The 144,179-nt window shown below is 39.2% G+C and overlaps 2 pseudogenes; both read right to left on the bottom strand.

The window, feature by feature from the left end:
• Positions 1-4,218, bottom strand: part of LOC144252732 (protein lin-7 homolog C-like) — a 7,072-nt pseudogene extending 2,854 nt beyond the window's left edge.
• A 47,248-nt stretch (positions 4,219-51,466) lies between these two features.
• On the bottom strand, positions 51,467-95,205 carry LOC144252687 (leucine-rich repeat-containing G-protein coupled receptor 4-like; annotated as a pseudogene).
• Between the last annotated feature and the right edge of the window lie 48,974 nt (positions 95,206-144,179).

The following is a 144,179-nucleotide window of genomic DNA, read 5'->3' as shown; positions in this document are numbered from 1 at the left end:
ATTCATCCTCAATTATAAAATTGATGCTATTTTACATGTAAATATGTTGTATATAACACAATTATGTATTTCATATGTATATAATTAATGTATGTGAGAGCATTTTCAATGCCTTATCTAAACTACATACAGTAATAAAAATGTTCTACTTCTTAGAACTTGGGAAGCTTGGTATAATTTGAAAGATATTATGTTAGCTTACAAAATAAGCTTACTATAAATCTAATAATTGTACATTTTCAACCTCTAATTTATGAAGAATTCTCACTTTTGGCAAATAAACAAATTTACCTTTGCAGTTGCATTAGCTCTCACTTCAGGACTGCTACTGATATCTACAGTTTCATAGACATGTTCATATACCTGCAAAACATAAAAGTTGTTATATTTTAAATCTTGGAATATATCATGTTTGATTTCTCTGTGAAGTTAAATGTATTAACTTTTAATCATATTTACTCACCTCTCTTACAGCATTGCAGAACTCACTTTGAAGGACTCTTTGTAAATCCTGAAGTTTCTGTGGTGGTACCTGTCCACTCCTTTGTAGTTTTTCCAACATTTCAATTGCTCTACAAATATCTAGAGTTAAACAAACACATAGATAAATTTCTCTAAGGATTCTTGAAATACCTATGTAACACTGTAAGAATTAGGATTAATTCCCCAAAGGACTAACAGTATGCTGAAAATAGAGGGGGTAAAACAAAGCATCTGTGTTTTTGTATGAGAAAGAGGAGATCATTCATGTACACATTGAGAACAGGAATGTAAAATCTGAGCACATTAAATTTTACAGATTTTAAAATTTCACATGTTACAGAAGCATAGTTTAAAAAATAATTGAGAGACAGACAAACTGAATATAAACTACTAAATGTCACAGGAAAGGACAGGGGCTCAGATGTGACAGATATGTTAACTGCACTGCTTCAAAAAAAGCCAGTAGTAATATTGGGAAGTATGTAAGCAATAAAAATGTACTTAATTATCATATTAGTAACCAAAGCACTGAATAGCAGACCACGTGCTAGTGAAATCACTGGTCATTTCCTAAAGATAAACATGATATATGCATAGATATGAACTATTTAATAACAGATCCAGTTAGTGGCTAGGACACATTTAAATTAAAAATAAACTGAATAAAATTAACTGATTTGTTTTCAAGTTAGGATTGTTAACACAATGTTTTAATTCAGACAATTTCAATCAAATACGTAGTTTTAAAAATAAAACATAAAAACCAGCTATGTAATTCTGTTCTTCATACTAGTTGTGAGACCTTGAACAAATTACTTAAACTCCTTGTTTCTCAGTGCCTTTCACTGTAAAATGCAAATAATATACCTGCTTCATAAAAGGCATTTGATGACCAAACCAAATAATATTTTTAAAGAGGCTTAGCAAACATAATGTTACACTGGCATCAGTCTTAAAAAATATTAAGGGGTTGCATACATGTATACAAATACATTAAGCATGTTAGTCAATTGTCATTGAGAAGTGTGGGGATGTGTTTTATTAAGAAACTCTACAAGATTCAAAGTCATGTTCAACAATTAATGACAATATCAGTTTGATTTTTTCTTACCTGTTTTTGTACCTTTGTGAATCAAGTTTTGATGATTTAGAAGGCACTATCTCCCCCGCCCCCCGCCTCCCACTGCTATTACCAGGGATTGAACACATAGCCTTAAACATTTGAGGCAAGCACTCCACCAATAAACTACATCCCCAACCCTTTTTGTTGTATTTTGAGAAAGGGTCTCACTAAGTTTCCAAAGCCGGCTTTGGACTTAGGATCCTCTGTTGAGAGCCACAGCCAAAGGGGCCCCAGAAAACTTCCAGCTGCCAGCAAACTCCCGGCTGCCGGCTGATGATTGGCTCACAGTGGCCCCAGCAACATCTAGCTGATTGGCTCCTCTGCAGTCATGTTCATTGGGCTGTTTCCCTGCCCTTCAGACTGCCAGCTGATGATTGGCTCACAGCGGCCCCAGCAACATCTAGCTGATTGGCTCCTCTGCGGTCATGTTCATTGGGCTGTTTCCCTGCCCTTCAGACTACGGAACTGCTCATTGGGGGACTTCTTTGGCTCCGCCCACGCGACCTAGCCAATCGGCCTCAAGAGCAGGAGGATTGTGGGAGGTGGTGGTTGGTGTGTGGGGGGAGGCTTGTGGAAGCCAGTGGTGGCAGTTGGGCTCTGAGGGTTTTTCCTGAGGAGCTGTTTTGTTTGGCGTTTGTAGTTTTAAAAATAAAGTTTGTTTCTTTTGACAAGTGGCTCCTGAATTGTGCCCAGTCAGACTGCGGCAATCCTCCTGCCTCAGTCTCTGCAGTAGCTGAGATTACAGACATACACTACCGTGCCCAACTGGCACTCAGGATCTTGATTACATGCACTGATATTGTACTATAGGATTACTGGGAGTTATTTGTTAACAGAGTTCTGAGATAATTTAACTTTCCTATGCTGCTGAATAGAACCACTTATAATTCATCCCTACCAAGGTGCTGAAGAGTCTACTGAAGAACTTAAAAAAAAAATTCAACAACAAAAAGCAAAAACAACTACCAAAACTAAATGCTAGGGGATGAAGTTCCACATTTTGTACTGCATTTAAAAATACAAGACTGCCACATGTTAGAATTCTACAACTAACTACCTTTAAAAGAAAAACACCTACTTCTGTTAGCACCAACAGATCTGTTCCTTTCTGCAAAGCACATTGCCATTGTGCTCAGGAGGAAGATGTCACCTTTGTCTTAAGCCTATCTTAGAAAGTCTACTTAGAGAAGCTACTCTTCTGTTATAAAATTATGCTTCAATAAATGGACTGGTGGGCTGTAGAGAAACAATCTTATTTATAAAAAAAGACTTCCAAACGAGGAACACCATAACTAACAATCATATGTGCACATTTGTTTGTGGGAAGGGATAAGGAAAGAGGCTTTTCTAAATACAATTCTAAAAATGTATCTTCTTCTTAAAGAAGAATATTGAGACTGTAATTTCAAATGATAATATGTGCAAAATAACTTTAATCTACATTTTATGCTGTTTACCAACAGTGCTAAATTTTTGTGGTACTTCTTGAATGATAATTTTTAAGTCAGGCAAGTTATACACACCTGTAGTCCTGACTACTTGGGAGGCTGAGGCAGGAGGATCTCAACGTTAAGGTCAGCCTGAGCTGAGACCTTATCTCAATAAAAAAATAAGGAGGGCTGGGTATATAGCTCAGTGGTAAAGTATCTCTGGGTTCAATCCCCAGAATGGTAACAAAACAGAACAAAAGAAAAAAAAAAAAAGAAAGGAAAAAGAAAACTTTTAAATGCTTGTGTGTCAAAAGCGTGTTTGAATTGTCTGAAATAAAGGATTTGGGGAAGACAATGGAGCGTTCAAAATCTTAATATCTGTATTTTGACTCTCTGGTCTGTAACTACACAGCAAACTAGGTTTTATCTTTGTTAACAGCTTCCTTCAAGAAGCAATCAACTAATCACAGTTTGCAATTGTAGGGTGTGTAAAAATCATATATATATGATCGCAACTGCCAAGTGTTTTACAATCTACCACTACTTCACATAAGTTACATAACAAGCTTTCCAAGATCAAATCAGTAGGATTGTTTTGAAAATCATCCTTGTGCCTGAGAGGGGTACCAATGCTTGGAAATACCAAATTACGAATGCAAGGGAGGCTGTGGTAAAAGTAACCAAGAAGGGAGGGCGAGTTCTTGTGGAAAAGTGCCGTGTGTCCGGATATTGTGCGATATGTGGGTGAAGGCAAGACCTCTAGGTTTGTGCAAGTGTATGTACAACAGTGTAAAGGATCTGAACAGGGCGTGTGACATGTGTTGTTCTGGTTTACAGATCTCTAAACGCCGCATCTGCTGTGCCCACCCAGAGGGTGCGTGTGGGGCGTATGTCGGCAAACATGAGCAGATTGTAATTAACTGTGCTACGCCCCAGGACAGTGCGTGTGAACACACAGGGGTCTAGCGAAGAGTCAAAAAATCGTAAGCGCCTTCCACCGTGTGAATGACAGCGACGCAAGCGGCCGCCACGCAAGGAGCAGGCAGGTTCGGAGTCTGAGCCTGGGCAACCGCTCCTTCTCTCCAGTGACACCGCACTTCCTCATCCCTTCCACCCACCTCGGTCGGGACATCGGCCGCACTCACCTCTCTCCAGGCGTACAGGTTCTCCCAGCGCCGCCATCTTCTTCCTTAGCAATATAGAACGACAGGAAATGACGAAAGAGAAGCTGCGGTAGGCGGAGCCTAGCGAGAGCCAGAAGGGCGAGGGTCGACCGGTATCGCGAGATCAGGAAGGACAAATGCTCACTCCGCAAAGTACTTTACGGGGTACCGTTTGGTACTGTGGGTTGAGACTGTCGTTCTTGCGGTCGCCAGAATCTCGGATTCCCAGGCCTCCCAGATTGAAAAGAACTTTTCCCCTGCCTCCTGCTCCCTGCCCTGGCTTCGCGCCTTTCCCACCGCTTGGAGCCGTTTGTAGATGAGTCACATTCCCTGGATTCTACTTCCAGGATTGAGGACTGCTCACTTACCCTCTTTGGGCCTCAGTTTCTCCATCTGTGAGACAAGAGTTCCTATCTCAAAGGTTTTTAATATTCCTGAATGCTAAGATTAGGTGACAGTTAAGTGTGTACATGACATTATGAATTCTTGTTTCTGGCAGCCTTACTTTAATTTTAAAAAGCCAAAGCTTGAGTTTTACTCATATCTGCAAGTACAAAGAAAATGGGCCATAACTGGGTAAGGGAGGAAGAAAGGCTTTACTGTACTGTACAGTAATAGTCTTAAGAAACTGATTCAGAATCTTATGTAAATATAAAAGAAATATCATATAATAATACTATTTAGGGCAACTTTTGAAATTTTCATGAGCCAAGAAAAATTGCTTTTTTAACCCATATTTGGATTCTACTGACCTATCCAAACCCTTAGTTTGTGTTGATGTTGTTAGATTCTTTCACATTTAAGTTTTAAAAACTTCATAACCATGTCGTTTTAATAATCTGGTTGCTTCTGGCCTGCTCTTGCCATTCAACTTCAACACTTTGTTCTAATCCATTTAATGTCACCACCAGAAACTTTGGTTTCTCTATTCCCTATTTCTCAAGTCTTATGTACTCTGACCCTAACTCATACAGCTACCCTCATTTCTAATTATCCCTAGGGCTAACCATGACTCCAGTCAAGCTGGTATATTCAAAACCATGTTTATCCTAGTTTCCATATCTTTCTCTGTGTTCTTGTAGGGATTGCCCATTTTTATCTCCTACTCTCCAAACATCATACACATTCAACTGAACTCATTTTCCAGGTTCCTGCTCAAGATGTGTCACTTCTGCTAAGTCTTCTCTTTTTCTTTATTGTTTCAACACCTTAGTACTCTGAGGATTCCAACATCTAACACCCTACAATAACACCCATATATTTATTTCTTATTCATTTTATCATTTTTTTCAGCCACAAATGTGTTCAAGAAGTATTTATTAAATGCCCAATGCCCACCAGGTGCTTTGTTAGAAATACTGTGTGGAACAAGAAATATGCAAACATTACCTTTATTTCTTCAAGTATTTTTCCTTCCTAGTCTTTCTGCACTCCTTTGGTGGAGTTAGGTACATGAATATTCAGCCATGTGACATTGCCTCAAAAGTTAATTTTCACTGTTAATTTTGTTTTTTTTTTCAAGTTTTCCCTGTTTCCTTGTCGTTAATTCCCATGTCTTCGTGTTCACTAATTTGCTTTTTCAATATCATACATTCCTTTAATCCCTCGTGTTTCACTTTTCATCTCAGACATTGTTGTTTTCCCTCTAGTCATTTGAGGTGTATGTGTATGTGTCTTCCATGTCTTTATTTAACATGCCAAATCTTTCCTATAGCTTCTTCTATAAAATTATAATGATAACCTTGGTGTCTTTTTCTACTAATTCTATCATCTATGCTGTTTCTGACATTGTCTTATGTTAATTGAGTTTTCTATGTATTATGGCTTACAATTTTTTGCTTATTTGAAAATAGTTTTCTCCTTTTGACACTTAATTTTAATCTTTGCTAGGTGGAACAAATTTGGCCTTTAGTGGAGGGCTAATTGAACCTCACTACTAAGGCAATAACCTTCTAAGTTTTTACCCCATGATCCATGTAAATTATGTGGATTTTCTATTCTGTCAGGAACGAGATCTCTTTTCATGAATTGGGATTATGGATTGTTTACTTTGCACTTTTTGTGTAGTCTTTTCCATGTCTCTTGTAATTAACACATAATCATCATTACATTTCATAATACCAGGGATAAGTAGAAATAATAAAAAGTCACATTTTAAAGATTGGGAACCCAAATAGCATGTATTTCTCATTAACCGCACTGGAAGCTAGGACACAGCTATTACATTTTTAGGAAAAATAATTCCCAACCTTTAATTCTATATTCAACTGTATTAGCTTTTCTAGGACAGCCATAATAAAGTATGACAAAATTGTTTGGCTTAAAACAAGAGCTATTTATTGTCTCAAATTTCTGGTAGCAAGAAGTCAGAAATCAAGGCAGTATACTCTAAAGCTGTAAAAGAATCCTTTTTTTGTCTTTTCCTAACTTTCTAGTAAATTCCTGGCAATCTTTGATGATTCCTGACTTGAAGCTACATTATTCCAATATTTGCTTTAACTGTCCCTTGACATTCCCTTGGACATATTTTAAGGATATGACCTACTCCAGTATGACTTAATCTTAATTAATTACATCATTAGTCACATCAATGGCCCCATTTCCAGATATGTTCACCCTCTGAGGTACAGGGATTGATTTCAATGTATCTTTTTTTAGGGGGAGAGACACAAATAAACCCATAAAACCAAATTGTACATGAAAAGTGAAGGTATAATAAAAATGTTTTAGGGCTGTAGGTATAGCATAGTGGTAAAGCACTTGTCTAGTATACACAATGACCTGGGTTTGATCCCCAGCACCACCAAATTTATCCATCCATCATCTATCTATCTAATCTATCTACATATATATCTGTTACATAAGTTCTAAAGAAAATTGTGCTTTCCATATATATATATATATATATATATATATATATATATATATATATACTTTCTCAAGAGCTACTAGAAAATGTGTTCCATCAAAATTAGGAAGTTAGCTGAGAAAGAGGTTCTATCAAGGAAACAGAATCCAGCACAGACAAGATTAATATAATTTCACAGTTATTGGTTTATTAGAGCTGTACAGAGAAACAGAGTCATTAGCATGTACAGCCACACACACAGGGATTTATTATGAGGGATTGGTTTAGGTGACTATGGAGGCTGAGAATTCTCACGATCTGCTGTTTGCCAGCTGTAAATGCAGGAAAGATGGTAGTATATTTCCAATTCAAACCCAAAGACCTTGAGACCCAGAGAAGCCAATTGTCTGTCATAGTCCAAGTAAGAACCTGGAGCATCAAAGTCCAAGGCATAAGATAGATATACTAGTTTAAGCAGATAGAACAAATTTCCACTTTTTCTTCCATTCAGGCTCTTCATGGATTTGATGAGCCTACTCACATTAAGGAAGTTGATCTTTACTCAGTTTACCAATTCAAATGCTAAACTAGAAGCCAGCACACAGAGAAATATTGTTTTACCAGCTCTCTGAGCATCCCTTAGCCCAGCCACATTAGATTAATCCTCATAATCATGAAGGAAAGCCCAACATAACAGCCATGCAGCTTGCCTGCAGAGCAACTCATCCACACTAGAGCAGGGAAGAGGATTAGTGGAGCTATCATCAAGGAAAAAAAAAAATTTGTCATTCTAATGGAATGACAATAAAACAAACTATTTTTGTACCATGGATTGAACCCAGGGACACTTAACAACTGAGCCATATCCCCAGCATTTTTAATTCTATTTTTTGAGACAGTGTCTCCCTGAGTTGTTCAAGAACTCACTAAGTTGCTGAGGTCAGCTTTGAACTTGCAATCCTCCTGCCTCAGCCTCCTGAGCTGCTAGGATTATAGGAGTGTGCTACGACGCTGGGCATTAAAATAAACCTTTATGTGGAGAATTTGAGGATGAATTGGTGACAGGCACATATAAAATGAAGCAAACATGGGTAGGGGAGTGAAATAATTACAAAATCAAAAAAATGGAAATATAATGGTAGGATACAAGATGGATCAGCTGCATATAACATATCTATAGCAAGTAAAGAATGTGCTCAAAAATGGGACTCTTGTGATCCAGAAGTGACTGAATCACAGGGCTGTGACTTCATCAATGAATTGATTCATTCATGCTTTCCTAGCTGTGGTCATTATTGGAGGTGATAGAAACTAGAAGGTGAAACCTTGTTGAAAGGAAAGGGTCCTCAGGGGCATGCCCTTGAGGACTATATCTTTCCCTGGCTCCAACCTCTTTCTCTTCCTATGCTACTGCTGCCATAACTTGAGCAGCTTTTTACTGCCATGCCCTTCCATCATAATGTCCTGCCTTACTTCAGGCCCAAAGCACAGAATAAAGTGCTTTAGAAATTGCTTTGGAGGGGGATAAATAATTTTCAAATTAACTAACAACCCATTTGTCCTCAACAAGAATGAACAATTGTGTAAGGAAAGGGTTTCAAAATGCTCCTGTATAATCAATCAATCCTATTAGGAAGAGAACTAGAGAGTCCAGCTCCTTCACTTTACAGAAGAGAAGATAGATCAGAGTCCTGTATCTCAAAGGAGGATATTCTGAGCATGAATAAGGGAGAGTCACATTTACTTTTCTACCTCTGCCAGGTTATTAACGCACCTGGCTTCCTATTCTAGCATTGTCCTTTCTGTGTAAAAACCCCTTTCCTCTATTGCTGTGCCCTGTTACTTCCTACCTCAGAAATGAAAAGAACCTTTAAAATCAGAAAAGGAAGTTTGAGTCTAGACAAAACCCAGGGAAAGCTAAATTATGCAAATTTAGGGTTTTTTTTTATAACAAATGAGAGTCACAAGTAGGTTGCCAACATACTGAAAGCTTAACCTAAGACACTGCAAATACAGTATACTAGGATAGTATTAATAAAGAGAAAAAGGGAGTGGGTGTGGCCTGTTCAGGGAAGGAGGCTGTTTCTCAGGAATTAGGCAAATGGAAACCAAGATGAGGTGCTATAAATGGAATGTTTCAGTGTTTTTCTTGCTTGTTGATCATACACAAATAGGCACTGCTAGATGAAATAGGTATTTACAACAGTAGAAAGCTGCTTTTAAGAAAAGGTATATATTCAGGCTTTTGACAGTAAGATCTTTTGTGTTTTTGCAGAGTTTCTATAATATATACTCAGAAAAGTTAAATTTTAGATAAATGGCTTTCTTTATTTGATGTGAATGATACCTTCAAATGGTAAAATAGCCTGCATTTTAAGCAAATTAAACATTATGTAAAAGTACTTGGTCTAATCAATTAAACATAGCAGTATGAGGAAATCTCTTCATGAACATCCTTTGAAGGGAAATTTTATAATAGAGCTCAATTCAGATCATAAAGCCCTGTGTTAGAATTTCAAAGATTTAAAGTAAATCCTAATTCCTGTTAGGATGAGTTTCAGATTATATTAAAGTGTAAGAGTAGACTTTTTTAATGTCAATTGTTTCATCATCACTCCATAGTACATGGAAAGGCACAGATTGATGTATTTTTCTGGCATCTTCCTGACACACCCTTGCGCTAAATAAATCTGTTTGCCAGGATCTTGTCGCTTAAATTAGCCATCTCAAAATCTTGGTCCTGCCAACACAGGCAGTCGTGCCAATGTTCTCAGCATCTACTGGCACATGAGCTATTGCCTTTTTCTTTGGCTTTCTACAAGTACCTGGGGCCATCATACTTCCTTCACAATACAGCAGTCTGGCCTAGGTGTCCCTGAGAAAGACTTCAGGATTGGTTAGACTCACTCTGGTTATCTCCAGGGTGTGCATCCTTCACAATATATTTTCAGCCACACAATATATTGTTCAAAATTTGTCGTGCACATACTTGCCGATTGGCAGAGCCACCTGCCACAGATGAGAACCTTTTAAGTTGTTGTCAAATGTCATAAAATATGTTCCATGATTAATTTTGTGGGCACAGATTGGTTTTTGCATACAGTCCAAACTTTGGGATATGTCACAGTGACTAAATGGCACCGGCATGCTGAATGAATTTGGTATTTGTTTTGTCAAGTGTGGGAGCAGGCACGCAGATGGGCTTTGATCCAGTGATGCTGCTTGGAATTCTCATTATAGCAATGGTGTCACTTGTCATGTGGAGTTGGTGATAATGCTGCCAAGTTATGGGAAAAGTACCACAAATAGGAAAGTACAAACGCCAAGTAAAAGGGCTTAGATAGCACAGAAAGCTTTCACTATTAGCTGACTTTTGTTTAAAGGACATAAACATTATTTCAGACCTGTCAAAACAGGCATAGTAGATAGATATACAGGCAGAAAAGAAAACTTCCAATTGACAGGGCCCTTTAAGAATGGTTCTTGTTAACCTAGGCTGAGAATATGAAGTAAAACAAATATATCCTTGATTTTTCTATTAGGTGATGAAAGAAACCTTTGAGCTGCAAAAAGAATCTTTCTGCAATATGTAGCAATACCCAAGGTATTTTACTTTATAAGAAAAGCTTTGTCTATTCAAAAGGTCAGCAACCATTGGGAAGTAGACACACACACACACACACACACACACACACACAATGGCAAAGAAGTACGGCATAATTTTCACCAAATCTGCACATCAGAATTCTCCACAGGACTTTGCGAATGTATTTATGAGGCAGCTAAAGCAGTGCTTGGAGGGAAATTTATAGCTATATATGCCTATATTTAAAAAGAAACAAGATCTCTAACCTCCAAAGAGGAAAAGACTAAACACAAAACTAAATAGAAGGAAGGAAACACAAAGGCTACAGCAGAAATAAAATATAAGTAATATAGAATAGAAAAAAGTAAAATAATTGAGGGAATCGGTGAAACCAAAATTTGGTTTCTTGGAAAAGGACAACAATTTAGCTAGACTGAGAAAGGAAAAAAAAAAAAGATATTACTAACATCAGGAAGGTAATACCAAACTTAAGGGAATTAAAAGAAGTATAGTGAATAGTATGAAACCCTCCCCCACATGCGTGCACACATATACACATTAATATGTGCAAACTATATATATATATATATATATATATATATATATATATATATATATATAAACACACACACGTATATGCCATTTAAGTTATCTAGTTTGCTGACACACGTAATGGTGTGTATGTATGTGTATATATATGTATTTGTACATGTATTTATGTACATATGTGTATATACATACACACATATTCATTATGTAAATTGTGATTCTGAAACTCTCCATGGGTATAAACCTTTGTATTTCTAAAAATTTCAAAAATGTTTTTGTGTGTGACATGCATTCTTTGTTGAGAACTACTGGCCTAGCACATAGTAAGCATTAAAAAAATGTTGACTAACAAATACTTATGTATCATTCAGGATCAGGTAAAGTTGCATATAAACACAAAAGTCCAAAATAATAGTGTAGTTTGTGTAGGAAAAGGAAATCCAGAGATAAGTAATTTGGAACAAGTATGATAGCTCCACAGTGACATCAGAGATCCTGGTTTTTGTTATTTTGTACCATTATTCCAGGACATGGCTTCCATAGTCAAATTTACTAATGAGCTGGGAAGTTTTCACGAGTTGCAGTCATTACATGTAAATTTTACATGAGAAAAAAAGAATAAGGATTTGCAGAAGGGTAAAAATTGCCCTTCCCAGTTGAGTCAACCTTTATGAAGCTCTTTTCCAGAGGTTCCATGTAATATTTTTACCTTTATATCAATAGCCAGAACTTAGTTACATGACTCCATCTGCTGCAAAATAACCAGAAAATAAAGTCTTTATTTTTGTCTTACCTTATTTTATTTTTGGTTCTGGGGATAGAATTCAGGGCTTGCATGCATAATAAGCTATACTCTACCACTTCCAGCCCTGAAGTCATTTGTTTATTTGATTTTGGGCACTAAGGATTAAACCCAGGGCCTCACACATGCAAGGAAACCACTCTGCCACAGTGTTATACCTCAGGTCCCTGGAAGTCTTTTGTTTCAAATGATAATAGATGCAGCTATGAAATCTCAACTCTGTCCCTAAGGAACAAGGTGGAAATGGACACTAGGATAAGTTCTTCCCAGCTTTGCCATATCATATCCCAACTTCTACAACTCACCTATAAACTTAGTTTCTAGAGCAATCTAAGTCGATGGATTGATTTTCCCTCACTGGAGTTTTTCAAAAAATCATCTCAAGAGTACTTACTAAGTAGGTGCTGTTTGAGAGAGGAGAAATAGCATGTTCCTGCCCCAGGGAACTTTTAAACAGTTTGGGCAAAAGAAACCCATATAAAAGGAACAATCCAGAATGCTATGTACCAGTATGTTCTGGAGAACTGTTTTGTGGTTTGAACCACTACCTTAAGCTTAAAAACTTATTTGATCTAAAAACGATCTCAAACTAACTTTAAATAAACCACATTACTATGTTGACCTATACTGAGGAGGAAACTTAATATTTGTCAACAATAAAGCATTTCAAAGTGTGAAGGTTAAAACAAACCAATAAAAAATGCTCTTCATTTCTCTGACTGCTAGCGATGGTGAGCATTTTTTCATGTACTTATTGATTGATTGTATGTCCTCTTCTGAGAAGTGTCTGTTCAGGTCCTTTGCCCATTTATTGATTGGGTTACTTGTTGTCTTATTGTCTAATTTTTTGAGTTCTTTATATATTCTGGTTATTAGGGCTCTATCTGAAGTGTGTGGAGTAAAGATTTGTTCCCAGGATGTAGGCTCCCTGTTTATCTCTCTTATTGTTTCTTTTGCTGAGAAAAAACTTTTTAGTTTGAGTAAGTCCCATTTGTTGATTCTAGTTGTTAACTCTTGCGCTATGGGTGTCCTATTGAGGAATTTGGAGCCTGCTCCCACAGTATGTAGATCATAACCAACTTTTTCTTCTATCAGATGCCGTGTCTCTGATTTAATATCAAGCTCCTTGATCCATTTTGAGTTAACTTTTGTGCAAGGCGAGAGATAGGGATTCAGATTCATTTTGATGCAAATGGATTTCCAGTTTTCCCAGCACCATTTGTTGAAGATGCTATCCTTCCTCCATTGCATGCTTTTAGCCCCTTTATCAAATATAAGATAGTTGTAGTTTTGTGGATTGGTTACTGTGTCCTCTATTCTGTACCATTGGTCCACCCGCCTGTTTTGGTACCAGTACCATGCTGTTTTCGTTACTATTGCTCTGTAGTATAGTTTGAAGTCTGGTATCGCTATACCGCCTGATTCACACTTCCTGCTTAGTATTGTTTTTGCTATTCTGGGTCTTTTATTATTCCATATGAATTTCATGATTCTTTTATCTATTTCTACAAGAAATGCAGCTGGGATTTTGATTGGCATTGCATTGAACTTATAGAGAACTTTTGGTAATATCGCCATTTTGATGATGTTGGATCTGCCTATCTATGAGCAGGGTAGAAATGCAAATCAAAACTACCCTAAGATACCATCTCACTCCAGTAAGATTGGCAGCCATTAGGAAGTCAAACAACAATAAGTGCTGGAGAGGATGTGGGGAAAAGGGCACTCTTGTTCATAGCTGGTGGGACTGCAAATTGGTGCAGCCAATTTGGAAAGCAGTATGGAGATTTCTTGGAAAGCTGGGAATGGAACCACCATTTGACCCAGCTATTCCCCTTCTCGGTCTATTCCCTAAAGACCTAATAAGAGCATGCTACAGGGACACTGCTACATTGATGTTCATAGCAGCACAATTCACGATAGCAAGATTGTGGAATCAGCCTAGATGCCCTTCAATAGATGAATGGATTAAAAAAATGTGGCATTTATACACAATGGAGTATTACTCTGCATTTAAAAATGACAAAATCATAGAATTTGGAGGGAAATGGATGGCATTAGAGCAGATTATGCTAAGTGAAGCTAGTCAATCTTTAAAAAACAAATACCAAATGACTCCTATGATATAAGGGGAGGAAACAAGGACAGGGTAGGGACGAAGAGCTTGAGACGAAGATTTTCATTAACAGGGTTGAGAGGTGGGAGGGAAAGGAAGCGAGAAGGGGAATCGCATGGAAATGGAAGGCGATCCTCAGGGTTATACAAAATGACATATAAGAGGAAAGGAGGGGTAAGACAAGATAATTCAAATGGAAGAAATGATTTACAGTAGAAGGGGTAGAGAGAGAAAAGGGGAGGGGAGGGGAGGGGAGGGGGGATAGTAGAGAATAATACAGACAGCAGAATACATCAGACACTAGAAAGGCAATATGTCAATCAAGGGAAGGGTAACTGATGTGATACAGCAATCTGTATACGGGATAAAATTGGGAGTTCATAACTCATTTGAATCAAACTGTGAAATATGATGTATGAGGAACTATGTAATGTTTTGAACGACCAACAATAAAAAAAATATAAAAAAAATGCTCTTCAGATCTGTTGTTCTTAATGCTTCTTGTAACTTTTCAGGTATAGATGAAACCTTGCAAAATGATATTAGAATACTTTTTAGCTTCTTAATCTTTCCACTGATGTAATCATCAAATGACTGGTTGGAGGAAAAACAGACCTAGACTATAACCTTATCAAATCAATTTAGCAAATATGTTCTTAATACCCACTAGAGCAAGGCACTATACTTGGCCCTAGAGACACCAAAAGACACTTCTGTCAAGCAGCTCACAAACCAGGGGAGGAGTCGGGTATACAAGGAGAGATGGTGCTAAAGGTTTTTCAAATTATTGCTGTTCATCTTGTTGCTTTAGTCATAGGGATTTTAAGAGAGGTGTAATGTGTGGTAAAATAAAGTGTGGGAAGAAATGATTCCTCACTGGAAGCAACCAGAAAACACCACAGAGCAGTGGTTCCCAACCAGAGGCAATTATGGAGCCCAGAGCACATCTGGCAATATTTGGACATATTTTTAATTGTCAGGACTGTGGACAGTGGGCAGGGGTGAGGATTGCTATGAGCTCTAGGGAGCAGAGGCCAGGGATGTTGTTAAACATTTTACAATGCACAAGACAACTACTCACAACAAAGAAAATACAAGATGCTTGTAGTAGCAAGGTCGAGAAATCCACTTTAGTAAGAAAAAAAAAAAACACTGTACAGGGATGATCAGAATTTTCTCAAGCAGAGAACAGGAATTCTAGAAAGAAGGCTGTGCACGCAAAGCCATGTGGGAAAAAGGAAAAAAATCATGTACTGTTTGGGAATTGCTGAAGGGTTCCATGGAGGTGTAGGGTACCAACTGGTGTACGGTAGGGAGAAAGAACGGTCACCTTTGAGATTGAGGCAGATTGTGAGCCTCCTGCGTTCTTGGGTTTCATTTTCTGGACTGGAGTAAGCCACTAAGGGTTAAAAAATTTGAAGCAATTAAATTAAAACTGTGTTTTAGAGATATAATCATAGGGAGAAGAAGCTTTGCTTCTTAGCATATAGTAAGAAAATTATTCTTGAGGAAGACAATCACCTTCATTTAGGAGTTGTCTGTTGTTAAGCACTGGTTGTTGCAAAGTCCCAAGGAGAAGGAAGGAGGGATTCTGTGTCATTGGACTGGGATGAGATGGGAAGTGAGGAGATAAGAAAGGACAGTGGGTAAAAGAGGTACAACCCTGGTATTTGCACCACCACCTTCAGATCTTCAGTAAAGTTTACAAAAATCACATGTTCACTGTTTGGAATTCTTTTTTAAATTTTTTTAGAGAATTTTAATATATGTCTTTTTTTAGTTTTCAGCAGACACAACATCTTTGTTTGTATGTGGTGCTGAGGATTGAACCCTGGCCTCATTCATGGCAGGTGAGCATGCTACCACTTGAGCCACATCCCCAGCCCTGTTTGGAATTCTTTTGGGAAATGATTGCATTTGGCTTGACTAAGGATTGGCAGGGAGGGTAGTGATAATTGGGCAATGGCATTTGGAGATAGGACACTGAATTGGGAGGTTTCTGTAATGGGCAGTTTCACCTCCCTCTACTTCCATCTATATGTTGTTGTCCTGCTCCAGAAAGCTGCTGATGCTCTTCTGATATGCTGTGCTTATGCACACCTTCTGCCTTCTCTCGTGCCTTTCTCTCAGTTTGGTATTCTTTTCTCCTCTTTCCTGCAAACTTGTATTCACCCTTCAAGGCCCACTTCAAATGTTCCATTCTCTATGATATATTTTATGTCAATTCTCAGTATTCTATTGTGTTTACTAGTGTTTATTTTCCTTAACCAGAGAATAAAGCCCTCAGGGGTAAGAATGCATTTTATGGGTTGGGGATGTAGCTCAGTGGTAGAGTGCTTGCCTTGCACGTGTGAGGCCCTGGGTTTGATACTTGGCATTACATAAAAATAAATAAATAAACAAAAATAAAGATATTCTGTTCATCTACAACTAAAATAATGCATTTTACTCATTCCTGACTCCCCAGAATAGTGTCTAGCATAATACCCCTGCTCAGTGATCACTGAGCAAAGCATGGGCAATATCAGCAAGTGGCAGAAAGAGCAGCTCCAGGACTATTGTCTGACTATTAAAACTGCATTTTCCTCCTTATTAATTTCATGTTTTAAATTTCATCCCCTTGTTTAAATATTTCCTTCCGATAGATGATATGCTATCAGGAAGGGAAAAACCAGAATATGGCTTTAAGCTCTGAATGAATGGGCCAAAATCATATTTTAATATGCTTTTTAGAGTACTTCTATGTTATTAAATTAACATTGACCATCTTATTAAGATTCCATTATTAAGGAAACAATTATAAAAATCATTGAGAACATTTTTATAGATCTTAGCCTCTGACTCATCTTGCTAGTTTTTCAATTAACTTGACCTAAACTTTCCTCACTTGGAGTATCAGGTAAAATTGTATTTTCCTAATCATTAGTAAGCACTTATCTTTGGGCTGATGTTTGTGTTTTTACTGTTGTTGTTAATGTGAGTTCTATACAGGAACAGGTGCACATGTGGGATGATGTGCAGGTCTGATTTAAAATCACCTTTCCAAAACCTATTCCCCATGTTATGCACTGTCTTTGTCTAGCACTTCCAAAGTATTTCCTTTAAGTTAACCCAGAATGCATATATCAATTTTAGCTTCTCTTAAGCTAGGGAAAAACTCTTATGGCTTCAGACACCTGTATTTGGAATGTGGATCATTTGTCCTATTCATCATTTTTTTTTGTGGTGCTAAGTATTGAACCCAGGTCCTTACTCATGTGAGGCAAGCACTCTACCAACTGAGCTATATCCCAGCCCTCTGTCATTTCATCTTACTTCAGAATTTAGTCAACCCCTTTTATGAAAGTATATGATGGCTCAGGTTGGGGGGGTTCAAATATTTTAGGCTAAGATTTAATGGAGGAGTCACTCACCTGTGTCTGGGGAAGTAGTAGAGGTAATACCACAGTTTCAAGAGCTCCCAGAGCCCTGGCAAATTTCTCATATGACTCTCATTTTTCTTCTTTCCTCAACACTCTCACAGCCTCCCCATCACAATGTGCATAAGAGATGATTAAGAATAATCTCATTACTTCCCTTATCCTTTGTCCCATGCTACCAGGCCATTCTTAATAACCTGCCCTATATTCCTTTGTTTATTCCCTTTTCTTACTCCATTCCTGTTTGTCACTTCTATTCCTGTTTTGTGCTCTGTAATCCATCACCAGCAAAAACCTCTTCTCTGCATGTCCCCTACATGTTATTGTTCTGACTGAAACTTGGACCTCACAGAATCTTGCTTTCTTGCACCCTGGTCAAGTGGTGCTTGTTTAAAAGTCCACTCTCCTTTGATTGAAAGTGAGAAAATTGTAACCATTTCAGCCTTTTGGGGGATATAGTATGATTCTTGTGGGATCAGCACCATATGGACATATATGGAATATGAACTTGGAATAGAATTATGGATTTAGAGGGAAAGAAGATGTCTCTCTGGTTTTCATTACTCCTGCTAGACGAGTTCTCATCTCCCTTGAAGAGTGTCAGTGTGAAACTGATGACATCCTTACCAGTTACCCTTCATTGTTAAAGTCACCTGCTAAGGTTGGGTCACTCCTTCATGTTCTTTGAACACTTAAGCTACCAACTGCCCTCATTCCTATATGACCGCCACTATCCATAGTGATTTCAATGTACATGTGGATGATCATTTTAATATTCTGACCTCTGACTCCCTTGATATCTTTTCTAATGATCTCATTCTCTCCCAGCCTCAACCATACATTCTCATGGAATGGTCCACTTATACTCTACTTTCAACCTTGTCTTTATCAAGGAGAAGCTTACCCTTCCATAATCCCAATCATCAGCATTCCTCTCTAGGACCATCACCTCATATCTTTCCAGCTTACTGTACCTAGGACCCTAACTTAAAAATTATATGACTTTTGGGCTCAAGTGGTAGCGTGCTCGCCTGGCATGCATGCGCCCCAGTTCAATCCTCAGCACTACATACAAACAAAGATGTGTCTGCCAAAAACTAAAAAAAATAAATATTAAAATTCTCTCTCTTCTCTCTCTCTCTCTCTCTCTCTCTCTCTCTCTCTCTCTCTCTCAAAAAAGAATTATATGACTCCATAATGCATTTGTCTCACCATCTTTTCACTGTCTTTCATACCCCACATGTTCTCATTACTTCCTTATCCATCCTAGGTCTTGTAGTCTCTCATATGAGGGACTACATACCTTAACTCTTCTCTCACACATTTTTCCTTTGTCAAAACTCTAATCCCATTTATTTTGTACCTGTTTTCTGATTGTTGAACTTGCTAGGGGAAAATACCCAGTATTACTGCATGGATCCACTTTAGACTCATGACCCATGAACTCAAATGGTCCTGACAATTCTAACTCATTTCCCTACCCAATTTATTCTTACCTCACAAAAATAATTTCAAACATTCTCCACAAACTTTCAGCACTTTCTCCTTCATTTTTAAATGATGGCCTTGATTCCTTTTTAATGGAGAAAATCAAAACAATCAGAAGGGACCTTCCACAAGGCAGCTTCCATGGCTTCTACCACCAGGCTTGTACCTGTGACAGTGTTTCATCTTCTGTTCTGTAGTGAGGGATTGTCTGTGTTTCTTTCTAAGGCACACTCCTTTTGGACTTCACCTCTACTCAAAGACCAGAAATTTTATCAATTTTGAAGAGGCATTTTCTTCTTCCTTATCAATTTATTTTCATCAGCCCACATAAGCTATACTCCTCATGTTAAAATGCTCTCCCCTGATCCCATGCTTTCCTCCAGCTACCTTCCTATTTTTTTCTATCCCCCTTGTAACAAAACCCCTTCAAAGTGCTGTTCACCTTCAGTATCTGTTTCTGCTTCCAATGCTCTCTTTTGAATCACTTTAATTAAAACTTTCCAAACCTTCCCACCAAAACAGCCAGTGACTTCCATCTATCAATGCTATTATTGGTTCTCAGTCCCCATCTCACTTTAGTAATTGATTACTCCTCCTTGGAACTTTTTCTTCATTTGGCTTCCTGGGATATCATCTGCTTGAATCTTTTCTAACCTCACTGCACACTTTTCCAATTTTTTCTAATGGTTCTGTTTTATCTTCCTGGACTCTTAATTTTTCAGACACCCCAGGATTCTATCAGACTTCTTCTGTGTTCTGTCTATACAATCTCACTAGATGATGTCATTCGGTCTCATAACTACAAGCTGTCTATATCAGCGCTGTCCAGTAGCGATATAATGAAAGACAAATGTGAGTCAGAGACATAATTTTGAGTGTTCTAATAGCCTTATTTAAAAAGTGAAAAGGAACAGTTTAAACTAATTTTAATAATATATTTTACTTAACCCAATACAATGAAAGTTTTAACATTTCAACATGTAATCATCATAAAATGATTAATAAGATATTTTTTTCCATAGTAAGTTTTTGATATCTATTGTTTTACACATAGAGCATATCTCAATTAGAACTAGCCACACTAAGTGCTTGGTAGCTGCATGCTACTACAGCATAGGACAGCACAGATCTGTAACTTGGTCGTTGGCTTTTTCTGAGTGACATGGAAGCCCATGGTAAGTTTTGAGGAAGATAATGGCATGAATAAATTTACTTTTAAAATGTTACTTTGGCTGTGCTGTTAAACATAGGCTACAAGAGAGCAAGGAAGATTCATTTAGGAGGCTGATGCAGGTAATAGATGAAGGAGGTACTGAGGAAGGCAGGGAAAAATGATTATATTTTGAAGGTATAATGAATAGAATTTCCAGATGAATGTATAGAAAGAAAGGAGTTCAAGATGACTGCTTTTCTTTAAATCTGAGCCATGGAAGAATGGGGTTGCCTTTAAGACAGATAGGGAAGACAAAAGATGGAGCAGCTTTGTAGAAGGTAGAAGGCAGATCAAGTTTGGATGTTAAGTTTGAATTTTCTATGAAACAAACAAGCAAGCAAGCAACAAACAAACCAACATTAACAACAAATGAAGTTCATTTCATACAGTGAAATGTGTCTCAAAAATATCTATTGTAATACACTGTGAAGGTGTTCTATTTTTTCTCCCTATTTTTTCAATTTTTTATTGTTGCATTATAGTTGTGCTATATATTCATACGTGCATACAATATAACAGTATAATTTGGATAATATCACTCCCCAGCACTTCCCTCCCCTTCCCATCTCTGAACAACCCCTGGTCCATTTCCTTTACTGATTTCCCTTTTATTTTCATGGTATCTACCCCTACTTTTCATTTCATTTTTCCTATCTTCCACATATGAGAGAAAACACAATCCTTGACCTTTGACTTTGGCTTATTTCACTTAACCTAAGGGTCTCTGTTTCCATCCATTTTCCTGCAAATGACATAATTTCATTTTTCTTTATGGATGAATAAAACTCCATTGTGTGAGTGTATGTGTAATGTGATGTGTATAGCACAATATCACATTTTCTTTATTCATACTTCTGTTGACAGACACCTAGACAGGTACCATATTTTGGCTATTGTGAATTGTGCTACTATCAACATGGGTATGCGTGTATCGCTGTAGTATGATGACTTTAATTCTTTAGTATAAATATTTAGGAGTGTTATAACTAGGTCTCATGGTGGTTCTATGACTAGTTTTTCAAGGAACAGATGAGGTACTCTTTTATAGGCTTGTCAGTGAAAATGTCTCTAAAGGAGCATTAGAACCAGGTCCTGAATGAAGAAACAAGGCAAAAATCTGGAAAAAAATTAGAGAGTACATGAAAGATAAAAACCTTGAGTTGAGGCAGGTATGTTCAAGGAACAGAAAAGGGGTAGGATGGGAAGGCAGGCAGGGCAAGTCATACATTGCCTCATCAGCTGTGGTGAAGAAATTTGGATTTTATCTTATGCACAAAGGGGAGCCTTTGGCAGATAGCAAGCTAGTATATATATATATATATATATATATATATATATATATATATATATATATAGTAGATGGACACAATATATTTATTTATTTTTACGTGATGCTTAGAATCAAACCCAGTGCCTCACATGTGCAAGATGGGTGCTCTAACACTGAGCTATAGCCCCAGCCCTCATTATTATTTTTATCATCACAGCAGAGGACAAAAGTCAAAGCAGGGGAGGTGGTTAGAATCTTTTATAGTAACTGGGAAAGATGCTAGAATTCTTTACATTATGAAGCTCTCCCTCTCTTGGATCTAAGTCTTTTGATTTCAAGGTGTTTTGGGAGATATAAAATGTGTATTCCCAATCCCTCCATCCATCATGCTCTGCATTTTCCTACCTCTCATGGTAGGAAAATCAGTTCATGTTTTTGAATGAACTATAAGACACTTCTCTTCAAGAAGTCTCTGTGTGTGTGTGTGTGTGTATTTTTCTTATACACAGCATATTGTCTGTCCCATAATTAAGTCTCAAAGTGGGGCAAGGCCCTGCTTCAAATAACCGGTTTACTGAAAGGCAGCCAGAGGCAGCAAGGAGGATTTTCAGCCTTGCTGGGGTGGGGAACAGGTAGAAGGCAGGGAAGGTGGAGCATGTTGAAAGAAGGGAGGCGGTTAGAGACACCAGCTTTGAGCAAGTCAAGGACAGGTTTGGCCTACTTTTTATTTTGGCCTCAGGCTGGCCTGGTTATATTGATGGTGATGTGATACCTATGTATGGGAATAGCTGAAATGGTTTGATCATCAAGGGACCATAATCCATCATCCAAAGCCTTCATTAAGGAGATATTTCTGCTCAGCCTTGTACAAAGCCATGCCTTCAGGAATTTGCTATCCAGCATCACAGTTCTCTCTGGCGATACTGATGCTGCAAGTCCAAGCCCACCCAGGATGGCAGATTGAAGTCAAGCTTTCTGGCACTCCTTCTCTTCTGGCTAGGACAGATGTCTTCAGGCATTATCTCAGACTGGCAGAAAATTAAGTCCTGGGCTTTGTGTCTGCTTTCTGCATACACTGGACTTGAGTTTGATTCTGTCCAAAAGAAGTCTGTGGAGTAGAGGGTTGACATTTGGCACCAAGAAAACAACCCGGGTGTCTGGCGGGTTTTCAGTCCCCAAAGTCTTGTTCTTTTCCTTAAAGTTTCTGCAGCCATTTGAAATCTATCACCCAGCACCTGCAGTTTCAGTACCTTTATATTAGGGATCTAAACCTGTAACTGATGATCCATTAGACTGTCACACTTGGCATCCAAACAGAGCTGACAGGTCTGGTTACAAATTTGTCATTAATTACTGTGTGTAATCACATTAACCCAAGGTTGGCGACACTTTGCTGTTTTGACGTTTTATATTTGTATTATATGTATTCTTTAAAAAGAGCATGCTATTTTTGGTTTTGAATTAGGATATGGGGTTCGGGGTGGTATCTATTATGTTTTTTAATTGTGCTTTTTTTCTGGGAGGGGAGAAAAGGAAAAGACTTTCCTTTTTCTATCAACAATTGCTCTCATTTATACAAAGGAGGGTGGAAACCTGGTTCCTCCCTCAACCCCTCTAGGCAATAAGTCCATGGCTCATATTCATAAAGGTTATTGATTTTGACTTTGGGTTGCCCTACTCTGTTTTTCCCCTCCTTTCATGTTCCTAGCACAATCCATAAGTCCTCCTAGCCAACACTCCCTAAGGGTGGGGTAAGAGAGACAGCCCATTTAAGTTGTCTTATTCTATGCTTTGGATAATCTGCTTTTATATTCACCAAAAGATGCCAAGTCGGTGGAATATTCTCCTTTGTTCTTATATCTGACATGAACTTGAAGTTTAAATGGTGCCAGAATGAATCACATTGCTTGAATTCTTGTAACTAACTGCAAAAAATTCCAGATTTGGGCCCAAGAATCCAAGGAAGATGTCATGTTTCCATATATTATCTGATCCCTGTTCTGATAATTTTTTTGTTTATTACATACTGCCTCATCCCCCATGGAAGTCTATTGTCATTCTAATATTCTTGCTCATCATCTCTCTGCCTTTGAAAGGAAGTCGACATTTCCTCTTTCCCATCTTACCTCCATTCTCTAGCTCTGCTCCTTGTTATATCACCTTCCTGAGCCTGGGTTGTGTTGACTCATGGGTAAATGGAGATAATAAGGAACACCTGCCTTTCCAATGCCACAGAGTTACTGAGGATCAAGTGAGACAATGGACATGAAAGTACTCTAATTCTGCTAATGTAGGCAATTGTTATTATCATTATCTTAGTGCTCTTCCCTAGCTATCTACATGGTGTACTCTGCCTTGCTGTGTTTCAAATGTGGACACTTTGCTGCTCCTGTTAGTGAAGAACCATTCAAAACCCAAAGAAAATTATAAGAAATAAATCAATATAAGAATCCTTTCTCGAAGTATAGTTCATTTCATTATTATGTATGTCATTTATATACTTTTCCATTTTTATATAGGTTGAATTCAGCTGCCAGATGAATATAAAAACTGTAAGTCCTATGGTGACCAAGCACTTCCATCTAAATGGCTACCAGTCAAAATTCCTCTAGATTATCAATAAAAGGAGAACAACTGCATGTTATCCATTTAACTAGCAACAGGAATTCCAAGCATTGCCTTACATATGGATGTTTTTGTGTCAGAATGAATTTTGTGGTGAAGTGCTCTGAGCTTTTTAGTATATTTGTTTCCACTCATTTATTCCTGTGAAGAAGATGGATAAACCAAGGTACAAAGGGGTGCATAATTCTCTAAAGCCACAGAATTGGTGTCAGACTTATGAGAGCTCATTGCCTCCTTCTTTTCCATTTATACATTCAAAATATTTTAATAGATAACTTAGTAAGTTTATGTTTATGGTTTTTGCAATGGCTTTTAATTTATTTTAATTTCACCCTAGGTTTCTGAGAGTTTTAAGCTGCATGCTTAATGTTTCTTTCTCAGAATTTGTAAGATGAGGCCTATCTATACACAGGAAGAGCAAAAGTAATTAATATGCACTGAATTTTTACTCCATGATGATCTCATGCTAAGGCTCTTCTCACACATCATTTTATTTAATTCTTGGAGCAATGACTCAAATTACATAATTTTGTTGAACATTAAACTGAGGTTAATAAGTTGCATTAATATGGGATTTAACTATACCTGTGCTGTATCTCTATGAAACATCGAATTCACTATAAGTTTAGTATTTCCATTTTTGAAGAATTTAATCTTTCCAAAATTATAGTTATTTATCCTCACTTTTACAGATTCCACTGTAGTATTTAATTTAAAAAAGAAAATATAGCTGGGAATGGTGGTGCATGCTTGTAATCCTATTGACTTAGGAGGCTGAGACAGGTGGATCACAAGTTCAAGGCCAGCCTTAGGAACATAGCAAGGCCCTAAGCAACTTGGTGAGACCCTATCTCAAAATAACAAATAAAGAGGACTGGGGATGTACCTCAGTGATTATGTGCCCTGGGTTCAATTCTAGGCACATAAACAAACAAACAAATAAATAAATAACAAATATAAAAGGAAATATACTTTCAATCTGGAAAGTGATAAAGATACAGATAAATAGAGAGTCCCTGACTTATGATAGTTCCACTTCTGATGTTACTACTTACAATAGTATGAAAGTGAAATACATTTCACTGAAACCATACTTTGAATTTTGATCTTTCCCAGGGCTCATGATATTTAGTATGACACTCCCAATGCTTGCTAAATGGCAGCAGGTCACAGCTCCTAGTCATTCCTAGGATCTTGAGCATAGGCAACCAGTACTCTACAATGGTTTGTGTTGCTAGGCTTTGGTGTTCATCAGATTAGGTGAATTGATTAGTTTGATTTGTTGTGTTTTTCAAGTTATAGTAGGTTTATTAGGATGCACTCCCATCATAAGTTGAAAAGTTCCTATATTTGAAAGGTTAAATATAAACTAGTTAAAATACTAAGAATACAATTTATTAGTACTTTTTATTCAAATGTAAAGTAATATAACATATAAGTGCTACTGTGCACATAGTGTAGGCAGATTTAACAACTTTCTTAATTACGACTTTCCTTAACTACCTCAAATTGTATTATGTAGTTTTAATAGAGAGAAAATATAAATGGTACCTCCATTTTTCCTTTATATTAAAGAATTTTCTGGATACAAAGATGTCTTGGTGACTGGAGAACTACCAGAATGCATTGAGGAAAGTGCCAATTTCTTCAATGAAATCCATCCATGCCCATAAATGCCTCTTTGCTCATGGGAAATTGAATCCCCTTTCCCCAACATAATCCCCAAGAAGACTGCTTATATTTAGTGTTAGCAAATTCTGAGCCACTTAAAAGCAAAACACTACTAGTGTAATCACCCCCTAGTGGAAACTTGCAAATATTGGTGCCAATAAGCTAAAGGTAGTCAAGCAAATGAATGTTTTAGTCATTTTTTTTTTCTCGAGAGAGGGAATAGAAAGAAACTCTCACTCATTGAACAAATTATCTGAAATGATATTTTCTGATTTATATCTTGGACAAAATCTACAAGGTATAACTATGTCCTATTTAAAAATGAGATGTGACTATCTAGTTCAGATTCGAAACTATGTTGGTCTGACTTTTTCCACTATGTTGATAATTCCTCTTTGAGGGAATGATTTCTGGGATTGTCTTCAATAATGAGTTAATAAATATACTATACAAATACCCTTTTAAAATATGAAAACAAAGACATTTATAATCAACTTGACTTTTTGAAGTTCTGGGTTAATGGAAGGCAGACCTTGGACTTTTGCATTTTATTTTCTTCTGTCTGTCACAAGATGGAGCTACTGTATAAAAGCCAGTCCCATTGAAATGAAGCTGGACAGCCTTAATTTCCAAAGAGCTTAAGAGTAACTTTCAGAGAATTACAGATGGAAAAATGCAGTGTCATAGAGAACTAAGTAATTTCACTTGACTACTTATTCATTACATGATTCTGGATAATTCTTTGTCCTTGACTCCCAGTTTAGTTAGCTGTAAAATGGATATAACAAAACCAATTTTGTGGGGATCACCATTAAATTGTGATAATTAAATATTAAAAGCTTATACAGATGCATGTTATGTACTCCATACATGATGACTAATGCCATCCATGGTTGTCTTTATTTACCTTATCATCATTACAACAGTCCAAGGGATGCTCAGTTTTCATGCTATTACCCATCATCTTGTATCTAACATATGAAAAGTGCTCCTTAACCTTCCATTATTGGTGTTTGCTTCTTGGGTGAATTTTTGGATGGTGTTTGCTAAGAGACTATTATATTATCATAATGTTGAACATCAAAATGACAAGAACATTAACTGTCTTATGGATTAGAATCAAACCTTAACAGCAAGCTCATTTATTATGTCAGTAACACAAGCTTTCTTTGTGGTAAGAGCTGTGTTTCCCAGCATGTGTTCTGCAGAATTTATGTAACATCTGTATCAAGTTTCATAGTCAAATAAGAATGGGAAACCCACCTTGTCTCATCCCTTTCCTATTTTAAGGAATCATAATGCATTTGAGAATTTTTAAGACTCTGAATATGTTATAAGAATAACCATTCTCCTATTTATGCCCAGTTTTGTAAGTGACTTTTCCATTTTCACCATGAAAACAATTAAAAAAAATATTTGGAAAGCACATATAAAGTTTGCAAATGCATGAATGGCCAAATGTGTACTTATAATATTTAATATATAAATTCAGATAAAGATGGCTATTCATAATTACATTTTAAAGAACATAATACTTAGAAATAATAGCTTTTGAAAACTCAAATTTCATATGTCTTTTTCCAACTCACATTCTATGAGAAAGACTTCAGTGTTTTTTTTTCTCATTATTGGGATCACTTTTTGAGTCATTTACAATTTTCTGGAATGCTTCTTTGCTCGTTTGTTGGAGATAGCACTTTTTGGACATGTCTGCATTATTACAGGAAATCTTATCTTCAGTTTCAGGTACCCATTTGTATAACACCAGAATTTTTAAAAAACTTATCTATTCATGATTATTATATCAAATGATCTTCAAATGCGTTTTTAAAATGATTAAAATTCTGAGACCACAATCCCAGAAATAATTAGTATTTTTTGTTAAACTCACTTGCTGTCTATTTAATGTTTTTTGTCAAGTACCTTGTCATTTAAAATAAAGCAGCTACTAGAGGGCATAGACATGGAAGGCTGTTAGAAATGCCACATATGACAGCACATTCTTTTTTTTTCTTAAGGAATTATTTCGGGGAAAATGTTGTACCATACATGTATTTGTATAAAACAGTGTTGTGTGTGTATGTGCTGAAATAACTATTTCTATGCTAGAAACAGTCTCTTGGCCAGCATCACAGAAAGTAGCTGCTGCCATCAGGTTTTTGATAGGAATAGGGTATTAGCAAGTGTTAAAGGTAAAAAGACTACATTCAAAAATCTGTATTTATGGGTTGGGATTGTGGCTCAGCAGTAGAGCGCTCACCTAGCACGGGCAGGACCCAGGTTCCATCCTCAGAACCACATAGAAATAAAGGCATTGTGTTGTGTCCATCTACACCTAAGAAAATAAATGTTTTTTTTTTAAATCTGTATTTATAACCTTATTCATTTCTCATATTTCCCGGGTCACTTTTCTTTGATTTTTTTCCCCCTCAGAATCTAGTCAAGTGTTTTTAAAAATCATGGCTGAATTCTGGGACCCTGGGATGCAGGATGGATAAAGTATCCACCTGAGCTTTATAGGGTGGATACTCTATTGAGATTAGAATGGTAGTGAGTTAGTAGTTAGTCCAAGAAGGATTCCAAAAGAAGGTAAAGGCCAGGGGTAAGGCATGGCCCCCTAGACTCTGTTACCTGTATCTCCTTGAAATCTCAAGACTTACTATCCATTAAAATATCCACAGAAAGTTTAAAAACTAGATGATGCCACCTGAGAATATGGAAGTCAGAATCACTGGGGGTGAACCCCAGGCATCATTTTTTGGCAAAGTCTTTTCCAGGGTTGAAAGGGCCAAAACCTTCTAGAAGGCCTTTAGTTTCTTTTGTATCATCCTCCTAAAAATTTGAACAGAAGCAACTTATTCAAAGCCAAGAGTTGGATCTTTTAGGAAAAAGCATTTATGTAATGTACTCATTTTTCTTTATGTCTCTTCTCTCCACTTCCAAGTCACTCCTAATATTCCCATTATGGCGTTAGAAATAGAAAACCCAGATGGAGAAGCTGCATGCTCCCAATGGGATGGGAGGTTATTGGTAATGAGCAGTCTCATTGCTGAATTGAATTTGAGTGCCGGGAAAGCTTCTTGGCTAATGTTTCAGTCCTTTGGTTGAATTCATCTTTGACAACAAATGCCTGTGGTTGAAGTTACACCATTCTCATCCTTTTCCATTTCCCTTCACTGGGGCAATCTTCCTCTGCGTATTCTCTCCTTTGATGGGAAAAACTCTACAGCTATTCTCTTCTCAGCCAATAGTCTGCCTCCTTGTAAATTGTTAGAAGCTAAAAGAGGGAGTTACTAGCGAAGAGTTGGGAAACAAGGATCCTTATCCTGTGGACATGCCTCTTTGCGCATTTTAGAGAGAGAGAAAAAAAAAAAACGGAATACCAGTGCAAAGTAATGATAATATCTTACATGTGTTTGATGCCTTACAACTTTTAAAACACTTTCAAATTCATCACTTTTCCTTGGATTATTCCAGAAATTGATGCAACAAATCCTGTGAATATTCCAGAAATGGATGCAACAAATACTCACAGGCTCATTTTAGGATAAAAAAAAAACACATATGTTGAGAAAATAAATTATTTTCCCACAAGAGCCTGGGCAAGGACAGAAGTGGGTCCAAGACCTGATCTTTAGTAATTACCTACAGCAGTTCCCTATCTGGCTACTTCCTAGAGTGGCCTGGGAAGATTGTAAAATAACACAATTACTACAAATGTGGGACTCTAATTCAATCAGCCTGGGTTAGAGCTCAGGGAATCTGTAATTTAATACAATTTTCTCATAGATTTCAATTCCAATTAAAACTCTGAATCACCCAGGAAGTGTTAAAAAAGTCCATTGCTCAGGTTTTACTCCAACATCTCTAGTGTGGAGTTTCAGGGGCCAGTTGTTTGTGAGATTTCATCTTGGCACTAAAGCTCTGAAACAGTGCTCTAGATTATAGCTTTACAAAGTCCCTTTTACAGAGTTTCAGCACAGCAAGTAGGTAAAGAAAAGTGTACAGTTGAAATTGAGGAGACCAGGATTCAAATCCTGGCTCTGGTTCTTTGGAAGAACAGAAGAAGAAGAGAGGGGAAAAGGAGGTTTGAAAAATTGGAAGCCTCTTTCTGATGTTGCTATTGGCATATTCAGCCTTCTGAACCCTGGAGTTATGGATCTGCCAGTTTGCTAAATGTTTACTCAAAAGGGCCATTTATTTTCAGAAGAACACTTTAGCTATTACTATTCACCTTCCCCATTCCTCCTTCTAGCTCTTTGAGTTCCCCTGAATGTGTCCCCAAGCACCTTTTGTTTAGTCCCATTCAGCAAATTAAGGAAAGTTCTAGTATGTGTTTTTTACTCAGTAAATGCTTAGTTCACTGTAACCCAGGCCCACTGGAGAACAAAGAAACCCATACTATAAACACCCACTCCCTTGCCTCACAATTTGTACTGGTTAGAATGAAATCTTCTAATATTAGGAATGGTAGCATGAGGATCATTTTATAACCACAAACACAGCAAAAGCAATCATGAAATTATGGATGACTTGTTGTCAAAGGAACACTTGAATCATCTTGATCAACCCCCTATGTTGATCAAATGGGGAAACTTCTGCACCAAACTCACACTGTGCCATTAGTCTGCTGTCTAATTGATTGTTATTGCTGGATTTCTCTTGACCACATCAGTTCTATTTTTAAACTTCTCATAATTCCCTGCTCCTCCACTGTTTTTATGCCCCTACACCATTTGTTTTTGCATTGCTGGGAATCAAACTCAGGACTCTGCACATGCTAGGTTAGTAGATCTACAACCAAGTAACATCCATAGACTCTATTCCATTTTTCAATTAAAACTCCCGATATTTAGAGAATTTAAATAACTGGCTTAAGTCATGTAGCTAATAAGCAAGAGAGCAAAGAGTGAAACTTGATTTTAATCCAAAACCCATATTCTTTCTGTGAAACTCTCTTTACTATTATTTATACCATGCAAGATGGTGGTAAAGATTAAATGTATGCAATGTACCTAGCACATACAATATCTGCTACATAGTACGTTAAAATAAATGATAGTTACTACTGGTATAGAATCAATTGGGTGTATTGTGTTTCTCCTAAGGGAACTATAAATTTCTTAAACAATGAAACTCAAATTATTTGGTAGCTTCAAGCAATCAGAACTATGCTAATATTTATTAAGCCAGTCACATTGGATGCAGTTAAGTAGATTGTAAACAATATACCATGGACACTCCTATAATGCATATCAATTTCCTAGTAAAAGAGATACACATGTAGGAGCAGGCATGACAAGCAATAGTATATGTAGGGCCACCAGATCCCTTTTAGTAAACTACAAAAATGTACACAAGATGTAACAGATAGTTCAAATAATTGTGTCTCTATTAAAAAATTGAATTTGCAGTTAAGTTTCCAAACAGCAGTCTGTTTCCAGGCACAGATTGCTGCACTGAAAACTTCTTACCAAATACTTTAAGAAAAATTAACACAGTTTCCATATAATCTTTTCCAGTAATTAGAAGATGAGAACAATCTCAACTTAAATTATGATGCCAGCATTACTCACATGCTAAAGACAGCATAAGAAAAACTCAATAACACATTAGACCAAATATGCTTCATGAACCTAAGTGCAACAAGCTTGAATAAATATAACACAAGTTAAATTCTTCAATGTATAAAACAATAATACACTATGACCAAGTGGAGTTTAGAGTGGCCATATAAAACTACTTCAATGTTGGGAAGTTAATCAATGTAATCCATAATGTTAATAGTATAAACAAGACTTGATTGATTTTACCAAATGGTGCAGAAAAAATATATGACAAAATTCAACATCCACTATGATAAAGATGTTCTGTGAACTTGGAATAGAAAGGAAACATTCTCAACCTGGTATCTACAAAACAGATAAGCTAAAATAATTTTTAATTGTGAAAGACTGCTTTCCCCAAAAATTTAGAAATAAGGGGAAAATATCCATTGTTACCACTCAGTGTCATACTGGATGACCTATCTAATTTTAATAAGGTAAGAAAAAAAAGGAGAAACAAAGATATTCAGATTCTCAAATGACATATGATTACCTATGCAGAATATCACAAGAAATCCAGAAAAGAACTCCACTAATAAGTAAGTTTAATGACATTTTACACTACAAGGCCAACATATACGAATCTAATGAATTTCCTTATGCCAACATTGAAGAATAGGAAACTAAATGTGTGTGCAGATGTGTGTGCTGGAGATTAAACACTGGGGATTAGACTCAGGGCCTTGAACATGCTAAACACATGCTCTATCACTCAGCTTTCCTCTAGCCCCTGGAAACTAAGAAATATTTTTAAAATGCACATTAACTCCACAAAATAACATATTTATGGATTAAACATAACAAAACATTAACAGGTTTTGTATGCTGAAAACTTCAAAATCCCTATGAAGCAAATCAAACAAAATCTAAACAATGGAGAGAGATACTGTTTTATGGGTTGAGATATTCGACATTGCAAAGATGTACTTCTCCCTGAATTGACTGATAGATTTAGTGTATTTGTAATAAAATCTCACCAGTATTTTTGTAGATATAGATAAGTTGATCCTAAAATTTATATGGAAAGTCAGTGGAACTATAATAACCAGGACAATTTTTGAAAAATCGTAAAAAAGTTGGAGAAATCACATTATCCAATTTTTAAGATTTACAATAAAGTTGTGGCAATAAATTCAGTATATATATATATATATATATATATATATATATATATATATATATCACATGGATCAATAGTCCAAAATAGGAAAAAAAAAACAGAAATAGACCCACACAAATACTTCCCAATAATTTTTTACAAAGTTATAAAAACTATCCAAAGGAGAAGAAACAGCCGTTCAAAAAATGGTGTTGGAATAACTGGACAATCATGCAAAAAAGAGGTTTGGTCTTAAGTTCAAACCTTGTGCAGGTTGACTTATACTGGTGTTAAATACTGATAAGCCATCAAAAGTTGAAAACAGGGACAGGGGCTGGGGCTCAGTGGTAGAGCATTTGCCTTGCTTGTGTGAGGCACTGGGTTTGATCTTCAGCACCACATAAAAATAAATAAATAAAAATATTGTGTTCATTTACAACTAAAAAAGACATTTAAAAAATGTTGAAAATATTCTAAGTCAAAAATGTATTTCATATACCTAATTTCCCTAACATCATATCTTGGCATGATGTTTTAAAGTTTACCTACTTAAAGATGCTCAGATCACCTACATTAGCCTACAGTTGGGCAAAACCCTCTGACCCAAAACTTATTTTGTAACAAAGTGTTGAATATCTCACATAATTTATTTAACACTGTACTGAAGGTCAAAGGCAGAATAGTTATATGGTTATACTTTTGCACTATTATAAAGTTAAAAAATCATAAGTTGATCCTTCATAATTCAGAAAGTTAACTAAACATGGCTCATAAATCTATCTTAAAACCATTAAACTATATATAGAAAACTTTTTTTTGATTCTGGGAATTGAACCAGAGGTGCTTTGCCACTGAGATACATCTCCAAGTTCCTTTTTTTTTTTGTTTTTGTTTTTATTTTGAGACAATGTCTCTGTAAGTTGCTGGGCTGGTCTAAAACTAGTAATTTTCCTGTTTCAGCCTCATGAGTCCCTGGGACTATATTACCAACATGCCTGGCAAAATTGCAAATTTTTAAGGAAAATAAAACCTAGGAGAAAAACCTTGTGGATTGTAATATGAAAAAAAAAATAGATGTGACACTAAGAGCACAATTCAGAAAAGAAAAGATTATGAATTGGATTTCTGCAAAATCAAAAACTTTTGCTCTATCAAAGACTGTGTAAGAATGAAAAGTCATTCTACAGACTGAAAGAATATAAATCACACATCAAAGGACTTTTATCTAGACTCTAAATCATAATTATAAGAAAAGAAACTATTCAAATTTTTAAAATACTGTATTCATGAGTTAGAAAACTCAATATAATAAAAAGCCTCTTCACAAATTTATCTATACATTTAACTAAGTTCAACTCAAAATGTAAACAGGATTTTGTTGGTGTACTAAAGTTTATTTTGAAATTTATATAAGATGATATAAGCATGAGGATGATTGTTAAAACACTGTGTTGTACACTGGAAACTTGCTGAAGTTCATAGATCTTTAATCTTCTCAGCACACAAACACGAATGGTACCTTTGTAGGGGTGGTATATTAAATAGGTAGAATGTGGTGATTATTTCACAACACATATGTGTATTAAAACATCAACTGTACCCCTAAAATATACAATTTTATGTCAATGATATTTCAGTAAAAATGTTAAAAATTTTAAAAATAAAAACAAATTATTTGGAAAGACAAGGAACTAAAATATCTCTAACACTCAGAGCAAATGGAGGCAAATAAGCATTTAAAAAATGTTTATTAGCCAATCAGAAAAGGCAAATGAAAACCAAAATGAGGTAACACTGAATATCTATTTGAATGACTGAAATAAAAAACATTGAGGAGTACAGATAAAGATGCAGAGAAATGGACTTCATACACATGTCTAGTAGAAAATGAAAAGGCAACTCTACATAACACTAGGGCAGTTTCTTAAAAAGTTAAACATATACTTATCATATGGCTCAGAAATCTCATTCCGAGGTACTTGACCTAGAAAAATGAAAACTTATGCAAAAACATTTATGGCAATTTTATTCAGAATTACCAAAACATTGGAAACACCTAAATGTCTTTTAATGAGTGAACATATAAACTGTGTTACATTTGCAAAAAGGAATACTACTCAGCAAAAAAGGAACAAACTATTTGTAAAAAAAAAAAAAAATGAATGAATCTGAAATTCATTATGAAATGCAATTGAAAGGAGCCTATTTCAAGAGATTGCACACTGTGTCAATCCAATCATATGTCATCCTCTAAAAATGGTAGTGCCAGGGAGATGATCAGCCATTTCCAGGGGTTGGGGCAGGGAGAGGCTGTGACCATACAGACCAAGACAAGACAATTGGAGGCAGTAGTATGGAACTATTTTGTGTATTTATTTGGGAGGTAGTTACCTGACTCTATACATGTGTTACTGCATTCTATGTGAAAAATTCAACTAATTGCAAAGTATTTAATAACAAATTAATTACTTGAAGAATGATTGGTACTAAAGGTATTGAATTGGATGTTAAAATAAGGCTTTCCAAAACTTCATTGCATTTATTCCCTAGATTGTCTGTGTTCAATTGTCACTTGATCACTGGAGCGGGGGTAATTATATATTTATATACATTAACAAACTTTGAGTCACTTTTGGGTAAAATATAATCCTTAGAGTAAGTCACAGTTTCCTTCAGAGTTTTAGCAGAGAATTCTAGAAGAACACTTTCCAGATAGAGGGAGAATCAACTATATGTTATATGTACTAACCCCAATATTTTCCTGCCAGAGGTGTTATTTGTCTTCAAAAGTCAGCTTGTCTCCTTCTATCCCTTCATTCTATTTATACTAAGTCTTACAGGGTCATTTGTATACTTACATATATTAAGGAAATTTGAGTAGCTTTTGAGTAAAATATATGTATGTGGAATATTTATGGTGAAGATATTTGTCATTTACATATCTGGAACTCAGGAGAGAGGAGAGGTGGGTAATTCCATTTGTAAATTATAGGTATAGATAAGCTCATCCAGGAATAATGTGTATTATTGTGAATAATGAGTGAGACAAGGACTGAAGAATGTAATTCAGGGTTATCAATGTTTGAGAAAAAAATTGAGGAGGAACTCATAAAGGAGATTAAAATGGGAGTAGGAAGTATAACACTTTTTGAAAGCCAAGAAAGCTTAGTAAGAATAGTTAACTATCTCCAACTCAATGGAGAAGTCAACAAAGATGATGTTTGAAACATTGTCATTGTGTTGCACAAACACAAGGTCATCGGCATTGCAAAAACATTTTTAGAGTTGATGTGGGAGAAAATGCAGAGGGGATATAGCTTTAGAAATAAATGAGAGGCAAGGAAATTCTTTTATGAAGCTCTGGCTTCTTTATATTTGAATTCTTGAATAAGGTTTTGATGTTATGATTACTCTTACTTCAAGCCATTGAGCGAAGTTAAATTAAAAATCTCAATAAATTTTTTATTTATGGCAAAACTTGAAGCTAAGTAATAGTTACATATGATTAACATTTAGATAAAATCCTCTTTTGGTAAGACTCAAAATTGTTAAATTTTTCAACACTGCTTGAAATCTACAGTATTACAATGAAAGAGATGAAAACATATATTAAAAATAAATGTACTTTTTCTTTAAAAACTGGAACAAGACAGAGATGCCCTCTTTCATCTCTTCTATTCAATATAATCCTTGAAATTTTAGCCAGAGCAATTAGATGAAAGACATTAAAGGAATACACATAGGAAAAAAACTCAAAGTATCCCTATTTGCCAATAACATGATCTATATTTAGAAGATCCAAAAAATTCCACTAGAAAACTTCAAGAACAAATGAACTCATCAAAGTAGTAAGATATAAAATTAACACTCATAAATCAAGTGCATTTCTATATGTAACTGCTGAATCCACTGAAACAGAAAGTAGAAAAACTACCCCATTCAAAATAGCCTCAAAAAAAGATAAAATACTTGGGACTCAATCTAACAAAAGAGGTGAAAGACCTCTACAATGAAAACTACAGAACACTAAAGTAAGAAATTGAAGAAGACCTTAGAAGATGAAAATATCTCCCATGCTCTTGGATAGGCAGAATTAACATTGTCAAAATGGCCATATTCCCAAATCTTCATCATATTGGATTAGGCCCTGACTTCCTTAATAAGACTCCTATAGTGCAAGAATAAAAATCAAGAATCAATAAATGGGATGAATTTAAACTAAAAAGCTTCTTCTCAGTAAAAGAAACAATCCAATGAAGTGAATAGAGAGCTCACACAATGGGAGCAAATTTTTACCATACACACATCAGATAGAGCACTAATCTCTAGGATATATAAGGAACTCAAATATCTTAACACTAAAAAAACAAATAACCCAATCAATAAGTGGACTAGGGAACTGAACAGACACTTCTCAGACTAGGTTATGCAATCAATCCACAAATATATAAAAAATGTTCAATATATGTAGCAATTAAAGAAATGCAAATCAAAACCATTCTAAGATTTAATCTCACTCAGTCAGAATGACAGCTATTAAGAATATATGCAAAAATAAGTGTTGGCAAGGATATGGGGAAAAAGGCACACTCATACATTTCTGGTGGGACTGCAAATTGGTGCAGCCAGTATGGAAAGTAGCATGGAGATTCCTTAGAAAACTAGCAATGGAAACACAATTTGACCCAGCTACCCACTGCTCAGTTTATACCCAAAGGACTTAAAAACAGCATACTACAGGGACACATCCACATCAATATTTATAGCATCACAATTCACAATAGCTAAATTGTTGAACCAACCTAGATGCCCTTCAGTAGATGAATGGATAAAGAAAATGTGGTCTATATATACACAATGGAATATTACTCAACATTAAAAGAGAATAAAATTATGGCATTTACAGGTAAATAGATGGAGTTAGAGAAGATAATGCTAAGTAAAGATAGCCAATCCCCCCCAAAAAAAAACACAAATGCTGAATGTTTTCTCTGATGTAAGGATGCTGATTCATAATGGGGATGAGGGGGCAACATGGAAGGGATAGACAAACTTTACATAGGCAAAGGGAAGGGAGGGGAATGGAGGGGGAATGGGAATAGGAAAGATGGTGGAATGAGACAGACATCATTAACCTCAGTACATGTATGAAAACATGAATGGTGTGATTCTACTTTGTGTACAACCAGGGACACGAAAAATTGTGCTTTATTTGTGTAATATAAATTGAATTGCATTCTGCTGTCATATATAACAAATTAGAATACATAAAATTTAAAATAATCTCCTCTGTCAAAAAAATGGCCATACTACCCAAATGGCCATATAGATTTAATCCAATTCCTATTAAAACACCAATTAAATTCTTCATAGAACTAGAAAAAGCAATCATTAAATTCATTTGGAAAATTAAGAGACCAAGAATAGCCAAAGTAATCCTTAGTATGAAAAGTAAAGCAGGAGGCATCATAATACCAGACCTTAAACTATACTACAGAGCAATAGTAACAAAAATGCCATGGTATTGGCACCAAAATAGACATGTGGGTCACTGGTACAAACTAGAAGATACAGACAAACCCACATAAATACAGTTATCTTATACTAGACAAAGGTGGTGAAAACATACATTGGAGAAAATATAGTCTCTTCAACAAATGGTACTAGGAAAACTGAAAATTCATATGAAGCAAAATGAAATTAAACCATGCACAAAACTCAACTTGAAGTGGATCAAGGACCTAGGAATTAGGCTAGAGATCCTGCGCCTAATAGAAGAAAAATAGGTCCAAATATTCCTTATGCTGGATTAGGCCCTGACTTCCTTAACAAGACTTCTAAAGCACAAGAATTAAAATCAAGAATCAATAAATGTTATGGACTCAAACTAAAGAGCTTCCTCTCAGTAAAAGAAACAATCAATGACATGAAGAGAGAGACTACAGAGTTGAAAAAAATCTTTACCACATGTACATTAGATAAACCACTAATCTCCAGGATATATAGAGAACTCAAAAAAATTAACACACACACACACACAAAAAAAAAAAAATCCAGTCAATAAATGGGCTTAGGAACTAAACTGAGACCTCTCAGAAAAAGATATACAAGCAATCAACAAATTATAAAAAATATTCAACTTCTCTATAAATTAGAGATATGCAAATCAAAACCACTCTAAGATTTTATCCCATTCCAGTTAGAATAGCAGCTATTAAGAATATAAACAACAAAAAGTGTTGGCAAGGACATGGGGAAAAATGTACACTCATACATTGCTGGTGGCACTGCAAATTGGTGCAACCAATTTAGAAAGCAGTATGGAGATTCCTCAGAAAACTTGGAATGAAACCAACATTTGACCCAGCTATCCCACTTCTTGGTCTATCAAAGGACTTAAAATCAGCATGCTATAGTGATGCAGCCATTAAACTAATCCATGTTATTATAAACTAATCAAATGATTATAACTCAATTTACAATAGATAAACTGTGGAAACAACCTAGATACCCATCAATAGATTAATAGATTAAGAAACTATGGTATATATACACAATGGAATATTACTCAATATTAAAAGATAACAAAAATTATGGCATTTGCAGGTAAATAGATGGAGTTGGAGAACATCATGCTAAGTAAGCCAATCCCAAAAAACTGAAGGCTGAATGTTTTCTCTGATTAGTGGATGCTGACCTTTAAGGGGGAGTGTGTGGGAAGAACGGAGGAACTTTGGATTTAGCAAAGGGGAAGGTGGGGAAGGGAGGGGAAGGGACATGAGGCAGGAAAGATGGTGGCATGAGATGGACATCATTACCCTAGGTATATATGATTGCAAGAATGGTGCAACTCTACATCAGGTACAACCAGAGAATTAAAATGCTGTGCTCTATTTGTGTACAATGAATTGAAATGCATTCTGCTGTCATGTATGATGAAGTAGAACCAACATAAATAAAACAAATATTGAATCTATTCAAAAAATTATTTAATCTAACTTTCTTATTTAAAAGATGAAGAAACTGAGACCCAGAAGGGAAGTAAATTGTTCAAGATCATGCTACATTTGTTCCCTCCTCTTTCACTGCCATGTTGTGCTAGTTCTCAAATCTTTTCCTTTATATAAGCTGTTATTCACCACAAGTGTAGTACATAAGAAAAAGATACTCATAATCTTATGTTTTGCCCCTTTCTAAACAAATTAGTGTAATTGGATGAAACTGAAATTTATGAGAATAAAAGAAATTACCTTCCTGGGAAGTAAACAAGCAGCAAATTCAGCAGGTGGATTGTATGATCCTGGTCTTGATGGATGAAGAGACTTGGTAAAAAGAGAAAGAATAGATAGAAGGAGACAGGCTATCTTTTGAAAACAAACAAGACCTCTGGTAGGAAAATACTGGAGTTGGTAGTTGAAAATATTATAATTGGTATTTGCATGTACAGGTAATTTAACAGATAATTGATTCTCTATGTACCTGGAAAGTTGTATTCTAGAATTCTCTGCTAAAACTCTGAAGGAGTCTGTGATTTACTCTAGTGAGAAAGGCTGTTGCTATACTATTATTCCAGTTATTGTTCCAAGAGAACAGGGAGTAGGGCAATTTGGTTGGAGTTTGCCTAGAGGGTAAGCTGGAGGGGGGAGAATGTTCCTAAGCCCAAGTTTAGGAACAGTGATTATGCCTGCAGGTGCTCAACCTAGATGCATAGATGTCTGCTGGAGTTCATTCATTTACTTGTCAGTGACCACAAATAAGTGTGTTCAACTCTCTATGCCTCAGTTTCAACCTATAAAATGGAATTATTTGTGAGTACTGAGTATGCTACGTATGATGAACTTAGCTCATTGTATAAAATATTTAATAAATGTTAGGTTTCACATTTATATTATTAATTAGCAATGTCTTTCTACTCTGTAGGAAATGGCCAAAGATAATGCAAGCCAACATTTTCAGACATGAATAGTTTCTGTCTTTTGTAAATTGATCTTTATGTGGCTTAAGCTGGCATGGCTTGGCCCCTCAGTGGGAATTGCAAAGACATTTAGAGTTGACTGCAAAGGTCTGAACTCAAATGGGATACACAATGAGACAATACCAAAGATATAAATGGGTAAGCACACTGTACTAAGGGAGGGGTGGGGATGGAGGCATTATTTGTCAAGTGGCATCAATGTGCACAGCTGACTGTGTCTGCAGAAGAAGGGGAGGCTGGATGACAGTTCCTGCTACAAAAGGGGCTTGGAAAAGAGCAGTATGAGTAAGCTCCTGATTGGATTTCTTTTCATTTCATAATGAGGGGATTATGATGCTCTGAAAGATTACTGAAGCTTACTTAGAAAGAGTAAGTAGTAGAATCACCTCTTCCTGCCATGGGGAATTTAGGTGTTGGAGACTATGTTTCCAGCTCTTTTTATTCATTCATTATTTCAAAAAATAATTTTAAAATAATGATAACAAAATTGGTGAAAACTGCCCAACATATTTGTTTGTTGTGATTTTCTCTTGGATTCCAGAGTAAAGACATAATGATGCAGGAAGTGCAATTTACTTAGATACACTAAGTGCACACATGCTTATACACAGATACACATGCACAAATATACCCTACAAAACTCACTTATGAAGACAAACAGTTACACCTCTAAAAAATTTTTGTTCTAGTCATTAAAAAAGTATGGATTTATAATTCAGTTACCTCTTTCTTGGAGGTGAAATGGCTGGGTAGATGAGTAAGCTCCCTAACAAGCCCCAGTGGTTCTAATTTCTGGCCTGGACCCCACTCCATTGTATTTACATTAGACTCTCCAATGTTTCTAGCTCTTATTAATAGAAAAATAACTTGTTTTAATTAATCATCTGTGAATAATTTTTGAAGTATTAACTTTTTAAAAAATTCTGACCCAGCATATCTATCATGGGGAATAGAGCAGGAGAAAATGGCTAGATGCATGCAAAAATTTATCAACCCTGAGCCATCCCAACAATGTTTTTAAAAGCAAAAATAGGAAGCATTCTAATTGTGCAATGAGGGAGATTTTTTCCAACTCTAACTTACAGCCATTAAAAATGATGTAAGAGAAATATTTAATGCACATAACATGCATACATTCAATTCATAAAGAGAAAAAAGGATGTTATACTAGTCCAATGAGATTTTACTTCTTTGGAAAAATCCATTTGAGAAGAAAAAACTAAAATAATATATTCCCAGATAATGGTATTTATTATAAGTTAATATTTATAAGAAATGTGATATTTTTCACATTCATTCTTAGGCCTAGAGTTATTTTTTCAGATTTTCTAAACTAATCATTAATTGTTTTATAAGGAGAAAAATTTAATGCAGCTCTAGAAATCTGAGGGAGATTTATATTGAAATATTACTCTGTGTATAGTTGCCCATCTATATGTTTAAAGTAATTGATACCTTCATTTTGCATATGCTACTTATGTGAATAGATTCCACAGATAACGTAATCTTAAAGAAACACCCTGGATTTTTGTATGGAAGTAATTGAAAGCAAGTTCTTGTTTAATATATGACTTTGATTTAGGAAGTGAAGCCTGCAACAACTGGCTTAATTGGCAAAGATAGAGGAAGATGGGATTTTATGCTCTGTGATTCGTTTTTGCAGTTGTTCTGAGCTAATAGGCTGCTTTCTTCCTTAATGTCTTATAATTAGGAACAGCTGCTATGAACTCTGCAGGATATTTTTTCTCCTCTAAGCCCCCATACCCTGAAGTTAATCAATCTCTGTAATTAAAGAATTGGTGGAACAGATAAGGAAAGGGGCTGGCAAATTTGTAGATTTCTTCTCCTTTTAAATTGTAATTTAAGTGTCATGGAAGAAGTGGACTATTGTGACACAGTAAAATAATGTTACATTTTTCTAAAAAATTCCTTTAACATTTGACTTTAAATCTGGAGACTAGATAAAATTAATTGATTGGGCAACTGATGGAAACAACCACAAAAGTGACCAGACCCCTGTTTCCCTTCTCTAAATTGATTGGATTTCAGATCAACCAAGAACCTAAAGATAAGTTCAAGACTATACTGTTTGAAGACATGTCATTTTCCTGCAATGGAGAGTAGGTGAAGTGTGGTTCTTCATAACTACTTTGTTTCACTCCATTGATAATGTTTCTTAGATGCTCTGTGTATATCTAGTATAGGTCTGTTTCCAAACTGAATTAAACAAGAAAGTCCCTGTGATCCAGTGGGTGAGGGGCTCCTGGAAGGGGCTGGGCATTTGGGGATAACTTGAGAAGTTACTCTGAAGCCTAACCTCCCAAGGTCTCTATCATCACTAATAGTGTAGATTGGGTACACTTCAGGAAGAGCAGACTCCAACTCTTGAAGACGAATCTTGGAGATTTTGTTAGTCAGAATTCTGTAGAGATATGTTATCCTCCTTCTGAAAGCTGGTGAAACAGAAAAAGCCAGAAGAAAATGGTAAAATTCAATCCAAAGGCATGAGAACTGTGGGCAGGGGTGGAGTTGGTGAGGCTAGCCTAAGTCCTGGGGTTTGAAGACCCCCCAAAGCCAGGAACTCTGATGTCTAAGGGCATAAGAAGATGGCTATCTCAAATAAAGAAAGAAGAAAATTCATCCTTCTTTCACCTTTTAATTGTGTTCAAATCCTCAACTAGTTGGATTGTGGTCAAATCCTCAACTTGTTGGATGATGTTTATCCACATTGGTGAGGTCATCTTCTGGAAACACCTTCACAGACACACACATGCTATAATTTTATTAGCTATCTGGGCATCCCTTAGCCCATTTAAGTTGACACAAAATTAACCATTGCAATAGTTTCACCTTTTGCTAATAAGCCCCAGTGGTTCTCATTTCTGGCCTGGACTCCACTCCATTGTATTTACATTATACTTTCCAATGTTTCTAGCTCTTATTAATGAGAAATTAAACATGATTTATGATTCTCATCATCATAAGTTATGTTTAGTTTCTCATAAAAAAACAAGAAAAAATCCTTTTTAACACAATAATATTATCACACTTACAACCAAAAGTAATCCTTTTCCTAGAAGAGATCAAATTTTTGAGTAATTTTCATTCCTTTTCTGGTGTCCCATAACTAAAATACTATGATGTAAAATTGATAATATTTAAAATCAATATCTTATGTTGCATAAAAAAGGATTAGGAGAGGAAATAAAATGAAGACATTTGCTTAATATGTGCACACATACCCACAGATTTATGTATGATTAAGGAGATATATGCATGATAATTGTAGTTCTCATTTTAAAACAAATGGACATGGTATTGGTGGTGTTAATAACTACCTTTTCCTACTATCCATTCTATAATCCCTTTGCTTTCTACAAAGACCTCACTAGACTCTGGTTCCTTACTCAGTGGAATGACCCATATCTTCATTCTTCAAGAATCTGGGTCATTCATGCTCCTGTGTGGACTTGGTAATTTTAGTTTCCCATTGATCTTCATCACAGGCATGGTAATATGAAGAGACTACCTGTGGAATTTCCTGTACTCCAGATACACTCCTCTTTGCCTTAATTGTAGAGTTGTAGTATAATTTCCTCTTGGTAGTCTGGGTCAATTATTCTAACCAACACCACAACTCCCTTCTTTACCAGTTGACTCACAAGTATGAAAGCCTAGTGTAGTTGGGTGGTACTCTCAATAGCCTGTTTGATTGGATGATTATTGTGTCTGTTGGTGGAAGCATTCTTCCTTCTGGGACTCAGAAGTCTAGGCCAACAGGGCATAAAGTTGTATAAACAAGAAGAAAAAATTTCTTCTAGTGGGTAACTTAGAGTGAGTGTTTTCACCACCATTTCTATTCCTTATTTTTTGGACCTGTGAATCATGGGAGAAACATCACCAAATACTGGATACTGGTTCAGAGTATATACAACCTTATGGAGAACCTTGTTTAAATGTATTATTATCTATATGGCTCTGTAACTGAGTGTTCAAAGGGCCATTTCACCCTTATATAAGAACAGTTGCTTCAGAATGGTGGAGAACATAGAAAGGCCAGAGAATATCATGAGTATAACCTGATGCTATTCTTCTTTTGCTATGAATTTAGGATCTTGATCAGAAGCAATCCTGTGTAGAATAACATGATGGTAGATAAAGCATTTTATAAGTCCATGAATGGTAGTTTGGGCGGAAGCATTGCATACAGGAAAGCAAATTTATATACAGAGAAAGTGGGGACCAAATATTGTCCCACTATGGAGGTGATCTGATGTGAGCAATATACCACCAGGTAGCTGGCTGATCACCCTAGGGAATGATGCCATATTGGACTTCTATGTTGGTTTTGGCTGCTAGCAGATTGTGCATTCAGCAGTGGTTGAAACCAGGTTAGCTTTGGTGAGTGAAGTCTATATTACTGCCTTCGTGCATCACTTCCATTCCTGTCACCATGACACTTTGCTCATGAACCTACTGGGCATTGATAGGAGTGGCTAGGAAAAACAAGCTGATTGGTATACACTAAATGGGTGATCCTATCCCTTTAATTATTAAAATCTACTCAACTCAAGTCACCCATTGGTGGGCATTCACACAGGATTCAAATATCTTCAATTTTTTGTCATTCATGGAGGTCTATTCACACACCTCCATCTTAAAAGTCTTCATCCTAATTTTCCAATCATGTTTACCTAGCAAACCACTGGCTATAATTCATAAACCAGTGTATCATATTATGTCTAGCCATTTCTCCTTTGAAGCAATGTGCACAACCAGGTGCACTGCTTGAAAGTTCTGCCTACTAGGAAGATTTCCCTTCCCTGTTATTCTTCAAATATGTCTCAGAGATGGGCTGTAATGAAATAGCTGTCTATTTTTGAGGATGTCTGCATATCACACAGAATTCTGGAAACCAGACCCAGATTCTCTCTTCTGTCAACTGACTGAAGGGAATTCCCATGTAACACAGGTGCAACCAGAGAAAGAAGGTAGTGTATTAGGATTGAAGACCATGGGCATTTGGTCTATTTCTTTATGTAACTGCTCAGGCCTGATCATATGTATATCATTCCATTTGATGATGAAATGCTGTTGTGCATGCTGAACTTTATAGCTTGGCAGATCAGATAACAGCAATTTCTTTATGTAATGGACAGCTCAGATTACATGATAGCTTTATGGCCCATGACCAAGCATGCAGTTTCTACTGAAGCCCAAGAGCAGCCCAAGAGCTATTCCTCTAAAGGAGAATAATTATCTGCAGAGAGAGGATGGCTCTTGAGAAGAATCAGCATTGTCTTACATGGCCTTAGAGGTGGTCATTGCCATTTTCTTAGACAATACAAGGCCAGTACTCTCAGATAGACATTGAAAAGTTTATACCATTGTGAGTAGAGAGGTGGCTACCACTGGGGTAAGGGATACTGTTGAGGGAAGTCAATTCTGCTGGGGTTGGAGACTAATTTCTCTGGGGTGGGAAGACATGCCCTAGCAAAGAAGGCTAATCACAACTGAGGGGCTCAGTGTGTTCATATTCATCAGGGTCTCCCCATTTTAACTTATAAGATCCCATTCTTTTCAGTTCAGTGACTTCACTTTACCAGTAGACATCCTGTGATTCTAGGGGTTTAACTTGCCTCAGAATTCATCGATCATAGGATAAGATCTTACATTTCATTTTCAATAATTTCATCCCTGTAGGTACAGGAGATAAAACTCTCCCTCAGGGAGGACCTAGGAGCTCTTATGTCATTTGTGCAGAATTTGAACTGGGAAGTTGAATCTGTGAGCTCATCTTTTTTTCCCCACCACTTTTCCCAGTTACTTTAGAAGTAACCATCCAACATAACTATATTCTTTAATTTTCAAAAATATAGAGAGAGCCACTGAGCTCCTTTATTCTTATAAGTGATTTGTCAGGAATATTCAATGATATTTTGTGTATCTCTATAAATAGTACAAGAGATGGACTATTAGAGCTCTCTTTACTACTGGAAATAAGAGTCATTATCATCTTTAAATCTAATCATATTAGAAAGCTAATTTCAGAAACCACAGAACCAATTTTAAAAGCATGCTCTTAAAATTCTTTTCCTCTAGAACCACTCTTGATGTGAAAATCTGTGTTTTCTGGAGTTCTCCAGAGAAACAGAACTGATATATATCTATATATAATTATCACACACAATAATGGAGGAGTTATCACACATAATAATGGAGTCCAATCATCTGTTATCTGTAAACTGGAGAACCAGGAAAAGCTAGTGGTATAATTGAGTCTGAATCAAGAGACTAGAGAATAGAGGAACTAACAGTATAACTCTCAGTATGAGTCCCAAAGATTTCAGAACTGAGATGGAGGGTGGTGGCTAGTGGTTTGTATTAATTCTGGAGTTTGAAGGCCAGAGAACCAGGAGATCTGATGTCAAGAGCAGGAGAAGATGGATATACCAGCCAAAGAGAAGGGAGAAAATTTACCCTTCTTCTGCCTTTAAGTTCCATTTTTGTCCTCAATGGGACACACACACACAAACACACACACACACACACACACACACACACACACACACACAGAAGTCCCATCTGGTGGTAGGTAAGAATAACCTCACCTACCAATTCAGTTGTTATTCTCTTTTGGAAACATCTTTATAGACACTCTCCAAAATAATGTTTTGCCAGCTATCTGGGTATCTTTAACACAGTTAAGTTGACACATAAAATTATCCATTATAGAGATCATCTCCTTACTTGTACTATTTCCCAGATGATAAAGCTTACACCAGTTTATCCAAGAAAACAGAGTGAGAAAGACGGATTTCAAACTTTACTAAACCCATTGATTTCCCTGTGGCCCTCCCCCTACAATGCTATTTTCCCATGATTAGACTAAAGAATATTGTATGGAGGAAGATAGTTTTTGCTTCCCCAAACTCACAAGCCAATGAGAGGAATTCCCATAAAGCATTCACTGTCAAGGAGGACGTGGCGAGGAGCAGATTGAAGACCAAGGCAATTGCCAAGTTCGGATGTATGGTGAACAGGTCTGCCTGGATGATGGTTGTTTGGAAGGGAAGGAATGACCAAATATGAAAATGACATAAAGAAATATTTAATTACATTTTTATGTAAAATATTTTCTTTTGTTCACCTGTAAATGAGATGAAAAGCCCTAAGCATCATTTATAGCATTTGGTAATTACTTAGGAAACATGAGCACTTACTGATTATAGACAGTATATCAGGCTACTAATGAGAAAGTTCTTCTATTTGAATAAGCCTAATGAATTGGATATGATTTCATTCCTAGGCCAATTTTATATTTTTGCTGGGTTGCTATGGAATTAGTGTTAAAGACCCATCAAAATATGTATTGAAGATACACAGATCTAAAAACACATTAATATATATCATTAACGTCAGTCATATCACTTTCTTTTTCTTTCTTTCAACACATGTACATGCACATTAACACTCAAGCCTCAATTAAGGCATATTAGCATTATCTAGTAAAAGATGCATGCATTAAGTTATTGTAAAGTTTATATGCAATTAAAGGCACATTAGTTCTAGCCAGGTATTTTCTCTAAAATGTACTGCATATCTATAAGTGTATCTATGTATTATTTTATCATCCATTATGAATTTCTGGCTCCTTACAGGAAATAACCTATTTAGGACAAAAGATTTTACATCTGTAAATTGTATTCAGTACATGGTCTGTGAATAAAAATGCTATAACTTAAAATATTACCTTTGGTATTCGAATGATGCTTTTTATTGTTTTTTAACAAAAACTAATCTACATATTTATTTGACAGAGCTAAGTTCCATAAATGTGATGAATTAAATATTTTTCTTAGTCCTTCGACTGATAGTAAAGAAATGGGATTTTTTTTTGCTTGAATATGAGGCTACCCAAGAATTACTTCCTGAATAGATTCTATAGAGGTAATGGGAAACTTCCATATCTCTTTTCCAATGAGACCATGAGAGAAAATGATCACAGCAGGAAGTTGTGGTTTGAGCTTTAAAATGTTCTTACTATGAGGTAGTGCAGGAGAAATGTGCCATTAAAGGAATTTGGCATTCTCCCTCTCCCTCTCCCTCTCCCTCTCCCTCTCCCTCTCCCTCTCCCTCTCCCTCTCCCTCTCCCTCTCCCTCTCTCTCTCTCTCTCTCTCTCTCTCTCTCTCTCTCTCTCTCTCTCTTTATTTTTTATTTTGATATTTTTAAAAAGCAAGTCAGTCTATTCTGCAGCCTAATCTATGAAGAAATGGTAACTTTTTACTCCCAATAATCTGTTGAAGTGATAGGTGATTCTACATAACCAATTTCATATCAACATAATCCCAGTGCTCCTTTTCTTCCCCTACCATAGGTGATGACTAGAGAAAGGAGATTGAATAGATGCAGGAAAGAAAAAGCAAATGAAAGTGTTCAGGTGACTAATGAGGCTGCCTTCAATCACGATGGCTTTCCAAACCACATACCAGACATCTTGCCCCATTTTCTCTGAAGGAATTGAGTCTCTGTATCAATTATATGGTTTTGGTTACAAGGAATATAAAAAAGAAAAGAAAAGAAAACTGAAAGCAATTTAAACAATCAACACTTATTATCTCACATAACACAAGGTGTCAGATGGAGATTTAGATGGTTTTAGGGTGGTTCAATGATGACATATGGGGCACACTTTAATTCTCTTTCTTATTTCCTTAGTCAACATTTTGGTTTTGAGCTAAAGTTTCTTTCTTCATGGATCCCAGATGCCTTTAACAGCTCCACTCTTCAATCTTATTTTCTTGGGAGTATATCTCCCATAGTCTCCTGACCTATTCACACCATTTGTGTCTTCATACATGTATTTTGTATAATGGATAGATTTTCTCCCCGGGCTGCTGCTCACTTATCCACCCTGGGTTGTCTCTCTACCTTTGTCTCAAGAGTTTCCTGGATCTATTTCTTAAGTCGAATTCCCTGATTCCTGGATTTCTTGCTTTTCATTTTTTGGTTTATATTCTTGTTTGGGTAGAGTAAATCTTCTAGTAGCTCTCTGAAATAGGGTACATGGAAAATAATTTTTGAGACTTTAAATAGCTGAAGATATATTTTATCCTCATATTTGATTGATAGTTTGGCTGGATATAGATTATTCTTTGGAAGTAATTTCTACTAAGAAGTCTGAAGAAATTTCTGGGTAATGTTTTAGCTCCCAGTGTTAATGTAGACAAGTCTGATGGCATTTTGATTCTTGTTTTTTTTTTTACAGGTTCTGATTCCTCTTTATTTATTTTGTAGTATTTCCTTAATGATCTGTCACACTTTTGCACAAGCCATCTGTATGTGCTCTACTCCAGGGACTAGAAAGACACACATTCCCTTTGATAAAAATAATTCACAATACTATCTGCCAGTTTTTAGAACTCTGTGCCAAAAACATGAATGTGTATTTTAATTTGCATTCAGTCTGCAGAGCAACAAGGTAGAAAATATGACCCAAGCTTACAGTGAGAATCTGAAAGGGAAATTAATTTTCCTGAGGTCACCTAGCTAGCAAGTAGTAGAACCCAGATCTTCCCTCTCCAGAGCCCTTACTCCTGACCACTATGCTATATTTATGTCAGTCCTATTTTCACAACCTATGTCCTTTTTGCATAGCCAGAAAATAACATGTTTTGCTCTCATAAAACCACAGTTACAGTTTTTGGTGGATGACATCATTTACCTTTGATCTGATTGAGTACTCAAAATCCTCTATAGCAATTAGCTTAACTCAAAGTGGTTTTTCTCTGCTAATGAAATCTTTTTTAAAATTCTGATTTGTTATATGTGACAGTGGAATGTATTACAATTCCTTATCCTTTCTCCCCCACCCCCTTAATGATATGTCTTTCTAGTCTAACCAGAACTCAGCATATGGACTATTGAATAGGTTTTTTTGTAAGTCATGGTATGGGAAATTTTTATAGAAGCATCCAAGTAATAACATAAGTTTAGGAGAATCCAGTTCACTAAGAAATAAATTATGTGCTTTGTGTCATATTTATTTTCAGCTTCCTCCAATTAAAAAATGACCCCAGTTTACTTTCTGTGTAATCCATACTGTAAATAGATGACATACCAACAAAACTGGAAAATATCAGTAGAACCAATGATATTAAGAAGCATTTATTAATGGGAACATTACATGGAACCATCAAATCCCTTAGGTACTATTAAAAATCTCATTAGTAAGTAGTGTAGCCAAAACTACTTCAACTCACACATCAATTAGCCATTTATTTTGTACTAGTAATATAATTGCAAAACACTGAAAATCATGGTGAGCATAACAAAGCAATGTAAAATGACCCTAAACAAATGTACTGATTTTTTTATTCTATCAGCTGTTAATATGGTTTTTAAAACATCTTCAGGTTTATATAGATTTATAAAGCAATTTAACAAAATCTATGATTCTCATGTAAAAGTGGAAATAGAAAACAATGATACCTATGTGTACTCTCACAGTTCTAGTTGGGAGACAATCAAGACAATCCCTTTTTTAGCCCTGTAGTAAGTTGTCCTGAGATTAATGATCAAATATTAGGTAAAATTAGCAAGACTCTTTTGTCAGTTATATAAAGTCACATTTGAACTACCTTTTTAAAAATATTAACAGCTGTTCTTTATCTTGTGCTTAATTCAGAAATAGGTATAAATTTGCTCCTTATGGATCTGAAAAACCTAAAAGTTATATTGCTATACCACACCCCAAATCCTTTTCAAGTTCTGTTTCAAATAGACCACACATTCCTTGGAAATTGAATTTTTCACCAATTAATAATTTAGGCACCTGTTCTTTGAAAAATATCAGGTTTGAGAAATAAACTTCCACCTTCCCCTTCTATGTGACACCAGGAAGTGATTACAGAAGTGCTTCCCAGATGAAAGAATAGAATATGGTTCACTCTATAAACACTGTGAATTTGGTTGATGGGGGAAACAGTTACACAGTAGTTCAGTCTTTAACTCTTGGTAGATTGTAAGTGTCGCGCACCAAAGGGAATCCTTGACTCTGATAGAAGCAGGCTCTATCATGCCTGCACTTGGTCAGAACTGTCTGAGACAAAGGAGTCTCCTTCATCTGCCTAATCAGAGTGGGCTGACTGTGTGCCACAATCAGACCAATATCCCTCTGGTCTTTGGCAAGAAGCCACTGCCAATGCAGGACAGCTGTGTGATTTTATTAAGTGTTTGCATGATACTGGATTTGTCAAAAGAAAAGATTCGCAGCAGTCACATACAGTCAGGTTACCAGACAAGTGTGAGTACATGCCACAGTCATAGTAGAAATCCTGTTCCACACAACCACCTTGGCTACTGATGGAAACTGAAACTGATCCACTTTTCTTGGTAACGTGTCACTTCAGTAACTTCCAGTCTTCTTTAAATTTTGGATTGAAGAAAACATACAGGACCGGATTTAGGCAAGCAGACAATGGGAAAAATATCAGAGTAACAGACTTCATTATTTCAGGACTGATAGAGATTGCAGTGATCAATGGTGCAAATGAGAAAAATGCAACAGGGCAAAAAAAAGATGCAGTTGGTGAAAATTAGCCAAGTGACATACTTAATCATGCTAGATTGTGAGTTTTCTGAGAGGTCTTCTTTTTCCAAGTTGCAGTAAAGTTTAGTGTAGATGACGGCCATTAATAAAAATGCTAGTGAGTTTAACAGCACTAAAGTCATGGTAAATCCTAATGATGGCGTCTCTCCTGTGGGAAATGGCAAGCACAAGGGTGATGCAGAATATTCCCCTCTATGAAAAAGGAGGAAACAGCCTGCTACTGCAGCACCCAGAAAAGCAAAAAGGGCTACAATCCTGTACTGCTTGAGATGATTGCTTTTCCCATTTTTTATGATATTTTTTGCAGATAAGCTTCTTTCAACAGCTGCTAAACATTAATAAAATTTGGCACTTTCTGAGGAAAAAAACTGCAAGGAACTCAGCTGCTTTGCAGCCACTGCCAGTGTCCCACCAAATGCCAAATTCAACAAATCTGCCCCAGGATATGGCATCAAGAAAAGTTAATATGCCAGTATAGATTCTCATGAATAAGTTAGACACAGAAATCAAGCCTATGAACAACTTGGAGGAAGGCAGTGATGTACAAGATGTGAATGTTGTTAAAATGACTAGCAGGTTGAAAAACAATGCAACCAAGAAAATGAACCACATGGTGAGACATGTCATCCAGCTTCCCAGTAAATATTCACAGGGCTTAATAGCACCTAACATGAAAAAGAAACAGAAACATGAAAGACATTTTAGAAAATACCATATTTCGTTTAATATGCTTGATATAATGACTGTTGATGGTTGATTCTAGAATAAATGAGTTACCTAATTGAATTGAACCAAACTGAAAAAAATATTGCTTTTAAGATATTTCAATCACAGACTAGGCTACTTTAAAAATTAAGCAGCTTAATATCTGGGTGTAGCTAGCACACACCTATAATCCCAGGGACTCAAGAGGTTGAAGCAGGAGGGGATGGCAATTTCAAGGCCAGCCTCATCAACTAAGCAAGATCCTGTCTCAAACTAAAAACATAAAAAGGCCTCAAGGGAGGGTACTCAGTAGTAAAGCTCCCCAGGGTTCACTCTCTAGTACTGAAACAAAACATAACCAGGATTAGTTTCTTTTATTATTTGGTAAGGGCATATAGAGATATTTCCAAGAAAATTTCTACTTTTTCATTTTCTTTATCCTTTTTTAAAATATTTTTCTAGTTGTAGATGGACACAATATCTTTATTTTTTATGTGGTGCTGAGGATTGAACCCAGTGCCTCACACATGCAAGGCAAGCACTCAACCACTGAGCTATAACCCCAGTCCTCTACTTTTTCTTATACCAAATATACAAAGCACAGAATTTAGCATATAAAAGGTACTTAAAATACTGAGGGTCTGGAATCAGATGGTTTATAACTTGCTACTCTTACCTTAAAAAAGCCTCTTAAGCCTAATAAGTTGCATTTTCTGATATGTAGATAATAATGCCTACTTAATTCAGTTGATGGCGTAAGTAAATTTGCATACATATGTACTTATGCAGGCTGCTGGGCACATAGTGGAACTTTAGTAAATATTAGCTTTTTTTTTTCTTCCTTCCTTTTCCCTATGTATTTTATTTTTTTTAAATATTTGTATTAGTTGTTTATGAACATTTATTTGTTTGTTTGTTTGTTTATATGTGGTGCTGAGAATCTAACCCAGTGCCTCAAACATGGCCAAAGCTTTACCATTTACCACTAAGCCATAACCCCAGCTCTCTATATATTTTATAACTGATATGTATGTATATACACAGATTTGTAACATTTTAAACCCAATTTCTTATGGCATTTCACAGCAACCTGCTGAAGTTGGTTATGGTTGATAATCAATGTTAACTATTCATACAAAGCTTGGCAAAAAACAAAACCCCTCTATAATAGTAAAACATATATATATATATATATATATATATATATATATATATGATCACAAGAATGTGCTTAGTAGCTGAATTGCTGGTTCTAATGACTGACTTTGACATGCTAGTAATGTCACAAATGAAAAATATTTCATTTATAATTAAGGAGTGAAAATGTCTGACTATAAAGAACAAGAAAACTATGATTGCCTAAAAGATGTTTTAACTTTCTGAACTGTCATGAAATTTGACATATACAGTGGAACTCCAGTTCTGCACCATTTATCTGATTTTCGATGAACACATTTTTTTTTAATCAAATTTATTTTCACTCTGAACCCTCAGGAAGTGCTAAAATGGAAGTTCTTTCTCACATTTTATTTGCGAGGAGGGTAGTACAGGGACAAACCCCAGGGGTGTTCTACCACTAAAGTATATACCCAGCCTTTTTCATTTTTTATTTGGAGACAGGATCTCTTTAAATTGGTGAGGGTCTCATTAAGTTGCTGACACTGACCCTGCACTTGCAGTACTCCTGCCTCAGCCTCCAGAATGGATCCGATTATAGGTGTGTCCAGTACTGCAAAAGAATGCTGTTTCCTGCCAGGCAATGTGGCACACACCTATAATCCCAGAGGCTCTGGAGGCTGAGGCAGGAGGATCATGGGTTTAAAGCGAGCCTCAGCAACTTAGCAAGGCCTTAAGCAACTCAGTGGGACCCTGCCTCTATAAATAATATATAAAAAGGGCTGAGACTGTGGCTCAATGGTTAAGCACCCCTGGGTTCAATCCCCAGTACCACCGTCTCCTCCAAAAACTATGATGTTTACTTCTCACTGATCATCAGTTCTGTGTACAATCTCCAACACCTGAATCCTTCATGGGAAAGAGAGTCAACTGCACTCCTGTCAAAAATTAATATCTGCACAATAAAATAAATTACATAAATGATTCTTGCTAGTTACACTTACTCATATGTTAAAATTAAGTTTGTTCTCATTCTCCACACAAGGAAATGGGTTAAATATTCAAAGCATACATACATAGCCCCTTAAGAAGCTCACAATTCAGCATCAGTTATTAGTAAATTCACAGCACTGATGATTCTAAGTTATAAAATTAATGGCCAACCCAGGCATGGTGGCACACACCTGCAATCCCAGTGGCTCAGGAAGCTGAGACCAGAGGATCCTGAATTCAAAGCCAGCCTCAGCAACACTGAGGAGATAAGCAACTCAGTGAGACCCTGTCTCTAAATAAAATATAAAATAGGGCTGGGGATGTGGCTCAGTGGCCGAGTGCCCCTGAGTTGAATCCCTGTTACCCCGTCACCCTCCCTACCCCCAAAATTAATGGCCAGTTCATCCTGTAACATCATACTAATAGGAATCTCTTTGGTAGCACTTGATTTAACAAAAAATATTTAAAACCTTGCCTTTATAGTAAAAGTATAAATCCAAGTTCTCTGGTAGGCAGGCAGAATATGACATTACAATCAAGTAAATATTGGCATCATTTAATAACTTTCCTAAAACTACAACTTCAATAAAGTAAATCAGAAAGAGTAGACAAGATTGCATTTAAAAAACAATTATAGGTTCATGCTTATAATCCCAGTGGCACAGGAGGCTAAGGCAGGATGATCACAAGTTCAAAACTAGCTTCAGAAAGTTAGTGAGGCCCAAAGCAACTTAATAAGACCCTGCCTCAAAATGAAAAAGTAAAACAGGTTGGTGATGTGGCTCAGTGGTTAAGCAATCCTGGATTCAATCAATACCAAAAAATAAAATGAAATAAAATAATAATAATAATAATAATAATAATAATAATAATAGTAATAAAGAAGAAGAAGAAGAAGAAGAAGAAGAAGAAGAAGAAGAAGAAGAAGAAGAAGAAGAAGAAGAAGAAGAAGAAGAAGAAGAAGACTGGGGACAAAACTCATTAATAAAGCACAAGCTTTGCATTCTGGAGGCCCTGGGTTCAATCCCTGGCACTACAATAAATAAAAAATAATATAAAAACTTTATGGACCAATGACTTATTTCAGAACTAGTTCTAGACCTAAAGTTCCATCAAGAAATTCCCTCTCCAACTTGATGTACATGACCCTCCCCTGCAAGAGCTGTTAATATGCAGATTCTGATTCAGTGGTATGAGCCTGAGATTCTGCAAGAAATGCTGGTACACTGACCAAACTATGAATCAGAAGGCCTTATAGGATCATCTAGTCCCACCTTTATAAAATAGAAATAAAGTCCATCACCAGGAAAATTAGATATATTTGCCCAATGTTTACTTAAAGTAAAATATTACAGCCAAATGTGCTGAGCATTACCTGTTGGGGGTGTACAATGGATAATTATTTGACTACACTCTTCATTTTCAGCAGTGCTGGTGACATTTGCTGCATCAGTGGTACCCGAATATACAACAAAGTACGTTGAATTAAAAGTGGGAAGTTCAAAAGAACCAAATGTTCCCACAATTTTCTCTCCCCTGCATGATGTTAAAGTTCAGTGTATACAAATGTGGCTTGATAATACATTAAAAATGCCAGTAACAGAGGAAAGGCCATTTTTCTCACAGACTTCATATTGATCCTTCCCAAACTGATTACAACACATACATTTTGATTAATGCCTTAGGGAGTGTTCTGTTTCTAAAGATTCATGTACTTGCCTTTCTCCTTTGTCACACTATGGTCTTGAAGACTGTTATCTTTTATGTTTAAGTTTGCATAAGATTCATAACCCCAAAATGCACAGCACTGACAAGCATATGGTACTGATAAAGACCTGGAGAAAAAATTGTAAAATACACCCTGAGTAGCAACTTCATAGACATAATTTTGTTTTGTAAAAAAAGCATTTTAATCTTAGAAAACCCCAACCTGTGGGTCAGAAAAGTCTAAGTATCATATACTTTAGTCTTGACCATTTATCCTCTAGGAACCTTATCTATGTTAAACACTCTGGTAAAGCTCATAAAAATGATCATAAAGATACACCACAAAGTTTCTCCCTTTCTATGAGGTGTCTCTTAAGAAAGGTGGATGCAAATCAAGTATATATAAAGTTTCATAATAATACTGTAATTTAAAGTAAAACTGTTGCCAGGTGCAATGGCACAGGCCTATAATCCAAACTGTCATATCTAAAACAGTTTTTTTGGTCAATGTTTTCTCCAGCCCTACCAATGGTTCTATGGGGTACCTGACATCCTCTTGTGCAATACCCTTTCTACTTAAAGCAGCTAGTATTTCTACCCAAAAACACTGGCCTCTCATAAGCCAAAGCCCATTAAAGCCCAGGATATTTTGGGGAAACTTGCTAGAGACAGTGGTGCAAGAAACTTTATCTGCTTTAAGAAAGAGCCCTGGGAAGATACGGTGGCACATGCCCAGCTACTTGGAAGACTAGGCTAGGACGATGGCAAGTTTAAAGTTAGCCTATACAACTTAGTGAGACCATATCTCAATACAAATGCTTTTCAAAAGTGCACATGCAAGATCCTTGTTCAATCCCCATACTGCAAAATGAATATATATACATATATATATATATATATATATATATATATATATAGAGAGAGAGAGAGAGAGAGAGAGAGAGAGAGAGAGAATCTGCAGGAAGCCTGTACATCCCCTTTCCTCAGCTAATTCATGTGGTTAAACCAACTCCAGTTGACTTCTCTGATTCTTCAGCCCAAACATTCACACTGAATCAGGAAGGAAGGCAGCAATTTATGGGGGATAATCATGCATCCTCCCTGCCAACTGGAGCCACCCCAATTCCTGTGAAACCTCCTAAAGTAGCCCTCTCCCCATCAGTCCTACTCAGGTAAATGCTGTCTGTTTCTAAGCACTCAATTTGACAAAGAACCTCCTTCCTTGGCCTCTCACATCCTTTGATTATCTCTTTGATGGGTATAAATGGTATTTTACTTGCCCAGCTCACACATCTGGTAAATGGCAGAGCTTAAGGTTTGGACATTCAGGCTTTTAACCACCAAGTTTAATGCCATATACCGTCTAGCCTCATTAAATTAAAAAATGCAAAACAAAAACAAAAACAAAAAATAGCGCCCTGAGCCAAACCAAAAAAAAAAAAAAAAATTCAAATACCACTCCATATTTTATACTTGGCCTTGAACACACCTTTTAAGTATTGCTGAGAAATAAAGTTGATGGTGCCAATTTTGTAGTCTGGTAGTGATTTACACTGCTCACCAATGACTTCTGGCTTTTCACCTTCTCGGAACGTGCAGGATTGCACTACCAGGTCACATGACTAGTCCTGACCAAAGAGTGTGCATGGAAGGAGTTTGTGCCATTTCTGGGTGGAGCATTTAATGCTAGTGAGAGACAAGCCTGAGATATGTCTCTCTGATAGGACAAACAATAATGCCCCTTAAGGTGTTTTCTCCATTGAGCAGAGCCCTCAACCAAACTATCATGGTCGCATAATATGAGCAAAACACAGATCTTTTTGATTTTAAGCCATTGATATTTGGGGGTTAATAACTATCATAGCCTGCTCTAGTCTATCCTGACTGATTTAGCTAGCCTCCTATATCCATAGTTCAACCAGTTGAGGATCAAAAACTTTCTTTAAAAAAAATGCTTTGATGGCTGGGGCTATAGCTCAGTGGCAGAGTGCTTGCCTAGCTTGTGTGAGGCACAGGATTCGATCCTTACACTGCATAAAAATAAACAAATAAAATAAAGGCATGCTCTTTATCGACAACTACAAAAATAAAAGTAAAAATATTTTTAAAAAACTGCATTTATGAGATAGGGTGGTGGCTCAGTGGTAGAGCACATGCTTAGCATATGTGAGGCACTGGGTTTGATCCTCAGTCCCACATTTTTAAAAAATTAGATAAAACAAACAAATAAAATAAAGGTATTGTGTCCATATGTAACTAAAAATATTTTAAAAACTGCATTTTTACTGAACATGTATAGACATTTCTTCTTGTCATTATTTCCTAAACAATACATTATAACAACTATTTTCATAGAATTTACATTGTACTATGTTTATAAGTAATTTAGAGGTGATTCAAAATGTACCAAAATATTTATAGGTTATACAAATATTATGCCACTTTGTATAAAGTGTTGAACATCCATGGATTTGGGAGTCCAGGAGAGGTTCTGGAACCAGACTCTCAAGGATACTGAGGGACAACTGTACATACAGTATGATTGTTTACTCATTGATTCAAACATTTTTCTGCCCAGCTGGTCAAGAGTAAAAGCTTAAGCCAAAGTCCTGAAGGTCCTAGTTTAATACATCTGGGATGGGGAACAGACCTGTGCAGCTTTCTGGTACTCCCAAGTGATTCTAATGGTCTAGCAAGGCTGAGATTCTTGCATGGCTACATCTTGTGATGGTAGATTAAAATATGGTGTCTACACTTGAGGGCTACCTAGACTGAGAGGACAAGCCCAGAGCCAGAAAAATCACACTACTAACAGGGTAAATTACCTGAAATATGCAAAAGTAAGTAAGAATATAGAAGCAATTGATGAACAATAAAGCTTTACATGTAATAGAAAGTAGATATGCTTCTTGGAAAATCCATTCATCCCATGTAATAGAAAGTAGAAATGCTTCTTGGCAAATCCATTCATCACATGTCGTAGAAAGTAGATATTCTTCTTGACAAATCCATTCATCAACTCTGTGAATCCACCCAAGCTGTCAGTTTAACATGTAGACTATTATCCGTCACTATGCTTCCAGTTAAGTAAACAAAGCTTAGAAAACCTCTAAAGATGTGGCTCAGGGTCAAAATAGTTAGTGCATGGCTCAATTGGACTCCAGATCCAGGCTTTTATCTATCTAGGGCCCAAGGCCTTGGCTGATTCATTTAAGGCACCTGCTTCTCTTCCAGTTTTCTCTCTTTTCCCCCTTTATCTTGAACCATGTATTCTGGCCATATTAAACTGCCTGTCACTGCAGGCCCACACCATGCTACTTACTGCACACTACAGTGCTTTGGCTCCTGCTGTCATGTCTGTCTGGCGTGCCCTACTTCAATTCTCACCACCTTGTTTCTGAACCTCAGCCAGGTCATTGAATACGTGGTTGGGTGGCCCAATCCCTGGTGCTATGACTGCCCCCATCAGCACATTCCTTTACTGGCTCACTGAGCACTTCTATCATTAGATTGTAGTTGGGTCTCAGTTTCCTTTCTCTGAGTCATGTAACTAGCATTGGTGACACTGTGCTAAAGCACCAGCGATGGCCCCATGAATGCTTACCTTGGCTAAATCAAATCCTGCAACCCACAAGACAGATCCTTCCAACAAGACCACACAGTAAAATATTTATGAAAGGCCTTGGTTTTCTTGTAGTTTTGTGACCACTGTACAATTCTCCACCTTTGAGAATCTCAGTTGTCAGATGTAAAATGGACTAATGAGAGTACCTGCCTCATGGTTGTAAGAATTTATTAAGATGAAAACTTAAGTGCCTTGCCTGTTCATAAGGGAGACATGAACTAAATCCCAACCACCTTGGTTGTTATGAGTATCTTCTTATTAAACCACTGCTATTATCCCTACTCAGCATGCCCCCAAAGACATCATCATTAATATTATCACTCATACATCCCACCAAGTCTAAGTGGCTGTGCTAAACATTCCTTCCTAGAATGTATAGTATTCTCAGAATCCTCAAAATGAGTTCTTCACATTCTTGTGATGGTTCAGTGTCCCAATCATGAATTATCTCCCTGGTCCCTCCAGGAAGCTGCCCAGTGCATTCTCAGGAAGTGTGTGGCTGCTAACCAGTTCCATTCAGGCTCTTTGGATATGGCTAAGAAAACATAGGTTCTCCTTAGGCTCCCACTTTCACTGACCTTCTCCCCACTATGGGTGTTTCCAATTCATTTATGGTCAGCCCAGGCCACGGTGGAGGTGACCCCTACCTCTCCCTGCAGGAGGGTCAGGGTGGCAGTCAAACAGTCCTGTGGACTTCTGGAATCATTGATAACTCTAAAAGGAATAATACCTGCACCAAGCTTATTTTCATTCTTACTAGAAGAACTCAAAGAATGGGGATTTCAGTTGGGAATAATAATACTCCATAGGCCCTCAGAGTGATCTAATCTTGTTTCCCTTCCCTCCTCATCTTTCACATATCTGAAGCACAGTACGCAAAATTGGGGTTTTGGTGAGGCATTCCAGTTGAGGTTGCCTGTTGAACAAGTCTGGGCTGTTATAAAAGGACAGGAAAAGAGTTAATTTCCCCATACCCCAAATGTCATCAGAACAGGCAACCTATGAGGGAAACCAAAGCTGAGCCACAAAATAAAGAAAAATGTAAATTTGGCTTTTCTGATTAAAAAGATTCTGAAGACCCAAGTTGATCGAGCAGTGTTTGCTGAGACCCCACACTGAGATGAACACTCAGGGAATCTGTGGAAAAGGAAATAGACCCCCATTTGTAGGAAGAAAAGAAAGCAGCAGTTATGTTGGGATTGTTGGAATAAGAAGAGACCAGAAATCAATGAGGAGATAAAGAGGTGGCCCAAGAGGCAAGTTGCCTCCAGGCAGGCCAGTGGCCAAAGTGAGAGGACCTCAGAGTGGAAATTTTCCCCCAACTTTTTTTTTCAGAACTATGTTCACAAACAACTGCTTAAATAAATTTTCATTCCCATCTCATCTGTCTCATTTGGCTGGAACAACAAGCTTACATTCCATAGCCTGGGCTGACCCTTCTGCACTCCACTGCCAATAAAGCATAAAGAGTGTGATTAGTTCTTTTTGAATGAAGAAGGAGCATTAAATCAGTTGGCTTCTCTTTTATGTAGCTTCTTACAGCAATATCTACCAACCAATCTTGTGTTCTTGTGTCATGCACAATTGAGGAATATTTTTTCACAATTTAGCAATACGTAAGCAACAGCCTTTTAATTTAAAAAAAGAAAAGGAAAAACAAATTCCACAGTCACAAGAAAGGAAAGAGGACATTTGGTGGGTGCAGTAGTGCAGGCCTGTGATTCCAATTACTCAGGAAGCTGAGGCAGCAGGATGAAAAGTCTGAGGCCAGTTTCAGCAACTTACTGAGACCCTGTTGCAAAATGAAATAAAAAGGGTTGGGATTGTAGCCCAGTGGTAGAGTACCCCTGAGTTCAATCCCCAGTACAAAAAAGAAAAAGGAAAAGAAAAAAGATGGTGTTAGGATGAACACTGTGGTGATGAATTGAAATTAGTAGTAAAAATATGAACTAAAGATTTTTGAAGAAAGGAAAAAGAAAACAAAGAAAAAGAGATGTATGTGTATGGATGCATTTATAGGTTTAACATAGTTCCAAATTCTGAACAGTAAGAGGACTTAGAACTTTCCTTCCATAGCAATGAGCAGGACAGATCTCTACCCAGATCTGGCTTCTAAATACCATTCTCCAATAATAGAGACCAGGGCTCGTTAAGAAATGCTTGATCCCAGAACTGGAGTAGGGAAAATGTAAAATAATCCTGGAAACCCTTGTGGTGGCAGAAAATAGAGAGATGCTTAATAAGGAATAGGGATTGATTTTTTAAAATGGTACATTATAATTACATATACCAGGAGGATTTATTGTGACATATTTGGAATGCATGCAGCATAACTTGGTCAATTTGACAGGGACTTATTGAAAGGATTCAGGAAACAATCTGAAAGAGTTCCCAACAGCCAAGTTAGAGCAGTTTGAGCAAATACATAATGATAGTATTTGATTATAAATCATAGAATTTAATATATAACCATAGCCCATATGAATAGTAAAAAATAGTAAATGAAAAAATAGAGAAAGAGCGAGTTGTTTCCTTAAAGAAAATTACAGTTCATAAATAAAGAAAGGATGAGGGAAATAAAAACAAAATAACTTTTAGGAGACCATAATAATAATTGTTATTGGTAAGATCTGTGAATAAATGAAAAAATTTAAGTGAGCAAAAGCAAAGTTATGTTTTTTTCCTCTAGTACTGGGAATTTAACCCAGGGCCTCACCCATGACAGGCCAGTTTTCTAGCACTGAGTCACATCCCCTAAGTGAGTATCCTCATCAGGTTTAAGTGCCCACTCTGTGCTCTTCTCTACCCACCCCCCATATACTAGATGGTTCATTGTGGTTTTCATTTGACCTTGAGTTCTTAGAGACAAGGTTACATCTCATGTAATCTTCCTGCATCCCTAGCAGGTCTGGACCAAGGAAACAACAAAAACCATTTATTAAGTGTTTTTCAGGTACCAAGCATTGTGCTAAGTGCTTTAGATACCAATATGCTTGACTACATGAATATCAGGTACCAGGGAGACATTACCATGCCATTGTGCAGGTAGGAACACTGAGGCTCAGAGGAGGTAAGAAGCATGATGTTTCTCCCTGCTTTCTGCATCTTTCTCTACCACACAGCCTGGCCTAATTCTTGAGTTTGGGGAACAGTATGAAACTCCCAATGTTCAAAGGGATTGTGTATAGATGCCCAACCTGACTGGTGCTTGGTAAAGTGATGAGGCAGTCTGTCTGTATTGCTGGGTGTGTGGATAGGAAGGGAGAACAATGAAGAGACAGTACATGTTAGCAGCTGGCACCCATGCCACATGCCAGACACAATGCATTCTCCATCACAGAACCACAGCACCGAGACCACCGCAGGAGAAGTGCTTCATGAATGGCCTCTAAATGGGGAGTGTTCACTTTGGGCACTACACGAACCATCTGCTAGTTGATTCAGAACAAAATGGTACATGGATGCACTGTTAGGTACATGATTTATTTTTATTTTATTGTGGACTGAACCCTGGGGAGCTAAACCACTGAGCCCCATCTCCAGCCCTTTTTTGTATTTTATTTAGAGTCAGGGCCCCACTGAATTGCTTATGGCCTTGCTAAGTTGCTGATGCCAGTTTTGAATTCGTAATGCTTCTGCCTCAGCCACCATGTGACAGGACACCAGGCTCAAGCCCTTTCCTCTTAAGCCACAAGGCACATTAATTTGTACATTCACGTTCTCCTGTCATCTTTGTCTTCTTTCCAGACTCAACACCAATCTGGTGGAGTGAGCTTTTCCTGAATGTCCTGTCTTCCCTTAATCTCCTAGGGTCCCCTTACTGTCCTCCTGTTCATAAGGCTGTTTTCCTGGTAGACTGAGCCTGAGCATACCTGTGGGCTTCTGCATAGCATTACAAGATCCCAGTACAGTCATAATCTGGTTTTCTGAGTTTGGACATGACCTGTTGATTCTCTGTCATGACCCCTAGCTGAAATCTCGAGTTGGGTCATGCTGGTTGCAGCAGCCTTGTCATTCTTCCTGGGCTGAGAAGTCCTCAGGGATATCCAACAGAGGAAAACCAGTGGTGGCCAAGAAATTTACCAATGACACCACAGTGTAGAGAACCTTCAACATCATTATTAGAACTGTGTGACTGCCACATTTCTGGGCTCTGAGGACACTGAGCATTATCCCTATCCTCATTGAATCCAGATGACACCCTTGGAGAGGAAATGATGGCACTAGAGCCCTAATGCCACAAGGGAGTTGGCATGGCCCTGCAGGCTCCCAAGGCAAGCTGTGGAATGAGAAGTTTCCAGTGGTCCCTGTGGGACCTCGTTGGGCTTTGGGTTTTATATGGCGCAAGATGGAAAATCACTGGAAAATTTCTCATTAGAGGGTGACATGATCTGTCATCTTTTTGCCATTGTATTTAAGATAAGTGTATTCTGCCACATGTCGACCAAAGTCCTAATTGCTGATCTACTTTTTAAAATTTTTCATTTGATTTAATTAGTTACACATGACAGTAGAATGCTTCCATGCACTTTGATAGATCCTATATAAATTGGGTTTGTTTTTAAAAGACCCTTTGGGTTGCTGTTTAAGGGCAGAGTGAGGAGGCCTAGAGAGGCCTGGAGAGGGACAGAAGGAGGTTCCCTCACAATGCTGGAGGCGAGATAGAGTTAGGCCTACCTTGGGCTCAAGCTCTGCCCAGGAACCGGGCCCCAGGGAAGGCCCAGTTTCTACCCGCCACCTCCTGATGACCTTGCATCCTTCAGCTTGCCCAAGGACTGCCTCTGCTCACCAGCAGACATCCTTGGGAGCTCAGTATCTACCCAGATCTCCCAAGACGACATGAGGCAGCAGCCCAAGCAGAGGGTAGTCCAGGTCCAACCCGCCTCGGGCTGACCCCAGCCAGAGCTCAGACTCAGCCCAGGAATGACTCTGCCCACTATTAGATGACCACCAGAGCTCAGGCTGTACCCCACACTGACTACGCCTACTAGAAGACACCTGCAAGAGTTCAGCCTCAGCCCAAGTAAGCCTTGCTCACAGGCCTGGGAGCCTGGCTGAATGTAGGCCTGGCCCCCTCCCGCCCCACCATGAGCCGACCACCCCCAGAGTTTAGGCTAGATGCAGGCGAACACCTTCCAGAACTCAGGCTTCTGCCTGATCCACCAATTCAGCTGCATGGGAGCCTGGGCAAGGGTAAGCACAGTTCCATTCTGTCACTAGCAGACCCATGTGGAGGTCAGGCCCAGGCCTGATCCTGCCTGCTGAACTATAAGGCAAGCCCCGGCAGAGGGTAGTCACAGGTCCATCCTGCCTCAGGCTGACCCCTGCAGGAGCTCGGAATAAGCCCAGGAATGACTCCGCCCACTGTCAGATGTCCTCCAGAGCTCTAGCCCCACCCACCACTGACTCTGCCTAGTGGAAGACACCTGTCAGAGTTCAGCCCCAGCCCAGTTCAGCCTCACTAACAGGAGCCTGGCCCAAGGTAGGCCTTACTCCTTCCCGCCACCAGCAGACCACCAACAGAGCTCAGGACATACCCGGGACCCCCCTCTGCTCACAGGTGTACAACTTCCAGAGCTCAGGCTCCTCCCTGATCAGCAACCCAGGCCAGCTGTGTGCGAGCCTGGGAAAGGGTAAGCACAGTTTCATCTTGCCATGAGTGGAACCCTGAGGAGGTCAGGCTCATGCCTGATCCACCCCACTCAACTGCACACGAACCTCTTCTCATGGTAAGCCCACCTCCATTACAGCACTGGCTGACCTCCGACAGAGCTGGGGCTCTGCCCTGATCAGCCTATTCCACCTGCGTGGGAGTCCTTACCTAGGGTAGGCCTTGGTCCATCCAGCCACTGTCTGATCCCCAGCCGATGCTGACACTCAGCCCAGATTCAGCTTGCAAGGGAGCCCAGGCACAGGTTAGGCCCAACTTCATCCTGCTCCGGTCCCGCCACTGCCACCTGCTGACCGCTGCCAGAGCTCAGGCTTGGCCAAGATCTGCATCGCCAACCTGCAGTCGATCCAGGCTCAGTAGAGTCCTGTGTTCCTCCTGCCACAACCGAACCCAGGCTGAGTCCAGGCTCTGCCCAGGACCGTTCTGTCCATGGGCAGACACCCGCTGGACCCTTGGAAAACTTTGGACTTTGATTGCAAATTGAGAGGGTAAAACAGAATTCTCAAGCCAGCAAAGGGCTCTCTGCAAGGGGAAAAACTGTTGCCAGTTGCTAGAGAACAGTATTTTTGGGATGCTCCTGTGGGTGTCTGCACAGTTTACCACAGCTTAATCACAGACCGAGCTCATCCATGTCAATAAGGAGAAACAACTAACAGATAAAAATGGGAAAACTCACTATCAGCTGTTTAAAAGATGACATACCAAACATTGAGATGACTTTCCACAATACAGTCAATCCACAGTAAACATAAAGTCATCCACAATACAGTCTTCCACAGTAAACATAAATTGCATGTGTGTTTTTGCCTAACAAATATAAAGAATAAAGAGAGTGAGAAAAATCTAACGTCAACAGTGTTAGAAAATGGAATTGTCATGTCCTGAGAGCTGCCATACAAAATTGTCACAACTCTTTCCGCAGAGAAGATTCAGAAAATAGGCCAAAATTGAAAGCAAATGCCTATCTTTAGCCCAAGAATTTCAATTTAAATAAGTTATTCATTGTTATCATATCAAATTTTTAAATTTTACCCTGAAGTTATCCATTGTAATCATTTTACTTGCATATATATAATCGATTTTTATTATTGTTTTTTTTGGGGGGTGTAGTTGGACACAATGCCTTCATTTTACTCCTTAATTTTTCAGTGGTGCTGAGGATCAAACCCAGGGTCTCTACCATTCTAGCCAAGTACTCTTGACACTGATCTACAACCCCAGCCCCTCTAGTGTTTTATTTCTTAGAAAGTACTTTTTACATATCTGTATACATAACCTTATATAATTATGTCTCAGACATATTCTTCAAAAAGTTACCACATGAGCTGGGACTGTAGCTCAGCTGTAGCACACTTGCCTGGCATGTCCAAGGCACTGTGTTCCATTCTCAGCCCCATTTACAAATATACAAGGACAACAGGAGAAGCAGCATAGTTGCCTTAGATTGTGGAAAGGGATTCATAGGGTATTCTTATATCTAAACATATCACTACATAGGATAAATGTGTGCCAGTGTCCTGCCCTGAGAGTTTTGGCTCCTGGAAACCTCTCAAGCTGATGACTTCTGGTGTGACAGAGCACCCTATCCAGGCTCCCAGGTCTTTCCTTGAAGCAAATGTTACCCTTTGAGTGTTGGGCACAAAACATGCCATATCTTTATCAGCCTGGCTGGATGTGACCCTCCAAAAAAGCTCTCTCTCTCTGCTCCTATCCTGGGTATTGTATTTACTGGAGTGAGCAGCAGCCAGTTCCTCTGCAGCTTGTGAAGCAGGGGTGGTTATGGGGGTGGGGTGGGAGGGAGGCTAAGTTTCATGGTACTGTCATTGCCTCTGGGGCTTGATTTGTGGGAGTGGCAAGGGACACTGAGTTGCCTCCACCTTAGAGCCATAATAAAAATATTACTCCTTGATAACCCATTCTGTACAGAATACACTAAATTATTTTCTAAATCCCAGTCCTTTGGTAAATAGGATTTGTTTTTCACTGATGCTCTTAGGACTTTTTGATCCTTATAGTTTTAACTTATTGACTGATCATGACCCAGTGGTTTGAATTGTTTATAGTTCAAGTCATTGGTACTCAGGAAATTCTAAGAGTGGAGCTACTTTGAAAGTGAGTTGTCTTGCCTTATTAATGTCCTGTAAAAAGTCAATGTCTTTTCAGAATTTGGGTATCACTATCAAAACAACTATGCATGTGAAGGACAAGATTTATTCTCTTTCTTCAGCTTGCCCAGTAGCCACATGTGGTTTACTCGGACAATATCTACTAAGTAATTATCTGTATATCTCAGTGACAGCTGGTCACTTAGGGCTCATCTTCCTTCCAGAATCCCCAGAATTGTGAGTTGAGAAGATCTCCTGTTTCAGATTCACCTTAAATGCAAAGGCCATGCTATCCTCAAGTGACTTTTTTCTTGTCTTGATGTACTTTAAGAGTTGATAGTGTAATCCTGTGTTTTCTAACCAGAAGATTCAGAGAACTTGAATCAGTTATACTCCCAAACAACTGAATGTAAAACACCTTTAGCCAACTGTTGAATTCCATATGCCTGTTTATTTCCAGTATCTTTCTGTAAAAGTAGGCAAATATTGTTTGGATGGCTGTTTCACATCCTCTCAGGAACTCTACTGTTTCAGAGGTCTGTGGTTCTAGCTGAGTTGCTGGCAGTGTTGCCTCAGCCCTTATACTCAAATAATAAAGTGTTGTGAATTTTTTTCATCTTATGTGGATTTCTGTAGGAAAGAGTAGAAGAAAGAGGTGTAAGGCATAGATGATCTAGCCTGGAGAAAAAAATAAATAACTGTATTAATAGCTATTTATGTCACCCAAACTTGGGATGAAATATTTCCCACACCCATCTCCTGATATAAACAGTTGTGCTATCTCTAGCTTTATTTTTGTCCTTTTTGTGGGAAGAGCAACTTTACCTTATGTACACTTGCATTAACACCATTTACTTAAGGCCATAGAGCACTATTGCCTCCTTTTACTATTTATAGGATTCCTTTTTTCACAGAAATTTTAATAAAAACTAACTGTAGAAATAAACACATTAAAATTTGCCCAGGTATCATCTAAGCCCTCTTGATTGACTTGGACATGTGGCAGTAGAGTTCTAATATCTGTAAGAAAGTGATTTACTACTATAGGTGAAAAGTGTTGCACCTATAAGCAAACAATATGTGCCTTTCCCTCTTGATGCACATTAGGTTATAGAGACCCAGAGTAAAGAAGTATTTGTTCCCAATTTTTAAAATAGTATGCAAAAGAAAATTCTTGAAGAGTGATTTTTTTCCTTAAACAGAAAATATGAAACCCCACATGCCACTGAAAATCTGTTGTAAAACCTGACCCAGGCATAATACCATGCATTTCCTCGAGGGCTGCAAAAATTACCCTATTGTAGTTTTCCTGGCAGTGTGGGTTAAAAAGCCTTGAGGGCAACCTGAAGCGGCTATTCAGGTCTTTCATTTTGAAATAAATTCTAGGTATGCAAATGATGATTTTCTTAGAAAACTTCACTAAATAAAATTTATTCATAGCACAATAATGTGTGTGATTATGAGTCACATACTCTTGTGAATTACATTTTAGAAAAAAGTTGATTAATATACAAGTCTTCTTAATAGTATTGTAAGTGTTGTACCTGTTACAATGCAATCTGAAGTACATTAACCTACAGAAACACATCCTGCATCACATTTACATTACAATGTAAATGTGATGCAGAACAATTCTTGCACCTCCATGCATAAACTGTTAGTCAAGACTGACTTGGTGTGCTGCTTCTGTATTTCCATATAATCCTTTAATAAAGATTGTATTAGTAGCAACTGTGGTATAAAAATGATATTTCCTCTAGAAAACACTAGTGAGTAAACAACATTAATTGCATAACTTTTTTTCTGTTGATTAATAAATGCAACAATTGCTTCTTATCAATGAGATGTGACTAAACACTTCTGAATATTTAAAATTCCCTAATTATGGCAGTGACAAGTTATATGAATGCAGAATATTATGTACCTACATAGGATTTTAAGATTTTTTTTACTATGATTTGATAGGTTGAATTTACACTTGCTGCTGTTAATTAATGAAAATGATAGTTTGTTTTATCAACAAGAGTGAGTGTTCCATGTCTCTCACTATGCAATACACCACATCATCTTTAACTCTACAATCAAAAAGGCAATAAACAAATGTGGGCCTTTGAGTTGGACTTTTATAACCAAGAGCCAAATTAAATCCTTTAAAAAAGAAAAGAAAAGAAAAAAAACACTACTAATAAGTTGTATTGTTTATAGGATAACAGGAAATGAGTATATATAATGTCCAAAAAACATATCATTATACAATAAATTATATAAAGTGTGAGACATAATAACAGTTAGTAATACATTAAATTTATAGAAACATATAGACCAATATACCACATCAATAAAGAAAGAAATCACATTTTTCCTCAAGTGTACACAAAACATTCTTTAGGAAAGATTATGTGTTATGTCCCAAAAATATTTTAAATATTTAAGAACTTTGACACTGTATATAATGTATGTTTTTTGACTACAGTTGAATGAAACCAGAAACTAATAAAGGAATGAAAATGGAAAAATTTATAAGTAGAAATTAATTTAAAATTTATAAGTAGAAATTAAACAGCATACTCCTGAACAACAAATGTAGCAAATAAGAAATCAGAATGTGTAGTAGAATGTATCTTGAGAGAAATGAAAATCAAAACCCAACTCAGAAACTTAAGAGAGGTAGCAAAACCAGGAAGTTTATAGAAATTTTTTGTCAGAACCATTAAATTGAGTAAATTTACAAAAAGAAGAGAGAACATACACAGCCAACCTAACATTACTATTATCATCATTTTGTGCATAGACCCTAGAGCCTCACATATTTGGACAAACACTCTATACTGAGCAACATACCAGGAAAATAAGCACAAAGTCATTCATATACAAAATACAATTGAGCACAAATAAACAAAATGGAGAATTATAAAATAATAGAGAAAAATTCAACAACCAGTGAGAGGTTTTTTTTCTTTCTTAGAAAGGTAAACAAAACTAATAAAACTTAACTTATATTAAAATAAAAGAGAGAAAAGAGAATACTCAAATAAATTAAATCAGAAATGAAAGAGAAAACATTCTAATTGATTTCACAGGGGAAAAATCTTGCAGCAGAGATTACTATGAGGTTATGGAAAATTATACAAAAAAAAAAAAAAAAAAAAAAACAGATGACCTAGAATGAAATGACAAATTTCTAAAAACATACAACTTTCCAATATTGAAGTATGAAGAAATAGAACATGCCAATAATAGGGAAGGGAACTAAATAAGAAATGACAACAAGTTAAACAGACAAATCCCAAGACCAGATCAATTCACAGGTAAATTCTCCTAATTTTTTAAATATGCCAATTCTTTTTTAAACTCCTCTGGAAAAGTGAAAATAAGATAACACAATTAATTTTATGAGTACAGCATTATCCTGATACTAGTGTTAGATAATTGTATTAAAATCAGATAAAATTACAGGTTAATATCCCTGATTAAAATAGATGTTAATCTCTCAAAGAATAACAACGGAAAGTTATCTAATTATACATTAAAGGATTATACAAATGCTGAAACCAATTAATATGATATATCACATTTAAACAAACATATGGTTAAGAAAGAATCTAAATAGATGTAGAGAAAACATTTACAAAATTTGGCATATTTTCATGGCAAAAAAATCCCATAATAAACTTAGTAAGTAGGAATTTAATTCAATATAATCAAATCAATATATGAAAAGTCCACAGCTAATATTATAATCAACAATAAAAAAATAAAGCTTTTCTTCCAACATCATGAGCAAGACAAGGGGGCCCATCTTTATCAGTTTTCTCCCATATAATACTGGTAGTATAATTCAGAGCAATAGTGGAAGAAGAGGAATAAAAACATCTGCATTGTAAAGAAGTGAAAATACCTCTGTTTTCATATGACTTAATCTTACATGTAGATTCTTGCTAAATAATCTAAAAATAATTTTGTCAAAATAAGTGAATCCAGAAAGTTTACAAGATATGAAATCAACAAGCAAAATTCAGTTACATTTCATATGCTAACAATAAACCCTAAAAGCAAAAAAAAAAAAATGTCATTTACAATAGCCTCAAAAACAGTAAGATAATTCAGGATTGACTTAGTTAAAAGGTGAAAATTGTACACTGAAAACTATGAAACATTGATAAAAGAAATTAAAGCAGGCACAAATAAATAAACATCCTGTGATTTTGTGTTAAGAGTTGATATGGTTAAAATACCTCTAACACCCAAAGTAATTTTTAAATTCAATAATATCCTCCACAGAATGCCAATGGCCTTTGCAACAGACATACCAAAGGCAATATTTATTTTTATACTAATTCATATAAAACCACAAAAGCCACACTTTTACAAATGAATTTTGACAATGAATAATGTTGAAGGAGGAATAACAGTTCTTGATTTCAAAATATACTACATAGTTTATTAAAATATTATTTTCCTTGCATAATGACAGACATCTGTAACACTGAAACATGGAACTTGGAAATAAAACACACATATATGCCAAGTGAACTTCAGCAAAGTTTCCAAAAAGACACAAAGGGGAAAGGACAATATTTGTAACAAATGCTAATAAGAAAATTGAATATACACTAGTAAAAGAATAAAATTAAATTTTTTCTTACATCATAAAAAATCACATCAATAGACACTAAAGACTAAAATATAATGCTTGCAGTGTAGGACACCAAAAATTAACCACTGTAGAAATTAGGAGCTTTTTGTCAGTAACTTTTCTTGGATATGATTTCTGGGTTATAAAACCAAAACCACAGACAATATAAACTAAAATGGAGAAGTGGAACTAAAAAGCTTCTACACAGCAGAAGAAACAATAAAAATAATGAAAATGCAATTACAAAATTAAAGAAAACAACTTCAAACCACACACCCAATTAAGGATTAATATCTAAAATGTATTTTAAATATTTTAAATCTTTAAGAACAATAGCCACACAATAAAAACATGGGCCAAGCTGTCTTTTCTCCATTCCATGTTTTTGGGCCCTTTGTCAAGAATCAAATGAATATGTAAGTGTGGGTTGTCTCTGTATCTTGTATTCTAGTCTGATTTCTGTGTACACTTTTTTGTGATTACCATGCTTTTTATTGTTGTTTTGTCTCTTCAGTGTAATTTGAAATGAGTATTGGGATTCCTCCAGCATATTTTTTGCTTAAGAATTTTAGACTATTCTTGAGGATAACTTCAATTTAGATTGCCTAAGTTTCACTGTTTTCATCCTTCCATAGACTAGCTTGCCCAGGCTTGCAGTATTCTGCAAGGTGAGAATTAAAGCATGGGATGACTTGGCACAAACTTGGAACTGATTCAACATTCAGTTTCTTGAATTTTGTGATTAAACCTTGTCACCAGAGCAGATGGACTGGTTATTTCCACCACAAGACACATTATTTGACAGACATACAAGAGAACTCAAAGTTTGTTGAAAGGATAACATAAATAAAGAACTTAATTACTAAGTGGTGACATGGTTTCTTTCACTTAGCAAAATGTCTTCCAAATTCATTCTTATAATTGTAAATGACAGGGAACCTCAGCAGTCATGGCCAACCAAGCGATCAGATCACCACTATCAGGTCCCTGGATCGGTGCCTGCAACTTTCCCACTGCCAAGTTTGGCTCCAGTTATTTAGTGCCTAGTGCTGCATTGGCCAGAACTGCAGCCCTCCCACAAGTTGAAGCCAGGAGGGTTCTGAGTGCTCTCTTGGCTTCAAACAGCAAAAGGTGTGCATCAATCCCAACCGCTACCACCAGGGGACTCCACGCTGCCTCCCGCACTCTGGCAGACAGGGATCTTGGCCCCTAGCACCGCCGCCTGGGCAGCGCCTCCCTGCAGTGGAAGAAGCTTGCACAACACAAGCCATCCTCCCATCCTCCAGGGCGCTCTGTTTCCTGCTCCACCCATGTCCACCAGGTGGCCTAGCCCCAATATCGCAGGGCACAGCCCCGCCCTCTACTCACAGGCGCCCTTAGGGCACACGCACAGATGCACGCACTGACACACCCAGGGTCGCACGTCAAACTGCTTCGGCGCAGTGGGTTTCCCGCGGCCTAGAGGTGTCCGGAAGATGGTGGAGGAGCACGTGTCTTCAAGTAGGTGAGATTCTTCCTGCAGAAGGCTGCCTGGGCTGCTCTCTTCTGGCCACGCAGCTTTGTCACCGTCTGGTAAGATGTAGCGGCTGTCCTTACCATTTCGAGGTTCCTGGTGAGGATTTGAGGCTTCCCACTGGGACAGTCTCGTGCTCACCCATTATGCTCCTGTTGGCCATCATGGATCTGGGAGGAGAGCCTCATGTAGGGAGGGTGCCAGTGTGTCCAGCAGTTTCTGGGGTGCAGCCACGGCTGGAGTGGCATCCTGGGTCCAGAGCTGTGTGGGGTAGTGCATGGAGGGGAGGCAGACTGGGTGGTTCATGGAAGGGGCGACCTGCTGAGGCCTGTGGGGGATGGGACCCTGGCTGGAGATTTCGTAGGGAACCAGGAGCAGGGTTGGGTAGGAGGTGGGTGGGGTAGGAGGTGGGTAAGGTAGGAGCTCCCTGGGGTAGGAGTGGGTGGGGTAGTGCAGGGGAGGGGATGTTCTTTTCCTGTCCCTGAGAGGCAGTGACTGAAGGGGTGACTATGCTGAGTCTGTGGGAGAAGGGTTGTACATGGTGTGGAATTTCACTGGTCATGACCCATATATAAACATAGAAAAGTTATATCCAGTTCATTCTAATGAACTGCTGTTCTCTTATTTTCATTCCCCTTTGTCTACTCCAGTGAACTTCTGTTTTTCCCTCTCCATCCCTTATTGTGTGTTAGCATCCACATATAAAAGAAAATATTTGGCCATTGCTTTTTGGGACTGAAATATTTCACTTAGCTCGATAGTCCATAGTTCCATCAATTGACTGGCAAATGCCCTAATTTGATTTATCTTTAAGGCTGAGTAATATTCCATTGTGTGTGTGTGTGTGTGTGTGTGTGTGTGTGTGTGTGTATATATATATATATATATATATATATATATATATATAATATATATATCACTAATATCACTACATATTCTTTTGGATATTTGATTTTAAGAGAGACTAGGATGAAGTGTCAGAAACATGGAAGAGAAAAGCTATCAGTATGGTTCTGAAATTCCCAGGTATCCTTATAGAGAATAAAATTTGTGCTTTCACCATAGGCCATCTGTTCAAGATTAGAACAGTGCATCTCAAATAAAGTGCATGACGATCACATGGAGAGCTCACTCAAACTCAGACTTCTGGGCCTCAACTCAGAGTGTCTGACTCAGGGGCCAGAGGTGGGCCTGAGCATTTCTATTTCTTACAAGTCCCCATGGTTTGCTAATGTCCCAGGTCTAAACACTTCCAACTGATGATCCTGGTCTAGAAATTTCAGGGACAATAAAAGTGACATAAAGTCCTCCTTGGGTCCAGTCTTCACCTTTTTTCCCTGCCTCTCTTCCCAGTGCCCTACAGAAAAACCGCTAGCTCCTACTTAGATCATACCTGCATATGTCCATAATAAAATGAAGCACTTGGCATCCTCCAGTCTCATGGGCCTTCCTCATTTGCAGATCTTTTCCCTGAAGACTGGAAGCCCTACCTCTGAACTTCAAACACTGTCTACATATCAGTTTTTGAATCTCATCTTTTGGATTGTTGATTTCCATGTGAATTTCAGAATATCATTTACACTTAGAATTTCACACTGAGTTTTCATGCTATTTTATCTAGGACTTTGTGGACAAAGGATGTTGCTGACTACATTAGGATTCCTTTTTTCCTTTGATGAGAGGAAGCTACCAGTCTGGGACTAACCCCTCTACTGAGTGCCAAGGAGGAGCCCAACATATTGGCCCTTTTGGGTTCCTAGGACTACTTTGAAAAATAATACTTTCTGGGTGTCTTAAAAAAATCCATTTATTGTACCACAGTTGTGAAGTCTAGGAATCCAATCTGAATTATTATAAGGTATCTGCTCTGAAAGATCTAGGGGAGGATTTTTCCCTGTCTACTCTAGCTTTTAGTGGTTGTCAGAAATCCTTAGCATACCTTGACATGTAGATTCATCTCTAATTTTTCTGTCACCATAATCACATGATGTTCTCTCTGGACAGGTATACTTGTCCAAATTTTCATCTTCTAAGGTCATGAGTCATTAGATTATAGCCCACAATAATCCACTATGACCTCATATAACATTTACACATGCAAAAGCCTCATTTAAAATGAGGTAATGACCTGATATGCCAGAATGGACATTATATTCAACCCAGAACATGTCCTGACCACTTAATGTCCCCTAGTCCCTGTATTTCCCATGTGAAGTACATACAGGCATCACCCACACTAGATAAAACTAGGATATGAAGCTCAGTAAAGTTCTGTTCCAGCCAGAAGTACATGTAACCTACAAGGTTTTAGTCACAGTATAACTGTAGCATGAATCCACCTGTTCCTTGAAAGAATAGTTCTGTATCCTGAATCTCTGTAGATATGAAACTGCTTCCCAGAAGTGATCCTAGAATACTACAAAAGACTTCAAATCTTTTAGTAACAGTCTTTGAGAATCTTCGAGCAGGAATAGATGCATAAAATAATTGCTCATCAATTATCCCAAAAGTTACAATATTACTCTTCTAAATTGAAATTACTAGAATGCCCTTGAACATTGTATGAGGGTTTATACTATGGAAATTTTTTATAATTATATATATATATATATATATATATATATATATATATATATATGACAGTAGAGTGAATTCTGAAATATTATATATACATAAAGTGTAGCATATAACTTATTTTAACTAGGATTTCAATCTTATGGTTGTATATGAATTGAGGTTTCACTGTGTATGTATTCATAGGAAAGTTATATCTGATTCATTCTGTCTTTTTTATTCCCATTTCCCCTACCTTCCTTTTATTTCCCTTTTTCTAATCCAATTAACTTATATTCTTCCCTCTCCCTCCTGATTATTTGTTAGTATCAACATATCATAAAGATTATTTGGCCTTTGGTGGATTGGGTCTGTTATGCTGATTTTATGTACTTTGGGGTTTATACTGAGAAGTTGGATAACTTGGTCAAATGGTGGTTCCATTACAAGTTTTCTCAGGAATCTCCATACTGCTTTCCAGTATTGGTTGCACCAAATTGCAGTCCCACCAGCAATGTATGAGTGAACCTTTTTCCCACATCCTCACCAACACTTATTATTACTTGTATTCTTGATAATTGCCATTCCAACTGGAGTGAGACAGAATGTCAGCATAGTTTTAATTTGCATTTTTCTAATTTGGAGTGATGTTGAACATTTATTTCATATATTTGTTGGCCATTTGAATTTCTTGTGTGATGTGCCTATTCGGTTTTTTGCCCATTTGGTGATTGAAATACTTGTTTTTACAGTGATAAGGTTTATGATTTCTTTATATATCCTGGAGATGAATGGTGAACCTGATGTGCAGGTGGTAACAATTTTTCTCCCATTGTAGGTTCTCTTCACATGCTTAATTGTTTTCTTTGCTGTGAAGAAGATTTGTAAGTGGGCAACTCATGTCACTTTTGAAGCAATTCAATAATAAATGACACATGGAAACAAAAATATAACTTACAGTTGTGTCATGATCATTTCAAGAGTCATAATACCTTTAAGAGATAAAGGCAGTGATAATCCTATTTAAAATCATGAATGTAGGTTCATAAAATGTAGGTTCTTTAACCAAATCCCAGTTTCAGTAAGTCAAAGAGTACAGAAAGAAACCTAGTTCTGCACTGTTATTTGTGTTTTCCCTGAGCCAAGCTGCAGTAACAGGCCCAACACTCTAATGAATTCAGTTTGTTTGAATGAGGTAATAAGACATTCTTATGAAAACCCGTCGGCCCAGATAATTTGATGGTTTAATATTATGTCCTCTTTGCCAGTGTTAGATTTTGACAATTTAAAATATTGTTTAGCATTCATCATTGATTTTCTAAACACAGATGTTTGGGGTGGATGAGGTAGGGGGAGAGGCTCTACTTGTGATCATATAAAAAACAAATTGGTTCATTCAAAAGTTTACAGATGTTGCTGAAGGGTGTTAGAACAATCAGTGAAAGAACTCAAAGAACTCAGTGAGAAGTAAGCCTGTATTCTCATTTCAATAAATATATATAAAATGTATCAACACAAACTGCCATTTGTTTTGCCTGCTTTTCTATTTTGACTTCAGAAGAAAGAATTAAAGAAGAAAATGGATAAAAAGAAACAGGAACAAATAAGAGAAGCAAAATCCTAAGACCACAAGCGTATGGAAGAGAAAGTAAAAAGTGTCTTCTCTCCTGTACCTTATATCTGGGAATGTTTTTATTGTGCTTCAGAGTAACAGGTTTATAACTACACAAGGCACCTCTGTGAATTTCTCCACTGATTAACTTTCCAAATGATCACTGAATTAATAGAGATCAATCAGGGGGTAGTTCAGTAAAAGTTTGAGGCACATGCACTGACTTTTAGCAGGAGATGGTTAAAACACCAATATCTGAATTGTTCAGCATCCTTCATTCAGGGCACGTGATGAAAACAAAGCTAGTGTCCTGGGAGGCACCAGACCTTTGTCCAACAGCTGGCAAATATTACCCTCCTAGGAGTAATAAAAATGTTGGGAGTTTATTTTGAAGTGTGAGATTCCAGATTAGTTGATAAAATGATCCATTGCTTCAGGGAGAAGATAAAGATGGTCTGCTTCTGCACCCTATAGGTGGTGCATCAAGAGATATGTGAGCTCATGATTCTTTACACTCTGTAAATGGTGTGTGAGCATTTGTGAGCTTGTTGAGCACTTATGGAAGTAAAGGCAATGCCTTGCTGTACCTTTTGATCACTAGCACCCTATATAATTGCTATAGGGTGTGAGCAATTGTATCTTCACAAACCATTATCTGTATAAAAGGGCCACTCTGAAATTATAAAGGAATCATTTGTTGAAACAGGAGCATCTAGACATGATGTAAAAGGGGGTTTTAAAAAAGGAATTTGGATTCATCATCAGTGATAGAGAAGACTGGCCAAATCCAGAGGTTACCAGACCCAGGTCCAGGCTCCTCATTACTGGAAAACCAGTATTCAGGAAATTTGAATTAGTGGGAAAGAAATTAGGTTTACTGAAGGTCCAGCACATTGGAAAAGGGGGGGCCGTCATCCTCATAGTGTCCTCTTGGGGATCCCACGGACACAAAGGATTTTTATAGGGAGAGAAAGATGGGATTGTGAGGCAGTGGGAAGGAAGGTTTCTCTCAGCAGAACTTTTGTCATCCAGGGTGTGTTTGCTTTTCTTCCTTTCTGAATGGACCATCACAATGGAGCATGACTTTCTGGGGCTAGTACCTATACTTTCTTTGAGTAGACATATTACTTTCTGCATGTTAAATGTCACAGAAATTTGCTTGTTTCATGTTGGTATAAGCAAAGACAAAGAAGAGGCATGACACATTCTGATTTTATCTGAGAATCACCAGATGTTCTGGGTTTTGTAAATTAAAAGAAACATTATAGAGCAGTTCACATCTTAATCAGTTAGCAAAAGCTTTTCTCCAAAATTTAGAAACCTGGCCAGAAGAGAGGGTGTGACTCTGTGTGGGTGCACAGGGAGGGAATCTGAAGTAACTGCCCAGGTCAGCTCCCAGTGGAGATGTCCTCCCCACCTTTTTCATTAATTTTTGTTAATGAATCCAGAGGCACTTTACTATACAACTGTACTTAAGTATTTCAAATTTTAAAAACATTTTTTCAGCCAGTCTAGTCTCTCAGTAGGTTGTTGAAACTTGCCTCAAAGTTGAGATATCCTGACTCAGCCTACTGAATAAATAAGGTGACAAGTGTACACCACTGCATCTGGATAAGAGTTTCCACTGTTACACAGAAGCAGTCCTTATTTTTATTTTTAATGCATTGTTATTAAAATGTTTAAACACAAAAATATAAGTATATGGAATATATACCATCCCACCCTTTTCTGTTATCACCCTGTTTCAAAACTTAGCTCTAAAGTACTAAATATGGAAGGGCAATTCTTGAGCAGGGCAGCATATGATGAAATATACAGTATAGATTAAAAGAAATTTTAATTTTAAAAATGCACAAAGATTTTGAATTTTCCTGAAAATGAACTTTTTAAAAATATATACTTTATTATGGATAGAAGAGAAACAATGTAAATGACAAGAAGAGCTCATGGTAAAACACGAGGTTAAATTTTAGTAGATTCTGGATGGGGAGCCCAAGGTAAATACAAATGACATTTACTCTCAATTCAGTAAGAATTAAAAACTTTCTGCTTCATGTAAGCAGGGTTACATTCCCAAGAGGCTGGACTGTGGTACCTGGAGTCTTCTGTACCATCCTGGATGACATCACCTGCCAGCCAAACCCCATCCTGGAAGGGCATCCAGCAGCAGGTAGGGAAGGCTCTAGTGTGATGGGGGGGCATTTCATCCCCTGTCAAAAGAAGTTCCAGGGGACCAGCACAGTGTTGCTGAGGAAGGTTGGGGTGAGAAGGAGATGGAGGAGGGGAGACCATTGGAGCCTGTTCAGGGGTTCTGTGCAGAGCAGAGGAAGTTGGGTCTGGGTGTTTGTTGGGGGCAGCAGCTTTCCAGAGGTGATAGCATGCCAAGCTTGGGAACTGGGAGGGCTTCAGGGTGTGGGAAGAACACTTGGACTGGAATAAGGGAGAGATTTCTTTCATTAATAAGTGTCCTGAAGTGGTGTCATTTGAAATCAAGGTTCAGAACGTGGGATGCCAGTGGTATTGTTTCCTCTGAAGAAGAACTTGCAGGTTTTTAGTGCAGGTCTGTACTTCACCTGATCAGTCTCAGGAGTGGTTATCTCAGGAGTGGTTATTTTCTTCTTCACTGATCATTCATCCCAGTTCAACTGAATGGTAGTGATCCACTCTTTTGTATGCTAAAGATTTCCACATCCATGCACAACTTAATGTTGCTGGAAACATTTTGTGTACTTCTTTCTTAACTTTTATTTGGTCTTTGCCCATAAGCAGAGTAGCTGTCCAGTGGTGTTTGTTACCATGGTCCCCAGTGTCTATACAGACATTTAGACCACAGTAGAGCCTTTTTGAAGTGCATGATGAGATGATTTTGAGTCCAAATACAATTCACAAGTGTGCAATTAAGTATTCAAAAGTATTTTGAGCCTGAGGGGGACCATGACATTCTCCAGTAGGAAGGAAAAAGGATTCTGCTGTATGATCCTTCAAGGTATCTCTGAACAGCAAAGTATTATATGTTGAGAAAATATTAGCTATATATTGAGATTTGTGTATATCTTTCTTAGGTAGAAGAATCTGGAATTGTTTTAGTTTAGCCTTGATATGTTAGTACTGTAATAATGGTGAGGATATTGCCTTTCTTTTCCTTGTCTGTATTTCTTGCTTCCAGTTTCTTTCTGCATGTAAATTAAAAAAAAAAAGTCGAGTGTGAGTGAAGTTCTTATTTTCTCTCAAATTCTGTTGTAAATGACGTTTATATTTTGACCAGAAGAAACTTAGATGTACCAAAGTTGTACTCATTTGTGGTAGTTAAATTTTAACATGGGTTATTTTGGCTCATTCTGTTCATGCTCAGTTTTTATAGATGTATCCCTGTTATCTGTATGCTTAGTAAAACATTGTGGTTGGTATTAGAAATATATGGAAATAGCAGCACCATTGCCTGTGATCCATGACCTGGTAGTTTTCAGGGCTTGCTTGCTGAGTAGGAGGTTTCTGAGCCTCAAGTCAGTGACCTGGTTTCTTGTGAAGAGTATTTCTTGATAATGTTGCACTCTAATTTCCACTTCTGTATATGACAGTTTGTGTTGATGGGATGGGACGCCAAGTAGAATAAGAAGGATGGTGCTCCACTGTCAAGGGAATTTCCTCTAGAAACATCAGTTCTCACACTCAAACCAAGTGTAATCTTGCAGGTGCTGGAGAGAGATTCTGAGGCTGGCCATGAGTCAGTGGATAGGAGACACTTGGAGACCCTGCTGCAAGGTAAGAGGCACTGGTTTGCATTTGAGAAGCAAGGCAGTGTGGGCTCTCATTCAACATCCACTTGGCAGACCACCACCAATGCTTGAGGATAGAAGAGATTCCCCCAGATCTGGATTGGGCTTGACTCCAGGGGAATGACACAAACTGTGGGTTAGTTGTGGCCTACATGATGGGGAAGTGTGCTCCTGAACATTGCTGCTGGGAGGACCACCTGCCTTCTACACGCACCACAGGGTTTTGGCTGCCTGGAAGCCCTGGGATGTGTGTCTAGGTATTAGTGAACAGCAGAAGAGTGGGAGGCAGTGGGAGCTTCCAGAAAGGGGAAGAGTTAGAATGCAGGGCCCTGTCAGGACAGGGTTCTTGTAGGGGTTACGATGTGTGGGCTGGGAGTGATGGGAGGGGTGGCAGTGCTGGGAGGGGAATCAGTGGGAGGCAATGATGCAGGGGCTACTCTCTGAGGAGTAGCAGTTTGAGTCTGGGCATTGGCTGAGTGATATTTGCAGACTTTAGAGAATGCCAAGCTTGGGGACACACACCCAGTAGAGATGTGTGTCCTCAAGGATGTAGGGCCTGTACCTGGGGGTGAGATAGGTTTTCTGCAGGATGGGGAAGTGTTTTATAGTGACTGCTTGTGGGCATTAGTTAGAGAGAAACTTCCATTTCTTATTAAGCATATTGAAATAGAGAATATGAAATCCAGGTTCTGAAAATCATTTGGCCCTGTTTTTTTTTTTTCTCCATGAGGAGTCTCCTGCAAACTTGTGTCCTTTTTCACCATAGTCAATAGGTTCTATCTGGTTGATAGGATTTCATTGTTTTGTATACCAATGACTACTATAATTTAAAGCAAGCTCACATTGCCAAAAGCACTTTTTGTATCTCTTCTGGTACTTTGAAGTTTATTTTGCCTTTGCCAGTAAACAGTGTCTTTCCAATGACATTTGTCATCAAGTTGTGCAAGCTGAGTACTCGATAACTTTGCTGTCTGTCTGATTCAATGTTTTAAGGCTCACCCTTCTTAAAAGCTATCTTGCCACTGAAAAGCTGAATATCCAGGTGTCCTGGTGTAAATGCCAGCATGTTGCACTTTGTACCCCCAACTCCCAACAACCACAGCATGCCAAGGTGGAGGATCTTACCTTGATGATACCTCCAGTTCCAGGAGCAAAGCTTCTTCACTGTTTGTGCTTGAAGGGAAGAAGAAGCCCTCGATGCTGGCAGGTGGCTTCCAAGCTTGGATCAGGGAGGCCCAGCAATTGAGAAGTGAGATATTGCAGGAGCTGGAATAGTGTCTGGACCTTCTAAGAGTTCCTGCAGTGTAGGCCCTGTGTCAGTGGGAAGGCCTCCCTCCAATTTCACAAATTTCTCTGGGAGCTCGCTGTATGTCTGAAGCAAGTGAGGTTAATTAGCACTGTGAATTGGACCTTCTCAAAGTCATAAGGAGAAGAAGAAAAAGGAAAGACCAATATCTAAGATCATTGTTCTTAAGCAACGGATGCATAGTGCTAGTCTGACTTACTCATATATTGAGGTTTGGGGTTGAAAGAACAGGAAGTTGTTCTGACCAAGAAAGTAGAAGCTGTGAATGGATGGGGTCTTTGTATTTTCAACAAAGTAGAATTGTCTGGTGATTGGTCTTTGGCTAACACCATTCACTTCATTTTCCAGTAGCAGGCCTTATGATGAAGACCCTGGTAGGTGATTACTCTGTCTGTATTTCATATAGTGGCATCAACTGTGCTGCTGGTAACATCAGCATTCTATTCATGAGCCACTATCAATCTGTGCCTGTTTTGGTAGCTCTATTTGGAGATGTGGAAGTTCTTGCAGCACTGTTTGCTGGTCAACACATGATGTTATTTGTCCTGGTACATCAGTGGCTGATAGAGCAGACTGTATACTTGCATCTGTATTGGAGAACCAGCCTTTGACCATGGACTTGAGGTTATTTGAGGAAGAAAGCTGTGACATACTGTATAATTGGACCAAAATCAAAGATGGCAAAATGGATATTGATATTGTACTTGTGATAGACATGTCAAAACCCATCCATCTACCAACAGATGTGAAAACCATGACTGAAGTGAAGAAAGTGAGGAGTTCTGGGATTCTTCTGAGTGAGTCCCAGTAGCCCTCCAGTCACTGCACTCTGTACTGCCTTCTGGGGACTTATGAATGAACTCTCTCCATAGCCTCAGTTGATACATGTGCAATATACCTTTCCTCTGGCACTTAAATCATCTAATGTTTTTTAGGGCATAGACTTTTGTTTTTAATTTAAGTCCTTATTGAGAAAGAATTCTTAGAAGCTTCAGGGCATTTTTATTTATTCCAAAGTACATTTCATCCTGTAGCTACTGCTTTTCCCTCCTACATCTTTGTAACCAGTCAGGTGGCTCATCACTGTGTGATCTTCTTTCTAATTTTATGTGATCCCTGTCTGTTCTTCATTTTTCTCTCTAGCTTTTGCATAGGAGATAAAACATTCAACACTTTGCATTCTGTGTCTGGATTGTTTCACTGATCATGTCATTTCTTGTTCGTTCATAACTTTGCTGGATATAGCAGTCTTGGGTGGCAAGTGTATCCTTTCAAAGCTTGGAATATTTGATTCAAATCCCCCTTGATTTTAGAGTTTGAGGTGAGAAGTTTGAAGTGAGTCTTATAAATGTAAATATAATTAAATTTCTGCAAACAAATATAAATTTTATATAAATGTGCCTAATGTTTTTCTTGTGTATCTTTTACTATTTTTTTTCTTATTTCCAGTGTTAGGTCCTTTGATTATAATATGTCTAGCAGAGCTGCTTTTTATCTTAATCTTTTTTCTTTGGGATTCTGTATGGATCGTGTATGTATATGTCTATCTTATTTTTAATGTTTGAAATTTTTTCTAGTGATATTTTATCAGAAAGATTAATGCCATTAGCCTGAATCTCTATGTTCTTCTCCACATTTTGCCATGATTTTCTATTTGACCTTAAGCCCAAAGCAGTGGTATTTGCCAACCAAGTACTGAAAGTTTTGAAAGTGTGAGCAAAAATAGACTTTCCTTCTTAAAATTGTTTTCTGGTATATTAGTCATATTAATTGATAATTATTAACAGGGAAGGAGATAATTTTTATAAAAAATGTGAGCTTTTGTTTTCTTTCAGTTTATTCTTTTCTAGTTTTTAAGGCTATTTTGAAGTGGAACTTAATGTATCTCAATTTTATATATTAAGATTTACATTTTCATTTATACCAGTTTTGCTTCAATGTGAGTTTATCTTCAAAGTCAAATTGTACAAAGTTGATTGAGTCTATAATTTTATCCATTAGATCCTCCAGGGAATATTGTTATTTAATATGTATAAGCTTTTCTCAAAGTATTTGGAGAATTCTTCAGGCCTGGCTACTTGATTTGTAGAGAAGGAAAATTTAAATAAAAAGATTCAAGTTATAAAGGCATTTTGGAACCAACTCATATCCTCCTCAGCTATAATGGTGGTTATATGTTGTGACTTGTTAACTACCCGTGGGAAATTTCACTGAGCTGTTCCAATTATTATCTTGCAACTATTGTTTTAATATTAAGTGATATTTTTCTCAAGACAAATCAAAAGTATGTTTTCCACTGATATTTTGAGAGCCATAGTCATTACACAGTTTTTAAATAACAGATATTTTTACCTCTAAATCTATTTTCTGACAGGATGCAGTAAGTAAATGTTGCATGGATTTTTATGGAAAACTAAATAACTGTACCCAATGGAAAATATAAACATTTCATCATGTATCTGAATCACAAATATCAAGGTACATTTCTATTTAGATGTAATAAAATAAGATTTTGGATCACTCCTTCTTTATACTTATAAACCATTCTTTTAAAAATGATTGTAGTTGAGTGACATGATTTTAATGAAACTCTTAAAATTATATGAGCATCTCAATTATAGTTGAATGTCATTCCCTTGTCCACCATTAAAACGTGACCATATGCAACAGAATGAGAATCCAGTAATGAACTTTCCTATGGTTGGAAGTATGATTGATATTAATGTAGAAACGGAGGATCTGTTCTTGAAACATAAATGCTCTTCAGCAGGGAGTAAAGGCTAATATAATTAGATACCTATAACTATAAGCTACCATAACTTCTATATTTTGATATGTAAGTAATATTTTTATGTTGCCTTTATAAGGCATATGGGTAAAGTTACTTTTTTAGTTTTCTATTTTTGATTCTTATTTCTTTGTTATGCAGAAAGCTCTTCTTTAGTACATACTTTGCATTTACCAGTATTTTGGATGCTAGAAAATATATAATAGCATTATAGTATATAAATATATAATAGTATTATATTTTTAACTTTCAAGATTGGAAAGGTTGTCTATCCCTTTCTGTTTTAGGACATGTATGTTTCTGTAAGGATTTCAAAATGGGGTTAAAATAAATAGAAGGACCCAACCAAAAAGCACTTAATTTAGAAAACCACAAGCCATTATATAAAGGGCATGGATCATCCTGTCTTTAATTAAGTGGGTCTGCGTTTGAAGCCAGGGGCTCATCCTGTTTATGAAGAGGTTGAATTCTTTTGTGAGTCTTGAGTGTTGTTATATATCTATATATCTATCTATCCATATCTATCCATCTATCTATGCATATATTTAGTATAGTAATATACATATATGCAGAAATATTTATACATACATGTATATGTATGGAATATGGCTTCCAAGAGACAGAGGGACATAAAATGATTATAGATATTTGTAGATTTTTAAGCTGAGAAATAATCAGTTCAGACTGGCTTTTATTTTTCTTTCCACATTTTCAATTTTGTGCATTATAGTTGTACATAACAAGATTTTTTGTTACATATTTATACATACATAAAATTTAACAATATAATTTGGCCAGTATTGCTTCCCAGCACTTCTCCTCTCCCTGCCTACCTCCCATCCCTTGTTTTTTAAAAAATTATTTCCCATTGATTTTCCTGAGGTCATCCCCTCACCTTTCTTTTTCTTTTTCCTGTCTAGCTTGCACATAGGAGAGAAAGCATATGATCCCTGACCTTCTAAGTTTGACTTATTTTGTTTAATATTATGGTCTCCACCCATTTCCTGCAAATGACATAATTTAATTCTTTTTATGGCTGAATAATCTTCCATATTATCTCACCTCTTTTTGGATTCCTAGAATTAGGCACACAGGGAATCTAGAATTAGTCCATCATATTGATGATAGTAATAGCACAGTCCTCCTTTCTCATTCCCCTCCAACTTTAGTTTCCTCCTATGTGCCTGCTGTGATCCTCATGGGTGATCTTTCATCCTTGTTGTGGAATAGTATGTTTTTCCTTGAGAAGCATGAGTGCCAATTTTAAGCCAGAAAAATGTCTGCAGTTTGAGGATTACCTTCATCTTATAAAATTTTATTCTCATTGTCTGTATCACAGTATTTTTGACATGTGAACTATAATTCTATATGTAGTATAATTTTGATAAATTATTTGAATTTCTCCATTTCTTCTGGTTGGGAATATGTTAGTAAAGTAATAAGTTACTTCATTAATGAAATAGGTTGATTGGATCAGGTGATTTCTAATGCTGCTTTCATCTTTGATACACCTTTTAATCTTTTCCAGTTATTTGATATATGTTTTTTTCCTGAGTTCTAAAGCAGTTTTTATTCATTCTATTTAGTTGTACATGGCAGTGGAATATACTTTGACACATCATACATAAATGGAGTGTAAATTCTCATTCTTCTGGTTGTACATGATGTAGACTCATACTGGTAATGTACTCATATATGCACATAGGGTAATTATGTCAGATCCATTCTGCTATTCTTCCTACCTCCATTCCTCTTCCCCTCCTTTCACTCCCCTCTACCTGATCCACAGTACCTCTGTTCTTCCCTAGGAACCCCAACCCTTATTGTCAATTAGTATCTGACAATCAGTGAAAACATTCGGCCTTTGGTTCTTTGGGATTAGCTAATTTTGTTAAGCATGGTATTCTCCAGCTCCTTCATTTACCACCAAATGCCATAATTTCATTCTTCTTTAAGGTTGAGTAATATCTGGTTGTGTATGTATACCACATTTTTTTCATTCATTCATCTGTTGAAAGGTACTTAGATAGGTTTCATAGTTTTGCTGTAACATTGATGTGGTTGCATCACTGTAGTATACTGACTTTAAATCCTTTGGGTATAAACTGAGAAGTGGGCGAACTGGGTAAATTCCAAGTTTTCTGAGGAATCTCCTTACTACTTTCCATAGTGATAATTTGGAAATTTGCCTCCCTACTAGCAAGGTATGAGTGTAACTTTTTTCTACATCCCCCTAACATTTATTGTTGTTTGTATTTTTGATAATTGCCATTCTAAGTGGAATGAGATGAAATTTCAATGTAGATTTGACTGCTTTTTTGTAATTACTAGAGATGAACTTTTTTCATATATTTATTGTCTTTTTTTTTCTTCTGTGCAGTGTCTGATCAGATCCTTGGTCCATTTACTGATTGGGTTGTTGTTCTTGTTGTTTTTGTTGTTGTTATTATTATTATTATTATTATTGTAAAGTTTTTGAATTATTCATATATACTGAAGATTAATGCTATATCTGAGGTGAATGTGGTAAAGATTTTCTCCTGTTGAGTAGGCTTTCTTTTCATATTATGTTTCTTATGCTGAGAACAAGTTTAAAGGAATTGCATTGAATCTGTATAGCATTTTGGGTAGTATGGTTAATTTGACAATATTAATTCTGCCTATCAAGGACATGAGAGATATTTCCATGTTCTATGGTCTTCTTTAATTTATTTCTTCAATGTTCTGTAGTTTTCATTGTAGAAATATTTCATATTTTTTGTTTTATATATTCCAAAGTATTTTAATTTATATGAGGTTATTGTGAATGGGATATTTTTCCTAATTTCACTTTCAGTTCATTTTCCATTGATATATGTAATTGATTTATGGGTGTTAATTACCCAATGGATTTTGATGTATTGTATCCCTGTTCCCAATTATTTATGAAATTTTTTCTCCCCTGAACTTATCTGTGATCCAATCCTAATCCAGAGAGGTATATTTTAACCTCCAGGTTTTAAATGATTTCTGTTTCTTTTCTTGTTACTAACTTCTTATTTCTTTCTTTTATGATCTGATTGGGTGCAAAAAAATATCTCTATTTCTTGTATTTACCTTGTACCCCCAAATATTATTTTTTTATTGGTACCAGGGATTGAACTCAGAGGCATTTGACATTTGAACCACCTCCCCAGCCCTATTTATATACATGGGCTCACTGAATTGCTTAGCACCTTATCATTGCTGAAACTGGCTTTGAACTTGAAATCCTTCTGTCTTAGCTTCCAGAGCCACTGGGATTACAGGTGTGTTCCTCCACACATGGCAATATGAAATATTTTAAAGAATGGTCATTGTTTCAGGGAGAAGCAAATGAATTCATTATTGAAGGATTAAACAGTCCACAGATGTCTATTTGGTCTATCTGATTAATGTGATTTATTTAGTTCTGAAGAGGCCAGGCTGTCAGGTTTTACTTTTTGGGTGGGCATGGTACAGAAAGGTTGCCCAAAACCACAGTAGTGTGAAGAGTGTGGAGTGTGGTCCTCACAAGGCCTTTTACTTGCCACCACAAACTCTGTCTTCCATCTTTGGCTCCCTACAATTGTCACCTCCTCAAACTCCCACCAAAACCAGACCATTTTATAGTAATCTTATTTTGTTTAAAAGCTTTGACACAGGTGTTGGGTATATGGCTTAGTGGTAGAGTGCTTTAGCATGTATGAGAACCTGGGTATGGTGCTCATCTCTTAAAAAGAAAAAAAAATGACTTGCCAAAAATGATTCTGCCCAATGAATAAGCTTATCAAGGGAGATTGAGAGACCGGGGATACTGGCTGGTGTGGGCCATATGTGGAGGTCCTGACCTGAAAGCCTAGAGAAGCAGAGAAGCCCTGAGTGTCTCCATGCATCTATTCACTCATTTTTCAAATTTGACTGAGTCCTGGAGACCAAAGTGCAAGTCAGTTTTGAAGGTTAGAACAGTTTCCAAGATAGTATGTTTGGTCTCCTTCATTTCAGTGAATATTTAGGCATAAAACAAATTAAGTGCAATAAACACACTGAATAAGGCTCTATAAAGGACATGAACTAGGTGTTCAATGTTCAGGGGTCCAAAACTGGCTTGGTTTTGAGTGAGGCTTCATTATCCTGCAATGGCAGGAAGAGTGGGTCCAAACTTGTAAGGAGCAAGGTGGTACCAGAGGCATTGGAGCAGGTGCAGGAATATGAAATAAAGCCATAGACCCTAATGGGGGGATCAAAGTCAAGGGATGGTACAAAGGGATTAGGGAGATCAGTGCCTGGTCATGGGGACTGTGGGCCATGGTGAGTATTTTTAGCTTTATTCTAAGAGGAATAGGAAGTTATCTGTGCCTGAAACAGGGTGGGTGTCATGGGTTGGCTCCTGGTGTAAACTTTCTTCATTGAACTGATTTGATTTTAACCTAGCTGTTATGTTGTGCTTCCATTTTTTTGTGTGCAGAGCAGTATGGAAGGACATACTGACCTGGTATAGCACTGGTCTAGTGGCATGGAACACCAACTTTGTTATCTGAGTTTGAAGGATGCATTGCTTCTCTTTTAGATGGCATAACTGTTGGTGACATGAGAACCTTCATGGTCATTAATGGCTAAAGCTATGGGAAATCTAGAGTTGTTATGAGGACCAGCTAGATCATCAATAGTGCCTCTAGGTCCATGTAGAGGGGACCAGAAAAGGTGAGAGATGTGTGGGCCAGGCAATGTGCACACTTTTGTGTAGTGTCAGCTGCAGGCATATGCATTGTAGAGAGGAGTAACTGTGGGCAGGGAAGTGGTAAGGAATAGCTAGGACCAAAGACAGAAGCCAGAGCTGGTAAAGAGTGCCTATGCGGTGGGACCTAGTTTGTTAATGCACAGAGCTGTAAGATCAGATCTGATTATAGACACATAGGGCTTTAGGGAAGGAGCCAGAAGCATGGCTTTGCCTGGCTGCTGTGTATCTATAGCTCTGGGGCCTAATCATGAATGCATAAAGCTACAAACCTCAGCTGATAATTCAAGTATGTTGGCAGGGATATGCAGGTGTTGAGAATGGCTGTAAACATGCACTATCATTTGGTGAGTGGAGCTAAGGAGAAACGTGTGTGCAGTGGCACAGAACAACTGTCTTCAGGCAAACCTACATTGTGGTGGGGACGGTTAAACAGATTCTGAATGCTGTATATATGTTCATATCACCATAAAACAGCTGTATCACATGTGGGATTGGTTTCTGGGATTTTTTTGGAGAGTGTTTTGCTGTCCCTGGGGTCCAACAGGGACAGGCAGGAGGAAGCCAGGTCACACACATAGCAGGGGACATCCTGTCATCTAATTTCTGAGAAACTTGCCTCTCTGTGGTTAAGTCTGAATTTTCCTTGAGGTCCTTCCTTCCACTGCCACTGGATTTTCCCAAGTGCATTCCAACTCTGTGGGTTTCTCATCTTCTTGATCCAGGAAGACTCTCGGGTCCTCCCATTGGCACTCCACCCCAGAACCTGCACAGCCTTCTCTCTTCCATCCTGCTGTTTCGGGGAGTTAGGCAGGACCGAGCTTAATCTCCCCTTCATGTGAGGCATGAGGTTAGGAGACATACTCAGCATCCTCAGAAGCAGAGATGATTCAGCCCCAGGGTCCCGGCATCTGGTTTGGAGCTCTGTGCTCCTGCCCCTGTCCTGGAACTGAGGGAGATTTTTGAAAACAAGTTCCTTATGGGTGCAGATGGCAAGATCATTGCCTTCACAGGGTGGTGCTAGAGGCAGGGAGGCCAAGGGTGCCTTCCTCCATCTGTACTGAGCTCAATCAGTGCAAGGAGTCCTCCATGATGACCTTGCTAACAGGGCACAGCTTCCCAGCATCTGGTCATAGAACACAGGGTCCACCTGCATCATTTCAGGGGACCCCATGAGAATCCTAGACATAGTACAGGGGTGGTGGAGGGATCCTGGCTGCTCTAGTTGCCCAGGGCCATGTGAATTCCATGTTTGGAGGAAGACCAGCTATCTGCAGATGTGTTCATGCCACTGGTGGGAGGGTCTGGGGAGCTGATTTAGAGCAGCCACAGACACCCTACACACAGTGCCCACCGACAACCTGCTGACTTCCTGGGACCATGGATAAACAGCTGTTTCACAATGGGCAGGTCACTGCACCTCTCTGAACCAGGCTATCTATGTCCTGAGGAATAGGGGGAACAGCAGTGTCTGCAGTGTTCAATGGCTGCTTTTCCTCCTTTTGATATCAGATAGCCTAGGGGCAGCAGCTCCTACTCTCTGTTGCACCAGTAGATAAGCCCATGAGAAGACCACTGTCAGTACTGAATATGTGGCTCTGGACTTCCAGTCAAGCTGCCCAAGTAGCTGCCAAAAGGTGCCTGGGGTTAGGGGTGTTGCATCAGGCTTCAGGGAATGCATCACTTGGCCCCGCTCCCTTAACTTTCAGCCTTGCCAACTGCACCCACCAGTTCTCTCCCTTCAAACAGCCTCACACATGAATTCAGAAGCCCAACTAGCTTAGGGTTATGGAGTCAGGGACACTTGGATCCCAAGGGTCCTGCCTACTGCTCTGAGTTATGCTCTGAGGGGTGTTCACAGTGGGGCAGGGTTTCAGGCCTAACATTCTACAGAAGAGCCCGCCAGTCTAGACAGTATGGTGTTCTGTCTTGTAGAATTGAGAACTCTGCAGGGAGGACACATAAATCCCTGGGGCCCACATGCCAGTCCTCCTCCCTGGAGATGAGTGGTTTAGACATGGCTCTGGGCTCATTTCCACAGCCAGGGAGCACAGACAGATACTGCACCATGAACCTCCTCCCCTCGAAAGAATCACCCAAACAGCAAGGGAGTGGACTGCGTTCCTTGAACTGGGACCTCAGGAGAGAGCCTGTCACCTCTAAGATAGGGACAGTGTTGCTTGGAAGTCAGGCTGATGCACATGCTCAGAGGAAGAGGGCTCCTGAGGCAGGCAGGGCCACCTTCTTTCTCCTTCATCTGGAACTACCCTACTTGTCCCCTTCCTGCCTAACTGGTAACTCTGCCTCTCTTTTATTAGCCATCCACATCATCTGTTTCCTCTGATGAGGTTGTCTATGTTGAATTGTATAATGAAGAGACACAGGCCCTGCAGTGCTCCATGCAGGAGTGAGCAACCAAGTGTCCGTACCCTGCCCCTGCCAAGGGAAGCAAGCCATGACACAGTCCCACACCACTCCTCCAAATTGCTTCTTTGCCCTACACCCACCTCCTGCCCTCTCAGCCTCAACTTCAGGGATTTGAGTCCTTGCCTGGGATGTGAGGACTGACACAGGTGCTATCTGGCTCACCCAGGATACCTGTGTCCCAGGGTTTCTTTGACCATTCAAGAGAGTTGAGACTTCTATCACCAAAGCCATACTCCTACTACCCTAGTGAAAGGTTTTGTCCAAACCACTACCTCGGCCCTCATCCTCCAGACCTGAATACTGAGAAAGAACAAGACTGTCAGTCTTATCTGCCAAACCACATAAACTCCATGTTTGCCCCCTCACTTCTGACTGTCATTTCCCTACAATGGCTGACTTTCTAAATCTGCACCTCCTCAGCCTTCACTTCCTTGGTAACTGTTCATACCAAGGATCCTGTGTTCACCCCAACCAGTGAGTAGCAGCCAAGTACTTTTTTTTATTGGATAAAGAGCCAAGCAGACTGCCTGCTCAGAGTGCTTATTTTCAGTGTTGATTACTGTGTTCCCTTTTGCATCTGGAAGTAAAGTTCTTTCTCTGATGATTGTTTTCAGTGTTGATTCCTGTGTGCTCTTCTGCATGTAGAAGTAAAGTTTGTGTCACTGACAAAGCTGAAGAGTCTGTTTATTTCATTTCCTGGGGTGCTCATCACCCTGTATATTTACAACATGGTTCTGGACTCTGGTCCAGGCTTCATACCCATGTCCCTGCTTGGCCTCAGTCCTCTTCCCTCAGCCTCCATTCCCAGAGCAGGATGAGTTGGCCCTCGGGCTGGGAAGGAAGGTCCAGCAGAACAGGTCAGTGTGGACCTTTCATCCCAGTTGTTCGATGAGACAAGCAAGGTGCCAATGGATGGATCAGTTAAAAAAGAAGATAAATGGCAAAGGAAAGGATCACAGAAATGGAGGAGCAGCTGACAACCACATGTCCATTGTAAGCTGAGGCCATGGCAGGGCAACTGCAGCCAGCATCACAATTCAGTGGGACCAGAGATGCAGAGCTTTGGCCAGGTACTATGTCTTGTCCCCAGGGCACAGACTAGTTTTACTCAGCTCATCTAACTTCTGCTGAGCCCAACATTCCAGGTGACACACTGGACTTGATCACCTCCCCTGCGTTTAGGGTCATCTAAGGTCAGTTGCCCTCTGAGGCTTTTCCAACAACTGAGGGAATCTTGAGTTTTCACATTGAGTTCTGACCAGTCTGCAGGTATGTCCAGATACTAATGTCCTCCATCCTCCACAGCTGCCCCTTCCCCCAAGGTGCTATGAATAACTGCCTGTTTCCAATATTTAAAGAGGTTAAGGAACTTGTTTTAGGTCCTGAAAAGGCTCAAGTAGGTCCTGTTTTGGGGGTAATGTGGCATTGGCCAGGAACATGCAGGATATTAGAGACAAGTAGAAATGCCACTCAGAGATGGCTACCTAACTTTTATGAAGGGGCTGGGAATGGAGTCCACACCAATGTGCCCCATTCTGAGCAATCCTGGTAGTGATGGTGCCACACGTGGCCCCTAGTTTTGACATGGTGTCACCTCAGAATCCTCTCCCAGATGATTTCAGGAAGGCCAGATTCCAGGATGCCCCAATTTCACTCTGATAGAAGTCAGGCGCTCTTGGCTGGGAGCAACAATAAGTCCCCTATTTCAGAATCTGTTTCTCTGATCTTAATAGAACTGTACCAGTTTCTGCCAGCTCATGTCTCACAGATGCAGAAGAGAGTCCTCTGACACCTCCAGAGATGAAGACATTGGGGCCAAAACACAGCCACTTCCTCATCAGAAGCAGGTAGCCCCTCATGGCACACTGTTGCTCCCTCTCTCACTGTTTTCCTCTGCTCTGCCCTACCAGAGGGGATGACCAGATGTGTGTGTTCAGGGCTGCTCCAGGGCCATTCAGAGTTCCTCTCCAGCCTCAGGGATGAGGTGGTGCTCAGGGGAGGTGTGAGGTGCAGGATCCATAGCCACAGGAAGCCTCCTTTGTAGCAAGCCTGTCTTGAGCCTTCCACCCCAGTGGAGGTCCCCATCACTCTTCACCTCTCCAGCTTCTCACAGAGAAGGAAAGAAGGTGGTATTGGCAGCAGGTGTTCTGGGCAGCCTCTGTCTTGAGCCTTCCATCCCAGTGGAGGTCCCCATCACTCTCCACCTCTCCAGCTTCTCACAGAGAAGGAAAGAAGGTGGTGTTGGCAGCAGGTGTTCTGGGCAGCCCAGTCTACTCAGGATATGAAAGTCTCCACCTGGCAGGGAAGCCTGCACTGTGTGCAGTCGGTATGTCTTGCCCTGAGACCAGCATCCACCTTGATTCTGTCCCACTGCCATTGAGCTCAGCCTTCCAGGTCCTCTCATCCTGGCCATAGACAGGCCTCAATTCTATTCACAGAGTACATCAGTGCACAGGCCTTTTACCTTGGTGCTGTGTGTCATAAGTCACCAGTATAGGTGTGACACAGAGCCTGCGATACTGTCACACTGCACAGATGATGAAAGTCCCAACATATGCTCAACCAACAGCTGCCTAGTGCCTAGTCCTATTCCTGACTGAGACCATGAGTCTCCTCCCCAGTTATTAGGGGCTGGATCAGTGTTAGTCACAGTGAGATCAGCATCTGCCAGTAACTAGGCCACCCCCATGGCCAGCCAAGCCAGGAGCTTCCTCACAGACCTCTCTATAGTAAATCAAGGACCCCTGTCTCAACTGAGCTTGTACAGACAGTGGCACCTCAAGCCCTGTAGCAGGCAGGGTGAAAGTCTCCACTGTGCTTCTCTCCACTGAGAGGCATTCACCATGTCCCTCACTTCTCTGTGTCTTGGCACTACGGAGCACAAATCCTGTCCTTCTGGGATTCTGATGCAACATTCCCCCATTGGATCCCTCCCCATGAACGTTGAGTATCATTGGATTGAGGAAAGAAGCTGAGCAAATTCCCATAAGGGCAGAACCACCCTGCTATTATCCATGCTGCCTCCTTGCAAGAAGCCCAGTTCCCTGTGTCTGAGGTGTCCAAAGAGGCTGCCAGGTGAAGAAACACTTGGCATGGGAGCCAGAGGCCTGGGTCCCAGAGTGATCAGGTCCCAGAGCAGACCTTTTTGGAACAAATTAGTTTTTGTCTGTGAATCTTCCTTTCCTCATCACTGGACATCTGGGGTTTGTTAGATCTATGGTTTTTGAAAAGAGAAGTATCTAGAATAGGTGGTGGTCCTGATCACCTCCCATTCTATGATCTGGTGTTTTTTATATTAAAACTAAGGAGCAGAGATGGAGGAAAAGACTTTGTTGGCACCTGTCCTGCCAGAAAAATTAGACTGAAGATTCTAGCAAATTGTAAGCATATAGTTTGTAAGTGGGGTTTAATTTATAGGTATGTATTAGTTCAGGTAGACCAGAAACTGAAATACATTTTATTTCTGCACAAAACTCTTTAAATCCAATCTTCCTAGTTGAGTGTTTTTCATGCTGTCAGACACTATTACCAACTTCTGCCTCCTTGGATGAATCCTGTGGAAATCCCATTACGGGCTGCTACTAAAGTAGCTGCTGTTGTCATTGCCATCTGAAAGACTGTTGGTATCCCAAGGAACTCAGCCAGAGTTCAGGCATAAGCCAGAGTAAGTGTGGCCCCGGTAAGATCAGAAGGCCTGAGGAAAGAGCTGCCAAAGAGACCCTCCAAGCTCTCCTTGGCCTTAGACAGCACCCGGTCGATACCCCTGAGCTTCCCTGTCTCATCCTAGCCCTCCACATTCTGGAACAGATTCTGGGTTCACATCCCTACCCCCACGTTGCCCTTGCTGTCAACCCCCTCCATTCTTCCCATGGATCTGTTAACAACAATATTTTAAAGCAATTACTAGTTAAAAGGCAGTGCTCTTCACACTCATGCTAATTAAAAAATGAATCATAATATGGCTCTTCTTCTGAAGTGTTAAAAATCAAAGGAAAAGAGAAAAACTAACATTTATTAAATTTCAACAATGTTCCAGGGACTATTACACCCGGAACTTTTGCAATTTATCACATTTAATTCTTGTAACTCTCTATGGGATAGAGTTTCTTTGTTGCCACTATCCTTTTTTAGATAGTAGCTGTTGAACCCATGCAAAGAAAAGACCACCAACTCCAATTTTAAATCAAATTAAAGCAAGCCTACATTGTGTACACAAGAGAGCTGGCCAGTGACTGTCTCACCCGAAGCCTGTCTAGAGAACAGGGACAGCTCACTGGGAAAAAAGTTTTTATAGCACAAAAAGTTACAAAGAGGGGTGTCTTGGGAACTTACAGCTAACAGGGTTCTGGCAAGCAAATTACAAAGGTAGATAGCAAGTTAATGATCTACATAGCTTAACATTTCAAGGTAGGGAGTAAATTGAGATTCCAATATCAGAATTTATAAGGGACTGCTAAGGTTTTATGGAGGGTTGTTATCTGGTCAAGGAGAATTTATGAGGGGCCACTAAGCTTTTAGGGAGGGTTGTTATCTGGTCAAGGAGAGCCAGGCATGGGTGAGTTCAGAGCATGGGCAGGAATTTCAAACAAATTTTTAAGACATCAAATTATGGTAAGACCAAATAGAAATCTTAGTATTTTATAGTAAAACAGAAATGAACTTTTCATGACTTTGTGATGAGATGAATCCCAATCTTAAGATGGAATAAGGCTGGGTTCGTCAGTAGCATTCTTTGTTAAATTAAATTTTAAATTAATAAATAAAAATTGTATATACTTATGGAATACAGGATGAAATATAGAATGGCTAAAACAAGCAAATTAACATCTCTTGTACCCTGTATACTTAATTTTGTAATGAGAACATGTAATATCTACTCAACAATTTTCAAGTTTACAGTATATTGTTACTAACTATAGTCACTGTGTTGTATAATGGATCTCTTGAATTTACTCCTCCTGTCTTAGTTAAATTTTCTATCCTTTGAATTCCCAGACCCCAAATCCTGTACCCCTCAGCACCTGGTAATCACAGTTTTCCTCTCTACTGGTATGGGTTCAACTTTTTTAGATTACTGAGTATCATGCAGTGTTTGTCTGTTTGTGCCTGGCTTATTTCACTCTTAGTATCTTCCAGGTTTATCTACATTGTGCCAAATGGTATGCTTTCTTTTAAAGAAATATGTAAACACCACAATTTCCTTACCTATTCTTGTGTCACTGGATACTTGTATTGCTTCTATCTTTTGACTACTGCAAATAATACTGCCAAGAGTATGGGTCTTGAAGAGATATTTGTACAAATATCTCTTCAAGACCCTGCTTTTAATCCTTTGGGGCATATAAGAAAATCGGAATTGCTGGATCATGTGATAGTTCTGTTTAATTTTTTGAGGAATCTCCATACTATTTTTCTTTTTTCTTTTCTTTCTTTCTTTCTTTTTTTTTTTTGAGAGAGAGAGAGAGAGAGAGAGAGAGAGAGAGAGAGAGAGAGAATTTTAATGTTTATTTTTTAGTTTTCGGCGGACACAACATCTTTGTTGGTATGTGGTGCTGAGGATCGAACCCAGGCCGCATGCATGCCAGGCGAGCGCACTACTGCTTGAGCCACATCCCCAGCCCCCATACTATTTTTCTTAATGGCTGTTTTAATTTACTTTGCTGCTGCCTTTATTAGATGGAGAACCTGAGCCTCTAAGCAACTGGTAGATGTCTAGTTTGTTACCATTCACGTAGCTGGGATTTCAGGGCTGGGGGTCTAAGCCACAGCTTTCCCTGTGTGAGGACCCTTTCTATGAGAGGCATATTGCCAAAGTGACAGTCACAGACTTCTTTAAAGAGAAGGGGCCTTTTTCTGGTCACTGGAATTTCCTTCTTTCCTTGTCTCCTCCCCGATCTACCCTCTCCTGATTATTGTTCAATAGTGCTCTTGTTCCTGTCCACGTATCTATGTTAGTTTTTCTGTTGGATCCCCTGCTTAGGAATACAGTATGGAAGTATCTGTCTGATTGGGTCTCCTGCTTGTATACACAAGCACTTTCATCACCCAAGAAGTTGACCTCATTGAAAGACTCTCTCCATGCTCCTTTGGTCTGGCCCTGCCCCCCCACCGACTTCCTTACTGGCCATCTTGCCCTGGCTGCCTACACCTTTCTACATCTCCCTCAATGGTGGGATGTGTTGAGTGCTCACTCTGGGATAGAGCTGAATAAATGGCTAAGGAACTTCGCAAGAAGGAAACATGCTTCCAGGCTGTAGAATGTCACTTGTCATGCAGAGACCAGGTGGTACAGGCTCACAAGCACTTGCTATTAGCAACATTCTTGTGAAAGTATTCATACTGTGAAAATGGGCAGTGTTTACTTTTAAAAAAATATATCACATGTTTGCTTCCAGGTGAGAACAGTGAGTGAGGGAAAGCTTTGCAGAGCAGGAGCTATTTGAGCTGAATTTGAAAGGATGTGTAGGATTCGGATGTATCATATTTGGGCATAGACATCCTCAGGAAATAGCCTGGGAAGAAAAGGCTCCATAAGGAATGATGGGCACCTTTGGGTAGAGGAACAGAGAACAAGAAGCAAAGGTATTAAAAAAAAAATTTAAAAGATAAGATCCTGAAAGACCTTGTGTGTTAATTACCAACTAGGAATCATTCATGCCCTGTCAAGGGTTACTTTGTTTGCTAACTATTCACCAGTATCTCTTGGCATCCACCTGCTCTTCTGTACCATGTTCTGAGCTCTGCTGAGGCTCAGGAGGTGCACACTGTGTCTTCTGGCTTCCTGTTAGGTTCTGCCAACAGGATGCTTTGGTGGAAGATCAGTGGGTAGAAGAGAGATGCTTCTGCCTGATGCTAGTGGCTGCAGGCCTTTGCTGGCATTTGCAGAAAGGGTGGGGTGATTCTGGACTCGAGCAGCCCCATGGGAGGCAGCGTCCTCTCAGAGGTCCACTCCCCATAATCAAGGCCTCTCTTCTGGGTTGATTAGAGCTGCCAGCTCACAAACCTTTGCAACTGTACGTTTCTGGAGATTGCTTCTTTCTGTTTTGCTCCCCCTAATACCTCCTCTTTCTTTTGGTTTTGTTGACCCTGTGAACATCTTTGGAACCAAATCCTTATATTAATTTTTCCATGTGAAGTACTTAGAATAATTTTCCTGACTAATATATCTTCCTCTAGGAAATTTGATAAAGAAGGCTTGGGCCAGGGCTTCTCCCGAGTTGCTGTCATGAAAATTGATTTTTAAGAACAATTTTATATTTACATAAAAATTGAAAAGATGGTACAGAGAGTTGCCATATACCCGGCTCTCTCTTTCCCCTGTTATCAACATCTTGCATTTATGGGATTTTCATCACTTCCTATCCAGGGTTCACATTATCAACATGATCTGTGATTTTGATGTTGCCCTTGAAGTGACCTTGACCCAGTTTAGGTTTCTCCACTGCAGTCACTCTCCCTTCTTCCCTGCTGTGCTCTTTAGAGGGACACTCACTCTGCAGTCCCCATGTCTGTAGGGTAGGGAGGGATGCTCTCCTCCTGGGGGAGAAATGTGCATAAATTACTTGGAATTCTACCGCCCAGGGGTTTAGTTCTTCTCTCCCTTTATTAATTAGTCATTTGTGTCAATATGAACTCATGAATATTTATTTTATACTTTCAAGTTAAAATATAGTAATATATTTATTATTCTGTTCAGATTGTTTCAGCTTTTCTTATTGGGAGTTTTTTCAGTTGGCTCCTTTTCCCTTTGAAAAACTGCTAATCATTGTGGGATTTTTTTTTCTTTTTTCCTTTTCTTTGTTTTTAGGTATTCTTTTATTTTTTAGTACTATAAAATACTCCAAGCTTATCTTATATATTTTCTGCCCCAGTCCTAGAACCAGCCATTTCTCTAAGAATCCCTGGTTCCATTTTTCTGGAAAGTGCTATTAGCAACCATGATCTGAAGTGAGGTGTGCTGGCACTACGGGGTGTCATTGCTTCTTGGCCTTGTTGGCTAATAGAGCAGAGTAATATCTATGTGTGTACAAACATACATTGATACACATCTCAATAGATATTTCTATAGGTAACCATTTGTATCTATACACAGGAATTCTTGCTGTTGTTTCTAATACAGTTCTGTCGCCACAGGCACCATTCTGGCCTTCTCCTTGCATACCCACAACTTCTCATTTCAGTGGTGAGAAACCTGGCTCCTACCATCTGCCATCCATTTACCAAATTGTCCAGTTCTAGTACACATGCATACCAGTGTCACCTGAGTGTTTGGCTACATCACCACTTGGAATGGCATCTGTGCAGGTTTCCATCCCTCTTCCTACACACACACAGACCTTTCCTCTCCTTTGTTCTCTGCTCCTCCCCCGACCTCCCATGCCATCCCAATCCTGGAATTCCTGTTTATTTCTGTGGGTCAGTTTGTCTCTCCTTGTTTAGTCCATTCCCAAGTAACTTATTGTTCTCACCTAACTTTCGAACTAAAGCATCTTTCTAAGCATATCTAGCTTCCTCCCTAAAAGGTCCATGCTTGTCAACCTTAAAATAGGGTCATAAGATTTATCAGGATAAGAGTCTGGTCTTCTAAGATAGTGGGGTATGACTATCAATTACAGGTCCCAAACTCCCACTGTGCAGGCAGGTTGTTGGACAGGGAAAGGCAGGATAGGACAGGACCCTGGCATAGAAGGGTGGTACAACAGGGCAGGTGGACAGGAGCAGGAATAAGCTCCTAGCCATGGAGGAAAGGGCATGGAAATAAAGTGAAGAGTTATTTCAGAAGCAGAACACTAGAAGTTCTGGTTGATTGTAGAGATCAAAAGGGGCAAAGATTAATCAAATAGGATTCTCATATTTCATGCTGGGGTGATGGTTGGAGGTATTATTCAACGAACAATAAAGGTACTTTTCCTTTCTAGTGTTTGCATTTTAATGAGACTCCTGGACTAGAATCCAAAGTAGACAAATAAATTTCAAATGCACGCCATTTTCTGTAGAAACATAGAGGCTACCTGAAGCTCAGAGGTAGGAAAATCTCCATCATATAGATGGTGGGAAAGTGTTGTGATGTTGGTAATGCCTGCATGGTTGAGGCAAGGAGGTCGGGACTGGAGGACTATGACTGTTTTTGGTATTTCTGATTTCATCTAAAGGTCTGTCTAATTCAGAAATTTTATGATGAATGTTTTAGTAAGCTTTTGCTTCACCGTGACAAAAATACCCAACAAGAACAACTTAGATGAGGAAAATTTATTGGAGGCTCATGGTTTTAGAGTCTCAGGCCATAGATGGTCAACTCCATTGCTCTAGTCCCAAGATGAGGCAGCACATCGTGGAAAAAGGACCCAGTGGAGGAACGGTACTCAACTCACGGTGGGGTCAGAAAACAAAGAGCAAGAAGTGGGGGGCATGGGGCCACAGGAAGAACAACCTCTCCAGGTCATGTCCCCAGTGACACACCGCCTCCATCTATAGTTACCAGTCAGTCCATTCAAAAACTAGGATGGACTGATTAGGTGACAGCTCTCACAATCCAATCCCTCTATCTCTGAACATTCCTGTAGAGCTTAGGGGACACCTCATATCCAAACCATGACATTGAATTTTAAGTACTGACAACTACCAATGGAAGAAATAATTTTAACCAAAAGACTTCACACCGAATTTTGGAGGCAAATTTTGGCCATAGCTAATCTAAGGCCAGTCTTGTATTATGGACTAAAATAGTCAAAGGAGGGTTAAAACCCATTAACATGAGTCCCCAAAACCAACTTGGGAGAGCCATGGTGGCACAAACCTATAATTTTAATGACTCAGGAGGCAAAGGCAGGAAGATCACAAGCTCAAGGCTAGACTTAGCAATTTGGTGAGTGTCTCAGCAGCTTAGCAAGAACCTGATTCAAAGTTAAAAAGAGTTGGGGAGGTAGCTTATTGATAAAGCACCCCTGGGCTTAACCCCAGTACAACACACACATAATAACAACAAAAAGCAAAAACAAAACAAAACAACAACAATAACAAAACCCATCTGAGCTTTGCTCAGAGCACTATGTGATAGATAGTAGTGTATTAATTAATTAATTGTGGATTAGGTATCAGTCACTACCAAGTCATACTTCTCAGATCTTATGACGTCTTAAGATATGGGAGCAAGTGCATACACACACAGGATCTTTAGAAGCAGGGTTTTTGAAAGGCTTTATATGACATTTTGATAGGAAAGAAAAAATGGCTCTTCTATTCAATACACTCTACTTCCATCTGCAGGAAATGTCATAGTAAATATCTATGTATGTTTCTATGATATTGTGCCTTTGGTCAATGCACAACCTGTACCGCTGTATGTATATACAGCCAGAAGTGGGAATGGTGTGGAGTGAGAAGGTAAAAGAGAAGATAGAAAGAAAATGACTTCTCTGTATGCATTGGGAACTATGAAACTGTAACAGTTAGACTTATTCTGATTGGGGTTTCCCTACACATTCTGACGGACTTAGGCACTTTCTGGCAGGCAATGATGCATACAAAAACCTACACGAAGTAGAGTCCTTTCACTTGTCCTCTACTTCCACTTCACTGTCAAAAACACACACACACACACAAAAAAAAAACAGTCAAGGACAGTCAGCAGAAGGTAGGATGTGACTGAATTGAGTCAAAAAGGGAAAGAGGTAATCACCACAAAACTACCAAAACACGTAAAATACCTGGAAAGACAAATCCACAGGCATTATGAGAAGGTGATAATTTTAAAGGACAATGTTCATTTGGACATATGTGCAGAAGTCAGTTCCTTGATTGGCATACTTCATATGCAACGTGACCATTAGTTTTAAATTAAAAATAAAAACCAAAGCCAGGATTCCATGATGGTCAGGAATCTCCATCATAAATGGGAGATGGGACAAAGCAATATACGGACATAAAACAGAGTAGGGAAGGAGACAGGGCAGAACGTTCACTGAAAATGGTTATCGTTTGGTTCATCGTAAAGACCCATGAGCTTGGTTTAATACTCAGCTTGAAGGGGAAGCAAGATGCATCAATGAGATAGCAGGTCAAGAAAATTCAGGGCCTTCTTCCTTCCCATGTGAAAAGCAGCTATTCCTGAATGCTGAGCTTGCTTGGGGGGAAATGTAATGGAAAAGAAGAACTTCAGAAGAGCTATTCCTAAGTGAATTTATAAACATTAATAAAGTGATATTACCCAAGTGTCTGTCAACTGTTTAATGGGTAAAGAAAATGTGGTGTAAACATACAATGAATATTAACCAGCCTAAAAATTTTGGCCCATGCTACAACATGGATACCTTAAAAACATTATATAGAAGTGAAATAAAGCCTGTTACCAAAGGACAAATACTGTATGACTCTACATGTCTGAGCAATAAGCAGACATCAAGTTCATAGCAACAGAAAGTAGAATGGTGGTTGTAGGGAGCTGGGGAAGGTGCATGGAGAATTAGTGTTTCATGAATACATAATTTCAATTTGGAATGATGAAAAAATTCTGATGGTGATGTGCACAACAATGTGAATGCATCTAATGCCACAGCTGAGAAACCTAACTGCTCTGGGGATAGCCTGCCACATTCAAGTATTTTTTAAATCACCATATTTTGTGTCTTCTGTTGCCATGAAAAAGGATGTTTATAGTCACTTTGGCATGAGAAAACATTTTAGACTTCTTTACTAATTCAGACTAATGTTCATGTAACAAAGACCTATGCATTCCCCTACCAAGGGTGGCTAGCAGCCACACTGCAAGACAAGGAGAAAATGGAACAATGTTCAATACTTGAGGTCAGATGACTGCAGATTCCATCTCTGAGCTTGCAACTGATATGGCTCTGGACAAGTTACTTAGCCTCCCAGAGCCTACATCTATCTGCAGATGTGTTGAATAACACATGAATTTCAGAGAGCTAGGGATATTTTATGTAAAGTGGTGCAGGCTCTATCGCCTAATGGACACTCAATAAACATTAATCATTATTACAGCCATTTGTGTTGGCTTTATTGGGGTTTTAATTCAGAATAACCTACTCTTAATAAATATATAGTGGCAAAGTGTGTCTTTTCAAACCTGTGAGATTAATGTTGGATCGAGAGCAATGACAACTCTAACAATTAGTGGAATTGGTTGATTTCAGTAACCTCCTTCACAGGTAGTTGAGTTAATTCTGAACTTTCCTAAAAATTTTCTCCTTGTTTTTTTTTTTTTCTGTTTTCAGAAACAAAAACATCATACAGTAAATGCAATGTTAAGGCATGCTGACTGACAACTGCCGTGGCTGGTGAAGAAGGAAATACCTGTTTTAAAATATGTCACATCACTTGATAAGGACTGTCACAAACAGCAGATACTGCAAAAATACCGGTTGTGATTTAGTAGTAGGTGCAAGAAGGATGTCATCACTAAGAGAAATGTCACAGACTCTCCTCAGCCTTTAATCAGTTTTTCATCCGATTCTATAATGGAACCCTAGGATGTGATGCTGCTAAGTGCCTCTTAGCATACGAGAAACACGGTCTCAGGAAACTGGCAGTTGATAAATTCAGTTGTTTTTTTTAGGAAATTTACAGTTGCAAATGACAAAATCAACCTGGTTTGCCACTGAGAAAGAAGGGTGCCAGGATAATTAATAAAATCAAGGAAGAACAATAGAAACTGGGTAGTCAGGACTCAGACCTAGACTGGGAGCACAATAACTCTCCCCACCTCCACACTCCCTCCCTCTTCTGCTCCCCATCCCTGCTCCCTCTCTCAGATACACATCTTTGGGCGTTGGCATAATTCCCTCTCATGCTAGATAGAGAGGTATTTATCCCTCAAAGGAGGGAAACATGTCTCAGGGAGTCCCATGACTACTATTCAGGAGTCAACAAGCTAGTTTGTGGGACTCCTATTCTTGTATGTCCTACAATCCAAGAATAGTTTTGCATTTTAAGTGATTAAAAAATCATACGGAGAATAATATTTTTGGCATGAAAATTATAGATAGAGAGATTCCACACTTCTGTGCCCATCTGTCTTATGAGTACATAGCCACATTTGTGTATTTGGTTGCTTTCATACTACAAAGGTAGAGATGAGTAGTTGTGACAGACTATATGTATCACTCTGGTCATTTTGCCTTGTTGCCATACACACTCAAATACCAGTGACACCATTATAACTCAACAGTATTTCAGTTGCCACAGAGATCACAATACCATGACATTTTACTTTCTATTACCAGTGCATATTCTTTATATCACAGTAAAAAGATCAGTGGACTTTGGATGTCACACTTTTGAGAAATAGAAGAAATTTGTATTATTTTATTGGATTAGAGAGCAAACCATTATTGTTCATTATTCAATGACACTGTAGCTGTGCTAAATGAATACGACATAGGTTGACATTATTAGATTAAGCAATCAGCAATATTCATGGTTCACCAGGAAGGTGAAAAAAAATTAGAAAAATCATTTAAAACAAGAATGTCAAGCATCAGTTCTTCACAAAAATGAAAATGAGACAGCAAAGTAAGTTTCCAAATGGCTTATTTTTAAGTTATTTATCCACAGTAATTAATAAAATCATATCTTATTACAATATCCAAAGACATGTCCAGAGATGATAAACTTACTGAAAATTTTTAGTCCTTTGGTGAGAATTGGCTTCCCTACACAGGTGGGATGTTTGGAACAACAGCAAGTCACTTAAAAACAAGGCAAATGTGGTTTTCTTCAAGAGCCAATCCTTGAAGAATCATCAAAAGATACTGATACTGCTTAGCTGTTGTAGTTTATGCAGAACATTAGTAGTGTTATTCAGTTTTTTGTCACTGTGACAAAATGCCTGAGAAAAACAGAGGGGGAAAGATTAACGTTTGGTCCATAGTTCCTGAGATTTCAGTCCATGGTTGGCTGGCTCCGGACTATGGGATGGGTAAAGCAGTGCGTTATGTCTGAAGGGTGTGTCAGAGCAAAGCTGCTCATCTCACGGAAGCAAGGAAGCAGAGAGAGAGAGAGAGAGAGAGAGAGGGGAAAAGCCAGGGACAATATTTATTTCCCGAGGACACATCCCCAAGGATCCACTCTCTTCAGCTAGGGCCCTCCTCCTAAAGTTTCTACCCACCCTCCCACCATAATGCCACAAATTATGAATGTATTAATCCATTAATCAGCTCAGCCCCTTCCTGATCCCATCACCTTCTAAAAGCCCCACTTCTGAACATTGCTACCTTGGGGACCAAGCCTTCAACACACAAATCTTTGGGAGATATTCCAGATCCCAACTGTAACAGTGGTAAAGTGGAAGTAATTGAAGAATTAACCATTTTAAATCATCTGTATGGAAGAACCATGAGAATGTTGTTAGAGGGGTTGGAAAAAATCACTCTTTTGCTACATCCTGAAGTGAAATCTGCTAAGACAGTCTGATGGTGGTAAAAAAATGTCTGTGGAGGAGGAAAACAACTTGGTTTAAACAAATTTACAAAGCGTGTGAACGTACAAGGTGTTTAAAGCCTATGGTGACTCATTATATTATTTTTCAGCAGTTACATGTGGGAAACAGTAGATTCTGTGTCATGAACTACTCTTAGAAGAAGTGGACCTGGTCGACCCTGTTGGGCTAGCCACAGCCAGTTCCCAGAGTTTTGTAGAAGAAGCTGAGTTCCATTGGAACCCAGAAAACAATGCCTCAAAGACGGGCACTGTGTCATGTTGAGAGGCCCAAGAACCTGCCTCAGAACCAAGGTCCTCTGGCTTTATTTCTCTCCTTCCAGTCAGGGAAAGGTTTTCAGCAGAGTGTCCATATCTGCCTAGAGTCTGAATCTGCCAGGGAAGAGGCAATTATCTCTTGTCCTTTTGCTGAGCTTTCAGTAACTGAACTTATACCATATGAGGAAAAATTGAAGTCTGTTGGCACGGATGGGCAGACTTTTGTCACATACCATCGTCCTTTATTTCAGTTCCATAGTGTGTTCTGTTAACCAAAAAGACTTTGCCCCAGGTCATTGAATTTCCCTAAAAATTACTTAGTCTTTACCTAACATATCTTACTCTCCCCCTCCTTTATAAAAATGGGGTATTTAAGCTTCTGAGTCATATTGAGCTGTGAACAATCCCAGTCCTTTGGCTTTTCCTTTTTCCATGCTAAAAGTTTATATGTCTTTCTCCTATTTAATCTATCTTTGGCATTTTATCCCAGCAAGCATTCAGAGAGCAGAGTGGAAATTTCCTTTCACCCCTACAATATACCTGCAAAAGAGTTCAATGTAGATAAACTTCCTATTTTCGTGTTGCCCTGTTTTACTTGGCCACTGGCCAAGAAGATACCAGCACTCCGGGTGCTGGACACCCCCTTACTAGTTTTTCACAAACATATCCAGTACAGTAGTTTTTAGAAATGTGCAAACAAGGCCTCTGGCCTTGAGCTGGGCTTCACAGAGATGTCTACATTTTTTAAAGATAAGTTACAAATGGGCTCCATGGTAACAGCTGGCAGGCGGAGGAAAGAGAGGGGAGAAGAAGCTCCCCCTTCTCAGGTGTTGTCCTTGAAGGGTTAACTTGCCCAGAACAGTGAAAGAAAAAGCTGCTTTTATGTGAACTTCTGCAGACTGTGAACTTCTGAGCCCCTCCCCTTACATGCTGGGTATAAAACCCTGAAACTCCCTGAACTCCGTGTTCAGGGGATTGATTGATTACAGCAAAGGCTGTGCCCCCTGAACCTGGCTGCAGCCAAATAAAACTGTTTCCTGCTGTCTTCGGTGCCTTGCCTCGTCTATCCCTACAACAACTTCAATGGATTACCAATGGGAACATTTGATTGCAATTTTTGGAGTTCAGGACTGAACATTAAATTTCTGAACAAAAAGAACTTCACTTAAACCCATTAACAAACATTGAATAGCTTTGGAAATTAGCTTCTGCCACAGACTTGATAATGTTTCCTAATGAATTCTTCCAAAAATTGTAAGGTAAAACAAAACATTCACACAAAACTTAAGCGGTGGTAAAATCATTCAATAACAACTAATCCTTCACATGCATTTCACACTGTCATACTTAAAGTGAGAAAGGATATACTTGTTTCTCCCACAAATTTGCAGCAGATACATTCTCTGAATTCAAGGTGCAGTTCTAACACAGTTTATCAGAACTCAATACAAGTGAAAAAGAAATTTCCATATTTCAAAATATTCTTTACTGTGTGGATGAGGAGTTTCCACCTGACCTTCAGTTGGAAATGATCACTCTGTGATGTAATGCCGTACTAAACAGCACATTTCAATAGAAGACGTCATGGTATTCTACAAACGCCTCCCAAGCAATGAATATTCTCAGAAAATTCATATGCTCATGGATTTATATCCATATTTTGCTATACCTGTCTGTGTGAAAAAACTTAGTTCCATCAGAACTCAGAAGACAATGCCTCAAAGACGGGCACTGTGACATGTTGAGAGGCCTGAGAACCTGCCTCAGAACCAAGGTTCTCCGACTTTATTTTCATTTCCAGTGACAAAATACATAACATCTCATTACAAATCAGCATTCATAGATGAACATTTGCAATTGATGTTGATCATTTGATTACAAAATAAGCAAAATCCTCCCCCCAATTCTACTGGTCTCATTAACAAACCTGTACTACAAAAGAGCATTCATCTTTTATATTTTGATCTTTCAATAAAAAGGTGTAGAAATATGTTTTCTCTCTTCAAGGTATCTTTATCATATTCTCAATTCTGCCCCTTGGCCAGCAAAATCTATGCGTTTCTTATCTGATTCTTTAAAGAAAAAGTTTGCCAGCTCTTTCCCAAGAAGAAAGAGAACTTTAACCACTAATTCTACTTAGAAAAAATGAAGAATTAACCAAGTGAAGAACTGATCCTATTCATAAACCAATTACTGTGATGAATAGGATTAGGAACCATGATTGGATTGGCCTGGGCTACGCGCCATTCCTGCAGCCCAGGGATGTGATGCTGAGATTGAACAGACCCCATCAATGAATGAAATTTTTTCATTTCACTCATTTGGGAGAAGTTCTTGCAAAAAATTAGGGGAAATTATTGCTGGGAACATTTTATTAGCTTAATAATGATGGAAAGTCAGATGAGAACTTTTTTATACATGTTGTCAATGTCATGATAGCCTCCTTCCTGACATAGATGTTTTGGGAAAAAAAAATATATATATATATATATACACATACACACACACGTGATTCTAATTAAAAATAATATTAGATTTTGAGTTGAGAGCACGTAATTCTAATTTAAAATAATATTAGATTTTGAGTTGAGAGCTATAGCTGAGATTATAAAAAGTGTCACAAATGTATGTCAAATATGAAATGGAAGGTAAAACACATGAAATAAGGAATGAGAAGACCCAACATATGACTGAACGCATTTCAGAAAAGGAGAATGAAGAGAAATGGATCAGAAGCAACGTCTGAAGAAACCACATCCTGTAATTTTGGGGGGGGGTGGAAAAAAAATCATGAGTCTCCTATGTAAAAAATAGCAAGAATTTGAGGCCACACCGAGATACTCCTACCATAGCATGGACGGAAAGAAGGTTTTAGATTTGGCCACTATTTCCATTCTGACAGACTTCTTTTCCCAAACAAGACTCCCAACATATTACTCTTGTTCTTAAAAACTTTAGGGGATTTATTGATATTTATTTATTGCTTGTTACATAAACATTTGGCTTTATCAGGGTCCAAAGAACCCAGTAACTCAAAATGTTTAAAATCCAGAGAATACCAAGCACTATTATACAGTGAACTTGTTATACTGGTGAGTGCTTGATGAGATCAGAAAGTCACTACTGTTCCTTGTGTGGAGAAACAAAGAGAGGAGCCAGTGCTAACCACAGCACAGGGCTGGAATCACAGGTGGATCCTGGAGGCACCATGCTCCTGCCTACTGGGAGCTGGAGATGCGGTAGAGGTGGCTACAGGTGGCGAGAGGATTGTAGGCACACCTGGTGTCTCTTTCTTATTGATTTGGGTCTCACACCTTGGCCCTCTCCCATGGACAAACCCCATTGTAGGCCAGCAGGATCTAGAGTTGGAAATGCAGACAGCTGCAGAGGGCTTCAGCGTGCTACTGAACAGAAGAGGGGGATGGTGGGCTATGGATCTAAAGCAAAGAGGCCAAGTGTGAAACATCTGGGCACTTTATCTGCCTTTCCTCACTACTTCTCTCATTAACCTAACACTAATCAAACAGAACCAATATTCTTAAGAGTCCCTCTCAGAAAGGACTTCCTTGATTCTCTGAGTTTAATTCTCTGTTCTTTTCTTTCCCCTTCGAAATCCCTCATTATCTACCTCAAATGCCACTTCTTCCATGAAAGTGTTCCTGACCCCCTGGCTAAAAGTCATGCCTTTCTGCTTTGAATTCTCTCAGTGTTTTATTTCTAGCTCTTCCAGTTGCATACACAGAGAAGCTTGATCATCATTATTACATCCATATGTTATCTCTCCAAGTAGACAATATTGGTGTGCAGGATGCCATCTTCCTTTTTTCTGATTTCTCATGCTGCCTTGATCATTGTAGGTATTCAGTGAAAAATTTTTTGGGTGGTAAATAATGCAAGTAAGAAACAGTCCTTGATCCAATGGTAAAAAATAGAAAACACAGAGACAAACCCACATAAATACAGTTATCTCATACTAGACAAAGGCACCAAAAACACATATTGGAGAAAAGATAGCCTCTTCAAAAAGTGCTTTTCCCCAAAAATGCTGGGAAAACTGGAAATCTATATGCAGCAAAATGAAACTAAACCCCTATCTCTCACCAGGCACAAAACTCAATTCAAAGTGGATCAAGGACCTAGGAATTAGACCAGAGACCCTGTGCCTAATAGAGGAAAATAGTAGGCCCAAATCTTCATCATGTTGGATTAGGCCCCCATTTCCTTAACAAGACTTCTAAAGTGCAAGAAATAAAATCAAGAATCAATAAATGGGATGGATTCAAACTAAAAAGCTTCTTCTCAGCAAAAGAAACAATCAATGAGGTGAAGAGAGAGCCTACATTTTGGGAGCAAATTTTTGCCACATGCACACCTGAAAGAGGACTCTTTTCCAGCATATATAAAAAGCTGAAAAAAACTTATCACCCAAAACCCCAAACAACCCAATCAATATATGGGCTAAGGAGCTGAACAGACACTTCTCAGAAGAAGAAATACAATCGATCAACAAATATATGAAAAAATGCTCAACATCTCTAATAATTAGAGAAATGCAAATCAAAACTACTCTAAGATTTCATTTTACTCCTATCAGAAGGTCAATTGTCAAGAATACAAGCAACAATAAGTGTTGGCCAGGATGTGGGGGAAAAGGCACACTAATATATTGCTGGTTGGACTGCAAATTGGTGCAACCAATCTGGAAAGCAGTAGGAGATTCCTCAGAAAACTCTTAATGGAACCACCGTTTGACCCAGCTATCCCACTCCTTATTCTATACCCTAAAGACTTATTCTATACCCTAAAGCATACTATAGTAGTGCAGCCATTTCAATGTTTATAGCAGCACAATTCACAATTGCTAAACTGTGAAGCAACATAGATGTCCTTCAATAGATGAATGGATAAAGAAACTGTGGTATATATACACAATGGAATATCACTCAGCATTAAAAGCATTTGCAGGTAAATGGATGGAGTTGGAGAATATCATGCTAAGTGAAATAAGCCAATGTCAAAACAAACAAACAAACAAACCCCAAAACAGGGGCTGAATGTTTTCTCTGATAAGTGGATGCTAATCCATATGGAGGGGCATGGGATAAGTGGAAGAACTTTGGACGGGACAAAGGGGAGTGGAGGAGGGGGCAAAGAGGTAGGAAAGATGGTGGAATGAGATCATCATTATTCTAGGTATATGTATGATTGCATAAATGGTGTGACTCTACTTCATGCACAACCAGAGAAGTGAAAAATTTTGCTCCATTTGTGTACAATGAATCAAAGAGTTTTCTACTGTCATGTATAACTGATTAGAACTAATAAATAAATAAGCAGAAATAAACAGTTATTGGTATGGTTAAAATGACTCCACAAATCAAAAGAGCCAATTTGTGTAATAGAGAAAACTTAACCATGGAGACCCCCTGGTTATTTCATGAGAGAAGCTGTGACCTATTTTGTTCCTATAGCCAATGGCTCCAGCTCCCTGGGATTGCCTCCTGGTGTCTCTTCCATTCGGATGGTTACCCTATTCCTTGATCTGGCCTTTTCCACTTGCTTCAATTAAAGGAACTGATGATGGTGTTGTTGATAATTATGATGGTGATCATGGTTTATAAAGATTTTATTTAGAATTATTTATTGTAGATGCTCAATTTTGGAGCTATGCTGTGATCTACACATTAATCCTTCCTTCAATTATGCCAGAATAATGAAAATATCCAAGTTTTGCAGATAAGCAGGGTGAGGTGAGTTCTTTCACTTTTGTGAAAGTCAGGCAGCTGATAAAAAGCAATGCTACAATCCAGCACATCCAATTTCAAAGCCATTGCTCTCAACCTCTTCCAAATACCATGACTTGGTTCTAAAGCCAGAGATTTAGGACAAATTTTATATTGGCAGAATAACTTAAATCCCTCAAATTGTCCATTAAGGGGAACTTACTTGATTTGGGTGTGCAACCTGCTGAGTAACTCCTCTGTGCATTAACTTGAGAATTATCATTCTAGAGGGAGGATTTTCAGATTGGCAGCCCATCAAAATCCCATGGGGCCGGCATTAAAAAATAAAACAACAGCAACAAAAAAAACTACACTCTAGAGATCTGATTGAGTTGGTCTTGGTTAGAGCCCAGAGATCACTTGATGATTATAATGTGCAATCAGGGCTAAGAACCATTGAAATTTTAGACATTATTAGAAAAAAACAAATTTATCTTCCCACGAGTTGTCTAGCCTTTATGAATAAGAAATATGGAGTCTGATGTCTATTTGGCTTCAGATCAGAACAAATTACCTCAGCTTCCTCTATCTGAATCATAGTTTATGGATTAAATGAGTTAATACATGTAAAATACTTAGAAAAGTTCTGGGTCCATTATAAATGTTCAATAATATTAGATATTATGCTAGTTCTTTGGACCAAAAATAGCTCTTAAGTGCCTAGCAATCACTAGGATTTATTCTATTAAGTTATAAAATTTAACTTCTATAATGTAGTTTGATTGCTATTGCAATGATTAAACAAGATACTATGCCATATTTCCCCAAATTGAAGTACACTTCCCTGAAGTGTACTTTTTAAAAAGAGCCACCTTATGATTAAGTCGTTACAAAATTTATACTGTGGAATGTTATCATAATTACATTATTTTGAACAACAATTTAATCTGAAAGAACCTTAAGAAAGTCAGTTTTGGTTGCTTGTAGAGGTTACCTAAGAAGTCACTCGTTTAAAAAAAAAAAGGAGGAGAGACATTTGGTAAAGTTTAATAATGAATATGACATTGTGTCCTCAAGTTGTAACTATTGAAAACCATTTTACAGGAACTTTTAAAAGATCAATTTAGAAAGGAGTAATTATTCAAATTATGAAGATCATATGTAAGTTGAATGAAAAACTCAACATCCCAGTTAATTATGGGAATGAATACTTTAGATTTGGCCTCATCTTTCCATTGGAAGTAAAATATAGTAATTCAAAATTAGCTATAATCTCACTTTAGTACAGAATTGAAAATGATGTGCTCTAGAAAAATGTGTTAGAGGCTCATATTTGGGTTGAGGAATAATAAAAATACTTATGTCAAATGTTCACATGAAGAGTTAATATAAAACTAAGGAAACAAAAGAATGTAAAAATTAAGAATTTTACATATATTGGTGCATATGTTTTAGAAGTCATATTGTAGCTAAATCAATAAATTGAATATTACAAGTGGACATTTGATCAAATCTATATTTACATCCCTGAGAGTTTCTATACCCAAACTGTCTACAAAACAAACAAAAGATTCCAAATATCTTAGAATATTTTCTGTTGCTATAACAAAATACCTTAGACTGGCTGATTTCTAAATAAAAGAGGTTTATTTGTCTTATGGCTCTAGACACTAGGAAGTCCAAGAGCATGGCACAAGCATCTTGTGAGGGGGCTTTCTTGCTGCGTCATAACATGGCAGAGGGCAGCACACGGTGAAATAGCAGAAATGCCAGTACAGGTGTTTTTCTCCTTATAAAATCACTAATACCATAATTTCAGCTTCCATGCTCATGACCTTGTCTCATACTAATTATCTCCCCAAGTCCACACCTCCAAATGCCATTAAAATATGGATTTGGGGATAAGTCTCCAGCATGTGAATTTGGAGGGACACATTCCAACCATAGCACTGAGCAGATATTGAAAGCACAGAGCTTAAGGATCTGATTCCTATCAGGTGGCAATAAATGTTTTTTGCTTTGAGAAGAAATCTTGATTCATCAGACCACATATACCCTGGCCTTTGAAAAGAGAGAATTGGACACCTGCTTCCTGCCTGTGGCTGCCTTTTGAGCAGTATTCTCATACCTGGGAGTAATGGTCAGTTATTGCTCATAGAAGCAGAGGGAGATGATCAGGTTTATAAGATAAACATATAAGTCAGATGTCTGTGTGACCTAACTCTACCATATGGCACCCCTGCAGATGTCGGCAGGAAGAATTGGAGGAAAAAACAGAAAGCAGAGAGGCCTGTCTTGGATCTAAGATCAGGGACTGACATGGGAGGAGGATTGGGGATTACTAATTGCCTCTCTGTGCTCCTTCCTGTCTGACCACACATGAACCAGATTAATGGGTTATGCATCTTCCTCTAGCATCTTCTCATTGTGGCCTTGACAGCTGGTATGGGGATGAATTAACAACCAGCCTACGGTTGTCCTTTGGTATCCTTGGGGAATGAGTTCCAGGACCTCTGTAGTCACCCAAATTCAAGGACGTTCCTTATAAAAACTAGTGTAGGCTGGGCACAGTTGTGCAAACCTGTAATACCTGTGACTCAGGAGATGAGGGCAGGAAGATTGTAAGTTTGAGTAAGTTTGAGGCCAATTCAGCAACTTAGCGAGATTCTGTCTCAAAAAAAAAAAAAAAAAAAAAAAAAAAAAGAGCTGGGGATGTAGTTCAGTGGTAATGTGTCCTTAGATTCAATTCCCAGTTAAAAAAACAAAAGTTATAGTATTTTCATAGAATCTACATCCTCCCATATACAGTATCCGTATAGAGTAAATGAATAGTAAATGAATTCTAGATTACTTACAATATCTAATATAATGTAAATATATGCAAATAGCTGCTATGCTCTATTATTTAAGAAATTGTGACAAAATATTGTCTGTGTATGTTCAGTACCATTACAATTTTTCCCCTGAATATCTTTTACGTGTGGTTTGTTGAATCCATGGATGCAGAGCCTGGGGATACAGACCACTATATTATCTTTGGGAAATTGTTGAAGAGGTGACTGTGTCGAGGAGTATATTCAGGGGTTCGACCCCTGACCTGTCCTCCCCCCTACTGCTCATGAATCCATTGTTGTGGGGAGGTGGGGCTGGGGCTGGGCGTTGATGGTGAAAGCAACCTGTTTCCCTCAAGACAGTGGAGAGAGAGCAAGTGTCCAGAGGACTGCCTGGAGCCCAGAGCCTGTGGTGTAGCTGAGACCCACATAAGCCCCACACGAACTCCAGGGGGTGGTTTCTATCACAGGAATAAAGGAGATGCTGGTGACAGAGCCTGTGATCCTGGGCCAGAGAAGGCCAATTCCGTGAATGACACTAGGTGGTATGAGAGAGCTTGCTGGGGTCTTGCCTCCATTTCCTGGTAGTGTTTGTTTTCATGGATATGCCAAAGGGACTGGAAGGGGTGGACTCAGGGACCTGGAAAGTGGCTGTAGACGTCACATAGCAGCTTTTCTCATCAACACCTCCCCAGCCCAGCTCGCTGGGCTTCCCATAGCATCAGAACAGAGGGTTTCACTGGCAAAAGATCAAAACCAAGTTCAGAAGGAGATCACTGTGGCGCAATTTTTGAAGTGTTAAGTTTTGAGCTTCTTCAGAACTGCAAGAGGAACATACAAAGAAAGACCCGTGTGCTGAGCGACTATTTGTTAGTGAAGAGCACAAACAAATAGAAATGTCCTGCGGTTTTTCCTTAAAGTGTTCTTTTGTGTCACGGGAAGCATGAACTATGATTTGTCTATCTAACTGGTAACAGTGCCTCCCCAGTAAACTGAGATTTCTTATGAGTGGGTAATAAATTCTGGTTTTTAATGTGCACCCCAATTATAGTGGCGGCTGCTCGATAAATACTTATTGACCATCTGACTCCAGGGAAGTGCATTATACAGGCGAATCGCCATTTCAATTTGTTATTTTTGTGAAGCTTGCATTAGCCATTGAAGACCCTGATTTCTCTGGGGTGTGTTGAGTAATTAACTTCCCATCAGTGAAGACAAAAGCAGCCGCCAGATGTGCAACAGCACAGTGCACAGTCTGCCTCTGCAGATCATTGTTATCACCAAGTTGAGAGGCAGACTCCTTTTCTTTTAAATAGTCACCTTGATCTACTATCAATCTCCTCATTTTTAGACGTCCAATTAATTTTTAAGCACTCTAATTACATGGCTACATAGTGACACCAGACAATTTTAAGAGTGAATACTCAAAAGACTTGCAAAAAAAAGTATTAATGGCACATCTTTGGTACTCTCCTCTTCCTTTCCTGGGAAGGGAGGTGAAACTTATTTGAGATAGAAAGAAGGCTTTGTAGCCGTTTGGAAAAGATGGCTTATTAGCTAGGCGCTTTAATTAGTACCTAAATTGCAAATCAGTATTATATATTTCCCTTCACGTGGGAGGACAGCCTTGTAAAATGTGCTTGGTCAAGCAGGTTTGCATAATATCCTGGTCCCCTCTCTCCTTTAGCCAAGGTACCAATTACATTCAGAATGGGCTGCTGGGAATGTGCTCAGAATGCTGGCTCACCTAGAAATAATTTTGTTTTTGAAATTAAAAAGCGCTGAAAGCTCTATTTCAAAAAAGAAAAGCTGTCGGAAAATTTACTGTTCACAGTGCAATACTCTCCTCAGGATTAATTAGCCAGACTTTGGTTTTCTTTAGTGATGGTCTCATGGTTTTAAATCACTGTGTGGCACTTTGATGGGCAGTCAGAAATCACACAGAGACTGTATCAGCATTGTCTTTCAGCTGTGTCACACATCACCTGGATTCATGTGTCACAGACACAGCGGGTGACCCTGGAGGGGGAAAAACCTTCTCTTTGGGAATGTCTCAGCCTATTGAGCAGGCTCCACTGGGAAAAGCACAAAATCTTGGCAAGAAGAAATTAATTCAGTGGGAATGAGGCATATGAAAACTGGAGGCAGGTCATCCTGAGCCATCCTGGGGAAGTGACTAATCTGGAAGGGTCAAATATAAAAAGCTTTCCTTGGGAGGTGAGTTTTGAGTTTAAAAATTTGTAGGGCACGATCTGGCTGCAAGCATAAGGGAAGAAGGTGCTTTAATTTCCTAGGATTCCTATAAGATAACAACAACAGCAGCCCTGCATTCTACAGGGCCAGGACAAAAGCAAATAATTCCAGACATTTTAATCAAAAACTGTTTACTCAAAAAACACTTCTAGTCTGGAAGTCACCGGGGAAGTCCCTGAATACCTGGAGGAGTTCACTTGGCCTCCGTCTGCTTTCCCCTACATGGCCACCGACAATCCTGAGGGTGTCTTGTGGCTCTGGATGATACTATATCTCTACTCATTTGTATTTTGAGGCTCAGAGGGGTGCTTTGACCCTAGATTTAACGTAAATGTCTTCTATGAGATTTTTGTTTTGATATTTAATAGCTACGTTTTTATGTGAATGCTATGGTTTGAATGTTTGTCTCCAATAAAATGCGCATTGAAGGTTGTCCCCAAAGCAGAAGTGTTGGGAGGTGAGTCCTAGTGGGGAGTGTTGGGTTCACTTCTGAAGATTTACTTAGAGTTAACCAAATAACCAACCAACCAACCAACCAACCAACCAATCAACCAAACTACCTATCTCTAAAGAGTGAAAAAAAATACAGAATTATTTGTAATTAAGTTTATGTGCTATATTGTGTCTTATTCTGTGAGTCCAAGGGATCCGGAATAAAATATTCACAAAGAAGAGTGTAGGTCTATCTCTAATGAAGACATAGCCATGTTCTTCTCTGTAAACTGTAACCCTCTTAAGAAATCAAGTTGAAACATGTATTTCAACTTAATCCATTTTTGTATAAGGAATTTTATCAGACTAACTCTTCCAAATAAATAATAAATCTATCAGGATATTTAGAGAGGAGTATTGAAGTATGTGATTTTGAATTAAAATATATATATATATATATACACACTTTACATATATATGTATTATATTCCAGTTGTCATAAGATAATTTAGCCAGTTAAAAATATAGTTACATCTTGGTTCAGTTCCGTAGATATTGATCAGACTCTTATTACTTACTAAGGTTTTTCTAAAGTCCAGCACTTTCATTAGTGAACTGTGTGTGTGTGTGTGTGTGTGTGTGTATGGGGGGTATACTGAGGATTAAACCCAGTGGCACTTTACCACTAAGCTACATATCCAGTCCTTTTAGAGTTCTTGTTTCACATGCACAAAACCCTAGGTTCAATTCACAGCACCACCAAAACAAACAAACAAACAAATAAAAAAGTAAACATTCTATACATATTTTTCTTGTCACAATATTATAAAAGGGAAATCATGTTAGAGCCAAATTTATCTGTTAGAGCCCAAGAGATAGTAAAAAATAAAAATAAAATTACTCTGGATTTCTAAAAGTGTTTATTTCAAAACAGTTTTGATTATCTAGTGAAAAATATCTTAACTATGCAGGAGTAGTTTTTTGTATAAATTCCTATGCCAAAAAGACACAAATGTGGATAATAGATCTCCCAACAATTTTAACATTTTTTCCTAAGTCTAAGTTAAAGTATTTAAAAACTTAATTTTTGAAGGAAGGCAATATTTTTTCATAAGTAAATAAGATAAATATGAAATAGAACATATAAAATTTAAAATTCTTATGCATTGTGATTTTATAAAGAAATTTTTCATGTATTTATACTCCTTTCAAAAATGGTTTAGGGGGCTGCGATTGTGGCTCAGTGGTAGAACGCTTGTAGTATGTGTGAGGCACTGGGTTCGATTCTCAGCAACACATATAAATAAATAAATAAATGCCCACTGACAACTAAAAAATATTTAAAAAAAGATTTAGGGAATAAAATACATAGACCATAACTAAGAAAGAAGTGAGGTTTGGTTGGCCAAAGTTCGTTCTCTCTCTCTCTCTCTCTCTCTCTCTCTCTCTCTCTCTCTCGTCAAAGATAACAACTAGTATCAGCAGAAAGAGAACAGAATTTCCTAATGTGTAGAATATTTTTAAAAACTTTGAAAATCAAGACATAAATTTATTCAACACTTAATATACATCTGCTTTGGTTTCTATCATCTCAACTACGTGTCAGGCAGGGTCTATCTAATGGGTGTATTTTTTCATATATTTTTTGGATCTTTTGAAAATATGTGAAAAGGCCATTTGTTGGGCATGTAAGCTGTAAATAAGCCTACTTGCCTTTGCGCAGGATCATAGGGCTCCACTCACTGGTCTGTATATTTGTGGTTTGGAACACCAACCACAACCAGCCCCATCACCATGGTAACGTGGCCACCCTCAAGTGCACATTGTGTTCCTTTTCTTTCTGCCTTTTGCCAGTGAACTTTCAGCCCATTGGATGCCACTTGTAAGTGTGTTGCTTCCTCACTGGATTATTATGGCCCTAAGCTAAATTTACTAGGTAACAGACTATGCATAAAAGGCTTCCCTATGTAATAATAACGTGAAACAACTTCTGTGAAACTGGTCACCAGAAGCCTCTTTTTGACTTTGTCACCACAACCTCCTCAGCTCTTCAGTGGGCTTTGGCTGGACCAAGTGAGCCCACAGCCATTGAGTACTCTTCTTCCTAAAACCAAAAAGTGTGTGTGTGTGTGTGTGTGTGTGTGTGTGTGTGTGTGTGTATTTGTGTACAATTAAAAAAAATCATGGATACTTTGAAGCCAATTAATACTGCCACCGGGTAAAAAATCCCAGCAATAAAGGTGCCTCTGAAAAAAACATACTACTACACAAATCATAGAGATGCTTTTTTAAGTAGATGCTACTCAAGTTTTATAATGTTATATGTTGCTCACTGTCATGTTGAACCCTTTTTTTGGATATACAAAATACCATAAGTAACATTGCCTATTATATATTAGGTGACTTATCAGTACTTGTTAACTGAATGCAAGTATTAAACTTTTATGGCATGGTATTAAAAGGATATCAGTACCAATGACCAAGAAATAAACAAAAAAAAAATCCCTGAAATTTTTAGTAATCTCATAGTTATTTTTAAAATTCTGTTGGTAATTAAATTCAGCCTACAAAGAAAAAGCATGAAGTTGACTCTTTCATTTAATTTCTCAAAATTTAACACAACATTCTCCCTCATATCTGGATCATGGACCCACTATGAAACCAACGAATACCAATTAATGAATGACTTATGATTTAGGATTTACCATTTCCTGAGTGATCTTTCCTTGAAAAAAATTAGTGCAAAAACATTTAACATTAACAAAGCATTATAGCCTCTTATATAATAAATAAGTCTTAAAAGAGCTATAATTAACTCCCTTCTCTCATTGCTAATATTAGTTACTTGTATGTCCATCTATTTCTTGATTTAGTACCTCAAAAGTTTATCAATCTTATTAATTTTTCCGAGAGTCACCTCTTGACTTCATTGATATCAATTGTATGTTTTATTTATTTGTTTCATTTTTATTATTTCTTCTGTTTTTCTGTTCTTTTGTTAACTTGCTGAGATAAATAATTAACTCATTATTATTTAACCATTATTCTTTGATATGAGCATTTTCTCAAACAGTTACTTTTGTTAAAACAACAGATTTTATATTTTTATTTGTAGAATTTGAAAGGAAGAAAGTAATTTGTAGTTAATCGTATTGTGCCTTGTGATACCTGATTTTAGGTACCTAGATATTTGGTTATATATTGTGTCTGAGTATCTGAGGGTTATTCTAGTTAAAAATAAGCATTTAAATTTGCAAAATTAGTACAGCAATATGCCCTCTCCAATGTGGGTGGCCTCATCTAATCTACTAGAGACATGAATAGACTTAAAGACTGAGTAATAAAGAAATCTTTCTCTGTTTGGTTGTATTTGAAGTGAGATGTCAGTCTTCTGCATTTGGATTATGACTCTCACTGGAGCTCAGACCATGAGCTCTCAGGAAAGTGCCTCACTCTGGCCTTAAGACTCAGACTGGAACTATATAATTATAGGTCTCCAACTTGTCAAATACAGATTTTGGACGTCTTAGCCTCCATAAATGCATGAACCAATTCCCTTATAGTAAATGTATTTTTAAATGTCTCTATTTGTGTGTGCATACTATTAATTTAGCTTCTCTAGAGACACCAGAATAATGCTCCAATACAAGATACACCTGTTATACAGATAAATTATTTGAATTCATGAAAAGTAAACTTTCATTTTTATGTACCAGCTACAAAGCTAAGAAATAAAATTTTCAAATAATAGCTCTTATAATAGAATAAAATATCATGTACTTTGGACTAAATAATATAAAATAAGAAGACCCTCAGGAGAAAATTATACTCTTAAGAGAAATTGAAGTTTTAAGAACAAGATACTATTTTTGTGATTATCAGATTTAATATTTTCTGAAGGGCTATGTTAATTCCCCTCAAGAAGTTAGCAAAATTACAATCAAATCAAGCAGCCTGTATTGACAAGATAATTTAAAAAATAACATAGGAGATTCAAAAGGTTAAGAAAATCAGTAACATAATCTTTAAAGAAGCACAAGTATTTGCTCCTCTAGTTGTTATAATTTACTACAAACCTGCAGCAATTAATATATTGGCATAAGGATAGAGAAATAGATCAATGGAACAGATTAGATTGTTCAGAAGCAAGATCATTTATACCCTTGTCTTACAACAAGTGACATTAGAGTATGGGAGAGTGTAGACAGTGGAGAATTGGGGTAAAGTGGATGAATGATACTGAACAACTAAAGACACTTATATGGAAAAAATCAACCTCAATCCCTACTTCATATTCAAAATAAAAATCAATACTTGCAGGTTGTCATACCTATTAACTACACACATTTATTACAGTTCTGATAATGTAAACATGTATCTTTATGACCTTTGGTAGAAAAAAGACTTCTTAAATAGAATATATAAGTTACTAATCATACAGGGAAGGGATACCACACTTTAACTACATGTAACTAAGATTCATCAAAAGCCACCTCAAAGAAGAAAAAAATTAAGTTGCAGAAGTGGAGATGGATGTGACACATATAACAAAATGATTCATATCCAGAATATACGAAGAACGCCTAAACCTTCAATAGGAAGAAAAGTATCAAAACCCTAATAGAAGAAGATGGGGGTATGCATAGGGTTTATAGCTCAGTAGTAGAGTGTTTGCCTAGCATGAGCAAGGCCTGGGTTTGATCTATGTCCTACAAAATAAAGGAAAAAATACAAGCACTTCACAACAGATGACATTTAAATAGCCAATATACATACGAAGGTGCTCCAACTCTTTAGGAAATAAGGAAATGCAACTCGGACAATATTGAAAACTATTACCCACTAACCAGTCAGCAAAATTATTATCAAATATTGATGATAATTTGGAACAATAGGAACTTTCTTACACTGCTATTGGAGCATTAAATGGCTCAAATTCACCATTTCATACATACATGAGTCACATGAGATTCTAATCAGCAACAGATCACATATATGACAGTGATCCCATAAGATTATAATGGAGCTAGCCAGGTGCAGTGGTTCACACCTACACATATGATTGAATTCATTATAATCTATTTAAAAAGTTCAAGATCAGACAAAACTATGGTATTTAGGAACACCTGATTGGATGAGAAAATTATAAAAAAAGCAGTGACTACCATAAATGTGGGGTACCTTTTAAAGAGATATGATGAGTAAAGTGCTGACAGTGTGCTAACTTCAACACACATTATGCTCAGTGATGGTTAAATACTGCTGTTCTGTAAATTGTATATTTTTTTATTTATATGCATTTTCTGATTGAGTTACAATTCACCATGAAGAGGACTTAAAAAAGAATCATCAGGCAAAGAAAAAAGAAGGGTAAAGTTATCAATAAAATGTCTAAATGGTCATTCCAGTACCCAGTTCAAAGCAAAAAGGACAATTTTCAAATTCTGTAAGGGTATAGCAGAATACACCCATAACACCAGGTTCTCAGAAGAAGAGTGAGGTAGGAGAATCAAAATTCAAGGTCAGAATCAGAAACTCAGTGAGACTCTGTCTCAAAATATAAAAAAGTAAAAATTAACAAAGAGTTTGGGATACAGCTCAATGGTACAGTGCTCCTGAATTACACACACACACACACACACACACACACACACACACACACAAATACAAACACAAACACTTTCAGAGCTTCAGAGACAGAGAACCTCCTCCAAGACTGGGGGTTAGGGAGGAAGAAAGAGTGGATGATATACAAGTAGCAGTGAGATTATTCCAGACTTTAATAGTAATACTAAAAGCTAAACAACACTAATTTCCAAAACAGAATTCAACATTCAAACGAATTATCAACAACGTGTCATAGTAACATACTCCTATATATACCAAGGTAAAAAATCTTATCTCCCATATATTCTTTCTCATTAAGCTTATGTGGGTTCTGCTATTGTAAAATGAATATAAATATCAATAAAAGAAAAATCTGGAATATAAGAAATGAAGGAACCATTATGGAAGAATGGCCAAAAGAATGCCCAGAATGAAATGAAGGGAAATTACAAAAATATCACCAGTCCACATTTAGGTCAGAAAAATAGAAATATCACCAGTCCACAGTCAGGTCAGAATGCCATGGGAGAAACTGTCTCAAGAAAAGAAAATTGATATAATGACTGAGGAAACTAAAAATCTTGAGAGAATATTTGGAAAACTGGTAGAGAGTTTGAGAATCAAAACATAGAAAACTATACAAATAAGAAAACAAGGTAATTTTCTAATCAAAAACTTCCTCCAGAGCCAATCTTGAGCAACTTAAGAGCTATAATGCCTGCAACTCTTAGCAGGCAATACAAACGTGCATGTGACAATGTCCCAAATAGGGTAAAACTGAATATAATCTAAAGTACTTCACCAAAAATTTCCCAACGTATTTAAAATGTTTCTGTGGGAATGTACATTAATTCTATTAAAAATTAATAATAAATTAATAGAAATTGTTTTTATACTTCACTAAAATGGTCAAATTTTCTTACACATATTTTATAAGCAAAGGGTATACCACAATTGTTGAGTTCAACAATATAATATTTGCCAAGCACCTAGAAAACAAGCACAACATATGAATGCTACCTAATAGGACTAAAGCAAAGGACAAGGATTAGATGCTAGTCCTGGTTTTGCTCTAACATATCCCGAAAAAAAATCAAATATGGACCTGAACATGAGGATGATTTGTCAATACTACCTACATTTAAATACTATTGGCTACCACAAAGTAGTAATGGGCATATATTGCTTTATGCTTCCAACAACATAGACCTACCTGGTAACTGAATTCACACTTCATGATAGAAGTACTATCTAAGCATTTCTCCCTTTGCTTTTAATTCAGGTCAGAGTTCATTACCACCACTCAGCACACTTCCACATTGATTTCGTCTCCTTACAGAATTGGACTACACATGTCAGAAGATCAGTTTAATACTTTAGAACCTGGTGCACCAATGAGATGACAATCATTCCACCCAATGTTTTAAAAAGCATGACTTGAAATTTGCCCTAAGGGAGCCAATGCTCACTTTTAAGAATCAGGACATTAGAAAATCTGAAATTCGGAATGCCTGAGAAAATGTTTTTACCTTTAAAACACACTACTGCCTTCCTTTTCTAGGAATTTAATGTATGAAGAATTATATTCCAGGTGCAGTCTTTTTCTCTTCTGAATCCCTCCTGGGGACAACAGATGGATCACAGCAGAGTTTGAGAAAGGACTGCGAACTCAATCCAGTTTTATAACCACAACCAACCCTTCCTTCCAGGACCCGCCCAAAAATCAAAACAAAACATACCAAGTCAAGAAAATGCCCTCCAGGACCAACAGGCAGCAGAGTCCCTGCTGCCAGCCACGGGGACATGGCTGAGCCTTGGCTGAGAGCAGGGTGGACCCTGCTTCCTGTAGGACTTCAGGGATGGACAGGCACCCCGCCCTCTGTGGGCTAGCCAGGTCCCTCCCCCAGGTCTCTGGTTGCTGCCGGCCCAGCACTGACCTTCTGGAGGCCCAGGACCAGCAAACCCCACCATTTCTGATGGTTCTCTTTGCTGAAGATTTCCGACCTCCGCTGTGCCAGCTGCGTGGCCAAGGTAACCACAGTGGAGCTGGGGCAGCCCGTGGGCCAAGCTGGGCTAGGAAGGTGGCCAAGCCGCGGCAGGCCGGTAGCCACACAGGCAGAGCGCAGGCCACATGTGTCGCAGGCCACCGCCTCCAGCCTGGGCCGTGACTGTGGCCAAGGAGCTCAGGGGTTCTTCCTGCGCCCAACTGGCCCTCGCCTCCCAGGAAGCGCAGGAACCCTGAACTCCAGCCGCCTGCAGGGCCCTGTATTCCGCAGAGCTGGCCCACTTCTCTGTGACTCCTGCTTTTTCTGGGCCCCCAGCCCCAAAAGTGTCCCACGGGCTTCGCCTCCTTTCTGATTCCTGTGCAGGCCAAGGCGGGCTGTGAGCGGAGGCAGCAGCTCCTTTGCTCCTAGCCCTGTCCCTGCACTCCAGACAGGCAATGGCCCACCTGTGTCACCTCTAGAGGGCCAATGCCACAGACTGAACGCGCAGAGGGCAGGAGCATGCCACTGGGACATGCGCAGGATGAGCCACCCTTGGGCAGCCACGCAGAGCTCTGGGGGGAAGCCAAGCTTCAGGGCGCAGATGCAGAGACTCAGCCTGCGCTGCCTGGAGAGGCCCCACATGGAGCATACCTGCAACAGAGTGGACCAGGCTGTGGCCAGACTGAGTGTGGCCATGGATTCGGCCTCTGGGGAACTTTTCAGGGACTGTTTCAGACTCACAGAGGATAAGTGCTCTGGGCCCTGTGGCCAGTTCTGCTGTGGTGTGAACTGGTCAAAATAATCAATGTCATAGGCATAGGTTATAGATTATAGGAATAAGATAAGATGATATAGAGAAGCAACTGTAAGACATAAGTTCATAGACAAGTTCACAGGAGTAAGCCTTAGTAGAGAAATCATGTAACTATAATACATAGCATTTAAACCACAGGAAATGCTCCAGCAAGAGAGGCTTAATTTAAGACTTATGTTTCAAGTCCAAGATCTGGTGTTCCCTTGGTTTGGGCCTCTGTGAAAGGTGGCACATTATTAAGGGAGAAAATATTGTAGGGATTTCTCCCACCTCAAGTCAAAGGAGAATATAGAGGGGAGGGAGGAGGGAAAGGTGGAGGAGGAGATGAGGATGATGATGATGATGATGATGATGATGGAGGAGTAGATTGGTATTTCCCCATCTATTTTTCAAACCATGCTTCCAAACACCTCAGGACTTTTTACTAGACCTCATCTCCTGAATATTTGTTACAATTCCCTCTACCACCCTTGGACCAAGCTTTTGTATTATATAGAACTTTTGGGAGCACTTATCCAAATTTTAACAGTCAAGATTACTAAACTCTTGAGTAAAAAATAATTATGATATTTCCAAAGTTTGAAGCTAACACAGAGCCAGATGCTGGATCAAGTAGAAAGATTATTACATAGAAATGTACAGATCAGGCATATAAATGTTAAAAGCTTCTATTTATTTATTTAAGCATCTGTGAACAATCTCTGAAGAGTAGTAGTTTTTCCACTCAACAAATAGAAATCTCAAGGAAAATTTCTTTTTCAGACTCTTCATTTGGAGAAACAATATAGGTATGAATATATGTCCTGAGGGCCATTGCAAGTGAGTAATCTGTGCATTTCTATTTTGGTGATGGAGTGCTCTGTGTACTTTGCCAGTAGAATGTCTTACACCATGAATCCCACCTCCATTTCTTCAGATCCTAATCTTTTTGTACAACCAATTCTTTAGTGAATGCTCAAAAAGGGCATATATTATTAAAGCCTGCATCCAAAGATCACTGTGAAAAGTGAAATAGGTAAGTTCTCTGGATATGACTTGGGATAATAGTAAATAGCAACACAGTGTATTCTTCACAATTAGGATGGTGATTGTGATAATCATGATTTATGAAATTTCTCTGTATAATGATAATAACAGATTATTATTGGCTGCATAAGAATAACATCTTATTTTGAAGCACATTGTGATTGTTTTGTTACACAATTCTGTGCAATTATTATTCAGAGCTTTATCCAATTTTGAATTTTATGAGTAGCTGAGACTAATATTTATATACCAATCCTTTGGGGCTGATCAAGTGGCCAAACTCTGATCCAGACTCCTAGCTTCCTTCCCAGGAGACAATCAGAGGAATAGGAAACACTAGGAAGTTTAGAGTGAAAAGGAGGAGGTTAGAAGCAGCCCTTCACAGGAGCTATGTCCAGTCTCCTGGGCCATTGTATGAGAAAGGGACATTCCTGAATGAAGACAGAAGTCATATTCAATAATGGGCATGAACAAAAGTAGAGTGTGTGGTAAGTTGCTGGTGGGGAGTAAGGAAAATGAGACCTAAAAACATACTGGGACCACATCATGAAAGGTCCTGAATGCCTGCTGGAAAGTGTGTTCTTTAGGCAAGTGGTCTCACTGAAGGTCCATGAGCCAGGGAGGCTTAGAGGAAGGTTGTTTCAAGAGGGAAGCTTAAGGGAACTTAAGGACAGGACTAGTGATGGGAAGAACTACATTAAGCCTAAAATATTCTGCATGTGGCTTTTCTGGTGATGAAGCCCCACAACAACCACTGCTGAGTTTCTAGTTCCTGGACTTGAAGTGGTATTCTGATGTCATTGACTTTGTGATGTGGAGAAGTGAAACTAAAGTATATAGATAGTTGTAGCTTCATGGGAAAAGTACTGGGACAAGGATTGGAGAGGCCTGGTTGGGAGTGTCCTGAGTTGGAATATTTCCCTCTCCTAGGTTTTGTTTTCCATCTGGTAAAACAAAGCAAGTGAGATGGATTAGGTTGGGCATTTTACTCCAAGCTAGGAGCACTAGGAAAGACTTAAAATACACCTTCAAGGGGTCTGTAAATGCCTGAAGTTGCATAAAAAATTGGTCTATAGCTTTCCCCATTTCTTTTGCTCCACTGGAATGCCCTCTGCTGGAGGTGAGTCTTCTTCCTCAATTTTCCATGAATTTTATGTGCTCTTCCCATAGCATGGATCACACCCAGTATTGATGTTTCTTAACTCCTCAGAGACATAATCCCTTCTCAGTAGGTGTACCTGTTTTCCCCCACTTCTGACTCTAGAGCTCATATACACATGTGTGTGAATCTGTAAATTTAGGGATGAAATTGAGTTCTGTCTAGGTAGGTGCTATGAGCATTCCTTTCTCTTTCCATTTGTTCCCTTTTAGCTCTTTTTGGGGTTTGCTGTATAGAAATGAATGTTGCTCTGTAGTTGTAGAATAATGAAGTTATTGAACTTTGTAGGCCAAGCAGGAACTGTTTAGGGACCTCTTTCTAGTTGATTTTAAATTGCATTCTTATTTATCACTCTATTTGATTAAGTGGTAGTTCATTCTCAGGACCCTCGTCCTAAGAATCTTCCCCAACATCATAATTCTTTCACTCTTGAATCTTCTAACATTTGGAGAAATAAAATGTTATTATTGTTTCCTAAAAAGTAAACTTAGGGCCTTTGTTTCTGCTGCCCTTTGGAGCCACTTAGTGGTCATGCATTTTCATGCAGTTTGCCTTCAGCTGCTGTAATTAAGCTGGAAAGGCCTTTAGTTCTTTATGCTTCATCAGTAGCTTGGAGACAAAAGTTGAACATATTTGAAAACATGCAGTCTCACAGGTTGTCACTCAGCTCTTCTGAAGTCATTATTTCTTTCCTCTTTTCAACTATCATGCCTTCCATGAGCAAGTCCTTCAGACCTGAACAGGATATGGCCCCTTCCCTTTAGGAAGTTAGAGTCTAGCATGAAGAAAGATACATAATTAAACTATTATAGATAAAATTTCTTGTAGGTATGCAGAAATAATTAAACTCTTTGTTATTATGCAGGTAAAATTATAAATCCCTCCATGATGTGTCTGACAATTTGTGTGCCTTAGGTTTAGTAAGTTAGCCAGGAACTTTTCTTCACTGAAAAGGGAATGGTGTGGCACTGATTTAGCAACTATGAAATGATGAATCCTCAAGTAGAAGGATGCCCTTGGGGAGCACAATGGAGTCACTGATTCATGATGCATTGGCAAAGAGGCTTAGGTAGGAGCCTCCATAGAAAAGAGATCTACCTGAGAAGAACTTGTTTTCATGAGTAATTCAGAACTTTGGTCCTGCATGTCTGTGCCTAGTGTGTAAAACCCTCTTACATCCAGAAGTCACAAAGAATTAGAGACAAACCCTTTAAAACTCTTGTGTATGAGTATCAAAACTACCATAGTCTTAACTGCATCACAGGCACTGTGCTAAATTGTTTACTTACACTTTCATTTAACCCATGTGATAACTCTAGATTTTGCTGCAGTCTGGCTGGGCACAAATCACCGAGATGCCACAAAGCACTTGTATGTTCTTTTTTTTTTTTTTTTTTTTTTTTTAATGTGAAAATAATAGTTTTTTTTTTTTTTTTTTTTTTTTTATTGGTCGTTCATAACATTACATAGTTCTTAATACATCATATTACCCGGTTTGATTCAAGTGGATTATGAACTCCCGCTTTTACCCCGTATACAAATTGCTGTATCACATCAGTTACCCTTCCATTGATTGACATATTGCCTTTCTAGTGTCTGATGTATTCTGCTGTCTGTCCTATTGTTTACTATCCCCCCTCCCCTCCCCTCCCCTCCCCTCCCCTTTTCTCTCTCTACCCCTTCTACTGTAAATCATGTCTTCCATTTGTATTCTCTTGACTTACCCCTCCTTACCTCTTATATGACATTTTGTATAACCCTGAGGATCGCCTTCCATTTCCATGCAATTTCCCTTCTCACTCCCTTTCCCTCCCACCTCTCATCCCTGTTTACTGTAAATATTCTTCTCAAGCTCTTCGTCCCTACCCTGTCCTTGTTTACACCACTTATATCAAAGGAGTCATTTGGTATTTGTTTTTTAAAGATTGACTAGCTTCACTTAGCATAATCTGCTCTAATGCCATCCATTTCCCTCCAAATTCTATAATTTTGTCATTTTTTAATGCAGAGTAATACTCCATAGTGTATAAATGCCACATTTTTTTTATCCATTCATCTATTGAAGGGCATCTAGGCTGGTTCCACAGTCTTGCTATCGTGAATTGAGCTGCTATGAACATCGATGTAGCAGTGTCCCTGTAGCATGCTCTTGTTAGGGCTTTAGGGAATAGACCGAGAAGGGGAATAGCTGGGTCGAATGGTGGTTCCATTCCCAGCTTTCCAAGAAATCTCCATACTGCTTTCCAAATTGGCTGCACCAATTTGCAGTCCCACCAGCAATGAACAAGAGTGCCCTTTTCCCCGCATCCTCTCCAGCACTTATTGTTGTTTGACTTCCTAAAGGCTGCCAGTCTTACTGGAGTGAGATGGTATCTTAGGGTAGTTTTGATTTGCATTTCTCTGACTGCTAGCGATGGTGAGCATTTTTTCATGTACTTGTTGATTGATTGTATGTCCTCCTCTGAGAAGTGTCTGTTCAGGTCCTTGGCCCATTTATTGATTGGGTTATTTGTTATCTTATTGTCTAATTTTTTGAGTTCTTTGTATATTCTGGTTATTAGGGCTCTATCTGAAGTGTGTGGAGTAAAGATTTGTTCCCAGGATGTAGGCTCCCTATTTATCTCTCTTATTGTTTCTTTTGCTGAGAAAAAACTTTTTAGTTTGAGTAAGTCCCATTTGTTGATTCTATTTGTTAACTCTAGCGCTATGGGTGTCCTATTGAGGAATTTGGAGCCCGATCCCACAGCGTGTAGATCATAACCAACTTTTTCTTCTATCAGATGCCGTGTCTCAGATTTAATATCAAGCTCCTTGATCCATTTTGAGTTAACTTTTGTGCAAGGCGAGAGATAGGGATTCAGATTCATTTTGGTGCAAATGGATTTCCAATTTTCCCAGCACCATTTGTTGAAGATGCTATCCTTCCTCCATTGCATGCTTTTAGCCCCTTTATCAAAAATAAGATAGTTGTAGTTTTGTGGATTGGTTGCTGTGTCCTCTATTCTGTACCATTGGTCCACCCGCCTGTTTTGGTACCAGTACCATGCTGTTTTTGTTACTATTGCTCTGTAGTATAGTTTGAAGTCTGGTATCGCTATACCGCCTGATTCACACTTCCTGCTTAGTATTGTTTTTGCTATTCTGGGTCTTTTATTATTCCATATGAATTTCATGATTCTTTTATCTATTTCTACAAGATATGCTGTTGGGATTTTGATTGGCATTGCATTGAACTTATAGAGAACTTTTGGTAATATCGCCATTTTGATGATGTTAGTTCTGCCTATCCATGAGCAGGGTATGTTTTTCCATCTTCTAAGGTCTTCTTCTATGTCTTTCTTTAGGGTTCTGTAATTTTCATTGTATAAATCTTTCACCTCTTTTGTTAGGTTGATTCCCAAGTATTTTATTTTTTGGGGGGATATTGTGAATGGAGTAGTTGTCCTCATTTCCGTTTCAGAGGATTTGTCGCTCATATACAGGAACGCCTTTGATTTATGCGTGTTGATCTTATATCCTGCCACTTTGCTGAATTCATTTATTAGCTCTAATAGCTTCTTTGTAGACCCTTTTGGGTCTGCTAGGTATAGAATCATATCATCTGCAAATAGTGATAATTTAAGTTCTTCTTTTCCTATTTTTATGCCTTTAATTTCTTTTGACTGTCTAATTGCTCTGGCCAGTGTTTCGAGGACTATGTTGAACAGAAGTGGTGAGAGAGGGCATCCCTGTCTTGTACCAGATCTTAGAGGGAATGCCTTCAATTTTTCTCCATTCAGAATGATGCTGGCCTGTGGCTTATCATAGATTGCTTTTACAATGTTGAGGTATGATCCTGTTATCCCTAATTTTTCTAGCGTTTTGAACATAAAGGGATGCTGAACTTTGTCAAATGCTTTTTCTGCATCTATTGAGATGATCATATGGTTCTTATTTTTAAGTCTATTGATGTGGTGAATAACATTTATTGATTTCCGTATATTAAACCAGCCTTGCATCCCAGGGATGAATCCTACTTGATCATGATGTATAATTTTTTTGATATGTATTTGAATCCGATTCGCCAGAATCTTATTGAGGATTTTTGCGTCAAGGTTCATTAGAGATATTGGTCTGTAGTTTTCCTTCTTTGATGTGTCTTTGTCTGGTTTCGGAATCAGGGTGATGTTGGCCTCGTAGAATGAATTTGGAAGTTCTCCCTCTTTTTCTATTTCCTGAAATAGCTTGAAAAGTATTGGTGTTAGTTCCTCTTTAAAGGTTTTGTAAAACTCTGCTGTATACCCATCCGGTCCTGGGCTTTTCTTAGTTGGTAGTCTTTTGATGGTTTCTTCTATTTCCTCTATTGTTATTGGTCTGTTTAGGTTGTCTATATCCTCCTGGCTCAATCTGGGCAGATCATAGGACTCAAGGAATTTATCTATGCCTTCACTATCTTCTATTTTATTGGAGTATAAGGATTCAAAGTAATTTCTGATTATCTTCTGTATTTCTGAAGTGTCTGTTGTGATATTGTCTTTTTCATCCCGTATGCTAGTAATTTGGGTTCTCTCTCTTCTTCTCTTCGTTAGCATGGCTAAGGGTCTGTCAATTTTATTTATTTTTTCAAAGAACCAGCTTTTAGTTTTGTCAATTTTTTCAATTGTTTCTTTTGTTTCAATTTCATTAATTTCAGCTCTGATTTTAATTATTTCTTGCCTTCTACTTCTTTTGCTGTTGTTTTGCTCTTCTTTTTCTAGGATTTTGAGATGAAGTATGAGATCATTTATTTGTTGGTTTTTTCTTTTTTTGAGGAATGAACTCCAAGCAATGAATTTTCCTCTTAGAACTGCTTTCAATGTGTCCCATAGATTCCGATATGTTGTGTCTGTGTTTTCATTTAACTCTAGGAATTTTTTAATTTCCTCCTTGATGTCTTCTAAAACCCATTGATCACTCAGCAACCTATTGTTCATTCTCCAGGTGATGCTTGCTTTTTCCTTTCTTCTTTTATCATTGATTTTCAGTTTCATTCCATTATGATCAGATAAGATGCATGGTATTATCTCTACCCCTTTGTATTGTCTAAGAGTTGCCCTGTGACATAGTATATGGTCTATTTTTGAGAAGGTTCCATGTGCTGCTGAGAAAAAAGTGTAGCTACTTGATGTTGGGTGGTATAGTCTGTATATGTCAATTAAGTCTAGGTTGTTAATTGTGTTATTGAGTTCTATAGTTTCCTTATTTAACTTTTGTTTGGAAGATCTGTCCAGTGGTGAGAGAGGTGTGTTGAAGTCTCCCATGATTATTGTATGTTGGTCTATTAGACTCTTGAACTTGAGAAGAGTTTGCTTGATGAATACAGCTGCACCATTATTTGGGGCATATATATTTATGATTGTTATGTCTTGTTGGTGTATGGTTCCCTTGAGCAGTATGAAGTGTCCTTCTATATCCCTTTTGATTAGCTTTGGCTTGAAATCTATTTTATTAGATATGAGTATGGACACTCCTGCTTGTTTCCGCGGTCCATATGAGTGATATGATTTTTCCCAACCTTTCACCTTCAGTCTATGTATATCTTTTCCTATCAAATGCGTCTCCTGTAGACAGCATATTGTTGGGTCTTGTTTTTTGATCCATTCTACTAGCCTATGTCTCTTAATTGGTGAGTTTAAGCCATTAACATTTAGGGTTATTATTGAGATATGGTTTGTTCTTCTATCCATATTTGTTTATTGATGTTACTAAACCTGATTTGTTATCCTCTTTGACTACTTTCCCCCCTTTACTGTCCTACCTCCCATTGTTGGTTTTCAATGTTGTTTTCCATTTCCTCTTCCTGTAATGTTTTGCCAAGGATTTTTTGAAGAGATGGTTTTCTAGCTGCGAATTCTTTTAACTTTTGTTTATTGTGGAAGGTTTTAATTTCATCTTCTAACCTGAAGCTTAATTTCGCTGGATACACGATTCTTGGTTGGAGCCCATTGTCTTTCAGTGTTTGAAATATGTTATTCCAGGATCTTCTAGCTTTCAGAGTCTGTGTTGAGAGATCAGCTGTTATCCTGATTGGTTTACCCCTAAATGTAATCTGCTTTCTTTCTCTTGCAGCTTTTAAAATTCTCTCCTTATTCTGTATGTTGGACATCTTCATTATAATGTGTCTAGGTGTGGATCTCTTATGATTTTGCACATTCGGCGTCCTGTAGGCTTCTAGGATTTGGGATTCTGTCTCAATCTTCAATTCTGGGAAGTTTTCTCGTATTATTTCACTGAATAGACTGTTTATTCCTTTGGAATGGAGCTCTGTGCCTTCCTGTATCCCAATGACTCTTAAATTTGGTCTTTTGATATTGTCCCATAATTCTTGGATGTTCTGCTCATGGTTTCTTAGCAGACTTGCTGAGCTGTCTATGTTCTTTTCCAGTTGAAATACTTTGTCTTCATTGTCTGATGTTCTCTCTTCTAAGTGATCTACTCTGCTGGTAGTATTCTCAATTGAGTTTTTAAGTTGGTTTATTGTTTCCTGCATTTCTAGAATTTCAATTTGTTTGTTTTTTATTACCTCTATCTCCCTGTGAAATTGATCTTTTACTTCCTGGATTTGTTTGTCAATGTGATCTTTCATTGTCTGATTTTGCTGTCTCATGTCTTCCTTGAGACTCCAGATCATCTGAAGCATATATATCCTGAACTCTTTATCTGATATTCCATCTGTTGCAGCTATTACCTCTTCTAAAGTTGAGTTGACCTGCATTGCTTGTGGACCTTTCTTTCCTTGTCTTTTCATACTGCTCGCGTTTCTTTCTGCTTGGTGCAACTGTTGTGTTTTGAAATTTACCCCCTATTTATTTATGTTGCTCTTGTATACTTGAAAAGTCTCCCTTGCAGGTGCGGGCAGCGGCTGTGCCCCTACTCCAATTGGGGTGACGTGTCTACCACGCTGGCGGCTCTCTGGGCCTGTTCCGGGAGTGGAAGGCGGCTCTGCTCTGTCCCTATTCCAATTGGGGTATCGTGACTACAATGCTGGCAGATCGCTGGGCCTGTTCCGGGCGTGGGCGGTGGGCTTGGCTGGCGGGATTCCACCTAATGGCAGTCCCTAACCTCCCTGCTTGCTAATTAATGGCTTCTCTGAGGCGCCACGCCTTCTGTAGCTGCAGGGCAGGCCGCGCGAATCAGTTGGCCTGGATCTCCGGGGTCCTGCTGCTGGCTGTTTTGATGTTGCAAGCTGTTGGAGAGTGGTGGTGTATTCTTCAGCTTTCCCGGATGGTGTCCACTGACTGCCTGGATGGAGTGTCCGCTGTTTTGATGTTGCACTCTGAAGGAGAGTGGCGGTGTATCCTTCAGCTTTCCCGGATGCTGGCCGCTGACTGCCTCGGTGGAGTGTCCGCTGTGGGGGATGGGACTGTACCGCTTCCTTCCCCTTCTGAGAACCCGTGCTCGGCCCAAGGGTCCGTGTGTGCTTGGCTGGTGGGATTCCACCTAATGGCCTTCCCTACCCTCCCTGCTTGCCAATTAATGGCTTCACTGAGGCGCCACGCCTTCTGTAGCCGCAGGGCAGGCCACGCGAATCAGTTGGCCTGGCTCTCCGGGCCCTGCTGCAGGCTGCTGGGATCCCTGGCACTCTATCACTTTGATTTTTTCTGCTTGCCCCTCCCCCAGCGCTGGCTAGCCAGGTTTCCTTTTGGCTGCTACTGGGAGGAGGGGTTGGAGGTCAGGTGTCTCTGGATTCCCCCTGGCCTGTATGGAGGCTCAGCTTGATACTCCCTCTCCCGGCAAGCCTAGGAGAGATTTTATGCGAATTCCCGCTGTCTGTGGGGTGAGCTGAATGACACCGACCTGTTTTGATGTCGCACTCTGAAGGAGAGTGGCGGTGTATCCTTCAGCTTTCCCGGATGCTGGCCGCTGACTGTCTCGGCGGGGTGTCCGCTGTGGGGGATGGGACTGTACCGCTTCCTTCCCCTTCTGAGAACCTGTGCTCGGCCCAAGGGTCCGTGTGGGCTTGGCTGGTGGGATTCCACCTAATGGCCTTCCCTAACCTCCCTGCTTGCCAATTAATGGCTTCACTGAGGCGCCACGCCTTCTGTAGCCACAGGGCAGGCCACGCGAATCAGTTGGCCTGGCTCTCCGGGCCCTGCTGCAGGCTGCTGGGATCCCTGGCACTCTATCACTTTGATTTTTTCTGCTTGCCCCTCCCCCAGCGCTGGCTAGCCAGGTTTCCTTTTGGCTGCTACTGGGAGGAGGGGTTGGAGGTCAGGTGTCTCTGGATTCCCCCTAGACTGTATGGAGGTTCAGCTTGATACTCCCTCTCCCGGCAAGCCTAGGAGAGATTTTATGCGAATTCCCGCTGTCTGTGGGGTGAGCTGAATGACACCGACCTGTTTTGATGTCGCACTCTGAAGGAGAGTGGCGGTGTATCCTTCAGCTTTCCCGGATGCTGGCCGCTGACTGCCTCGGCGGGGTGTCCGCTGTGGGGGATGGGACTGTACCGCTTCCTTCCCCTTCTGAGAACCCGAGCTCGGCCCAAGGGTCCGTGTGGGCTTGGCTGGTGGGATTCCACCTAATGGCCTTCCCTAACCTCCCTGCTTGCCAATTAATGGCTTCACTGAGGCGCCACGCCTTCTGTAGCCGCAGGGCAGGCCACGCGAATCAGTTGGCCTGGCTCTCCGGGCCCTGCTGCAGGCTGCTGGGATCCCTGGCACTCTATCACTTTGATTTTTTCTGCTTGCCCCTCCCCCAGCGCTGGCTAGCCAGGTTTCCTTTTGGCTGCTACTGGGAGGAGGAGTTGGAGGTCAGGTGTCTCTGGTTTCCCCCTGGCCTGTATGGAGGCTCAGCTTGATACTCCCTCTCCTGGCAAGCCTAGGAGAGATTTTATGCGAATTCCCGCTGTCTGTGGGGTGAGCTGAATGACACCGACCTGTTTTGATGTCGCACTCTGAAGGAGAGTGGCGGTGTATCCTTCAGCTTTCCCGGATGCTGGCCGCTGACTGCCTCGGCGGGGTGTCCGCTGTGGGGGATGGGACTGTACCGCTTCCTTCCCCTTCTGAGAACCCGTGCTCGGCCCAAGGGTCCGTGTGGGCTTGGCTGGTGGGATTCCACCTAATGGCCTTCCCTAACCTCCCTGCTTGCCAATTAATGGCTTCACTGAGGCGCCACGCCTTCTGTAGCCACAGGGCAGGCCACGCGAATCAGTTGGCCTGGCTCTCCGGGCCCTGCTGCAGGCTGCTGGGATCCCTGGCACTCTATCACTTTGATTTTTTCTGCTTGCCCCTCCCCCAGCGCTGGCTAGCCAGGTTTCCTTTTGGCTGCTACTGGGAGGAGGGGTTGGAGGTCAGGTGTCTCTGGATTCCCCCTGGCCTGTATGGAGTCTCAGCTTGATACTCCCTCTCCCGGCAAGCCTAGGAGAGATTTTATGCGAATTCCCGCTGTCTGTGGGGTGAGCTGAATGACACCGACCTGTTTTGATGTCGCACTCTGAAGGAGAGTGGCGGTGTATCCTTCAGCTTTCCCGGATGCTGGCCGCTGACTGCCTCGGCGGGGTGTCCGCTGTGGGGGATGGGACTGTACCGCTTCCTTCCCCTTCTGAGAACCCGTGCTCGGCCCAAGGGTCCGTGTGGGCTTGGCTGGTGGGATTCCACCTAATGGCCTTCCCTAACCTCCCTGCTTGCCAATTAATGGCTTCACTGAGGCGCCACGCCTTCTGTAGCCACAGGGCAGGCCACGCGAATCAGTTGGCCTGGCTCTCCGGGCCCTGCTGCAGGCTGCTGGGATCCCTGGCACTCTATCACTTTGATTTTTTCTGCTTGCCCCTCCCCCAGCGCTGGCTAGCCAGGTTTCCTTTTGGCTGCTACTGGGAGGAGGGGTTGGAGGTCAGGTGTCTCTGGATTCCCCCTGGCCTGTATGGAGTCTCAGCTTGATACTCCCTCTCCCGGCAAGCCTAGGAGAGATTTTATGCGAATTCCCGCTGTCTGGGGGGTGAGCTGAATGACACCGACCTGTTTTGATGTCGCACTCTGAAGGAGAGTGGCGGTGTATCCTTCAGCTTTCCCGGATGCTGGCCGCTGACTGTCTCGGCGGGGTGTCCGCTGTGGGGGATGGGACTGTACCGCTTCCTTCCCCTTCTGAGAACCTGTGCTTGGCCCAAGGGTCCGTGTGGGCTTGGCTGGTGGGATTCCACCTAATGGCCTTCCCTAACCTCCCTGCTTGCCAATTAATGGCTTCACTGAGGCGCCACGCCTTCTGTAGCCACAGGGCAGGCCACGCGAATCAGTTGGCCTGGCTCTCCGGGCCCTGCTGCAGGCTGCTGGGATCCCTGGCACTCTATCACTTTGATTTTTTCTGCTTGCCCCTCCCCCAGCGCTGGCTAGCCAGGTTTCCTTTTGGCTGCTACTGGGAGGAGGGGTTGGAGGTCAGGTGTCTCTGGATTCCCCCTAGACTGTATGGAGGTTCAGCTTGATACTCCCTCTCCCGGCAAGCCTAGGAGAGATTTTATGCGAATTCCCGCTGTCTGTGGGGTGAGCTGAATGACACCGACCTGTTTTGATGTCGCACTCTGAAGGAGAGTGGCGGTGTATCCTTCAGCTTTCCCGGATGCTGGCCGCTGACTGCCTCGGCGGGGTGTCCGCTGTGGGGGATGGGACTGTACCGCTTCCTTCCCCTTCTGAGAACCCGAGCTCGGCCCAAGGGTCCGTGTGGGCTTGGCTGGTGGGATTCCACCTAATGGCCTTCCCTAACCTCCCTGCTTGCCAATTAATGGCTTCACTGAGGCGCCACGCCTTCTGTAGCCGCAGGGCAGGCCACGCGAATCAGTTGGCCTGGCTCTCCGGGCCCTGCTGCAGGCTGCTGGGATCCCTGGCACTCTATCACTTTGATTTTTTCTGCTTGCCCCTCCCCCAGCGCTGGCTAGCCAGGTTTCCTTTTGGCTGCTACTGGGAGGAGGAGTTGGAGGTCAGGTGTCTCTGGTTTCCCCCTGGCCTGTATGGAGGCTCAGCTTGATACTCCCTCTCCTGGCAAGCCTAGGAGAGATTTTATGCGAATTCCCGCTGTCTGTGGGGTGAGCTGAATGACACCGACCTGTTTTGATGTCGCACTCTGAAGGAGAGTGGCGGTGTATCCTTCAGCTTTCCCGGATGCTGGCCGCTGACTGCCTCGGTGGAGTGTCCGCTGTGGGGGATGGGACTGTACCGCTTCCTTCCCCTTCTGAGAACCCGTGCTCGGCCCAAGGGTCCGTGTGTGCTTGGCTGGTGGGATTCCACCTAATGGCCTTCCCTACCCTCCCTGCTTGCCAATTAATGGCTTCACTGAGGCGCCACGCCTTCTGTAGCCGCAGGGCAGGCCACGCGAATCAGTTGGCCTGGCTCTCCGGGCCCTGCTGCAGGCTGCTGGGATCCCTGGCACTCTATCACTTTGATTTTTTCTGCTTGCCCCTCCCCCAGCGCTGGCTAGCCAGGTTTCCTTTTGGCTGCTACTGGGAGGAGGGGTTGGAGGTCAGGTGTCTCTGGATTCCCCCTGGCCTGTATGGAGGCTCAGCTTGATACTCCCTCTCCCGGCAAGCCTAGGAGAGATTTTATGTGAATTCCCGCTGTCTGTGGGGTGAGCTGAATGACACCGACCTGTTTTGATGTCGCACTCTGAAGGAGAGTGGCGGTGTATCCTTCAGCTTTCCCGGATGCTGGCCGCTGACTGTCTCGGCGGGGTGTCCGCTGTGGGGGATGGGACTGTACCGCTTCCTTCCCCTTCTGAGAACCTGTGCTCGGCCCAAGGGTCCGTGTGGGCTTGGCTGGTGGGATTCCACCTAATGGCCTTCCCTAACCTCCCTGCTTGCCAATTAATGGCTTCACTGAGGCGCCACGCCTTCTGTAGCCACAGGGCAGGCCACGCGAATCAGTTGGCCTGGCTCTCCGGGCCCTGCTGCAGGCTGCTGGGATCCCTGGCACTCTATCACTTTGATTTTTTCTGCTTGCCCCTCCCCCAGCGCTGGCTAGCCAGGTTTCCTTTTGGCTGCTACTGGGAGGAGGGGTTGGAGGTCAGGTGTCTCTGGATTCCCCCTAGACTGTATGGAGGTTCAGCTTGATACTCCCTCTCCCGGCAAGCCTAGGAGAGATTTTATGCGAATTCCCGCTGTCTGTGGGGTGAGCTGAATGACACCGACCTGTTTTGATGTCGCACTCTGAAGGAGAGTGGCGGTGTATCCTTCAGCTTTCCCGGATGCTGGCCGCTGACTGCCTCGGCGGGGTGTCCGCTGTGGGGGATGGGACTGTACCGCTTCCTTCCCCTTCTGAGAACCCGAGCTCGGCCCAAGGGTCCGTGTGGGCTTGGCTGGTGGGATTCCACCTAATGGCCTTCCCTAACCTCCCTGCTTGCCAATTAATGGCTTCACTGAGGCGCCACGCCTTCTGTAGCCACAGGGCAGGCCACGCGAATCAGTTGGCCTGGCTCTCCGGGCCCTGCTGCAGGCTGCTGGGATCCCTGGCACTCTATCACTTTGATTTTTTCTGCTTGCCCCTCCCCCAGCGCTGGCTAGCCAGGTTTCCTTTTGGCTGCTACTGGGAGGAGGAGTTGGAGGTCAGGTGTCTCTGGTTTCCCCCTGGCCTGTATGGAGGCTCAGCTTGATACTCCCTCTCCCGGCAAGCCTAGGAGAGATTTTATGCGAATTCCCGCTGTCTGTGGGGTGAGCTGAATGACACCGACCTGTTTTGATGTCGCACTCTGAAGGAGAGTGGCGGTGTATCCTTCAGCTTTCCCGGATGCTGGCCGCTGACTGCCTCGGCGGGGTGTCCGCTGTGGGGGATGGGACTGTACCGCTTCCTTCCCCTTCTGAGAACCCGTGCTCGGCCCAAGGGTCCGTGTGGGCTTGGCTGGTGGGATTCCACCTAATGGCCTTCCCTAACCTCCCTGCTTGCCAATTAATGGCTTCACTGAGGCGCCACGCCTTCTGTAGCCACAGGGCAGGCCACGCGAATCAGTTGGCCTGGCTCTCCGGGCCCTGCTGCAGGCTGCTGGGATCCCTGGCACTCTATCACTTTGATTTTTTCTGCTTGCCCCTCCCCCAGCGCTGGCTAGCCAGGTTTCCTTTTGGCTGCTACTGGGAGGAGGGGTTGGAGGTCAGGTGTCTCTGGTTTCCCCCTGGCCTGTATGGAGGCTCAGCTTGATACTCCCTCTCCCGGCAAGCCTAGGAGAGATTTTATGCGAATTCCCGCTGTCTGTGGGGTGAGCTGAATGACACCGACCTGTTTTGATGTCGCACTCTGAAGGAGAGTGGCGGTGTATCCTTCAGCTTTCCCGGATGCTGGCCGCTGACTGCCTCGGCGGGGTGTCCGCTGTGGGGGATGGGACTGTACCGCTTCCTTCCCCTTCTGAGAACCCGTGCTCGGCCCAAGGGTCCGTGTGGGCTTGGCTGGTGGGATTCCACCTAATGGCCTTCCCTAACCTCCCTGCTTGCCAATTAATGGCTTCACTGAGGCGCCACGCCTTCTGTAGCCACAGGGCAGGCCACGCGAATCAGTTGGCCTGGCTCTCCGGGCCCTGCTGCAGGCTGCTGGGATCCCTGGCACTCTATCACTTTGATTTTTTCTGCTTGCCCCTCCCCCAGCGCTGGCTAGCCAGGTTTCCTTTTGGCTGCTACTGGGAGGAGGGGTTGGAGGTCAGGTGTCTCTGGATTCCCCCTGGCCTGTATGGAGTCTCAGCTTGATACTCCCTCTCCCGGCAAGCCTAGGAGAGATTTTATGCGAATTCCCGCTGTCTGTGGGGTGAGCTGAATGACACCGACCTGTTTTGATGTCGCACTCTGAAGGAGAGTGGCGGTGTATCCTTCAGCTTTCCCGGATGCTGGCCGCTGACTGTCTCGGCGGGGTGTCCGCTGTGGGGGATGGGACTGTACCGCTTCCTTCCCCTTCTGAGAACCTGTGCTTGGCCCAAGGGTCCGTGTGGGCTTGGCTGGTGGGATTCCACCTAATGGCCTTCCCTAACCTCCCTGCTTGCCAATTAATGGCTTCACTGAGGCGCCACGCCTTCTGTAGCCACAGGGCAGGCCACGCGAATCAGTTGGCCTGGCTCTCCGGGCCCTGCTGCAGGCTGCTGGGATCCCTGGCACTCTATCACTTTGATTTTTTCTGCTTGCCCCTCCCCCAGCGCTGGCTAGCCAGGTTTCCTTTTGGCTGCTACTGGGAGGAGGGGTTGGAGGTCAGGTGTCTCTGGATTCCCCCTAGACTGTATGGGGGTTCAGCTTGATACTCCCTCTCCCGGCAAACCTAGGAGAGATTTTATGCGAATTCCCGCTGTCTGTGGGGTGAGCTGAATGACACCGACCTGTTTTG

This window comes from Urocitellus parryii, unplaced genomic scaffold, assembly GCF_045843805.1.
Source record: "Urocitellus parryii isolate mUroPar1 unplaced genomic scaffold, mUroPar1.hap1 Scaffold_53, whole genome shotgun sequence".
NCBI classification, from domain to species: domain Eukaryota; kingdom Metazoa; phylum Chordata; class Mammalia; order Rodentia; family Sciuridae; genus Urocitellus; species Urocitellus parryii.
The sequence above is the reverse complement of the archived record's forward strand: the minus strand, read 5'-3'. Positions and strand labels throughout refer to the sequence as shown.